A 144,179-nucleotide genomic window follows, 5' to 3' on the forward strand; every position below is an offset into this window, starting at 1 on the left:
GTGACTCACAGATACTTCCAAAACCAGCTTGCAGGTGCCGATGAGTCCGTGCAGATGACGCAACAAAGCTCAAGGAGGAGCTCGATGAAGATCTTGTCCTTTGTGTTGTTTCGTTCTAGTTGATCAGTAGTGGAGCCCAGTTGGGGTCGATCAGGGATCTGTGTAGCATTTGGGGTAGTCTTCTTTTATTTTGGTTCCGTAGTCGGACCTTGATTGTATTTGGATGATGTAATGTCTTATTCATGTAATTGTGTGAAGTGGCGAGTGTAAGCCAACTATGTATCACTTTCCCTTATGTATTACATGGGTTATGTGAAGATTACCTCACTTGCGACATTGCTTTCAATGCGGTTATGCCTCTAAGTCGTGCTTCGACGCGTGGGAGATATAGTCGCATCAAGGGCGTTTCAAGTTGGTATCAGAGCCTTCCCTGACCTTAGGAGCCCCATGCTTGATCGTTATTAGCGGACGAGTTGAGTCTAGAAAAATGTTTGGAGTCATTTAGGAATTATATATCGGAGAGTTTAGGAATTCTTTTTACTCCCTAGTCCCTTCATCGCTCTGGTAAGGCATCCTGACGTAGAGTTTTGACTCTTCTCTTCTCAAATTTCACTAAAAAAATTTAGGATCACGCGGGTATCTTGGAATCATTCCGATCGATTTGTGACGAGAACATTGTTCTTGGTGCCTCCTGTCATTTAGGGGTTGTGGCAGTGTCCCGGGGAGTTGAGCTCCGAGGTGTTGTCGTCACAATTTTATCGTTGCAGTTTGGGAATACCTGAGTTTAGTTTCGCCGACATCGAAAATCTCTTTTATGCAGTTGTTGGTGAGATAACCTCGACGCCACCCAGTACTGGGGCGGGAGTTCAGGAGTATTGCCATAACTTGTATAACGGATGCTTTTCGAAGGTTGAGGTAGACGATTTCCGAAGTTTTCTTGGTTATGTGTTGAAGGATGGATACGGCTAGATGTAGGATTTGCTAGTTTTGGGTGAGATATTATGCTTCCCCTGTATCCCCAACACCTGATTGCATAACTGGAAAAAATTCGGGAGTTTATTAGTGGGAATTGAAGTAGCTCTTAGGATATCTTTCCGTCAGATGTATGATATGAAATTGGGGTTCGACGTCTAGTGGCCCGCCTATTCACGGTTGGTTTTTACAGTGGTCTCGTTGTGTCTTAAAGAGTCCTTGGCTATGCCGACTCGGGGACGCTTCGTATGTCATGTGCACTGCCTTGTACATGATGGTGTTGTACGATCGAGCCCGTGTAGGCCCCACCACGAAAACTTCGGACGAAATCTCTATCATATGTTTGTTCCGGCTTATTCTGCAAGCCAATCCTTTGTTTTGTTTTGAGTTGTGGTATTCGAGTTGCTTCAATGTCAAATGTTGATTCCATACCTTCCCTAAGCGGTGTTCTCATACTCTGATGTGAATACCAATCCTTCATGATAATCGAGATTGTCATGTCAATCCTTTTTCAACCGGCGTGTTTCTCTTCAACTGGATCCGATCATTTCAATTTCCGCAAGACCATTGATCACTTCTTCTCAACGGTGTTTGTTTCATCCGTCTCCAAGTTGCCTTTGTTTTTTTCGCCCACCCACCCCTTTTTCTTCAAGGAACCAGATTTCTTATTCAAGTATCCTTTTATTCTTGTGAAGTCCCTCCATTCCTTTTCCGTCAATGTTCTTATCCGGTGATTCTCATGAAGATTCTAACGGAGCTCCAAGTTCATCATTTTTCGTTCTTTTTCTTCTCTGGTGGAACCAGTTCAAGCTTTGTTGATCATATCCTTTTCCTCGTTCCAAATGCTTTTCTCATGCGGGTGCTCCTCATAATCATCCATTTCTCGCTATTTTATTATTCCGAAGTGCTGAAGATATCTCGAAGATTCGTGTTTTCCACTCTGCATTCATTCAAGATCTTTCGAGGTTGTTATCTCATTCAAGTCATTTAATTCAACCGGTGCAACCTCTCTTTTAAGTCATTTAAACGGTGTTTCTTTTGAGTGGGCCCTAACCCACAGGTCTTTTCCCAGGATCTTACCTGACTCTTCTATTTTCCCGGAGCTATTCAAATTTCTTTTCGAAGTGTGAAGTAAGAATGATTCATCATCAGTCATATGTATTTCTCCAAGATCTTTCAAATTCTTTTCATCGTTGGTTCAACTTTTCCATTCTTCTTTATTCTGGGGTATCTCAACAATTTTGGTGGTGTTTCTCGTCATCATTCTCAACATTTGAAGACCGAAGAAGAGTTTCTCTTTAATCTTGCTCCATTCTCTTCAAGATTCATGGTGCTAGCTTGTTGCCATCCTCTCATAATTATTTTTGATTGTGAGAATTCTTTTTTTATCCATCCGAAGCAATTCAGGAGCCTTTTCAGTTTGTTCATCCGAAGCCCATCATCTAAGAGTTATTCGTTCTCAGCCTTTCAGTTATCGTTCTCCTAATCTTACCAGTGCTTCATTCAAGTGATCTCTAATCAGTTCGTGATCCCTCCGTTCTCATGGATCTGAATTCTCTCAAGTATCTTCGTTCATTTCATAATTCTTCCCGGTGTTCCTTTATCTTTTCTTCGTTCATTTTCATTTCTTATGGTGGTTCTTCCAGATTTCTCTTCCTTATCAATTTATTCGTTGTCAATCCTACCGGTGGTTCATAGAAGACCTTCCCAAGTTGGCACTATATCTCTCTTAATCCTTGCTACGAGAATAAGTAGTGTGCCAAATCCGTTGATTGCCATCAATCTAAATTGGTGAAGGATACGCATAATGTAATTCTTATTCTTATTTCATCGAGCGAATTCAATTCCCTATTCCGGAGGCTCATCAAATTCCTGATTTAAATTGGTTCATCTTCTCTTTTCCCGGAGTTCCAAGCTCTAATTATCACGGATATCCATCTAAGTCATTACAAGGATTCACCTTGTGCTTTCAACTTCTCTTTCTTTCGTTTGATCATTCTTTTATTACCGGAGTTCTTCATGAAGAATCTCCATGTTGGTTCATAAAGGATTTAATTCCGTCTAGAAGTTTTTCATTGAGATTCTTTTCCGAGGAGCTCATGCTTTCTTCATCCTGTAATCCGGAGTGCAAATGTTTCTCCCTTATCTTTTGAGGTGGTAATATATCATTCTTCATTCACAAGATTGAGATATTTAAACCCACCAATCTCTTCATTGCAATTATCTTGGGTTATATTTCACCTAAAGTTTTCCCTAAGGATTGTTGCTATTTATGGTGCTTATAAAGGACCCAAGTTCTTCTTTTATCCTCCCAGTGAAATAGTTTTCTCGTCTCCTTGTTGATATCAATCTGAATCCATTGTTTTCGTTAGTGGCAAAAATTTCACCTCATAATTTGAGATGTATTCCATAAGACCATATCAAGCTTATTCTTCTCATTGTTGGTTTTCCAACAATTCCGCTCGACCCGTCTCCTAAGGATGCCTTCTCAAGCTCTTTTGTGGCAGAACTTGGCATTTTCTTCTCAATTCTCCTATGGCAATTGTCTATCTTCTATTCTTTTGTTCCGGAGGCATTGTGTTGCTGCTCTCTTCAAACCTTCTTCTTGTTCTTGTCAGGATCCTGTTCTTTTCTCGGTTTATCCATTTAACCGGAGTGTTGTGCCATCTGCTCAAGTTCTCTCATCTTATAAAGCTTCTTATCATTTATTTTTCAACCGGAGTGCTGCCCGAATTTGTAATTCCTTGTTTCCTCTTTCCTACCGGAGTGCTTTCAACTTCATTTATCTCCGTTGTATTCTTTTCTCGATATGGCTTAACCTTTTCAAGGTTCTTTGGTTCCACTCGTTTGTCAAAGGAGCAACTTCGTTTTACCTCTTCTTTATCTCTTCTGTTTTCCCTCTGGTGCCATTCTAGATCTCGGGACGAGATCCTCTCATAGTGGTGGAGTGTTGTAACGCCCCGAGACCGATGTGCCAGGTGTCCTCCGCTTATTCGCTGCTGTTTCCTTGTCTTTGCTTGCGTGTCATGCATTGCATATCATGTCATCATGTGCATTTCATTTGCATACTTGTTCGTCTCATGCATCCGAGCATTTTCCCTGTTGTCCGTTTTGCAATCTGGCGCTCCTATGTCATCCGGTGTCCCTTTTCTACCTCTTTTCATGTGTGGGGGTTAAACATTTCCAGATTGGACCGAGACTTTCCAAGCGGCCTTGGTTTACTACCGGTAGACCACCTGTCTAGTTTCGTACCATTTGGACTTCGTTTGATGCTCCAACGGTCAACCGAGGGACCGAGAAGGCCTCGTGTGTGTTGCAGCCCAACACCCCTCCAATTTGGCCCAAAACCCACCAAAACTCTCTCCATCATCTCGGTCGTTCGATCACGATCGCGTGGCCGAAAACCGCACCTCATTTGGACTCTCCTAGATCCCTCTACCTATATATACGTCCCTCAAAGACGGGGCTCAAGCGGAGTACTTCCACAATCCGTCCAGGGGAGAACGAGTATGCTTCGTCCCTTCTTGTTGAGAGGTGTCGGATTTCCGATCCGTCCCTTCCTCCGAGGTCTGCTGGAGTATTATGGGCTCCAACTGCATAGTCTTACTCCCGCCTCCATCCTGCATATTGCGGGTTATGTCGCTCTATGCGAGCTATTCTTGGGCTGTGAGGCCCATTTTGATTTATGGAGAAGACTGTTCCGCCTCGTCCCTCGTAATCACGGAGGGTCAATATTTGAAGTAGGGAGAGCCGAGGTATGTCACACCGCCGGATCCGGATACCTGTCCGACACGCCGAAGAAGGCTCCTGAAGAGTGGCCTTTCGAATGGTTTTATATTGACGACGTCGCTCTTCCCAACCCAGTCGGGATGGGCCTCCCCGAATTTTCAAGTGCTCTGTTGAAGAAACGCCATAGCTGGCGTCCTCGGAGCCTCGAGGAAGAGGATGGTGCAGAGGTCAGTCTGCTGCTGGGTAAGATTAAGATGCTCGCCCAGTCCGGATACACGATGGTCGAAGTAATGGCGACCTCCATAGTGCGGGGCGTCCAGCCACTCCAATATAGAGGACTTACCATGTGGCACTACAATGGAGAAGATGACGCCTCCCGCTGCGGCAGGAAGGGTCCAGACTCCAGACACCCCTGCCGCCCTGGCCAAAATATTGGCCGAACTGTTCAAAGGGGAGGAAGAGGAGTTCTTGCGCATCAAGCACATGGAAGGATACTCTATGTATAGTCCTCCTAGTTGGGTAAGCCCCCAACCCCTTTGCTCTACTCATTCTACTCCCTGAGCTATGTTCAACGAACATTAACCCGTCCATTTATAACAGCACTGGCAAAAGACTTCCGAGGGACTTTACAGCCCTGCCCCGCAGCCCGAGGGCCACAATCGGGACCTTGACTCCGGATTCGAAGAGGATCCGGATATATTCGTGGTGCTCGAGAATAGGGTGTTTTACCAAACAAGCTATGACGGCACAGAAGTAGCCATCATCGCTGATTATCCCGGTCTTCTCCCCACTTCAAACGTAAGTAATCCGGAGATATTTCATTCGAAAGAGTTTTCTCATACTGCCTCACCCACTGCACTGTCATGTGCTCATAAGGGGAGGCGTACGGCATGCCATGCTACCCCATGGGTATCTCCGAAGAGAGTGCCCCCCACGCCAGGCAAGCCTTCAAAGAGGAAGGCAAACGAAGATATGGCCGAGCCTTCATCAAAGGGGTATGGATTTACAAATATGCACCTTGGTAGTCACATCCAACTGTGACCTTTCCTTTTATCCTATATCAGGAAAAAGGTGTGCCGGATTATATTCGGGGGTCCGGCTGGTCATGCCTCCCACGGCTAGGATCTAGATCCTTCCGTAAAGACGGGGGCTGATGCGGGGGTAACGCCGGACTGTCCTCCAGCCGAGGATTCGGAGGATGTATATGTCACTAACTCGGAAGTGGAGAGCGCCATGAATCATCGGCGCCGCCGGGCCGTTTTACAAGACCCCGGCTTTTCAGAAGAGGCATTTAACGCCTTCAGCTCAGCTGATGCATACATCCGAGCTGCTCGAGATGGGCTTAACAGAGCCACAAAGCAGCATCTAAAAGATGTACGGGTAAGTTTACTTTGTCCGAATATGATAACCATATGTCAGTAGCCCCCGAGACTTGAAGCAATTGGTACAACTGATTTAAGTATCGTTGTATAACCAGGTTCTTACGGAGAAGAACGACCTACTAGCCCAAGAGCTAGAAAAGTGTCAGACGTAGCTAATCGCTACCCGTGCCGAACTGGAGAAATCCAAGAAGGCGTCCCCTGGTAATGTTTCCCTCCATCGAGAAAACATAATGTTATACCAATAATGCTAACACTGTTGCTCACCTCTTATTAGGATCACTAGATCAACTGCAGGAACAGCTAAAAGCTGCCCAAGGCAGAGAACGAGAAGCCAAGAAACTGCTAGCCGCGGGCGAGCATGTGCTCTCAAAAGTCGTGCTGGAGAAGAACAAGCTCCAAGATTTGAATACCCGGTTAGGCGAGGATCTGAAAGATGTACGGGCCAACTGGCCGACTCCGTGAAGGAGAATAAAAGGCTACGCGGCGGTATATTCAGTATGTGGCCGAATTTACCTTATAATAGTTCACAGATATCATGAACTGACAGAGTTATGTTGGCAGGTATGCTGACAGGCCGTTCCGAAGAGGAGATGTACGGATTGTCGGACGATCTGCTCCAAGGGCTGTCGCAAATGCACGAGCAAGCTCGGCAGGCAATGTGGAGTGTTGCTAAGGCCTTATGGCCATCCGCCTCCCCTCCAGGAAGTATGGAGGAGCTTGTAGAGCTATTCAAGGGAGCGCGACGACATATCCGGTTATGGAAAATATCGGCATGCCGGGCGGGTGCGCGAGAGGCCTGGGCCATGGTGAAGACACGGTACACCAAGCTTGACCCAAATCATATGGCTCGGGTCAGACCTCTAGGGTCAGACGGGAAGGAGGTTCCCGTTAGTTTGGTATATGACCAAGTAGCAGTAGCTGCCAAATATTCCCAGCAGGATTGTAAGTTAGATAGCTTGCTGGATGGCATAGAGGAGGAAATTTTTGATTCGAAATGGCTGTGTATTTTTTCGTCTAGCTGAATTGTAAAACGATTGTCATGGCAGACCTTTTCGCTTTGCCCTCTGGACCTGAAGGCGCGGAGTGTTTCCTAATACCCGTGCTGCCGAATAGACCGGGTTATGCGTGGAAACCAGGCGTAGGGGTCATAGTTGCTTGAACAGACAAGTTGTATCCGGCTAGTTATGTTATATTACATTATGTAAGAAATATCTTCCAAAGAGAATAGTTCCGTTAAGTGTTCCTTTCCCTGGGTGTGCATACGTTAGAGCGCATGTCCGAACTGTGATCGAAAAAAATCCCAACCTGACCTGCCCCGCTAGTAGTACGTTGAACTTCCGTGTGAACTAGGTTGAACTTCTGCCAACATTGCCCAAATGGGGCTTGCGATATACCGTTGGAAAGCTATGGACACCAATATCATGACCCAACTTAAATTTTTGGCAAAATATAAGCGGTTTAAGAGCAGTTTTGAAAACCGTTTTTTCTTCGCACAAAAAACGTGAATCAAATTTTCGATCGCATTTCTAAACCGTTTATCGGAATGAGGCATATAATATGGTGTTGGAAAGCTGCTGCAAAACTGTTCCTTCCACATGTTGAAAGTTTTCTCTAATTCCCTATGGTTAAAGAGTAATTTGAAAAAACGTAAAATTTCGTAAACCGAACAGCTGAGTTCGTTTTTTCGATGTCATTTCTAAACGGCTAATCCAATGAAGGCATATGATACGGCGTTGGAAATCTTATAAAAATGCGCTACTTTTTCATCTTGAAAGTTTTTTCTAATTTTGAATGGTTTAAGAGTAATTTAGAAAATGGTCCAAGTCCTATCGAGTTCGTATTTTTGAGCTAATTTTTTAACCGTGCGTCCGAATGCAGCAAATGATATGGCGTTGGAAAGCTTGAACAAATGCGAAACTTTTTGGTATGTATTGTTTCTCCCAATTCTTTACGGTTTTTAAGTCAGTTTCGAAAATGGCGAAAAACGTATTTTCGCCGTAATTTCTACAAACTTTATCAGAATGGGGCAAATAATATACCGCTGAAAAGCTACGGAAAATGCGAAACTTTTTCATGTTGATGGTTTTCTCTGATTCCTAGTCGTTTTCAAGTAATTGCGAAAACGGTGGGATCATGCGTTCTGCCTTTATCGCAAAACAGATTCTTTGAAAATGCACCGCGTGAAGAACCTGAACTTCTCGGCGCGTGTACCTGAACTTCACTCTGTTTTTCATGTGATTTTTTTGCTCGTAGGTCTCCATCCACTCCTCGTAACTCTCCATCCATTCACCGGAATTGAGCAGGTGATATACCGATGGAAAGCTGCTGTAAGCACGCCAGTTTCCCGTGTTGATCATCTTTTCATACTCGCGACGATTTTAAAAGTTTTTCATCTAAAATTCATTCAGTGTAGTAGTTGAACTTCGTGCTGTTTTCGCGTTGAACTTCTGTGACATATTTTCGTTTGTAATTTTCTTATCCATTTTGTTAGTGCTACACAAATGATATTCTTTTTGTACAAACCTCTCTCACAATATTTTTTTAACTGATCGAGGACTTTGAACTTACACAAATGATTTTCCTGCAATTTTGAAATAAATTAGAAAATGACGAGATCATGATTTCTGCCTTCATCACGAATGGAAATGCACTGTGTCAAGTAGTTGAACTTCACGGGCATGTTTGTTTGAACTTCAGTCTGTTTTTGACGTGATGTTTTCTGCACTGCGTGAAGTAGTTGAACTTCTGGGGTATGTCTGTTTGAACTTCACTCTGTTTCACTTTATTGTAGTTTTCTTATATGAAACACACACCATGTAGTACGTGAACTTCCGGTTGTTATCACTTTTGAACTTCTCTCTGGTTTGAGAGAATTATAAAACAACATATTTTTTTATGTATTTGGACATCTAAATACACGGTGAATCTCTCTCACAAGAATTTTTTGAACTTTTCCTCGCCGAGCACTTGAACTCTAGCAACCATTTTTCGTGTATGAGTTGTTTTTAAAAGTGCAAAAATGGCGTTGTGTTTTTTATTTATTGAACAGGTAAATCCTAGGTTTTAATAAACTCCAAACTTCTCTGTTATTTCAATTTGAACTTCACCTTTTTATATTTTGAGTAAAGAATTGTATTTGATTTTTATACGGAAAAAATCAAACATGGAAATACAAGGTGAACCTTTCTCGCAAGAATTTTTGAACCTCCCCAGATAGAGCACTTGAACTTCTTTCAACAAACATTTTAAGCTTTTACACTTCAATACTTTTATTCTCACCTGAAATGCATTTTTTCCATACTTAAACTTGTCGTTGTTTTCATCTTGAACTTCTGTCACATTTTTTTGTATACGTCGAATACACACAATTGAAGGTCGGACGTCATTTTTTGCCATTTTTGAAAACATGTAATTGGAGGTCGGACGTCCCGCAATATAAATTCTGAACCATTCACGGAGGTGCACGTGAACTTCTTGCAACAAGTCTGAGTTTTTATATACTTCAAACTTCTATGTTATTTTAAATTGAACTTCTTTGTCTTATTTCTTCGAAAAATATGCTTTCAAATAAGCATCAAATATTTTTTTTTAAATTCAACCTCATACTTTTATTTTCCCTAGAAATGGAAAGAATTTTGGATTTTCCATATACATCAATTTTTTATATCTTGATTTAAATTTAACTTCATGATTTTATTTCTTTGGTAGCAAGGAAATATATTTTTTATAAATACCGAACTGCTCTATTTTTGTAAATTGGACTTCTTGGTTTCCTAGTTTTGTAATAAGTATTAAACCAGTTTGTTATTTAAATTTGAACTTCGAAAGTTTTTTTCTTTAGAAATGGTGAAATCATTTTTATGAATTTCAAAATGTTCTATTTTAAGATTTTGAAATACTGCGTTATTTTATTTTGAACTTCTTGTTTTCATTCTTTAATTAGCAGGAAATTTTGATTTTTGTATAAACATCGTACTGCTCCATTTTTTAATCAAACTTCTAGGGTTTTTTCTAATGGAGAATATCCCGTTTTTATTTTAAAAATGAGATGCTTTTTTTTCATTCTACCTTCTTGGGTTTCTAATAAACTTTGAACTTCTTTGTCTTTTAAATTTGAACCCGAAGGTTTTTTCTTGAAACGGGGAAATCCTTCTTTTTATAGTTTTTGAAATGATCATTTTTTATTCGAAATTCTAGGTTTTTCACTCGTGTGCGCACATTTTTTAGAGAGAGAATAAAGTATGTGTACATTTTTGTGAAGTAAATAGCAAGAGAGAAAAATATAAGGATATGGTGTTGAGAGCAAGCCTATTGCTTAGGCCAACACACGTCCAGCAATCCTACAAGCACACACACACGCACACACATGTCCTGTAACCACACAGGAGTTATGTGAACCACTGTGACGGCCGGTGTATAACTTTAGTACAACTTGGCGTACATCTAGTAGAATTTTCATGGTCGCTGACATACAATTGTAGTAGAACGTAGCGTATAGCCGTAGTAGAACTTCACCACCACCGGCGTTTAGTCGTAGTAGAACATATAGGTGTAGTAGAACGTCTTGTGGTGATAACAGGTGCAGGTGGCGCGACTTGCTACTGCAGAAGCAGTCAGCAGGAGGGCTGACTCGGCAACGGAAGGCTTGCGCGTGCGGATTCAGATTTGCTTGCGCTGGATACTGAACGAAAGGATTCTGCCTGTGACCGCGGTGGTCCAGCGACGCGAGGTGAGTGGCATGGCGAATGGAGTCAGAGGAGCCAATCAAACACCTGCCAGTTCAGATCAATAATTTTTTGTCACTTCAAAATTAAGAGTAGATAAGCAACAAGACTAGCATCTTTCCCCTTTTTGTTTGTTTGTAGAAGATGTACATTGGTATTGCTGTTTGAAAATGAGCTCTGCTGATGTTTGAAGACTAACACATCTAGTTGAGTATTCTACAAACCTGTCCATCCGCTTCAATAATTCATAGCATTGACCATACAAATTCAGAGTGCATTCAATAGTAGGAACGACATGACACCATCAACTGTCGACTAAATCTAACAGCCTACCATCAAATTATAAACAAGTGAGGTCGCGATGTAAAACATTGTTGATCTAGAATTCTTTTTTCACCTGCTAGTACCTTTTGCCTGCAGCTGCTTGTTGCTGCTTGTTTGCCCGCCAAAACCAACAACCACGTGCCAAGAAATGTTGCTGCCGCCGGCCAAATTGTCAGCTGCACATGTATGTTCGCTTGACAGTGCACCGGTTTCACTCGACAGACTGTCACTGGCTTTCCTTTAAGATGGCGCGGTCTACATCAACTGGCCATTTGAGGAGAGGATTCACATATGTAGTGAAGAAACAGAAAATGGCGCCCGTCATGGATGGTGCGCTGGCGAGAATAGCATGGTTGCAGCGGGATCCAAGGGACATTGCGCCTATGAACTTACCTGGGCTTTGTCATTGAACGGCCTAGGCACCGCGGTGGAAGAGCCCCACCGGGATGAGGCGGTGCGGTGGCTGTGGAGCCTCACCGGGGGAAGTCAGGAAGAGCCGGAGGGCGGGAGACACAGCCGTGGGTTTCTGGCACGCGGCGCCTCGGGGAGGCCTGCAGCGCATGGGGGAGGAGACTTGGCGGAGGAACCAGAGGCACTCGCTCGATCTCGTCAACGGGGAAGAACGCGGGCACGCCGACGAGCACAGGCACCTGCGACGCGTGGAGGTGCGTGGATCCCGTGGCGGCGCTGGTGGGAAGGTGGCGGTGCGGGGAGGTGGGTCGCGACGGCGGTTGTGCGCAGGCGGCGGCGCAGGGAAGTGGCAGGGCGGCGCACGGGGCTGCTAGGTCGGCGCCCAAGCTTGGGCACGGCGGCGAGGATCTGGGAGGCCGCGCCGCCAGAGGATCTCGGGAGGTCGCGCCATCGGAGGATCTGGGGAGGTCGCGCCGCCGGCAGAGGGGGGTGGGCTTTTTTCTTTTTTTTAGGTGCTGGTTCGGAAGTTCGGGAGCATCTCGATCGCGGCCTTATAGGGGTGCTATGATCAGAATAACTATTCTAATACCATGATTAGAATAGTGTTGTTCTATAAGTTATTCTTCACCTGAGGTAATCTTACGATCATTTCATAATTAAATTACATTTTAAATTTAAATAGTTACATTTCTATTGATTCACTACGTAAAATTTGACATAAGAAAATAAAAAATATAGGTCATAAGACAAGAAATTTTGCAGTTTATATGTATTTTAGACTATGTTTTTACGTTTGTAGTTTTACATAACATAAAATATTTTTTACGGCGATTATATATTTTCTTACGGTCCCATTTTGCGTCATATATACAACAAAACTTACGGAACCTAAAATTACGGTGCATTGATGGTAAAATAGAGTGGGTGAAGAATAAATATTCCTCACCCAGGGTGATGAATAGCGAGACCCTATATATATATATATATATATATATATATATATATATATATATATATATATATATATATATATACATACATATACATCTGGGTTATTCTGTTATGCGTATTCTATTACCTTACTTGAACTGATGAGTTCAAGCGGTTGAACTGATGCTTTCTGTTGCTGTTAAAAATCGTCTTCTTTAGTTTAAATTTTTTTGCATTTTTTTTTTGTCAAAATGGGGCGTGTAATATATCGTTGGAAAGCTCTTGACATCCACATTAAAATCTTATAATTTATTTTTGCAAAAAAATTATGATTTAAGAGCAGTTTTAAAAAACCGTTTTTTTCAAAACCGAAAACATGAATCGTATTTTCGACTTAGGCCCTGTTCAGAACTTCCCCGCTCCGTGGAGTTGGGGAGTTGGGTTTTGGCAGCTCCGCCTAATTAAGCTAAAGGATGGTCCGCTCCGGGAGCGGAGTTAACGGAGCAGAGAGAAACCGAACACAGCCTTAATTTTCAAACGGTTTGTCGGAATTCTGCAAATGAGATGGCGTTGAAAGCTTGTGAAAACCCGCGCGCGACGAGGCCGGCCTAGCCGCCGCCTCCTTCTCCCGCGACCGCGCCGCCCTCTCCTCCTTCCTTCGGCCTCCCTGCCGTGCCGCCGTGGCGGCTGTACGTCCAGCCCCACGCCGCCGTCGTCTTCTTCGCCCAGCCGGCCGCCGCCGCACCGCACGCTTGTGCGCAGGGGCAAGAAGGGGAACCGCCGCCCGCTCCCGGAGCGCGAGGAGGACGAGGGGAGGCAGCGCCCAGATCCACGGCGGCATCGACGCGCCGTCGTCGACCTGAGCCGCCACCGTCCTCGAGGTCGGCCATGGAGGGGGGGGGGGGTCCAACCCAGCTGTAGCCGTCGTCCAGACCAAGATGCCCAAACGTGAGTCGAAAAAAGATATTTCTACCACGTTGACCATTTTTGGATTGCATCTGCTCGTTCGCTGATTCGGGTCTCGTGATTTGGATGCAGAGTACGCAGATGGCCTCGCTCGCCACGGCGCTCACGGCCACCAGCGTCGTCTTCAGCAACGACCTCACCTACGTGCCCGACATGGCGCCCTGGTCCGCCAACCAATCTGCCCTCGTGGCAGGAGGGATGCAGGTCAGACGTTTCCTCCAATTCGACCACCCGATCTCCATTAAATTAAGTGTCACGACGCCATTTCAGTTTTGCTGAAGCTTGGGTGCCATCTCATTTCAGGTGCTGCCAAGGGAGGATGCAGAGACATTGAGCCTATGCAAGAGGATGGTGGAGCAAGGGGCCTCTCCTCGTCGTCTTCAATCCGGTGGAAGGGTTACTACTATCTGCACAATTCGCTGCTCATTTCTGATCTTGTATGTAGGTGTAGGAGGAGTTATGGGGAGCAGATCCAGGACATGGGATGCTAACCATCTACTTGGGAAGGGTTTCTTTCAAATTAGTGAATGGTAACTAACTAACCACGTGTCCACGTCAGAGTTTGATGTTAAGTGCCGATGGAATTTTGAGAGTGGTGATCTGCTCTTCCTTCCTCTTTAGTGCCGACATTTTAATTACTTGGGATATTCTAATGTCATTTGAATTGAGATCATTTTTTCACTCATGTTCTTGGGGACAAAATCTTTGTTTGTTTCTTATATGCGGTAAGCTGACTTGAACCTTTTTCACCTTGGTCTGTGTAGGATTGGAGCCCTTGAAGCATTTGAATGGAGCATATGTATGCACGTTGCACTTCATCTTAGGCTAGTGCGACTGTTACATGTTAGTTAAGACTTAGTTTTTGTGATGCATACCAGAGATAATGTTTTCGTCGATGATTTAGAGTTATAGTTGTCGTCAATATTTATCAAAAAGTTAGGTCAGAAAAACAGTCAATCTCAAGCTTTCTAATGAAGTCAGTGGCAAGTAACAAGTTTTTTCCTGTTTGAATTTTCTGTACTTACACCTGCTTTTCGATCTTTTTATACACTGTGAGAGTTGATGTGGAGGTGAAAGCGTGTAATTCTGTAGAGGTTGCCAACACTAAAGTTTTTGACTTTTTTTTCCTCTTCGTAGTTGATTTAGTTGAATCCAAAACAATTATCACCAACTGTAGATTTGACCTGGTGATTGAGTTATGCTTCTCGAGGATTATAACTGTAGTTGTTTCCTGTCTAATATTATCTGTCAGCAAATTTCTTTATTGAAATCTTGAATAAGGGAACTATAATAATGCAGATAAATAACGGTTTTTCTTATTTTGCCAACAGGTGCATGTTATGATTATTGTGTTGAAGTGCTGATTGCTGACCTATGCCTTTGATGTCCATTTTAGTTTGCATTTTAGGTTCTGTTTTAGTTTACTGAATTAATTTTTCTTGAACTGAACTGTTTTTGTGCGGCCAGTCGGCGCCCCTCTATTTTGTGTGATTGATAAATCCTTCCTCACCTTATTTTGTGTGATTGATAAATACTTGTTTCAGTAGTGCAATGCTTTTTTCTGCTTAAGCATGGTTCTGAGTCTCTGAATCTCGCTGTTACATGAGAATTGTTTTTCCTATGATGGTGGTTGTTGCTTAAGTGTCTTCAGCCTACACCTTCAATATATTTATGATAATTCCTTTTAATAGCATGTTTTTTCAATGATCTTCTGTTGCTTATTTAAGAAACAAATTAGATTCTCATGTCCTTTAATAGTTATTTATGTACCTGCCTAAGAAGATCATGCCAATTTCTTAAGCAGTGGGTAGTGGTAACGAATTTCCTAAGCTGACTTTGAGTTTTAATTACAACATAGGCCCATCTGTTACTTTCTAACGTTTGGTGTTTCCGCAGATATGTAATGATGTTGCAATTGCTAAGATAATGGAAGCAACACTTATTTTGCCAGTTTTGAAGCAGGACCAAATATGGAAAGACCAGGCGTAAGTGCTACTTTCTCTTGTACTAGGTGTCCCTCTTTTCTGAATAATCACATTGCCTTCGCTTAATCTACTAATTTGAGACGTTTGTGGTTCCTTCCTAGGCTCCTAACTAACTGCATAGATACTAATTATTAGTATATTGTGCTACACCATAATTAGTGCTCAGTGAGCTGTGTCTATTGTTTACACTGTCATCCGCGAAGCTGGCACTGTCATCTTCTCGCGTGGCTGCCTCCAGCCCATCCAACCCTCTGTTCCCCTCCACCAGGTGAAAGCAGCACCACCACACACGCCCTACCATCGTGACTGCTGATGACCTATGGGCCCGTCTCTCTCTCAATCTCGATCTCCTTGTGGACTGAAAGTTGGTGCCATGTGATAATTTTATGTGATTTGATGCCTCTGGTTCTTCCATGATAATTATGTTTGTTGTCTTGAAGGATGGCGTGGTTGATGCAATCCGTGTATCCCTCCCTTGGCTGCAAACCATCAAATAGGTGCAGTAATGAACTTTTCCTTTCCCGAGCATTTCATTTTCCTCTTGTTTTTGGTTGCTATACTGTAATGTTTTTTTTCAGTAGTGCTTTGCCTTATCTATTCCTATATATTTATCCTTTCGAAATCATATTTTATTTGTACTGTGTGACCTGCCAATTTAGACATTGTCAGTACACCTGTTACTTTTCGGCTTATATCTATATTAGTTAAGATGGTTCGTGCAGTTTGATGGCATTTTTATTCTTCTTCTCGGGGTCTGTTGTACTTTATAGCTGAAATTTCATTATGTACGAATGAAAAAGAAATGGAATGAGCAAACCATGTGTATTAATATTACTCCCTCCGTCCCAAAGTAAGTGTCTCAACTTTGTACTAACCTTGAGATATTTATTTTGGGACGGAGGGAGTACTAACCACTGATGCTTTGCATTAGTGATTTAGAAGTAATTCATGTTGTACCCTTAGGATCAAAGTATAAGTTGTTTTCATCCAAAGAAATGGATTATAGATTTACCAATTATTACGTACAATCTGAAATAGGCTAACTGGCAGAAAAATTGGTTCGATTATGATAATGTTGTGTGGCTACCTATACATTTATTGTGTTTACCTTCTTGCATACATCTTTTTAGGGGTCATCCTGGTTTTTATTCCAATTGTTTACAGGTCACCTATTTTGTTGATTATTGTTGGGTGCCGGCTGCCTTGAAGGGAGCCACAAGGAAGAGAGATCAGTGTACATGATATGAAGATGATAAGGCGCCACTTCCACGATGACATCAACATCGTCGTGGTCTGTCTTCAATGGCACCTGGGGCGACATCAGATCATGGTCGTGGAGCAGCAACTGCACCAGTGACCCTGCCTTGGCGGCGATATGGACGGCATCACCATAACCACATTAGTGGTCCAAGCACGAGGTGAAAATACTCTCTTCATCTCTCATTTCTGTTAAATGAATAGTTACTTGACTTGATGCTGGCTAGGATCTATGTGGGGCTAGAAATGTTTTGTTTGACTATCACCATGAATATGCAATGTCCATTATTTTCTAAATTTTGTTAGTTCCACTCTGAAAACACACCTTGCACAATAAGATAAATGCTGCATGGGGCGCCATGGCTTGGTTAACTCACTAATGTGCTATTTCTTTTGTGTTTTAGAAACTGATTCATATGAAGAGCCTTTTTGCTCGGTCAAATCTGAGTTATGGTGATAGCTGTAGCTGAAAGGTTAACTCAATAATTTCTGAAATGCATAATTAATACTTGCATTACATGGCTGAAAGGTTCTCGCCTAATCTATGCTCGCAGGTCTCCGTCGGACGCCCCCCCTCCCCCGCGCGCGTCCAGGTCGTTGTTGCTTTTGGTGTTCTGCGTTCAAAGGGATCAAGATGGTGCCTTTCTTTGGGTCTGCATTTCGTCCACTACTTCTCCCACCCAGCAGGTAGCAACATGTGTTGAGCAATGACATAGACAACATTTTCCCTTTTTAGTAGTGATTTGATGCACCAATAAATAGATGTTTCTACTATCTCAGAAAGTTTTAGCTGATGGACATCTACTGGAGAAATATTAGTCATTTTGTTGAGCATGGCTAGAGTCGTATTGACACATTCATGTGAGAGGGGATCGAAACTTTGCTTTATGCATGTTACCTCTTTTGCAATTTACATGTCTATTGTCCTTCAGTAAAGTTTTCTAGCTCAATGGAAGTGTTTGTCCTTGGTGATGCCAACCTTGGTGGGATATTTTTGTCATGTAAACACCTAATATTTGTACATGGTTATGTCCACCTTCAACGGAAGGCACACATATCCCCATTTGTGGTTTCAGCTTTACGGGAAGTTTTTAGTCGTATAAGACTAATGCTTATAGTTTATTTTCAAGTATTTCTATTGCTGGGCTTATTTTTAAACTATAGTTTGGTTGATAAACTATTTCTACTGAAAAGCTTATTTTGAAAATATAGTTTGGTTGGTGAAGTTGCCTATATCACTTATCTCGTAGAAAGGTTTCTGTTTCTTTCTTCATCTCAATATTAGCCATTTCAGTATATGTCCATTATTCATTATATTTCTGAAACGGCATTTTTTATTAGGAGTCCTCATTATGTGTCCCTGTTTATATTATATATGTAAAGGCAAGAATCAAACAGTTTTATTTATGTGCCTATGTTTGTAGATTGGTAAATCATACTTCAGTTGTTTTGACCTGCAACAATAGTTCTATGATTAGAGCTTATAGTTTATTGTCAACTACTTTACTGATGACACTTTTTATTTTCTTGGCCTGGTCATTGTACCCTTATATTGAGATTCCTATTAGTGTCTTGGCCTGGTCTGGCTCTACTTTTTTAGATTGAGACTCATATTGGTGTGTGGCGGAAAATTAGGTTGCAGCTTTATATTTGACGCATGGTTTGCACTGCAGGTTACTTGCCATGCTCGATTTTTCCTTCCACGGACGATTCTGTCATTCGCCTCTACTGCCGGTGGTCGTGCCAGTCATGCTCCTACTGGGTAAGCTCATTTCCTTGTTTAATTCATGTACTATTTGGCAGGACTGGCTGCGTTGCTGTAAAAATGCCTTTGGTTTCTTCTTGTGTGGAGCAGATTCTTTTTAGAGGCCTTGCCTTGGACTTCCTGGATCCTGATTGTTGTTCCGCGTATCTGCTTTGGGCCATTGCTGTTCTTCTACCACTCATACATATATTATTTGACCATTTGCTTTGCTAAGATTCAAGTATGATGTAATTTAGATTTGTTCTCTTCAAACTTGCACCAATCAATATTTCTAGCTCTTAGCATTGTCTAATATACAATTTTATTGTATGCAGGACATGCATCCTTTAGGTAAATTGATCTTTGTTTGATGTAGTTCTTTGTGATCTGAAAGCAACTGACTACTCAATACCAATCAGTGCATGGAGGGAACTCCTGTCCACCACGCCGGCGACAGGAACATGGAAAATGCAGTCCACGGTGCCACCAATGAACAAGGTAAACACGAGCTGTCGGTCGCTTATAAATTATGTACTTCAGTAGTATCGATCTAGGGTTCACGTGAGTGATCTTACTGTTATTCGGGCTGTGTATAAAAATGCTGCCCTTTTCAGAGAGAATACTCAAAATCTATTGATTATAATTTAGTTGTGGTATTGATTTTTAATTAGTATGTATACTCACATAATGAATCTATTAAACGATCTAAAGGCCACCTATTCACATATTAACCTGTGCCACCGTTGTTTTCTTACTTATCGTCTCATTCTTCTTTTTGAGCCTGGCCTGACACATTCTGTTTCCAAATATATTATACCTATTGAATCGTTTGGTGTCTCATTAACTGAAGAGATGGTCAGCCCAAACTCTATCGTTAATGCCATTCTTGGTAACATTGGTCTGCCTGATGCAAAACAAACAAGGACTACAAGAACTACAATGGACGTGTGGGTGCAATCGTCTTTTTCTGGCTGTTCCTGGCGCATTGTTGAATTAGTCACCTTGCCTCTCTTGCACTTAACATTGTCTAATTAGACTTTTCAAAATGATTATCCAGGACGACTTGGCCTCTCGTTTCGATTAGCCTATCATTAAAGTTGGAAACACCAGAATTGATGCTTGCGTATGAGTGTGTACAGATTGTCCTTAGGATTTTCTTTGTAGCAAACTCGCTGGATTGTGGATTGGTTTCCTAGGCCATTGTTCTTTGTACAATACTTGAAGCGATCTGCTCGTGTGTGTGACTTTGTCCGATGTTTAGGCTTTAGATTTTCTGCTGGTTTATCTTATGATTCATGGTAGCATTTGATTTTTTTTTTCAATTACTATGTCTCAATTGTCGACCAGGACAGTAAGAATCTAATAAAACTCTTGCACAACAAAGATTGATGTCCTTTAGTTGTTGTCCTTTAGTTACCCAGACCTTTGTTTTCATGGTATAAAACCAACTGCTGTCAACTTTAGTACTCTGGAAAATTATATAACCATTCTGAAATTTCCTATGACACAGGCCGAGACAAGCATTGTAAGGATCCCAGTTAGAATGATGATTGATCTCCTGTTAGAGCATCTTGGGCTTCACAAGGCCATCTGAGACTCGGGCTCAATGAGAACACAATGAGTGTCATCGTTCTCTCTGACACTGCTGTTCAAGACGAACGGACCTGTCCACCGTGCATGCCCATTACCGGTGTTCAGTCCTCCAACGACCAATATCTACCGTGTATGAACATTGCATCCTTTAATTTACCCTGTATATGAACATTCCATTCTTCAAATGTGTTGTACTATCGTTCTGGTGGCTATGGAGATGTGTTGTACTGTAGTTTGTCTTGCTCCGATTATATGAACATTCCATTGATGTTGTCTTGCTCCGATTATGAACATTCCATTCTGTATATGAACATTCTATTCTTCCATTGATGTTGTCTTGCTCCGATTACACTTGAATGTTTTTTTTTTATCCTGATTGAATACATATGATAAGCCTGGCTTTCTACTAACTTCACCGTTACATTGTTGAAACCGGCACCCTTGCACCAAGGCGCGCTGCCGATCTAGTTGTTATACGCCAGGCAAGAACTGCACCGCACCACACACCACACCGCCGACCACAATGTGACATCCATGATCAAAATTAAGAAGTGTTATTGGCTTCCAGCCTTGGCCAAAAATTGCGCCAGAAGCCCATGTGGTCTCTCAAGAGGCGGGAAGAGCCAGGGAGCACCACGACACACCATCTACAACTCGATGGTGGTGGTGGGTGGCGTTGATCTCGTAACCTTGACAATGGCTCCATGGAGGGTTAGGGATTTTTCGAAGCGTGCTTTTCCACTGGATGAGATGTGTGTCTCCCTCCCGTCAGCTGGCGATGATGGGATCGTGGCCATCGTTGTCCATGCCTAATTGGCACATGAAACTAAATGAAGAAACACTCAGCATATTTCTTCATGCATAATCAAAATACTATTGCAATTAAAAAATATAATGCAGTAACGAGTGTTTCAATGTTCTTCTGTTTTTAGTCAGCGGGCAACAAGGTACAAGTATGTTCTTCTTTCATCAGTTGTTATGTTTGTCTACCTCGGGTTTGTAGAAAATACGGTTTTGTTAGCCTGCACTACTACACTGATCTTTTGAAATGATAAATTTTAGCAACGATGTCAAGAGTACTAAATTGTAGAGAGAAAAAAAAGATGAACACCACCAACTTTAGCTTCACCGGAATTTCCTCACTAAGTAGGAAAAAAACAACGGATCTCAGCTACTTTTCATAAACCATGAAAATATGTAGTAACTTTAATTTTTCAACCAAAATAACACAACGGTGCATTGAAATGGAAAAGGAAGCACATAAAAGACAATTACCTCCCTCGTGTAGTAGTGAAACACCATAAATGAAGTCTCAATAAGCTTTCTGGATGTTTCAGTCTTCGGACGTAATATTCAGTTCTGGCGTAATATTTACTTCAGAGATGAAATCCCCATGCAATAAGGTATGTTGTGTACGCTGGCAATGTCACCGGAGAGGCATGCCCCAGGAGTGGCACTGCAGATGCCACGCCTTGCGCCCCCGCAGCTCGCCCGCCACTGGCAGGGAACAACAAGGTGCGGCACCGCAGGCCAATCCTTGTACCCCCGTCCCTTGCCGTGCAAGGCAGCCCGTCGTCAATATCGACACCATCTTTAATGCAATCTTTTCCAATACAAACCGCGTCTTTAAAATACAGCAGCGCAGCACATTTATAGACCAAGGTACTCTAAAGTGAATAAGTGATATTTCCAGATTAAAAGTTTGGCGTTGCTAATTTCAGTATATACATAAAACAAACTTTAATAGAAAAACATCAAGTCTGTTTAGATATCTCTACCTAATATTAAAAGGATGATTGTTTCTAAAAGACATGCATGGCCATTGCTAAATATGGGTTTACTGGGTATTACTACCATTCTAGCATCTATCTAGGATAATTATTACAAAGTCCAAACTACCAAGGACAAGGAGTTATAGCATTGTCTCAAGATTCTAACTTCTGCCCCTGTCGCAAGATTCCACCATACTGTTTTACCTATGTTTATTCAGATTGCATATTCAAAAAATAACTATACCAGTGAGCCTCATAGGTTAAACCGAGCTTGCACACGCACGCAGAAAATCAATCTAACTTCTCCCTTCTAACCCCGAACTGTCAACAAGAAGCACAGCAACAATGGTTAGTTGAATGTTTGTGTGTTGCCAATGGACTAACGGAAAATAGTGATTAAACAATCGTTTAAATTCAGAAATGTATGTCGATCATGTTGACATATGGTTTGCATTCATATAGAGACAAACTAATATTCTCTCCTCTCCTCCTTAACAGCTGTCATGTCGCCTTAACCACCATCTCAAGCAACAAGGCCTAATTGGGGCTTTATATACGGATGAAATAACCACTTTGGGTGCTCCAGTAATGAAATAACCAGCAATTAAAATATAAACCTAACATCCCTAGGACAGTCTTCTGAAATATAAAAATCGAAGACCAAGTAAACTTTGCAGCAGTCACTACTTATTACACATTTATATAAAAATCGATTGACTATCAATATTCATCAAACAAATAAATCTGATATATCATACGACAAATGACCTACTAAGTACAAGTTTCTAAAAGGGAGATGTATGAAGTGGTTAAACTCTCCAGGAACCTTAGAAACTTGAAGGCACATATTACCATATCCAAATTTCGAGCTAGTTGTCTAAGAAATTAAGTAGACAATGTAAGAAGATAGAGAAAATGTTATACCACACCAAAAGCTACATGCAGCATAGTGCAACAATGTTTGGAATAATTTGTATTGATGCATACTTGAGAACCATATCTAGCCGGTGTACTCTAATTAGAACAAGCAGAAAAAAGGGATCAGCACAAGGTTTCAGCCATTAACAAAAAACAGTTAGCAGAGAAACAACTCGGCGAATCATTAACTTACAATCTTGCTTTTTGAATGTGCAACCCATAACCAGAGAAGCCTCTCGGCATTTGAGGGCTTGGGTATTCTCACAACATAGAGCAACTATAGCTGCGCCTCACTCCAAAAGGGGCCATCTTCACTACAAATAGAGCAATAAGTATCTCACTCCAGTTGATGAGTTAGTCTCTTCAATTACACCCTTGTATGTGGTAGTGTTGTTACTCTGCAACTAATAAAGTCTCTCTACGTGAACTATTTTTTTGCCTGGTATCCAAACAAAGCATTTTTATTTCGCCACTGTATTGGGCTACTATTCACTCATAGGATTCTGCGATAGGATGCCTTATTCTTCATTTTATTATTGCTCGCTAGATTATTTTTAGTTCAATAGTTTTCATACGACAAACCATTAAATTTGAAGAAACCCGGTTAAGTCTAATCGACATCAACTCTATCTTGCTTCTACTAAAAAGCACTCTATCTCTATGTACTCCCGAATAGTTGTTTTCTTGTAAACAATTCAACAACACACAAGGATCTTTTCCTAAAACATCACCTAATGACAAAAGGATGCATTCAGAGAACTATAATTTATTCGATCATCATCATGCTTGTGCAAAGAACACTATGCTTGCACATAATAAGCATAAAGAAAATCATAGTCATCCACACTCCCAAGAGTAAGCAGGTAGTACATTACTGCAAACAATTTACTAATCATAAAATAGCTAGATTGGCCATGAATACCAACATAGGAGCCATGCTTTAGAATCTGCAAATAATTTCTCCAGAGAGTAGCAAGAGTGCAAAAATGAAGCACATGAACAATTTCAAAATGCATTAGAATCTGCAAAGGGAGAAGGATGCGAACTAAATAGTCCAATCATATTGTAGAAGCAAAAACTTTGGACGAAGAGTGGACATGTAGTTACTCATGATTCAAATATATCTATATTTATGTGAAACATAATGCCTACAATAACTAAGTAGATGGACAACCGCTACACACAATTCAGATTTATTCTAGTGCCTGATAAATGTCAGGGCCACGCCATGCAGAAACCCGAAGGATATTAATCCACACCAGCTCTTTCATGGAATCCCCTACCCATCAAAGCATCCTCAATCAACAGGACCCATGCACTAATCAGTGTATACGATCAGACAAAGCTCCAACACACACGTGAAAATGCCTATATATAAGTAGGGGTTCACGCACCTGTACCCTTGAGCCTGTGTGTTGCAACAAGAGAAAAAATAGTTCCTTCCATGACCTTGGCTCAATAAATTGATATAAAATAATGCCTTGATATCCAATCTTGAGTATCAAAATATTTTATTTGTGAAAGAGGAAAAAGGTATTGTCTACCTCCCAGCTGGCTGCCCAATTGGATGAGCATGTGTGTTGCAAAAAGTGAGTTCGTATTGGCATTCCTTGGAGAACCCAATCTGCTTGATACTCATCAGGCCTGAAACTATTATGCCAAAAAAAAGCAAGTATGAGATCTAGGATTCAGAGTACAGATCTTTAGAAACATAACTTTCTTTCACAAAAAAAGCTACCTGAACCAAGTTTGATGCCTACTAAAAAAAGTAGTATGTTAAATACATGCATCCAGTGAAACTTATATGAAGATAAATGAAGCAACATGATGATAGAAATCGGAGATGGTACCAATTGATCTGCTGGTTGTCATATGTAGAGTTCGTATGTAAAGAAGCACGAACCATGTGAACTTGAGGTCCTCGGCGGTTTGTACAAATACTCATATCGCCAATCCATGCAGCTGTACCACTCATATAACAACATGTGGAATTTAGATCCCGTCAAAAAAAACATGTGGAATTTAGATGGGCGGAAGAACATCAGTAGATACAAGGTGCTTGCAATAGAGATCCACGGACGGTTGCAGTCGAGGTAGAGGCCTCCTGGTCGATGACGAGCTGCTGGATGAGCTCGAGCACCCACCTTCTGTCGGGCTGCTGCTGCGCCGCCGAGGTGTCGGCTCTATGGCGGCTCCCCCGGTCGGATCTGGCCACAGCGACGATCTGAGTGGCAAGGCTTGTGATGTGCAACAAAATGGAACTGATGGCAACCATCTCCATTACAATTTCCGTTTATATCCTACTGTAAACACAAGAGCTAGGATGAAAATAATAATTTAAACCAATCATGCATAAAGATCACTAATCTGATGGTAAATTTGAGATAGCCTAGATGTTGTCGTCAATGTTATAAACCACAGATCATTAGGAATCAACACTAACCATGGAAAATTTGGTAGTCGCTGCTTGCTGTAAACCTAAACTCTCTGCTATGGAGCATTAACATCTGCTTCCAGGCTCCAGCTGCTGGCCCATGGGATCTTCCATATGAACCGCCAGCTCAGGCTTGGCAATATTAATCTGATGCTACGCCATAGAAACCTAAAACACCAACACCATAATGCAATTTTAAGAAGGCTGTCATTTGCCTGAACAAAAAATCCACAGGAACTCTGAATATATAGTAGTACCTGCGGATCCCGACATTGATCTCAACATTACACTCCTCCTGCCAGCCAATAAACTAAGTTAACTGTAAATCAGGAAGTTTTAAAATAATATTGTTTGAATAGTGGATATAAGCACACAACCAATTGCTGTAGGTCAAATATATATGATGTGAAGACTGACTTAAATCAACGCACACATGAGACTTGACTGGAGCGCAGAGGCGCCCATAGGCCAGGTCATAACCAAAAACTCATCTCGAGTTTGAGCTCTTTATTGAGAATCAGACAAAGAAACATAGAAAATTTAAGAGAAGAGCAAAAATTTACTGGGTGGATAGACTGCCGATCCAGCCGGAGAGGAAGCTATCAGGCACCATGGTCCCAGTTGCGGAAGGCCTCGATGGCAAATAAGAACCCCAGCCGGCAGGGCGGTGCTGAGCAATGGCAAGACGGAGACGTCGACGTGCTCCACGCGCAGCCCCGGGACAGACTACTCGAACACCTCCGCCGCTGGTCAACGACAGGTCAGCTGCGTTGGTGCGTGCATGAGCGAAGAGAAGAAGGTTCGGATCAGAGAACGTACTGGCGTAGAGGATGCCTTGCGGAGAGAGCCCCTCCTCGAGATGCTCAAGCCATACCATACTGCATCCCGCGCAGCCGCCGTTGACCACCGAACCACATCGTCCCACTTCGACCCGCTTCAGTAATTATACTCCAGTTCAAAGCAATAGTTGGTTGATTTCCAGTTAAATTATACTCCCTGCTTGGCAAACTGAAACTATGATTATCCTAAATCCTACTTCTAGAGTTGCTGCAGATCAACAGCTGCTCTGAGTACAAGAACTCTCCCCCTATCTGCAAGATCAGCAGTACAAACAGTACATTTTTTGAGTATATTTTCAAAGTACTTCAAGCAGGATAATTGAAGTTACTGAAATTTTACTAAAACTGTGCCTACGACTACATCTCCTACTCATAATCTGTACCCATACACATACAAATAAACTGAACCCTACTCCTAATCTGTACCCAAGCAGTACTCCAAATTTAAAGGGAGGAGACAGGGGAAGCTCACCATGCAATGGAGATGCTAGCGGAGAGGAGCATCGTCGAGCAAGGTGTCCTCAAGCAGATGTTCGTCGTCGAGCATCACCTGTTCGCCTCCCGGTCCTGGGTGTAGTAGGTTTAGGCGTGGGCGCGCGCGAAGGGCTTGGCGCTGGCTGGGTCGCGCACGGCCTTGTGGAGCCGCGGCCACGACAGCACAAGCGTGTACAGCCTCCGGCCACCGTCGGTTGTGTGCTCGGAGAAGACGCTGCGGGAGGCGAGCAGGCGATGGACGGGCCCGGGTGGCCGAGCAGGAGCAGCGCGTTGGCGTCGCCCGCCCACACCGCGGTTGTCGCTCGATCTGCGACGAGGGGAGGGGAAGAGAGGGGGCCACGGCGGGAGGCGAAGTCGCCGGTTCTGGGAGGAGGTGGGGAGGGCTCTGGGGATGCGTCGGTGCGTGGGGAGGAGCCGCCGCCGACGAGATCCAGATCGAGCGGGGTGATCCAGATCGAGCGGGGTGACCAGATTCGTTACTGTTTTTTTAACCGGTTAATTTTCGTAGGTTAACCGTCGTAAATTTTTTTAGGTCGATTTTCTGTCGCTGAACCGTAGTGTTTCACAACAGGCCTAGTTGTAGCATGCCTTTTTTTTGTCGGTCTGGAGGGAGGAAGTGGGGGATCCGGAAGGTGGGAGGAGGTACCAAAAAACACACCAGGGAGGTGGGACGAAAATTGACCGGCGAAGACTACCAACTGCTCAATTAGAAGTAGAGATTGGACGTTTTCTCAAATTCACAATCGTTTAAGAGTAATTTTGAATATGGCAAGACGGATCATGTTGTTTTCCCGTCTGAAAAACAGTACCCATACTGATATATGTGTGTGTTTGTACTGAGCTATTTTTTTAGAGTAATTTTGAATTATTCTGAAAAAAGAGTATTTATACTGATGTTTGCATGGGTCTGTACTAAGTATGTTTTCACTAACTAGACTTTGCTTTGTCTTTGGGTAATTTTTTTGCTCGTAAATTTTCAACGGTTTACTCTATCGTCGCCCATGTACTTGTATGGTTTGTATCATCGAACTGAATGGTATTTTATTCAAAAAGAAAATGTTTTGTTTTGTTTTTTTTAACTCAACATTTTTTTGATAACGATGTTCTGAACTTCTCTTATTTTACGACTTGTACTAAGGTACTTACTAAGCAGGATTTTCATGGGTTTTCTTTTTTTGCTTGAACTTTTACAGTTTGAATTTATGTCATTTCTTTTATTTCGAACGGACCACCGTTTTTAACTCGTGCTGAGGTACTTACTACGGTCGAACTAGGGTGGTTGTCGTGTGTCTCGGCGAGGAAGAAGACGATGCTCAGGTGTGAGGCTGGATTCGGCCGGCGGCTGGTCCGGTCGGTAGGATGTTGCGCAAGGCGAGGGGTGACAGGCGCAAGGCGGCGGGGCTCGGAGTGGCGGCGCACGGCGGAGGGGCTTGGGGTGGCGGCACAGGGCGGGGATGGCGGTGCGCGGCGGCGGAGGGAGGCTGGGACGGCGCGCAGCAGAAAACAAGTAAAGGATGTTCTAGTAATAGAGCATAATGGATAAATAAATTCAGAGAATTATAAACCAACATTAGATATCAAAATGTAAGGTAAAGTCTCTACTTTGAGGCATAACAACAGCTAGTCAACATGATTTTTTCCTCCAAATCAAGACTTCCCAAGAATAAGCTAGCATCTGGAATGAATCCAGTGGATAGATCGATCGACTAGCTTGTACTCATACAAGAACATTTTTGCAACCTGAATACGAATGGAAAAAGCATGGTGATAATGCAAATTCAGAAGCCCTGTTTAGCAACGCATTCATCTGTCCATGTTCACTCCATGTTCGCATGATGTTTTTCTTTGAACTGTTTTCAAATTTCTCTACACATATTGAACCTTTTCCGCGTTTCATTATGCATTGAGGATATAATACATGTTGAACTGCTACACCAGAGCGGAAAAAGTATATCCATGTGCACTACTATTTTACATTGAACTTTCATCAATCAACATGCATGATTTTCCTTTCTGTAGACATTACATACTCATGCACAGCTTCACTATCATACACAATTTTTTACAAAAACATAGTTCACTTCTAGAACAAAAAATCTTCTCTCATAGCTTTTCCTTGCTACCTTTAACACAATCAATTGGACAGAAAAGCACACATGATTTTAGATACAAAAATCACCTCCACGTCCACCAGCTGGACTGATGTTTTGCTTTTTTAGATACAAAAATCACCTCCACGTCCACCAGTTGGACTGATGTTATGCTTTCTTCTACTTCATGGTCATGCGCAAGTTCATAAAACTGTTCAGCTAAAGCTCTTGCCAAGAACTTGCTAGTTCTATTTTTTGAACTATCCCAACCAGTGATGCTTCCCTCTGGGACAAAGAAGAGATAAAAAATGAAAACCAAAAAGCAAAAACCAAAAAGAATGTAAAAACCTCTATAAATTTAGGACTCTCTAGAAGCAGCAACATGAACACTTGCATAGTGGGCAAACATAACATGCAAAGTCGCAAAAATAGAACTGAACTAATATACATATTTGTCAACAAACTTATGCTTTCTCGAGATCTGAACTGATTGTGTTACAAGCACATGCACAAATTCAAACGAGCTGATGTAAGTGATGTTAAAAAGATAATCAAGTTCATGTATTTTATTGGGAGAAGTTCAAAAAATAAACTTTTAAAAAGTTTGTACTGCTTTTGCTATAACAACTATAGTCATCTTTTTGCCAACCATGTATATTACAGGGTTAAAATAAGATTTTTTTGAACTAAACTAAAATAATAAATTGTACTGAACACCTAAAGAGCGTGTTCTTTTTCACATCTCCCCAACTACTCAATTAGCAGACCGCATGTACGCATTTTAATAGCAGAACAAAAGTGGGAGAGAGAGAGAGAGATTGTCGTGAGTGTGTCGTTGACACATGCAGAGGACTACCATCAGCTCTCAACTTGGACAGCTGCCAGCAACCATTGTGGACCGGCCGGTGGTGGTGTGGCCCAAGCAGAGGAGGTCGGTGGCTGCGTGATGCGTTGTCGGGACGATGCATACGAATTAAACTGAACAGATTCTAGATATTGAACTGAACCGAAAGAAGAAACTGGACATCACACATACATTAGCTTTTGGTTTGAGCTTTGTTGTTTAGATTTCTGAAATCCTGCAGCAGTTATATCTGAACTTGTGTGGCACATTTTTTTATTTAGTTGAAAGCACCTAATTTTTTTAGAATATGCTACATGAAGAGGAAGGGTGGAAGCATTGAGATGCATACCTAAAGCACACACGCATCAATCGCACGCATGCGCGCATGTGGTCGACGGCGGCGCTGCGACCTGTGGCGTGCTTGCTGCCTTGAATGTGCACCATAGCAGCTGGAGGAGAACACGACCTGCAGCTGAGGAGGACACTACTTGAAGCTGGAGAGATGCGAGAGCGCGGTCGTGGGTGACGACGGCCAGACCTCATCATTGCGTCGGTGAACGACCTTGGGTGTCGGCGGTGAACGGACTATGGTGCCGACGGTGAATGGCCTGGGAGCTGTTGTGGCTCGAGTGTTCTGCATAAGTATCCGTTAGGAAAAATATGAGCCGTGTATTATCAGGACAAACAACTTCTATAGCTATTCATCTCATTAGCATTTATATAAACTACTAAGTAGCACACAAAAAAGGCTTGCATTAGTGAGCAGAAAAAATCACCTCTGCTGGACGCACATAGACTGCTGATGTATTCTAAACTTCCATGGATGTTCAGCAAAATAAAAAATCCTCTGTCATACTAATAATTTGTTTAGATAAGAATTTGAAGCATACAAAACTAGCCAACAGTGGCCACCTAGGTATTTATACGAACACCCACCAGGCACAAATGCTACACACAACTCATGAGATAATTTCCTGCACAGAGTGCTTCATAGATAACTTATAGTTTAGTATGAACTATGTGTAAAAGTATCTAGCACCAATACTATGATGAAATGGATCTTATGCTGTTGCAGGGCATTTTTCATCAGAAGAACTATGTTTAGGTTGGTACTCACTAGTAAGCCAACAATTGGGTTGCAGATCTACATGAATGAAGGCAGAGCATGTGAAAGTCTAAGAGTCTGCACAAATATGGCAAAGGTGAGATAGTCAGTGTGCAGTAATCTGTAGTAGCATTCTAGTATAAATTCCATGAGTTTCTTGGTAGAAACAACTCCACCAGTAAGTTGTTACTAAATTTAACAACTCTTTTTTGTTATCTAGCAACAACAAATGTTTGATTTGAAGAGTGATGCATGGCACAACCAAAACTTTGATATAGACTAGATGGAAGCACAAGAATATAGACTAAAATAAGAATTTAACTGAACTAAAATTAGAATATTGAACTGAACTAAAATTAGAAATTAAACTAAACTATAATTATAAATTGAAGGAAACTAAAGTTTTTGCCTTCGAAAACCCACAGTATCAGTATCACAAACCAATTTCTTGGACATGGCATTCGCCGGTTGTAACAATGAGCTTGTTTCTCTTTTGAACTCGCAGATTCCATGTGGTGAACTCAACCTGTTTGTAGCTATTTTTTCTTAGAGGAAATTTCGTGATCTGAGGCCACTTCCTGTCAGCCTTATACCCTTTTGAACTGATGCCTTCAATTTTTTGACACAATCTTTTTTCTACACAAAAAAAATTAACTGAAGGGGAGCTCCTTCACCTGGAAGATGTACTAAAAGTGTTGGGGAACGTAGCAGAATTTAAAATTTTCTACGCATCACCAAGATCAATCTATGGAGTTATCTAGCAACGAGGGAAAGGGGAGTGCATCTACATACCCTGGTAGATCGCGAGCGAAAGCGTTCAAGAGAACGGGGTTGATGGAGTCGTACTCGTCGTGATCCAAATCACCGATGACCGAGCGCCGAACGTACGGCACCTCCGCGTTCAACACACGTACGGTTGGGGAAGACATCTCCTCCTTCTTGATATAGCAAGGGGGAAGGAGAGGTTGATGGAGATCCAGCAGCACGACGGCGTGGTGGTGGAAGCAGCGGTGATCTCGGCAGGGCTTCGCCAAGCTCAGCGAGAGGGAGAGGTGTCACGGGAGGGAGAGGGAGGCGCCAGGGGCTAGGGTGCGCAGCCCTCCCTACCCCCTCTTTATATAGGGGTCCAGGAGGGCGCCGGCCCCTCTAGATCCCATCTAGATGGGGGGAGCGGCGGCCAAGGGGGGTGGCTTGCCCCCCAAGCCAAGTGGGGCGCCCCCACCCCTAGGGTTTCCAACCCTAGGCGCAGGGGGAGGCCCAAGGGGGGCGCACCAGCCCATCAGGGGCTGGTTCCCCTCCCACTTCAGCCCATGGGGCCCTCCGGGATAGGTGTCCCCACCCGGTGGACCCCGGGACCCTTCCGGTGGTCCCGGTACAATACCGGTGACCCCCGAAACTTTCCCGGTGGCCGAAACTGGACTTCCTATATACAATTCTTCACCTCCGGACCATTCCGGAACTCCTCGTGACGTCCGGGATCTCATCCGGGACTCCAAACAACTTTCGGGTTACCGCATACTAATATCTCAACAACCCTAGCAGTCACCGAACCTTAAGTGTGTAGACCCTACGGGTTCGGGAGACACGCAGACATGACCGAGACGACTCTCCGGTCAATAACCAACAGCGGGATCTGGATACCCATGTTGGCTCCCACATGCTCCTCGATGATCTCATCGGATGAACCACGATGTCGAGGATTCAATCAATCCCGTATACAATTCCCTTTGTCAATCGGTACGTTACTCGCCCGAGACTCGATCGTCGGTATCCCAATACCTCGTTCAATCTCGTTACCGGCAAGTCACTTTACTCGCACTGTAATGCATGATCCCGTGATCAACCACTTGGTCACATTGAGCTCATTATGATGATGCATTACCGAGTGGGCCCAGAGATACCTCTCCGTCATACGGAGTGACAAATCCCAGTCTCGATTCGTGCCAACCCAACAGACACTTTCGGAGATACCCGTAGTGCACCTTTATAGTCACCCAGTTACGTTGTGATGTTTGGCACACCCAAAGCACTCCTACGGTATCCGGGAGTTGCACAATCTCATGGTCTAAGGAAATGATACTTGACATTCGGAAAAGCTCTAGCAAACGAACTACACGATCTTTGAGCTATGCTTAGGATTGGGTCTTGTCCATCACATCATTCTCCTAATGATGTGATCCCGTTATCAATGACATCTAATGTCCATAGTCAGGAAACCATGACTATCTTTTGATCAACGAGCTAGTCAACTAGAGGCTCACTAGGGACGTGTTGTGGTCTATGTATTCACACATGTATTACGATTTCCGGATAACACAATTATAGCATGAACAATAGACAATTATCATGAACAAGGAAATATAATAATAACCATTTTATTATTGCCTCTAGGGCATATTTCCAACAGTCTCCCACTTGCACTAGAGTCAATAATCTAGTTACATTGTGATGAATCGAACACCCATAGAGTTCTGGTGTTGATCATGTTTTGCTCTAGGGAGAGGTTTAGTCAACGGATCTGCTACATTCAGGTCCGTATGTACTTTACAAATATCTATGTCTCCATTTTGAACACTTTCACGAATGGAGTTGAAGCGACGCTTGATATGCCTGGTCTTCCTGTGAAACCTGGGCTCCTTGGCAAGGGCAATAGCTCCAGTGTTGTCACAGAAGAGAGTCATCGGGCCCGACGCATTGGGAATGACTCCTAGGTCGGTAATGAACTCCTTCACCCAGATTGCTTCTTGTGCTGCCTCCGAGGCTGCCATGTACTCCGCTTCACATGTAGATCCCGCCACAACGCTTTGCTTGCAACTGCACCAGCTTACTGCCCCACCATTCAAAATATACACGTATCCGGTTTGTGACTTAGAGTCATCCAGATCTGTGTCGAAGCTAGCATCGACGTAACCCTTTACGACGAGCTCTTCGTCACCTCCATAAACGAGAAACATATCCTTAGTCCTCTTCAGGTACTTCAGGATATTCTTGACCGCTGTCCAGTGTTCCATGCCGGGATTACTTTGGTACCTTCCTACCAAACTTACGGCAAGGTTTACATCAGGTCTGGTACACAGCATGGCATACATAATAGACCCTATGGCCGAGGCATAGGGGACGACACTCATCTTTTCTCTATCTTCTGCCGTGGTCGGGCATTGAGCCGTGCTCAATTGCACACCTTGCAATACAGGCAAGAACCCCTTCTTGGACTGATCCATATTGAACTTCTTCAATATCTTGTCAAGGTACGTACTTTGTGAAAGACCAATGAGGCGTCTCGATCTATCTCTATAGATTTTGATGCCTAATATATAAGCAGCTTCTCCAAGGTCCTTCATTGAAAAACACTTGTTCAAGTAGGCCTTTATGCTTTCCAAGAATTCTATATCATTTCCCATCAACAGTATGTCATCCACATATAATATGAGAAATGCTACGGAGCTCCCACTCACTTTCTTGTAAACACAGGCTTCTCCATAAGTCTGTGTAAACCCAAACGCTTTGATCATCTCATCAAATCGAATGTTCCAACTCCGAGATGCTTGCACCAGCCCATAGATTGAGCGTTGGAGCTTGCACACCTTGTTAGCATTCTTAGGATCGACAAAACCTTCCGGCTGCATCATATACAATTCTTCCTTAAGAAAGCCGTTAAGGAATGCCGTTTTGACGTCCATTTGCCATATCTCATAATCATAGAATGCGGCAATTGCTAACATGATTCGGACGGACTTCAGCTTCGCTACGGGTGAGAAAGTCTCATCGTAGTCAACCCCTTGAACTTGTCGATAACCCTTAGCGACGAGTCGAGCCTTGTAGATGGTCACATTACCATCTGCGTCTGTCTTCTTTTTAAAGATCCATTTATTTTCTATGGCTCGCCGATCATCGGGCAAGTCAGTCAAAGTCCATACTTCGTTTTCATACATGGATCCTATCTCGGATTTCATGGCTTCTAGCCATTTGTCGGAATCTGGGCCCGCCATCGCTTCCTCATAGTTCGAAGGTTCACCGTTGTCTAACAACATGATTTCCAAGACAGGGTTGCCGTACCACTCTGGTGCGGAACGTGTCCTTGTGGACCTACGAAGTTCAGTAGCAACTTGATCTGAAGTTTCATGATCATCATCATTAACTTCCTCTCTAGTCGGTGCAGGCACCTCAGGAACATTTTCCTGAGTTGCGCCACTTTCCGGTTCAAGAGGTAATACTTCATCAAGTTCTACTTTCCTCCCACTTACTTCTTTCGAGAGAAACTCTTTCTCTAGAAAGGATCCATTCTTGGCAACAAAGATCTTGCCTTCGGATCTGAGGTAGAAGGTATACCCAATAGTTTCTTTAGGGTATCCTATGAAGACGCATTTTTCGACTTGGGTTCGAGCTTTTCAGGTTGAAGTTTCTTGACATAAGCATCGCATCCCCAAACTTTTAGAAACGACAGCTTAGGTTTCTTCCCAAACCATAATTCATACGGTGTCGTCTCAACGGATTTCGACGGAGCCCTATTTAAAGTGAATGCGGCAGTCTCTAAAGCATAGCCCCAAAATGACAGCGGTAGATCGGTAAGAGACATCATAGATCGCACCATATCCAATAGAGTGCGATTACGACGTTCGGACACACCATTACGCTGAGGTGTTCCAGGCGGCGTGAGTTGTGAAACTATTCCACATTTCCTTAAGTGCGTGCCAAATTCGTGACTCAAGTATTCTCCCCCATGATCTGATCGCAAGAACTTGATTTTCCTGTCACGTTGATTCTCAACCTCACTCTGAAATTCCTTGAACTTTTCAAAGGTCTCAGACTTGTGTTTCATTAAGTAGACATACCCATGTCTACTCAAATCATCAGTGAGGGTGAGAACATAACGATAGCCACCGCGAGCCTCAACACTCATTGGACCGCACACATCAGTATGTATGATTTCCAATAAGTTGGTTGCTCGCTCCATTGTTCCTGAGAACGGAGTCTTGGTCATTTTACCCATGAGGCATGGTTCGCACGTGTCAAATGATTCGTAATCAAGAGACTCCAAAAGTCCATCTGCATGGAGCTTCTTCATGCGTTTGACACCTATGTGACCAAGGCGGCAGTGCCACAAGTATGTGGGACTATCATTATCAACCTTACATCTTTTGGTATTCACACTATGAATATGTGTAACATTACGCTCGAGATTCATTAAGAATAAACCATTCACCAGCGGGGCATGACCATAAAACATATCTCTCATATAAATAGAACAACCATTATTCTCGGATTTAAATGAGTAGCCATCTCGAATTAAACGAGATCCTGATACAATGTTCATGCTCAAAGCTGGCACTAAATAACAATTATTGAGGTTTAAAACTAATCCCGTAGGTAAATGTAGAGGTAGCGTGCCGACGGCGATCACATCGACCTTGGAACCATTCCCGACGCGCATCGTCACCTCGTCCTTCGCCAGTCTCCGCTTATTCCGCAGCTCCTGCTTTGAGTTACAAATGTGAGCAACCGCACCGGTATCAAATACCCAGGAGCTACTATGAGTACTGGTAAGGTACACATCAATTACATGTATATCACATATACCTTTAGTGTTGCCGGCCTTCTTGTCCGCTAAGTATTTGGGGCAGTTCCGCTTCCAGTGACCACTTCCCTTGCAATAAAAACACTCAGTCTCGGGCTTGGGTCCATTCTTTGGCTTCTTCCCGGCAGCTTACTTACCGGGCGCGGCAACCCCCTTGTCGTCCTTCTTGAAGTTCTTCTTACCCTTGCCTTTCTTAAACTTAGTGGTTTTATTCACCATCAACACTTGATGTTCCTTTTTGATCTCCACCTCCGCTGATTTCAGCATTGAATATACCTCAGGAATGGTCTTTTCCATCCCCTGCATATTGAAGTTCATCACAAAGCTCTTGTAGCTCGGTGGAAGCGACTGAAGGATTCTGTCAATGACCGCGTCATCCGGGAGATTAACTCCCAGCTGAGTCAAGCGGTTGTGCAACCCAGACATTTTGAGTATGTGCTCGCTGACAGAACTATTTTCCTCCATCTTACAACTGAAGAACTTGTCGGAGACTTCATATCTCTCGACCCGGGCATGAGCTTGGAAAACCATTTTCAGCTCTTCGAACATCTCATATGCTCCGTGTTGCTCAAAACGCTTTTGGAGCCCCGGTTCTAAGCTGTAAAGCATGCCGCACTGAACGAGGGAGTAATCATCAGCACGCTGCTGCCAAGCGTTCATAACGTCTTGGTTCTCTGGGATGGGTGCGTCACCTAGCGGTGCTTCTAGGACATAATCTTTCTTGGCAGCTATGAGGATGATCCTCAGGTTCCGGACCCAGTCCGTATAGTTGCTGCCATCATCTTTCAGCTTGGTTTTCTCTAGGAACGCGTTGAAGTTGAGGGCAACATTAGCATGGGCCATTTGATCTACAAGACATATTGTAAAGATTTTAGACTAAGTTCATGATAATTAAGTTCATCTAATCAAATTATTCAATGAACTCCCACTCAGATAGACATCCCTCTAGTCATCTAAGTGAAACATGATTCGAGTCAACTAGGCCGTGCCCGATCATCACGTGAGACGGACTAGTCAACATCGGTGAACATCTTCATGTTGATCGTATCTTCTATACGACTCATGCTCGACCTTTCGGTCTTCCGTGTTCCGAGGCCATGCCTGTACATGCTAGGCTCGTCAAGTCAACCTAAGTGTATTGCGTGTGTAAATCTGGCTTACACCCGTTGTATTCGAATGTTAAAATCTATCACACCCGATCATCATGTGGTGCTTCGAAACAACGAACCTTCGTAACGGTGCATAGTTAGGGGGAACACTTTCTTGAAATTATTACGAGGGATCATTTTATTTAAGCTACTGTCGTTCTAAGCAATTAAGATGTAAAACATGATAAACATCACATGCAATCAAATAGTGACATAATATGGCCAATATCACTTTGCTCCTCATGATCTCCATCTTCAGGGCGCCATGATCATCGTCGTCACCGGCATGACACCATGATCTTCATCATCATGATCTCCATCATCGTGTCTTCATGAAGTTGTCTCGTCATCTATTATTTCTACTACTATGACTAACGGTTTAGCAATAAAGTAAAGTAATTACATTACGTTATATATTGACACGCATGTCATAAATAAATTAAGATAACTCCTATGGCTCCTGCCGGTTGTCATACTCATCGACATACAAGTCGTGATTCCTATTACAAGAACATGATCAATCTCATACATCACATATATCATTCATCACATCCTTTTGGCCATATCACATCACACGGCACATGCTGCAAAAACAAGTTAGACGTCCTCTAATTGTTGTTGCAAATTTTTTACGTGGCTGCTATAGGTTTCTTAGCAAGAACGTTTCTTACCTACGCCAAAACCACAACGTGATATGCCAATTTCTATTTACCCTTCATAAGGACCCTTTTCATCGAATCCGATCCGACTAAAGTGGGAGAGACAGACACCCGCTAGCCACCTTATGCAACTAGTGCATGTCAGTCGGTGGAACTAGTCTCACGTAAGCGTACGTGTAAGGTCGGTCCGGGCCGCTTCATCCCACGATGCCGTCGAATCAAGATAAGACTAGTAACGGTAAGTAAATTGACAAAATCAACGCCCACAACAACTTGTGTTCTACTCGTGCATAGAAACTACGCATAGACCTGACTCATGATGCCACTGTTGGGGAACGTAGCAGAATTTAAAATTTTCTACGCATCACCAAGATCAATCTATGGAGTTATCTAACAACGAGGGAAATGGGAGTGCATCTACATACCCTGGTAGATCGCGAGCGAAAGCGTTCAAGAGAACGGGGTTGATGGAGTCGTACTCGTCGTGATCCAAATCACCGATGACCGAGCGCCGAACGGACGGCACCTCCGCGTTCAACACACGTACGGTTGGGGAAGACATCTCCTCCTTCTTGATACAACAAGGGGGAAGGAGAGGTTGATGGAGATCCAGCAGCACGACGGCGTGGTGGTGGAAGCAGTGGTGATCTCGCCAGGGCTTCGCCAAGCTCAGCGAGAGGGAGAGGTGTCACGGGAGGGAGAGGGAGGCGCCAGGGGCTAGGGTGCGCAACCCTCCCTCCCCCCTCTTTATATAGGGGTCCAGGGGGGCGCCGACCCCTCTAGATCCCATCTAGATGGGGGGGCGGCCAAGGGGGGTGGCTTGCCCCCCAAGCCAAGTGGGGCGCCCCCACCCCTAGGGTTTCCAACCCTAGGCGCAGGGGGAGGCCCAAGGGGGGCGCACCAGCCCATCACGGGCTGGTTCCCCTCCCACTTCAGCCCATGGGCCCCTCCGGGATAGGTGGCCCCACCCGGTGGACCCTCGGGACCCTTCCGGTGGTCCCGGTACAATACAGGTGACCCCCGAAACTTTCCCGGTGGCCGAAACTGGACTTCCTATATACAATTCTTCACCTCCGGACCATTTCGGAACTCCTCGTGACATCCGGGATCTCATCCGGGACTCCGAACAACTTTCGGGTTACCGCATACTAATATCTCAACAACCCTAGCAGCACCGAACCTTAAGTGTGTAGACCCTATGGGTTCGGGAGACACGCAGACATGACCGAGACGACTCTCCGGTCAATAACCAATAGCGGGATCTGGATACCCATGTTGGCTCCCACATGCTCCTCGATGATCTCATCGGATGAACCATGATGTCGAGGATTCAATCAATCCCGTATACAATTCCCTTTGTCAATCGGTACGTTACTCGCCCGAGACTCGATCGTCGGTATCCCAATACCTTGTTTAATCTCGTTACTGGCAAGTCACTTTACTCGCACCGTAATGCATGATCCCGTGATCAACCACTTGGTCACATTGAGCTCATTATGATGATGCATTACCGAGTGGGCCCAGAGATACCTCTCTGTCATACGGAGTGACAAATCCCAGTCTCGATTCGTGCCAACCCAACAGACACTTTCGGAGATACCCGTAGTGCGCCTTTATAGTCACCCAGTTACATTGTGACGTTTGGCACACCCAAAGCACTCCTACGGTATCCGGGAGTTGCACAATCTCATGGTCCAAGGAAATGATACTTGACATTCGGAAAAGCTCTAGCAAATGAACTACACGATCTTTGAGCTATGCTTAGGATTGGGTCTTGTCCATCACATCATTCTCCTAATGATGTGATCCCGTTATCAATGACATCTAATGTCCATAGTCAGGAAACCATGACTATCTTTTGATCAACGAGCTAGTCAACTAGAGGCTCACTAGGGACGTGTTGTGGTCTATGTATTCACACATGTATTACGATTTCCGGATAACACAATTATAGCATGAACAATAGACAATTATCATGAACAAGGAAATATAATAATAACCATTTTATTATTGCCTCTAGGGCATATTTCCAACAAAAAGTGCATGATAAAGTGTCTTGAAGAACCACCAATTGTTGAAGTGAAATACACAAGAGAAGGAGCATTTACATCCAGGGTAACTCTATGTTACACAACAATAATTGAGCATATACGTCTATAAGTTGAAGGGTAACAGACCTCAAGATGCCATTTCCTCTCAGCCTTATACATCTTCCTTCCAATATTCATCTATTTTTGAGCTGCTGCCTTTGATTTTGTTTTTTTGACGCATCCTGCCAAAAGAAAATGGACCGAAATTTCAAAGATGAATTGAAAAAGATGAACATAATTGAGTAGAGATGGATGATGGCAAATGATGAGCAGCACATTAGCTTCTCTTCTTGGCCTAAACTATACGGACACAAAGCATCTGCCCTGGCATAGCTAATTAACCCAGCCACAGGCCGCATCCCATCACACGACACTATGCATACACACATTTATCTATTCCCAAAAATTCTTTTGCTGAAGTTGAGAGGAACAAGTTTGAGATTATCGGTAGTACACCCACCATACCAAGTTCTGAACTGAACCTCTTGGCGTTCAAAAGTTCAGAAATTGAACCTCTTTTGTAGTTCTCCACGTGCGCTGGTTTGTCGGGGCGGCGTTGAACCGACACTCGTGGCGGACGTGAACGGCCTGGGGCGGCCGAGGTGAACAGCCTACGCATTGAGGTGGCGGGGCGCGTTGCCGAGAGGAGTGGGCGCGTAGCCGGCAGGAGGCTCGGGCGGCGGCGGGGCACGGGATGGCCGGGCGACGGCGGGGCGCTGGGTGGCCGGGCGGCGGCGGGGCGCTGGGTGGCAGGGCGACGGCGGGGCGCGGGATGGCCGGGAGGCGGCGGGGCGCGGGATGGCCGGTGGGGAGTGAGTTTTGCCGATAAGAGGGAGGGGACGAGGTGGTGGGGTGGCCGGGTGGGCTTTTGCATGCGGATTGAAGTTTCTCCGGATAGGGAATTTGCATATTGCTTCTATATAGAGCCCGATGGTAACAGAATAATATTCTGTTACTAGTAACAGAATAGCCGGGTGTTGCCAGACAAAACCGTAGGGTTGGTGACGGCGGCGGACTGGTAGAAGTTGGGCTAACGCAAGGTTTGGACGGGAAAGGTATCTTAGTTGCGTCCCCTTTTTTGGTTTCCCTTTTTCTCTTTCACTTGTTTTCTGCTTTAGTTTTGATCTTTCCTTTTTTCCATTTTCCATTTTTTATTTTTAGTTATTTCCAAGTTGTTTTTTTGCAGTTTTTATTTTTATTTTTATTTTCCCATTTCTTTTTCTCTATTTATTTTTTGTTTAATAAAATACAAATATTTTTGATAAATACACCTTTTTAAAAAATGAATCTTTTTCAAAATACGTGAAAAGTTTTTAAAAATCACACACACATCTTCTTAAAATCGTTCAACATTCTTTTAATACACGAGATTTTTTGAAAGTGCGTCAAATCTTTTGAAAATTGCATACATAGTTTTTTTAAATATGCAAACATCGTTTAAAGCACATGCACACTTTTTAAATTATTTTAATACTTTTTGAAAATACATGAATGTTTTAAAAAAGCATATGAACACTTTTACGAAAAGTATGATTATTTTATTTTATTTACATGCGCATTTATTATAACAATATGAGTTTTTTTACTTATTTCTTATTAATTTAGTTATATTATACTCCTATATTATTAGATTGTACATTTTCAACAATAAATTCTACTGCAACAAAAGACCAATGTGAAATTGACCACACTGTCTTCGGCCCATTAAGCAGGGAATAGCAGCGCCCCAGCGCAGCGTCTGGTCTCTGGGCGCCGCCCTGCCCCCACGACCACCTCCACGGCACCCCTGTTCCCGCGACCGCCGCCACCGCCGCCGCCTGACACCACTCTCCAGTGCCCCGCCTCCACGTCGCCGGTGTTCTCCGGCCTCACCCTCAGGCCCGCCGCCTCCCCCCGGTGCCCCGATCCGAGCAGACTGCACGCCTCGTTCCTCACCTCGGCCGTGCTCAGCTGCTGCCTCCGCCACCAATGGCCGCCGCCGCGTCGGCGAGGCAGGTCACCAGGAGGAACTTCCCGGAGGCTCTGCGGGATCTGGCGGCTCACGTGAAGGAGTGCGACTACGTGGCTATCGCGGCGCTGAAGACGGGCGCCCCCACCGGGTGGCGACGCGCGCTGCCGGTCGACACGGCGGAGACGGCGTACCTCAAGGCCAAATTCGCCTCCGAGTCCTTCCAGCCTCTCCACATAGCCGTCTGCCCGTTCCGCTTGGGCTCTGCCTCCGGCTCCGACGTTGTCGCCTACCCGTAAGCAGCCCTTTCGCTCATATTCCTCCGCAAGAAGCACCACCAACAAGTAGGATTTGCGGCGTGGTGCTTTGTCAAACATCTTGTGCGGACTGAAGTCAGTCGTAAGATAGTGTAGCTAGTATGTTGGAGCGGTGGCCCATCAGGCTATGTCTTGTGTGCTCGTTGAGGCATTTCGTTGAACACCTTGTGTGCATAAACGAAACTTTGCTACTCCTGTTCTGAGGAAATGTCAAGATGGGATCAGGTTGGTATGTAGGTGGACCTTTTTACGCTGATCATGTTTAGCAAATACGCTGGTAAGAAAGGGCGGCACAAGCACCGTGCTGATGGGTTTGAGTGTGTCGGTGGTTCCCTGTCTGCATCAAGCAGGGTGGCATATGCTTCTGTTCACACGGAGGATGCCGGGGCAACGGTCCTGGGAATATGCAAGTCGGGGCATGCCAGTGTGGAGTGGCAGCGGCTAGCTCTGTGCTGCAACATGACTGGCCTCCCGGTGTGACGGTCTAAGGTGGAATTCATCCCACCATTTGGTAGCGCCGCTCAGGACTGCCATGGAGTTCTAACTGGCGTGACTATGGAAAGATCTATCATGAAGATGGTGACTGAAACACCACTTCATGTCTGGGATGAAACCCTTGTTCTGGCCTTTATTTATTGATTGGGCTTAGTAGCAACGAAGTTGTGTCGTTACCTTGTTCAAGGTGTTGTCTCATTGCCGATGCTGGTCTTCAGTGTTTGGTTTCGCCAACCTGGATCAAATACTTTTCCTGACTGTCTCCGGCCGGACGTGCCAATGATGGCGCGGGGGTGTTTATCCATTCTTGACGGCGCTGTTGCGGAAGAAGTGGACTTAATCGTAGGTGTTAAATTCATATCTTGTGATGTTTCTACCGTAGTTGTCTATGTCTTGTACTCCTTTTGTTGATGTCTTTGGCCTCGCTGCCTTGCATCAATTTCAATAAAGATGGTTGTGTGCATAACAATGATGTAGAGGTCGGAGGTTTTAACACCCTGTTCGAAAAAAGGGAGTTACCAAAATCCTCCTGTGAATCAATGAGCTGGATCGTTGGTAATAAAATGAAGCATACTTTTCCTTGCATAAAAACGAAGAAAATCATACTTTCCAAACTAGCAAGCAACTGACAGGGACATGAAATATCTCACAGAAATGACATATAAAAGAGCAATAAAGCTGCTTGAAAAATCTCAGGATTGCCTGCCAAACCTGCTTTCAGTTTTGTCATACTAAATTCTGTTGCTCGCGCTGCTACCCCAAAGAATATTCTTTGGTCGATGTTCTGTCATGTGTAATGACTATATCTTATGACTGTAGGACTAAAATCTCCATTTATTATGGATCATCTGAGTTATTGCTTGTAAATGTCTGTTTAATTTTACACTTTGGGTTCATTTAATTAATCCAGGTTTCATCCTTTTGAGGATTATGCTTGCTCTGTTTCTGTGCTCCAGTCTATTGATTTCTGTCATCATTACTGATGCTCCTGTCGGTCTTTTGGTTGTACAGGTACAATTTCCACTTGTTTCCCAGAGATGAACTACAGCTTGGAATGCCTTCTTATAGTTTCTCCTGCCAATCATCTTACTTTTCATCGATGGCCCGTGATGGTTTTGATTTTAATATGTGCATTTATGATGGTGAGTCCTACATCATGCACCCAAACAAATGGCAAATTTGGTTATTTGATAGAGGGCTTAATTTTTATATTGGCAGGTATATCTTACCTATCAAGGGTGCAAGAATCCTTGGCTAGGCAAAAGACTTTCACCCCTCATCTTCAGCAGCCATCTCCATCAGCAAGTGCATCCGTTGCTGATTCAGTTTTTACAACTAGAATTAAGTCAAGAATTCAGCATTGGCGTAAAGGATGTGCAGAACCCAGTAAAACAGCTGATGGTAGGGCACTTTCGATAAATAATACTAAGGCTACTCTGTATTATTTAGATAGTTAGATATCTCCTAACATGAAGTCTTACCGTGCAGGATCTTTAGTTAGTTCTCTCAGAAAACTAATCATGGGCAGTGAATCATATGGTTCAAGGCCCAGTATGACCATCGATGTTTGCAGTGATCGCCAAGTTCAACTTGTTTTGGAGGTGTGGTTTCTCTACTTTACATTTCATGTTTTTTCCCAAATTCTTTTTGTCATTTTCTTAACACTATTAGACTCTTTTTTTTACGAATGTGACACTATTAGACTCCTCCAAGGAAAAACATAATATATTCACTTTCTCACGCTCTTTAGTATTTTTACTGTTGTTTTGGCTACAAGAGCTAGGTGTTGTGATAAAGAACTGACAAATGTGGAATAGATGACATGCTTTTAGCAGGGTCTGATTTGTATGTGCTCACCCGTAGGGCGCAATCTGTATAAAATTTAACTCCAAATCATTGATGATGTTGAGCTATACTGCAGACAGTAAATGGTACCTCTGGTGATCTTGTACCTCTTGTTGTTCCGGATAAAGGTGGGGTGCCTAGGGCTGTGCGTGTGATCTTTACTAGTTCTGCAGAGGATAAAAATCTTCTCCTGGTTTGTATCCCTAAAACTTGGCAACACCATTTAAATGTAACTAAATGGCGTAATCTTAATCTGGTTTCTTTTTTTCTTCTTTGGGAACTCTTTTTTTTCAGATGGACATCCAAAAATTGGAAGATGAGCAGAATTTGAAGTTTCGCGGATTTCGGGAAGTTATTGATCTAGTAGCATCTTCAGAGAAACCAATCATATCATACAATTGCTTGAATGGTATGTTGATGCATCACTAATTTTTTATCGACCTGTCATTTCTAAAATAGTATAACTTATTTTTTTCTTCTCAGACCTAACAATGATGCACACACAATTTATTGCGCCTCTTCCGCCGAACCTGCATGAATTTATGTGTTCTTCGAGGCTGGTTTTCTCTAGTGTTGTTGATATTGGCCACTTGTGGCGAGAAATTAGCCCTTTGAGAAAAGCGAAGAATATACAAGCAGCTCTGAGTTACTTACAGAGACAGTACTTTGTGCCAATGGAAATAGAAATACCACTGCAAGGTACAGTTCCAGCTAACTTAATTAACACACCATGTTGCTAATAAACTATGGAGTTTCTCCTTGCTCATCATATTTTAGAAAATGGAGTATATTATTTGTAACTAGTAGTAGGTGTGAGCCTTAAATTGTTGCATACATCATTTTAATGCTTTCTTAGCGGCATTTTGAATTGAACTCCCGTTCTCTCTTTCTCGGTTTGCACAGATGGTACCAAGGGTGTCACAAAAAGTGGAGAAAATGTTCTGAGAATAACAAAATTATTTGCTAAGCTAAGCAAGTTACTTAAAATCACTCCCAATTGTCAATCTCAGTCTGGTGAGCAGCATTACACAGTTGAAGATCACCGTAACATTCTTTATCCCGGTTGCATGGTGGAAGAATCTGATGGTGTTGACTGCACTAATGAGCCAGATACCACAAGGACAGCGAGCACCCAGAGTGTTGTTTTCTTGTGGGGCTTTAGGGAGACATCTGCAGAAGAGCTGAGATCCCGCCTTGCAAGATTGCATCATGTCTTCTCAAAGGATTTTGATCTAAGATTGTTGGACAAGACATGCTCAGCTTTGATATTTCGTAGTTCTGATACTGCAAGTGAATTACTAAGAGACATAAGCTTGGAGAGTCCCTCACTAAATAATTTCTTCTCAGAAGGTCTGAAAGCTGCAGGTTTTGATGTCTACAGGAAGGCTTGCAGTTTAGGGCTTTGGGATTCAGATTTAGCTGAGGCCCTGGAGGGCGTTTCATTGGAGCCAGCCACTTCAACAATTTCTGAGCGTGGTAGCTCTGAGATATACTGGAATAGTTCATTGAAGCTGGATCTAAAGGAGTATCTGGAATGCTAGAACATCATGTAGCCTTCTGCTCAGGTAATCTTAAATTAGTGAGTGCACACCTCTAGATAGCATTCGTAGCAGGCAAGTAAAATCAAGAAAGGAAGGGGAAGCTTGCTTCTTTGAACTATTTCTCCCTGGACATAAGTTTCACTCTAGGTGAAATGTTATTTTGGTTTGCCTCAGAAATCACCATGTGCATATTTGAGCCGAGCATCTGGACCTGATCTACGAGTTAGCATTTCCTGGGATTTCAGTTAGTTTCCATCTTTCATCTCGCTGTGATGGTAACTTGACAAATCAGTGACACCTGAGGGTGGGTCTATGCAATAGGGTAGAATAACGGCATGGTTTCAGCCCAAATTTTTAGCCGGGCCTTGAAATTGTAGGTACATCCATTTCAAGGAGAATTATGTTCACTATTTTTTCATTACTAGTCTTTCTTAAAAAAAAGATACTGAAAGGGCATCTTATATATTATAATTATCAAGAAAGATAATAGCTAGTACAATGGAAAGACAATGAAAAATAAAGCGACCAGTAAAAAATAAAATTACATCAATGACTCTGTCTATCTCCTGACTTGCTGCTAAATTAGTTATCTTTTACATGTCAATCTGAACCGTTCATTGCTATTATTTGTTGTTGCTTAATCTAAGCCGTTCCCTTTCTTCTGCCTTAATAACAATTCCCTTATTTTAGAAGATATATATATAGATAGATGTTATATTCCAGAGACAATTCATCTCTGTAGTTGTGTGGTATTCAGCTCTCACTTCCTAATCCGCTAAATCCAAGTTCCCTCCTGCCCAGCGATCCTGGCACACCCTACATACCCAAGCCGGAAAATGCTGACTCAACGCACAATGAGTGCCCCTTCCATAGCGATCATCTCAACGCATGGGCCACAAACGGAGTACCCCGACACGGAAACTAGACAGTCTCACTGCAGCCCACACACTCTTTGGGCCGTTGTGCTTAGGAGTTTACTCTTCATGGGAGTAGCCATTATCGTCACTCAAGTCCAGTACACTTCTTCATCTAGAGTCAATATCGCCGCTTCCGACCGGAATGTTTTTTTTTGTTGATAAAGAGAGCCCCCTCTCTGATTTCTATTAACAGAAGCCACAGTGTCTTACAAACCACGAGGAACTAAAGCGAAACTGGCACACAGAACAGCAGCAAAAGACATGATGCGCAAACCCACATGGTGCAGAACTGGGCTATCCCCATCTGCCCATCAGGATCGCAGGGAACTGGGACTACGCCACCCTACACGCGGCCGGAATGGATGTGGATTGCTTTCCTCTTAGGCTGAGCAGATCAGCATCTTCTATTGCAGCTGAAGTGCTCACGCAAATCGAATCCGCTCCTCTTGTTGAAGGGGGATTCCCTCATCTTTCGCACCTTCTTCGCAGGAGAAGGTGCACTGCAGTTGCTGCCTCTTTTGCTTGGCTCGTTCCTTCTTTTCTTTCCCCTTTTCTGCTGTCCTTCTGCATTCTCAGTTTCCGTGCCTGCAAAAGTGGTTACGCCATCAGCTTAATCTTCTGTAAGAGATGGATATTTCATGTGCACAAACACACAGCATTGTACATGGGCATTACCACTACGTTCTGGAGAGGGAGCCATCAAGATTATAAGCAAGCAGACGATGTTTTAGTTCGAATGCTTCGTCCTCGTCATCTGTCACCGGTGCACTTGCCTATGAAATTTTTTATTAGTAAAGAGCAACATGTACTGCCTTAGTCCTCTATAACTTAAGAACTTTATCACTTGTGTTACTCTGTACCTTCTGAGATTTGACAAGAGTGTTCCAACGCTGTTCCTTGAGTAGTGCTGCTTTCTTCCGCACCTGTTCTTCAGCTTCAAATTTGGCATCAATCACCTGTATCAAAATCAGCAAGTGAGAAGCGGTGAAACACATTACATCAGGCAAAACATTTGAGAGAAACACTGCTTAATTACATCCAATTCCTTTTCAAGAGCAGCAAGGTCTCTCAGCCAAAGAGTCTCTGGAGTTGTTTTGCAGAGACTCTCAACTTTGTCCTCTAAATTCTTGTGCAGTGCGATGAGCTCCTGTATCTTCTCCGGAGTCAAGGTGCCATCTGTCATTGCGAAAAGATACTCATATTCACTCGCATTAACTCCTGCTGCAGCTTCATCTACTGCTGTAGCTCCTACAGCAACCGGCTCGGCCGTAATTTTTTCCTCTGGGAAAGGCTCATACCCCTTCTGCTTAAGCTCCAGGAATAGCTCTGCCCTCTTCCTGTTATTGACTATGATGTCCCCAGAAATAACAGCAAGAATAAACCTCACTTTGTTCTTAGGCATCAACAACTCTTTTCTGATATTATCTAACATTACTTCCTGCACAACATAAATCAGTTAATGTGGCAGTTTGCATTTCGACAACACCATCGCAAAGGAAAAGGTTAACATGTACTCCCTCCGTCACAAATATAAGATATTTTGAATATTTCAATATGGAATACATCTAAAACGTGTCTATATACATCCGATTCAGAAAAATAGTTAAAACATCTTCTATTTGTGAACAGAGGAGTACCTTTCTTCTGCCATAGAATTTGAGCCTCAGTTTGAAGAAATCTTTAAGTACTGAAAAGGTAACACTATTTCAGATTCAAATCCACAAGAAGAGAAGGGGTTTGTAGTTGTGTCCATATTAGATAGAGATACTCACTGTCCTCTGGGGTGTCATATTTTCGAATCTTCCCATCCGAGTCAAGCAATTGCATGTTTGTTGTTTCTACTCTGCTTGTCAACTTGAATTTCTTCTCGAGGCCTTCTTGCTTAGCTATATTCATGTTTTGCTGACTCAAGATAACATCAAACTCCACATTTGCATCATCATCATCACATTGCGACGATATTCCCTATAAATTGGTTGCGGTCGAATAAAGTCAAATCATCTGAAACCCAGAGAAGGAACTATTTGTATGACTATTACCTACCTCTAGAAATGGTGGTTCCTTGTCCTCATCATGCCACCAAGGACACATGGATTCAAGGAACTCCTGGTAATTTGGCAGTCCAGCAGCGGATGGGAAGCTCCGTAATTTTAAGCATGGTGTCATCAACTTCCTCTATAACACCAGTGATGGTATATGTGACACCAGCTTCCTTTGAACTTGTTTCCTTCAAAGAGCCCTGTCAGGTTATGAGCAGAAAATTTGCATGAAAAATCAATGTTGAATTAAGGAGCCAAATTTGCATTAGAAAAATGTGTCAGGACTAGCTGACCTTGAACCCCCTGTACCAAGGGTCCATTGGTACAACAGTCTCGTCATTAAGCAACCGTTTTAGATTAGCGATAATGTCTCTTGGATTATAGTTTGGGACATAGCTGTTTGACCCATTGTCAATGCCAGTTCCATTGACAAAAACCATGGGAATGATTGGCACATACCTGAAGAAAAGACGGCATGTTTTAGGCATACAAAAATCAATCCATTTTGCAATCATGCAGGATGAGTGCTAATTCGAAGAGAGCATTACCAACTGGGTTCAATCGACTTTCCATCTTCATTCAAATAGTCGAGAAGAACATCATCGTCCTTGGAAAAAATTAAACGGGTGATAGGTGCTAATCTGGTGAAGATATCAGCGGCATCAGCAGCATCTTCGCCCCCTAGGCACCTGGTACCGAACTGGCCGCGGGGCTCCAAAAGACTGACATTGTTGCTGCCAACAAAATCTTGAGCCATTCCTATGATTATGCCTGCCAGACTCTGATCGCCATGGTGGTATGCTGCGTGTTCCGACACATAAGCAGCCAAGTGCGACACCTGTAGCCAACGAAGGCGCAACGAATTCAGGAATATATGCCATGATTGATGACTCCAAATGCGCGAATTCAACAACTCTTTTCTACCACAAAATAAATTCACGAACACTTTGGCACGCACACACCTTAGTTTCTTCAATCAAGTTCCTCTTGAACGAGCAGAATAGAACCTTCCTTTGCCCTGGTTTAAGGCCGTCCACCATTGAAGAAGGTATTGACCGTTCGAGGTCTGCCTCTGTCATCGGGAAAGGGGCCGAGGTATGCCAAGGATCGCGCGAACTCCGGCGAGTGGGAAGAGGCTGTTTCCGGCCGGTCCCGGCTTGGCCGCCTTTAGATGAAGAGCCGGAGGTGGAGTGCTTGACGTATGTGGCGACGGCTGGCGGTGAGCGCGGTGGTCGTGAGGACTCTATTTTAGGACGAGCGCGGTGGCAGTGTTCGTTTCCATTCCAGGACGTCCATTGACTCCATTCCATTCCAGGATACGCGGTTAGGACGGATGGCAACAAATCTGTCCCCATTTCTAATGAGAAATTTCTTTTATTTGACATTGTCTTAAAATCTGGTTCCTTATTTGACACTGGAAAAGTTTTTCTTTCCTATTTGACACTAGTCTTAAATTTTATTCCCTATATGACACTTTCGTCCATTTTGAACCTAAATGACACCTGAAAAGACGATTTTGCCCCTCATGCGGTATGTGTGTGCGCGTGTGTGCTGTTGCGTGTGTGTGCGCACGCGCACATGTGTGCTGCTGCTGCATGTGTGTGTGCATGTGTGCCGCTGCATGTGTTTGCTACTGCGTGTGTATATGCGCGCGTGTGTGTGCTGTTGCGTGCCTATGTGCTGCTTACGTGTGTGCTGCTGCTGCGTGTGTGTATCTGTGTGTGCGTGTGCATGTGTGTGCGTGTGTGTGCGCGCGCGCGCGTGCATGTGTGTTGCTGCGTGTGTGTGCACGTGCACGTGCGTGTTGTTGCGTGTGTGCGTGCGCGCGTGTGTTGGTGCATGTGTATGTATTGCTGCATGTGTGCTCCTGCCTTCGCATTGGTGCTGTGTGTGTGCGCTATTGTCTTCCCCACACATATCACATGAGAGGCAAAAGAGTCTTTTCAGGTGTCATTTAGACTCAAAATGAACGAAAATGTCATATAGGAAATAAAATTTAGAACTTGTGTCAAATAGGAAAGATTTTTTTTTCAATATCAAATAAGGAAGCAGATTTTAAGGTAATGTCAAATAAAGAATTTTCTCATTTCTAATCTTGCGAGCCCAAATAGTAAGGAACGTGTGAGTGTAAAACATGGTGCTACGATAAGCCTGAAGAACGATGCGGTTTACATTCAGTTAACGAAGGGCTGAGATCGCTCCAAGTCACCTCATCATAATCCATGGTCGTGATGCGCCATGACAAACCAGTTACTATTTACGGTTAAGTAGTTGTCTTAGACGTTTTACATCAGCCTTTTACTTGCCCAAATGATAAGTGCTACTCGTGTGGCATGAAACACTTAGGCCCTAATGTTTTTTTACAACTAAATTGCCATTAGAAAAGAAAAAACAAACCAAAAAAAGTTGAACTTGCCATCTGAAAAGAAAGTTTCCATGGTTGACAACTAAAGTTATCATTCTCACGTCACTAAACTTGCCATAAAAGACGATCGGAGTTGGCATGTGTTTGTGCCACACGTAAATCCAGGCATGGACAGCCCAACCCGAGCCTGGGCTGGGGCTTTGGTTTGCAGTCTGGAAGATAGTTCGGGTCGGGCTCAGGCTTCTATTTTCCTGTATTTTGGACCGGGCTTTCGGGCTTCGGTCCGGGCTTGCACGTGCGCATACTAAAGAACAACATTCGGGCCGGGCTCGGGCTTGAAAACAGGGAGTATCTCGGACTTTGGGCTGGGCTCAGGCTTAAGAAATGAAGGCCGGGCTTTTATAAATCCGGCCCGGCCCACCATTTTCTCGGGTTCACACGTGTGCTTATCAAGATCCCATACTTAAGCTTCTCTCTCTCAAGTTTGATTCTCAAAACTCAAAAGACAGATAAACCCTATGTGCTTGTTTCGTGGCCTGCGTCGTATTTTTGCCATCTGTGGCTCATCTTGGACACGCTGAGCAACTATAGACTGAAAACCATATTGTGCACATGGTTTGGTAGCATGCATTTCATGTCGGCTGTTTGGTAGCTTGCATTATGCTTCAGGGTGAGCAGATGCAAATCACATCTGTTTGGCCATGTAGATTGTGTTGTTCTGCTCACCCTTTTCAAATTTGATGAACTAATGCAACACACTTCACAACAACACCAGACATATCAAGTAGAAACACAATTAACAATACCCCTACACAAGTTGATCTTCGAGCTGGCTCTTGCCTATTGAAAGTATGGATTCTCATAAATGTACCACGCAATTACACACACTACCACACAATTAACATTACATTTGTTTTAAGACAACAGGGCATGGGGTGCCCCCGCACAACCCCAGGGTGCTGATCCTAGGCAAAATATACAGATCATAGCAAAAAAGATAGCAATCCAGACAGGAGCAAGTGTACGAGTCAGGTCACCTTGGTAGTAGTGCGATTGGTGCACCTGAGCCGACAAATGATGGAGGTGCCGATGGTGTAGATCTCCACATTGAAGCCGAGACCCGACATCTTGAGGATGAGTAGGTCGCCGGGGATGATCTTGTACTTGTTGCAGGAGTAGTTCCAGCCACTCGCCACCACCATCTCCCCCTGAAAGATCTGCACCTGAACCCATAACTCGCACCACTTGTTTGCACACAGTCTGATGACATGTGGAGGTTTCAGGATGAGCCAGTGCTTCATCACGGTTCAGAAGGCCTTGGGAATTACCAGCATGGCAATGTCCTCGGCGTCCTTGATTTGCATGTAGAACATGAGTGGATCCTTGCTCCCTCCTCATGGCTAAGCCTTGACATGCGGCCAATCCGCACAGGCTTGCTCATCTCAGCGATCTTGCCCGGCACAACCGCCCTCTTGACACAGCGGTTCGTTGAGATGATGTCCTCGGCATCCTTCGTGCCAACAACGACATGGACCCGTTGACCAACGGTGTTCCACTCCATCTTCACAGCCTTGTCAGTTTAGTGGACCACAATAAGTAATCAACGCAATGCCATGATGCAATGATCATAGCAATGGCCAACTACAACTTCATGATCAGTGCACCGTCGTGCATCATGGCAGTTGGAGTTGGGCACTGCTGTGATGCACCATTTAGCCTTGCTATTCAGGAAGCTATACCCATGTTACAATTGGAGTATTCACTAGAAGACCAATGGCTCCATGACACCAGTACAACGTGATGCTTTGTTATGGGTATTCACCGGAAGTAAGGATGGCAATTTTACCCGCGGGTACCGTACCCACATGGGCAGAGTATGGCTACACTTTTATATATACCCATGGGTAGTACCCATACCCTACCTGTTAAGTCATGAGTAGGGTACGAGTATAGCCTTGTACCCGTGGGTATACCCATACCCTACCCGTTTGTGAATTAATGTGAATTTATCGTTAATTAGTCATTAATTTGCCATATGACTCGTCTACTGCTATTGACTTCAGAGTATGTTGTGGTTTCTAAATTTTGATATTGATCATTTACTCATCTACTTGTTATTGACTCATCTACTTGGTCATTTACTCAATGAGCGTAAAATTGTGAACAACTTGTGGACTATTTGTTCTACCCTTGAGTACCCAATGGGTACGGGTACCCGCCGGGTATGGGTATGGGTAAAGTTTCATACTCATGGGTACGGGTATGGGTAGAATTTTGTAACCACTAACTAAACGGGTATGGGTATGGTATTGCTCTACCCTGCCCATACCCTACCCATTGCCATCCTTAACCGGAAGCTATAGCCAAACTGTTGGTGAGATAGAGAAGTTTGCTTCGACCTACCACACAAGGACGATCTTTGATGCAATGAGCGACTTGGTCTTCGGGACAATGTTGATGAGGCATGGGCAGCGCAATGCACATGGCACAATCAAGAATCTATGTACTTTACTTAAAGTAGATCATCAAGTATGCCTAGTTCTCGGAAAAGAAGAGTATGTCTATTTCTGTTATTTCTTTAAATATATCTAGCATCAGTGTGGTGCTTGGGACGTCGGTCGGATAATGATACTGAAGATTCTCTTTTTTCACTTAAAAACTAGTAGAACAAGAGCATTTAGATGAGAATTTAAATTATAACAATTTAGAGGTTGATGATGCGGATGGCTCGAGGGGGAAACATGATAGGGTTCAAACACTTGACATTTCCAATTGGTGTCCATGGGTCGGCTTCAGATCCAAGGGTTCTACAAAATGTACTTAACCATGGTTTTGAAGTACCTCCTGGTAAATTTTATCTTGTAGATGTTGGCTATATACAAGCATGCCACAATTTCTTGCTCCACATCGTAGTTACTAGATATCAGTTACAAGAACAAGGACTCGTCAGAAGCCCAAAGATGATCAGGAACTATTCAACCTTTGTAATTCACAACTTTGAAATTATAGTCAGAGGACTATTGGTATGCTGAAAAATATTCCTATACTAAAAGTTGTTTCATGTTGCATGTATGCAACATTTCACATTACTCGGTTCACAAAAAGATTGCATATCTGTTGCTGCTTGTGTTATTCATAATTTCACACGACTGCGTAATGGAGAGATGTCCTAGCCCAACAATGCTCCTTGGCCATTCATCTACAAAGGATTGTTGCTATAACAAACAGAGACCACAACTATCATGGAGATATTCATGCATTTAATTACTCCAGAGAAGTCAGAAATCAAAAGAAGATGCTATAGCAGATATGGGTTCTCAGAAAATGTAATATGAGATGCAAGTTCATTACCATTAGTTGAAACATTATTTGTTGATTTAAATTATTTTCTCACGCCTTGACATGATATATGAATCGTACATATGAAGCCACCACAATGAAAGTTCCGCCATCTAGGTACTACCAAAATAGATATTTGTCATCTGGGTCACTACGTCTGATTAAACAGACCAAAGGTATTGCTACCTACTGAATAAAAGCTTCACTAATGCGTGACCGCAATTGGCTGAGCACAATCTCCCTTTTAACCCAAGCCAACCGAAGAACATCTGTAGAGAAGGATAATAGAACTTCCCTATTCTTCTTACTTTTGAAGATATCTGCTGCCACTAAAATATCACCTACTTGCAGACCTTGTAACTTTTCGATTGTTGTGATACACTTGGTAATGCTGCATGGATCCTCCAGCTTCCTCTCCTCAATTGCAGCAAACCGATCAATTTCTTCCCGCTTCAGTTTTAGGTATCTCTCAAGGAACACATCGTCATGGTCACATTTCTTGGTTTCTCTATGATGTACTCCATGTATCTCTGAAAATATTTGGGTGGGTCTTGGTGGGGCTTGCATATGCTGCATAGGAGTAGATGAATGTGGGAGAGATCCAGATTGGCTTCCTTGCTTAGTTTGTACTCGGCCAAAGAAAGGAGTTTGCCGACAACACCAACGCTAGCGACTGCAATTGTAAGAAGTGAACATTATCATTAGTGGTGCAGCCTCAATAGACAAATCAAGGATGATACCAAAATTATCTAATCACATACCCCTCCTAAGGAAATATTCGCAGAGCTCACACTTGGACCCAAAGCTTCTCTGAGGAGTGATCAAGGTCTCTTTGGTTGGTGAATCAAAGGCAGGGTCTTCAATGAGAGCATTAACAAATACCCATAGGTAGCCCTTCGCAGTATCCAGTTTCATGTTAGCGTGCTTGTTTGTCCTGTTCACAATGCCCGTCAAATAGTTGGCGATTTGGTCTGCAAGGTAGTCCACATGAGTTCCACCTCTTATGGTCGCAATTCCATTTACAAAACTGATATGCAACCCAAACAAATGTCTGAGGTATACCCGAAACAACACACTACAACATAGTTGTGCAGGAAACTTGCCACTAACCTTCTGAAATTGGCCTTCACTTGGACTCACACACACCTCCCAGTGATCATTTACCTTCAGATAGATTCTAAAAGAAAAACAAATTTGGATGATCAGAAAAAGTACCTGCCATACACTAGCAGAAAACAGGGCTTTGGTTCGAGCCTGCCAAGCCCATTAGTCCCGATTCACTCAAGAACCGAGACCCATGGGGGGCATACGTCCCGGTTCGTGCGCCCAGGGGCCCGGCCGGGCCTCGGGAGGAATTTGTCCCGGTTTATGTGGACCCATTTATCCTGGTTCTAGGCACGAACCGGGACCAATGGGCCTCGATCCTGGCCCACAACCATTGGTCCCGGTTCGTGCCTAGAACTGGGATAGAAGGGGGGCCTTTAGTCCCGCTTCCAGCCACGAACTGGGACAAATGAGTTGCCTATATATACCCCCTCGCCGGCCAGCAGAGCAGTCCACACTGCTCTGTTGTTTTGGCCGGCGAGGGAAGGGCATTTGGGTGCTCTAGCTCACCTCCTATGCACATGAGGTGTTCGATGAAATGCCCGAGCCACGCTAGTTAAGTTTTCTCCTCTCAAAGCTCGACCTCCGAGCTTCATTTTTCCCGAGATTTGTCTAGGTTTAGCGGTCCGTCATGCCCCGTCCCTGTCTTCACCACCGTCGATCGCCCACGCCGATCTCGTCGCTGGCACCACCGTGGTGAGCATCTTGTTCTTATCTTCTTTTTGATTTTTTACTTTAGATAGGTATTTGTCTGATTTTCTTACTTTTGACACACATAATTATATATAATGCACGCAGATGAACCGACAATGGATGTATGGTAACAGACACACCTCCGAGTACATTAAGGGCGTGCATAATTTTCTCGAAGTGGCTGAGGCAAACAAGCAGAATGGTTTTATGTGTTGTCCATGCCCTATATGTGGGAATACGAAGTCTCACTCTAACCGGAAAATCCTTCACACCCACATGCTTTATAAGGGTTTCATACCACACTATAATGTTTGGACGAAGCACGGAGAAATAGGGGTTATGATGGAAGACAACGAAGAAGAAGAGGACAATGACAACTATGTGCCCCCTGAATACAGTGATGCTGCAACGGGGGGAGCTGCTGAAGATCAAGAGGAACCAGACGATGTGCCCGATGATGCTGCAATGGGGGAAGCTGCTGAAGATCAAGAGGAACCAGACGATGTGCCCGATGATGATGATCTTCGCCGGGTCATTGTCGATGCAAGGACGCAATGCGAAAGTCAAAAGGAGAAGCTGAAATTTGATCGCATGTTAGAGGATCACAAAAAAGGGTTGTACCCCAATTGCGAAGATGGCAACACAAAGCTCGGTACCGTATTGGAATTGCTGCAGTGGAAGGCAGAGAATGTTGTGCCCGACAAAGGATTTGAGAAGCTACTAAAAATATTGAAGAAGAAGCTTCCAAAGGATAACGAATTGCCCGATAGTACGTACGCAACAAAGAAGGTCGTATGCACTCTAGGATTGGAGGTGCAGAAGATACATGCATACCCTAATGAATGCATCCTCTACCGCGGTGCGTACGAGGATTTGAATGCATGCCCGGTATGCGGTGCATTGCAGTATAAGATCAGACGGGATGACCCTGGTGATGTTGTCAGCGAGCCTCGCAGGAAGAGGGTTCCTGCGAAGATGATGTGGTATGCTCCTATAATACCACGGTTGAAACGGCTGTTCAAAAACGAAGAGCATGCCAAGTTGATGCGATGACACAGTGAGGACCGTAAGAAAGACGGGAAGGTGAGAGCACCCGCTGACGGGTCGCGGTGGAGAAAAATTGAGAGAGAGTACTGGGCTGAGTTTGCACGTGACCCAAGGAACGTATGGTTTGGTTTAAGCACGGATGGCATTAATCCTTTCGGGGAGCAGAGCAGCAATCACAACACCTGGCCCGTGACTCTATGTATGTATAACCTTCTTCCTTGGATGTGCATGAAGCGGAAGTTCATTATGATGCCAGTTCTCATCCAAGGCCCTAAGCAACCCGGCAATGACATTGATGTGTACCTAAGGCCATTAGTTGAAGAACTTTTACAGCTGTGGAATGGAAATGGTGTACGTGCGTGGGATGAGCACAAACAAGAGGAATTTAACCTCCACGCGTTGCTATTTGTAACCATCAACGATTGGCCCGCTCTCAGTAACCTTTCAGGATAGACAAACAAGGGATACCACGCATGCACGCACTGTTTAGCTGACACCGAAAGTATATACCTGGAAAAATGCAGGAAGAATGTGTACCTGGGCCATCGTCGATTTCTTCTGACCAACCATCAATGTCGAAATAAAGGCAAGCATTTCAAAGGCGAGGCAGATCACCGAAAGAAGCCCGCCATGCGTACCGGTGATCACGTACTTGCTATGGTCAATGATTTACACGTAATCTTTGGAAAGGGTCCCGACGGACTAGCTGTTCCGAATGACGATGAGGGACGTGCACCCATGTGGAAGAAGAAATCTATATTTTGGGACCTACCCTACTGGAAAGACCTAGAGGTCCGCTCTTCAATCGACGTGATGCACGTGACGAAGAACCTTTGCATGAACCTACTAGGCTTCTTGGGCGTGTGTGGGAAGACAAAAGATATAGCTAAGGCACGAGAGGACCTGCAACGTTTGCACAAAAAAGAGGAGAAATAAATAAGAAGAAGGAAAAGGAGGAAAAGAAGAAAGGAATAGAGGAGAAGAATTTTCTTCTTTTTTTCCGATCTTCTCTATTAATCCTTTCTTCTTCTCCTCTTTTTTTCTTCTTCCGGACACCGCGGAGGTGGTTAATTAGTAGTTGAACTAGTTAAACTAGTTTATTTATAGTAAATGCTTAATTAGTAGTTGAACTAGTTGATTTAATAAAACTACTTTATTTATAGTAAGTGCTTAATTAGTAGTTGAACTAGTTGATTTAATAAAACTACTTTATTTTACTATATATAGAAGTAGTTTATTTTTAGTAAGTACTACTTTATTTTATTTATAGTAAGTGCTTAGTAGTTGAACTAGCTAGTTGATTTAATAAAACTACTTTATTTTACTATAGAAGTAGTTTATTTTTAGCAAGAAAAATAATAGAAATAGTTTATTTTTTTAGTTCAAGCAATTATTCCCGCATCGGCGTCGATAATGCCTATCCCGCATCCTCGTCGTCGACTCGGCGGAGGTGGACGGCTTGATCAGAGGGGCCATGTCCGGGACTAGGCTCTGCTGGGCTGGTATTGGGAGGTGCTACCTTCCGGGGGGCGTAGGTTGGTGAGGAGCCAGCCCGCCGTTGACCCGATCCTTGTTTGGTGGCGGTCGTGTGGGCCAACGACGGTGCCGAGGCTTCCGGACACCACGGAGGTGGTACGTCACCGTGTCAGCGAGGAGGACGGGCACGTCCGTCGCTACATGGTTGCGTTGGAGGGAAGGTTCGACAATACCTGGTAGGTTCTTCAGGGATCTCACTGGACCTATGATCATGTGATGGTTCCTTCTCTTTGGGTGTCCACCGCCCGCGCCGATACCCGTTGGGCGCTACGGTTCTAGCTGTATTAGCGATGCTATATGTATGATAGTATTCGAGGAGTATTAGTGATAATATTCGACGATGTACGGACGCAAGAGATGATGTAGTTTTGCTTATAATTGAATGCATGCTAATTTGAATACTACTTTATTTTACGATTTGGTTTTGCTTATTGAATGCTCAAATTGGAAAAGTACTCCTAATTTGAATGCTAAAATTGGAGAGCACTATGCAAGGCGTATGCATTTGATTACTTGATAGCTTATAGGGTTTTTGTTTTTATAGAAATCTAGGAGCCCCATCCATCATCCGCGCCGTTGTCCCCATCACCGACCCCCCTCCGACCTTTGTTGTGGAACGTAGTAATTTCAAAAAAATCCTACACACACGCAAGATCATGGTGATGCATAGCAACGAGAGGGGAGAGTGTGTCCACGTACCCTCGTAGACCGAAAGCGGAAGCGTTAGCACAACGCGGTTGATGTAGTCGTACGTCTTCACGATCCGACCGATTTAGTACCGAACGCACGGCATCTCCGAGTTCTGCACACGTTCAACTCGATGACGTCCCTCGAACTCCGATCCAGCCGAGCTTTGAGGAGGAGTTCCGTCAGCACGACGGCATGGTGACGATGTTGATGTTCTACCGTCGCAGGGCTTCGCCTAAGCACCGCTACGATATTATCGAGGTGGACTATGGTGGAGAGGGGCACCACACACGGCTAAGAGATCCAAGGGATCAATTGTTGTCTCTATGGGATGCCCCTGACCACGTATATAAAGGAGTGGAGGAGGGGGAGAGGGCCAGCCCCTATGGCGCGCCCTGGAGGAGTCCTACTCCCACCGGGAGTAGGATTCCTCCCCTTCCAAGTAGTAGGAGTAGGAGACAAGGAAGGAGGGGCGCCGCCCCTCCCCCTAGTCCAATTCAGACTAGTGATTGGGGGGGGGGCGCCTCTCTCTCTCTCCCCTAAAGCCCAATAAGGCCCATATACTTCTTCCCCCGTATTCCCGTAACTCCCCGGTACTCCGAAAAATACCCGAACCACTCGGAACCTTTCCGATGTCCGAATATAGTCGTCCAATATATCGATCTTTATGTCTCGACCATTTCGAGACTCCTTGTCATGTCCCCGATCTCATCCGGGACTCCGAACTACCTTCGGTACATCAAAACACACAAACTCATAATATAACCATCATCGAACTTTAAGCGTGCGGACCCTACGGGTTCGAGAACTATGTAGACATGACCGAGACACGTCTTCGTTCAATAAACAATAGCGGAACCTGGATGCTCATATTGGCTCCTACGTATTCTATGAAGATCTTTATCGGTCAAACCGCATAACAACATACGTTGTTCCCTTTGTCATCGGTATGTTACTTGCCCGAGATTCGACCGTCGGTATCTCAATACCTAGTTCAATCTCGTTACCGGCAAGTCTCTTTACTCATTCCGTAATACATCATCCCGTAACTAACTCATTAGTTGCAATGCTTGCAAGGCTTAAGTGATGTGTATTACCGAGTGGGCCCAGAGATACCTCTCCGACAATCGGAGTGACAAATCCTAATCTCGAAATACGCCAACCCAATAAGTACCTTCGGAGACACCTGTAGAGCACCTTTATAATCACCCAGTTACGTTGTGATGTTTGGTAGCACACAAAGTGTTCTTCCAGTAAACGGGAGTTTCATAATCTCATAGTCATAGGAACATGTATAAGTCATGAAGAAAGCAATAGCAACATACTAAACGATCAAGTGCTAAGCTAACGGAACGGGTCAAGTCAATCACATCATTCTCCTAATGATGTGATCCCGTTAATCAAATGAAAACTCATGTCTATGGTTAGGAAACTTAACCATCTTTGATTAACGAGCTAGTCAAGTAGAGGCATACTAGTGACACTATGTTTGTCTATGTATTCACACATGTATTATGTTTCCGGTTAATACAATTCTAGCATGAATAATAAACATTTATCATGAAATAAGGAAATAAATAATAACTTTATTATTGCCTCTAGGGCATATTTCCTTCAGTCTCCCACTTGCACTAGAGTGAATAATCTAGTTCACATCGCCATGTGATTTAACATCAATAGTTCACCTCACCATGTGATCAACACCCAAAGGGTTTACTAGAGTCAATAATCTAGTTCACATCGCTATGTGATTAACACCCAAAGAATACTAATGTGTGATATGTTTTGCTTGTGAGAGAAGTTTAGTCTACGGGTCTGCCACATTCAGATCCGCATGTATTTTGCAAATTTCTATGTCAACAATGCTCTGCACAGAGCTACTCTAGCTAATTGCTCCCACTTTCAAAATGTATCCAGATTGAGACTTAGAGTCATCTGGATCAGTGTCAAAATTTGCATCGACGTAACCCTTTACGACGATCCTTTAGTCACCTCCATAATCGAGAAACATATCCGTATTCCACTAAGGATATTTCTGACCGTTGTCCAGTGATCTACTCCTAGATCACTATTTGTACTCCCTTGCTAAACTCAGTGTAGGGTTTACAATAGTGTTGGGTAACGTAGTAATTTCAAAATTTTCCTATGCACACACAGGATCATGGTTGTGCATAGCAACAAGAGGGGAGAGTGTGTCCACGTACCCTTGTAGACCGAAAGTGGAAGCGTTAGCACAACGCGGTTGATGTAGTCGTACGTCTTCACGATCAGATGGATCCAAGTACCGAACATACGGCACCTCCGAGTTCAGCACACGTTCAGCTCGATGACGTCCCACGAACTCCGATCCAGCAGATCTTCGAGGGAGAGTTCCGTCAGCACGACGGCATGATGACGGTGATGATGATGCTACCGACGCAGGGCTTCGCCTAAGCACCGCTATGATATGATCGAGGTGGATTATGGTGGAGGGGGGCACCGCACACGGCAGGGAGAGATCAACATATCAACTTGTGTGTCTAGAGGTGCCCCTTGCCCTCGTATATAAAGGAGGGAGGGAGAGGCCGGCCCTAGAGGGGGCGCACCAAGTGTGGGGGGTCCTACTAGGACTCCCAAGTCCTAGTAGGATTCCCCTTTCCTTTCCGGAGTAGGAGAGAAGGAAAGAGGGGGAGAGGGAAAAGGAAAAGGGGGCTGCACCCCTTGTCCAATTCGGACCAGAGGGGGGGCTCCTTCCTTTTGGTCTCTCTCCTCTATTCCGTATGGCCCAATAAGGCCCAATACTTCTCCCGGTGAATTCCTGTAACTCCCCAGTACTCCAAAAATACTCGAATCACTCGGAACCTTTTCGATGTCCGAATATAGTCATCCAATATATCGATCTTTATGTCTCTACCATTTCGAGACTCCTCGTCATGTCCCTGATCTCATCTGGGACTCCGAACTACCTTCGGTACATCAAATCACATAAACTCATAATACAATCGTCATCAAAACTTTAAGCGTGCGGACCCTACGGGTTTGAGAACTATGTAGACATGACCGAGACACGTCTCCGGCCAATAACCAATAGCGGAACCTGGATGCTCATATTGGCTCCCACATATTCTATGAAGATCTTTATCGGTCAAACCGCATAACAACATACGTTGTTCCTTTTGTCATCGGTATGTTACTTGCCCGAGATTCGATCGTCGGTATCTCAATACCTAGTTCAATCTCGTTACCGGCAAGTCTCTGTACTCGTTCCGTAATACATCATCCCATAACTAACTCATTAGTTACAATGCTTGCAAGGCTTATAGTGATGTGTATTACCGAGTGGGCCTAGAGATACCTCTCTAACAATCGGAGTGACAAATCCTAATCTCGAAATACGCCAACCCAACAAGTACCTTTGGAGACACCTGTAGAGCACCTTTATAATCACCCAATTACGTTGTGACATTTGGTAGCACACAAAGTGTTCCTCCGGTAAACGGGAGTTGCATAATCTCATAGTCATAGGAACATGTATAAGTCATGAAGAAAGCAATAGCAACATACTAAATGATCAAGTGCTAAGGTAACGGAATGGGTCAAGTCAATCACATCATTCTCCTAATGATGTGATCCCATTAATCAAATGACAACTCATGTCCATGGCTAGGAAACTCAACCATCTTTGATTAACGAGCTAGTCAAGTAGAGGCATATTAGTGACACTCTCTTTGTCTATGTATTCACACATGTATTATATTTCTGGTTAATACAATTCTAGCATGAATAATAAACATTTATCATGAAATAAGGAAATAAATAATAACTTTGTTATTGCCTCTAGGGCATATTTCCTTCAGTCTCCCACTTGCACTAGAGTCAATAATCTAGTTCACATCGCCATGTGATTTAACACCAATAGTTCACATCACCATGTGATTAACACCCATAGTTCACATCGCCATGTGATTAACACCCATAGTTCACATCGTCATGTGACCAACACCCAAAGGGTTTACTAGAGTCAATAATCTAGTTCACATCGCTATGTGATTAACACCCAAAGAGTACTAAAGTGTGATCATGTTTTGCTTGTGAGAGAAGTTTTGTCTACGGGTCTGCCACATTCAGATCCGTATGTATTTTGGAAATTTCTATGTCAACAATGCTCTGCATGGAGCTACTCTAGATAATTGCTCCCACTTTCAATATGTATCTAGATCGAGATTTAGAGTCATCCAGATCGGTGTCAAAGCTTGAATCGACGTAACTCTTTACGATGGACCTTTTGTCACCTCCATAATCGAGAAACATATCCTTATTCCACTAAGGATAATTTTGATCGCTGTCCAGTGATCTACTCCTAGATCACTATTGTACTCCCTTGCCAAAAACAGTGTAGGGTATACAATAGATCTGATACACAGCATGGCATACTTTATAGAACCTATGGCTGAGGCATAAGGAATGACTTTCATTCTCTTTCTATCTTCTGGCGTGGTCGGGCTTTGAGTCTTACTCAACTTCACACCTTGCAACACAGGCAAGAACCCTTTCTTTGTTTGATCCATTTTGAACTTCTTTAAAACTTTGTCAAGGTATGTGCTTTGTAAAAGTCCAATTAAGCGTCTCGATCTATCTCTATAGATCTTGATGCCCAATATATAAGCAGCTTCGCCGAGGTATTTCATTGAAAAACTCTTATTCAAATATCCTTTTATGCTATCCAGAAATTCTATATCATTTCCAATCAACAATATGTCATCCACATATAATATCAGAAATGCTACAGAGCTCCCACTCACTTTCTTGTAAATACAGGCTTCTCCAAAAGTATGTATAAAACCATATGCTTTGATCAGACTATCAAAATGTTTATTCCAACTCCGAGAGGCTTGCACTAGTCCATAAATGGATCGCTGGAGCTTGCACACTTTGTTAGCTCCCTTTGGATCGACAAAACCTTCCGGTTGCATCGTATACAACTCTTCTTCCAGAAATCCATTCATGAATGCAGTTTTGACATCCATTTGCCAAATTTCATAATCATAAAATGCAGCAATTGCTAACATGATTCGGACAGACTTAAGCATCGCTACGAGTGAGAAAATCTCATCATAGTCAACACCTTGAACTTTGTCAAAAACCTTTTTCGACAAGTCTAGCTTTGTAGATAGTAACACTACTATCAACGTCTGTCTTCTTCTTGAAGATCCATTTATTTTCTATGGCTTGCAGATCATCGGGCAAGTCAACCAAAGTCCATACTTTGTTCTCATACATGGATCCCATCTCAGATTTCATGGCCTCAAGCCATTTCGCGGAATCTGGGCTCATCATCGCTTCCTCATAGTTCGTAGGTTTGTCATGGTCAAGTAACATGAACTCCAGAATAGGATTACCCTACCACTCTGGTGCGGAACATACTCTGGTTGACCTACGAGGTTCGGTAGTAACTTGATCCGAAGCTTTCATGATCATCATCATTAACTTCCTCACTAATTGGTGTAAGCATCACTAGAATTGATTTTAGTGATGAACTACTTTCCAATTCGGGAAAAGGTACAATTACCTTATCAAGTTCTACTTTCCTCCCACTCACTTCTTTCGAGAGAAACTCCTTCTCTAGAAAGGATCCATTCTTAGCAACGAATGTCTTGCCTTCGGATCTGTGATAGAAGGTGTACCCAACTTTCTCCTTTGGGTATTCTATGAAGACACATTTCTCCGATTTGGGTTTGAGCTTATCAGGATGAAAAAAAAATTCACATAAGCATCGCAACCCCAAACTTTAAGAAACGACATTTTTGGTTTCTTGCCAAACCACAGTTTATATGGTGTCGTCTCAACGGATTTAGATGGTGCCCTATTTAATGTGAATGCAGCTGTCTCTAATACATAACCCCAAAATGATAGTGGTAAATTGGAAAGAGACATCACAGATTGCACCATATCTAACAGTTACGATGTTCGGACACAACATTATGATGTGGTGTTCCGGGTGGCGTGAGTTGCGAAACTATTCCGCATTGTTTCAAATGAAGACTAAACTCGCAACTCAAATATTCTCCTCCATGATCAGTGTTGGGTTTTGTAGTAATTTCAAAAAAAAATCCTACGCACACGCAAGATCATGTGATGCATAGCAACAAGATGGGAGAGTGTTGTCTACGTACCCACGCAGACCGACTGCGGAAGCGTTGACGCAACATAGAGGAAGTAGTCGTACGTCTTCACGATCCAACCGATCAAGCACCGAAACTACGTCACCTCCGAGTTCGAGCACACGTTCAACTCGATGACGATCCCCGGACTCCGATCCAGCAAAGTGTCGGGGAAGAGTTCCGTCAGCACGACGGCATGGTGACGATCTTGATGTACTACAGCAGCAGGGCTTCGCCTAAACTCCGCTACAGTATTATCGAGGACTATGGTGGCTGGGGGCACCGCACACGGCTAAGGAATAGATCACGTGGATCAACTTGTGTGTTCTAGGGTGCCTCTGCCTCAGTATATAAAGGACTAGAGGGGGGAGGCTGGCCGGCCAAGGTGTGGCGCGCCAGGAGAGTCCTACTCCCTCTCGGAGTAGGATTCCCCCCCCCCCCAATCCTAGTTGGAATAGGATTCGCGGAGGGGGAAAAGAGAGAGAGAGGGGGCCGGCCACCTCTCCTAGTCCTAATAGGACTAGGGGAAGGGGGAGGCGCGCAGACCATGTAGGGCTGCCTCTTCTCTTTTCCACTAAAGCCCATCATGGCCCATTTAGCTCCCGGGGGGTTCCGGTAACCTTCCCGGTAATCCGGTAAAATCCCGATTTTACCCGGAACACTTTCGATATCCAAACATAGGCTTCCAATATATCAATCTTTACGTCTCGACCATTTCGAGACTCCTCGTCATGTCCGTGATCACATCTGGGACTCCGAACAACCTTCGGTACATAAAAATGCATAAACTCGTCATCGTAACCTTAAGCATGCGGACCCTCGGGTTCGAGAACAATGTAGACATGACCGAGACATGTCTCCGGTCAATAACCAATAGCGGGACCTGGATGCCCATATTGGCTCCTACATATTCTACGAAGATCTTTATCGGTCAGACCGCATAACAACATACGTTGTTCCCTTTGTCATCGGTATGTTACTTGCCCGAGATTCGATCGTCGGTATTCCAATACCTAGTTCAATCTCGTTACCGGCAAGTCTCTTTACTCGTTCTGTAATACATCATCCCGCAACTAACTCATTAGTTGCAATGCTTGCAAGGCTTATGTGATGTGCATTACCGAGAGGGCCCAGAGATACCTCTCCGACAACCGGAGTGACAAAACCTAATCTCGAAATACGCCAACCCAACATCTACCTTTGGAGACACCTGTAATGCTCCTTTATAATCACCCAGTTATGTTGTGACGTTTGGTAGCACCCAAAGTGTTCCTCCGGCAAACGGGAGTTGCATAATCTCATAGTTATAGGAACATGTATAAGTTATGAAGAAAGCAATAGCAACATACTAAACGATCGGGTGCTAAGCTAATGGAATGGGTCATGTCAATCAGATCATTCAACTAATGATGTGACCTCGTTAATCAAATAACAACTCTTTGTCTATGGTTAGGAAACATAACCATCTTTGATTAACGAGCTAGTCAAGTAGAGGCATACTAGCGACACTCTGTTTGTTTATGTATTCACACATGTATTATGTTTCCGGTTAATACAATTCTAGCATGAATAATAAACATTTATCATGAAATAAGGAAATAAATACTAACTTTATTATTGCCTCTAGGGCATATTTCCTTCAGTCTCCCACTTGCACTAGAGTCAATAATCTAGTTCACATCGCTATGTAATTAACACCAATAGTTCACATCTTTATGTGATTGGTTCACATCTTCATGTGACTAACACCCAAAGGGTTTACTAGATTCAATAATCTAGTTCACATCGCTATGTGATTAACATCCAAAGAGTGATCATGTTTTGCTTGTGAGAGAAATTTAGTCAACGGGCCTGCCAAATTCAGATCCGTATGTATTTTGCAAAATTCTATGTCTACAATGCTCTGCGTGGAGCTACTCTAGCTAATTGCTCCCACTTTCAATATGTATCTAGATCGAGACTTAGAGTCATCCAGATCTGTGTCAGAACTTGCATCGACGTAACTTTTTACGACGAACCTTTTTGTCACCTCCATAATTGAGAAATATTTCCTTATTCCACTAAGGATAATTTTGACCGCTGTCCGGTGATCTACTCTTAGATCACTATTGTACTCCCTTGCTTAACACAGTGTAGGGTATACAATAGATCTGGTACACAGCATGGCATACTTTATAGAATCTATGGCTGAGGCATAGGGAATGACTTTCATTCTATTTCTATCTTCTGCCGTGGTCGGGATTCGAGTCTTACTCAATTTCACACCTTGTAACACAGGCAAGAAACTTTTTCTTTGACTGTTCCATTTTGAACTACTTCAAAATCTTGTCAAGGTATGTACTCATTGAAAAACTTATCAAGCGTCTTGATCTATCTCTATAGATCCTTATACTCAATATGTAAGTAGCTTTACCGAGGTCTTTCTTTGAAAAATACCTTTCAAGCACTCCTTTATGCTTTGCAGAATAATTCTACATTATTTCTGATCAACAATATGTCATTCACATATACTTATCAGAAATGTTGTAGTGCTCCCACTCACTTTCTTGTAAATACAGGCTTCATCGCAAGTCTGTATAAAACTATATGCTTTGATCAACTTATCAAAGCGTATATTCCAACTCTGAGATGCTTGCACCAGTCCATAGATGGATCGCTGGAGCTTGCATATTTTGTTAGCACCTTTAGGATTGACAAAACCTTCTGGTTGTATCATATACAACTCTTCTTTAATAAATCTATTAAGGAATGCAGTTTTGTTTATCAATTTGCCAGATTTCATAAAACGCGGCAATTGCTAACATGATTCGGACAAACTTAAGCATAGATACGAGTGAGAAACTCTCATCGTAGTCAACACCTTGAACTTGTTGAAAACCTTTTGCGACAATTCTAGCTTTGTAGATAGTAACACTACTATCAGCGTCCGTCTTCCTCTTGAAGATCCATTTATTTTCTATGGCTTGCCGATCATCGGGCAAATCCATCAAAGTCCATACTTTGTTCTCATACATGGATCATATCTCAGATTTCATGGCCTCAAACCATTTCGCGGAATCTGGGCTCATCATCGCTTCCTCATAGTTCGCAAGTTTGTCATGGTCTAGTAACATGACTTCCAGAACAGGATTACCGTACCACTCTGGTGCGGATCTCACTCTGGTTTACCTACAAGATTTGGTAGTAACTTGATCTGAAGTTACATGATCATCATCATTAGCTTCCTCACTAATTGGTGTAGTAGCCACAGGAACAGATTTATGTGATGAAATACTTTCCAATAAGGGAGAAGGTACAATTACCTTATCAAGTTCTACTTTCCTCCCACTCACTTCTTTCGAGAGAAACTCCTTCTCTAGAAAAACTCCGAATTTAGCAACAAAAGTCTTGCCTTTGTGATAGAAGGTGTACCCAACAGTCTCCTTTGGGTATCCTATGAAGACATATTTCTTCGATTTGGGTTCGAGCTTATCATGTTGAAACTTTTTCACATAAGCATCGCAGTCCCAAACTTTAAGAAACGACAGCTTAGGTTTCTTGCCAAACCATAGTTCATATGGTGTCGTCTCAACGGATTTAGATGGTGCCCTATTTAACGTGAATGCAGCTGTCTCTAATGCATAACTCCAAAACGATAGTGGTAGATCGGTAAGAGACATCATAGATCGCACTATATCCAATAAAGTACAGTTATGACATTCGGACACACCATTATGCTGTGGTGTTCCATGTGGCATGAGTTTGTGAAACTATTCCACATTGTTTTAATTGAATACCAAACTCGTAACTCAAATATTTTACCTCTGCGATCATATCATAGAAACTTTTATTTTCTTGTCAAGATGATTTTCCACTTCACTCTGAAATTCTTTGAACTGTTCAAATGTTTCAGACTTATGTTTCATCAAGTAGATATCCCCATATCTGCTCAAATCATCTGTGAAGGTCAGAAAATAATGATACCTGCTGCAAGCCTTAATATTCATCGGACCACATACATCAGTATGTATGATCTCCAACAAATCTGTTGCTTGCTTCATTGTTCCAGAGAACGGCGTTTTAGTCATCTTGCCCAAAAGGCATGGTTCGCAAGCATCAAGTGATTCATAATCAAGTGATTCCAAAATCCCATCAGTATGGAGTTTCTTCATGCGCTTTACACCAATATGACCTAAACGGCAGTGCTACAAATAAGTTGCACTATCATTATTAACTTTGCATCTTTTGGTTTCAATATTATGATTATGTGTATCACTACGATCGAGATCCAACGAACTATTTTCATTGGGTGTGTAACCATATAAGGTTTTATTCATATAAACAGAACAACAATTTATTCTCTTTAAATGAATAACCGTATAACAATAAACATGATCAAATCATATTCATGCTCAACGCAAACACCAAATAACACTTATTTAGGTTCAACACTAATCTCGAAATTATAGGGAGTGTGCGATGATGATCATATCAATCTTGGAACCACTTCCAACACACATCGTCACTTCACCCTTAACTAGTCTCTGTTTATTCTGCAACTCCCGTTTCGAGTTACTAATCTTAGCAACTAAACTAGTATCAAATACTGAGGGTTTGCTATAAACACTAGTAAAGTACACATCAATAACATGTATATCAAATATACTTATGTTCACTTTGCCATCCTTCTTATCCGCCAATCACTTGGGGTAGTTCCGCTTCCAGTGACCAGTCCCTTTGCAGTAGAAGCACTTAGTCTCAGGCTTAGGACCAGACTTGGGCTTCTTCACTTGAGCAGCAACTTGCTTGCCGTTCTTCTTGAAGTTCCCCTTCTTCCCTATGCCCTTTTCTTGAAACTAGTGATCTTGTTAACCATCAACACTTGATGTTTTCTTGATTTCTACCTTCGTTGATTTCAGCATCACGAAGAGCTTGGGAGTTGTTTCCGTTATCCCTTGCATATTATAGTTCATCACGAAGTTCTACTAACTTGGTGATGGTGACTAGAGAATTCTGTCAATCACTATCTTATCTGGAAGATTAACTCCCACTTGATTCAAGCGATTGTAGTACCCAGACAATCTGGGCACATGCTCACTAGTTGAGCGATTCTCCTCCATCTTTTAGCTATAGAACTTGTTAGAGACTTCATATCTCTCAACTCGGGTATTTGCTTGAAATATTAACTTCAACTCCTGGAACATCTCATATGCTCCATGACGTTCAAAACGTCTTTGAAGTCCCGATTCTAAGCCATTAAGCATGGTGCACTAAACTATCAAGTAGTCATCATATTGAGCTAGCCAAACGTTCATAACGTCTGCATCTGCTCCTGCAATAGGTCCATCACCTAGCGGTGCATCAAGGACATAATTCTTCTATGCAACAATGAGGATAAACCTCAGATCACGGATCCAATCCGCATCATTGCTACTAACATCTTTCAACACAATTTTCTCTAGGAACATATCAAAATAAACATATGAAAGCAACAACGTGAGTTGATCTACAACATAGATATGCTAATACTACCAGGACTAAGTTCATGATAAATTTAAGTTCAATTAATCACATTACTTAAGAACTCCCACTTAGATAGACATCCCTCTAATCTTCTAAGTGATTACGTGATCCAAATCAACTAAACCATAACCGATCATCACGTGAGATGGAGTAGTTTTCAATGGTGAACATCGTTATGTTGATCATATCTACTATATGATTCACGCTCGACCTTTCGGTCTCCGTGTTCCGAGGCCATATCTGTATATGCTTGGCTCGTCAAGTATAACCTGAGTATTCCGCGTGTGCAACTGTTTTGCACCCGTTGTATTTGAACGTAGAACCTATCACACCCGATCATCACGTGGTGTCTCAGCACGAAGAACTTTCACAACGGTGCATACTCAGGGAGAACACTTCTTGATAATTTAGTGAGAGATCATCTTATAATGCTACCGTCAATCAAAGCAAGATAAGATGCATAAAAGGATAAACATCACATGCAATCAATATAAGTGATATGATATGGCCATCGTCATCTTGTGCTTGTGATCTCCATCTCCGAAGCACCGTCGTGATCACCATCGTCACTGGCGTGACACCTTGATCTCCATCGTAGCATCGTTGTCGTCTCGCCAAGCTTATGCTTTCTACGACTATCACTACCACTTAGTAATAAAGTAAAGCATTACATCGCGATTGCATTGCATACAATAAAGCGACAACCATATGGCTCCTGCCAGTTGCTGATAACTCGGTTACAAAACATGATCATCTCATACAATAAAATTCAGCATCATGTCTTGACCATATCACATCACAACATGCCCTGCAAAAACAAGTTAGACGTCCTCTACTTTGTTGTTGCAAGTTTTACGTGGCTGCTACGGGCTTAAGCAAGAACCAATCTCACCTACGCATCAAAACCACAACGATAGTTTGTCAAATAGACTCTGTTTTAACCTTTGCAAGGACCGGGCGTAGCCACACTTGGTTCAACTAAAGTTGGGGAGACAGTCGCCCGCAAGCCACCTATGTGCAAAGCACGTCGGGGGAACCGGTCTCGCGTAAGCGTACACGTAATGTTGGTCCGGGTCGTCTCGTCCAACAATGCCGCCGAACCAAAGTATGACATGCTGGTAGGCAGTATGACTTATATCGCCCACAACTCACTTGTGTTCTACTCGTGCATATAACATCAACATAAAAAACCTAGGCTCGGAAGCCGCTGTTGGGTTTCATAGTAATTTCAAAAAAAATTCCTACGCACACGCAAGATCATGTGATGCATAGTAACGAGATGGGAGAGTGTTGTCTACGTACCCACGCAGACCGACTGTGGAAGCGTTGACGCAACGTAGAGGAAGTAGTCGTACGTCTTCACGATCCAACCGATCAAGCACCGAAACTACGGCACCTCCGAGTTCGAGCACACGTTCAACTTGATGACGATCCCCGGACTCCGATCCAGCAAAGTGTCGGGGAAGAGTTCCGTCAGCACGACGGCGTGGTAACGATCTTGATGTACTACAGCAGCAGGGCTTCGCCTAAACTCCGCTACAGTATTATCGAGGACTATGGTGGCTGGGGGCACCGCACACGGCTAAGGAATAGATCACGTGGATCAACTTGTGTGTTCTAGGGTGCCTCTGCCTCAGTATATAAAGGACTAGAGGGGGGAGGCTGGCCGGCCAAGGTGTGGTGCGCCAGGAGAGTCCTACTCCCTCTGGGAGTAGAATTCCCCCCCCCCCCAATCCTAGTTGGAATAGGATTCGCGGAGGGGGAAAAGAGAGAGAGGGGGCCGGCCACCTCTCCTAGTCCTAATAGGACTAGGGGAAGGGGGAGGCGCGCAGCCCATGTAGGGCTGCCTCTTCTCTTTTCCACTAAAGCCCATCATGGCCCATTTAGCTCCCGGGGGGTTCCGGTAACCTTCCCGGTAATCCGGTAAAATCCCGATTTTACCCGGAACACTTCCGATATCCAAACATAGGCTTCCAATATATCAATCTTTACGTCTCGACCATTTCGAGACTCCTCATCATGTCCGTGATCACATCTGGGACTCCGAACAACCTTCGGTACATCAAAATGCATAAACTCATAACATAACTGTCATCGTAACCTTAAGCGTGCGGACCCTACGGGTTCGAGAACAATGTAGACATGACCGAGACATGTCTCCGGTCAATAACCAATAGCGGGACCTGGATGCCCATATTGGCTCCTACATATTCTACGAAGATCTTTATCGGTCAGACCGCATAACAACATACGTTGTTCCCTTTGTCATCGGTATGTTACTTGCCCGAGATTCGATCGTTGGTATTCCAATACCTAGTTCAATCTCGTTACCGGCAAGTCTCTTTACTCGTTCTGTAATACATCATCCCGCAACTAACTCATTAGTTGCAATGCTTGCAAGGCTTATGTGATGTGCATTACCGAGAGGACCCAGAGACACCTCTCCCACAATCGGAGTGACAAAACCTAATCTCGAAATACGCCAACCCAACATCTACCTTTGGAGACACCTGTAATGCTCCTTTATAATCACCCAGTTACGTTGTGACGTTTGGTAGCACCCAAAGTGTTCCTTGGGCAAACGGGAGTTGCATAATCTCATAGTTATAGGAACATGTATAAGTTATGAAGAAAGCAATAACAACATACTAAACGATCGGGTGCTAAGCTAATGGAATGGGTCATGTCAATCATATCATTCAACTAATGATGTGACCTCATTAATCAAATAACAACTATTTGTCTATGGTTAGGAAACATAACCATCTTTGATTAACGAGCTAGTCAAGTAGAGGCATACTAGCGACACTCTGTTTGTTTATGTATTCACACATGTATTATGTTTCCGGTTAATACAATTCTAGCATGAATAATAAACATTTATCATGAAATGAGGAAATAAATAATAACTTTATTATTGCCTCTAGGGCATATTTCCTTCAATCAGATCGTAGAAACTTTATTTTCTTGTTACGATGATTTTCCACTTCACTCTGAAATTCTTTGAACTTTTCAAATGTTTCAGACTTATGTTTCTTCAAGTAGATATACCCATATCTGCTCAAATTATCTGTGAAGGTCAGAAAATAACGATACCCGCTGAGGGAGTCCTGGATTAGGGGGTGTTCGGATAGCCGGACTATACCTTCAGTCGGACTCCTGGACTATGAAGATACAAGATTGAAGACTCCGTCCCGTGTCCGGAAGGGACTTTCCTTGGCATGGAAGGCAAGCTTGGCGATACGGATGTTCAGATCTCCTACCATTGTAACCGACTCTATGTAACCCTAACCCTCTCCGGTGTCTATATAAACCGGAGGGTTCTAGTCCGTAGGACAACATACACATCAACAATCATACCATAGGCTAGCTTCTAGGGTTTAGCCTCTCTGATCTCGTGGTAGATCAACTCTTCTAATACCCATATCATCAATATTAATCAAGCAGGACGTAGGGTTTTACCTCCATCGAGAGGGCCCGAACCTGGATAAAACTCCGTGTCCCCTGCCTCCTGTTACCATCCGGCCTAGACGCACAGTTCGGGACCCCCTACCCGAGATCCGCCGGTTTTGACACCGACATTGGTTCTTTCATTGAGAGTTCCTCTGTGCCGTCGCCGTCAGGCCCGATGGCTCCTATGATCATCAATGGCGATGCATCCAGGGTGAGACCTTCCTCCCCGGACAGATCTTCGTCTTTGGCGGCTTCGCGCTGCGGGCCGATACACTTGGCCATCTAGAGCAGATCGAAAGCTACGCCCCTGGCCGTCAGGTCAGATTCGGAAGTTTAAACTACACGGCAGACATCCGCGGGGACTTGATCTTCAACGGATTTGAACCACTGCCGAGCGCGCCGCACTTTCACGACGAGCATGATCTAGCTCTGTCCCCGAACAGTGCCCTGGAGGCCGCACCTGCATCGGATCCGACCCTTAGTTCGGAGCCGACCGCGCCGATCGAGGATGGGCGGTTGGACGCCACCTCGGGGACTGCGATCCCAACGGCAGTTGAGCCGAACACCAGCCCTGTACTCTGCAAGACTCGTGACTCCATGGAGCCGGATTCTTGTCTGGACTCCGAACTCTCCGTGCCCCTGCCGAGCGAATCCGATTGGGCGCCGATCATGGAGTTCACGGCCGCGGACGTCTTTCAGCACTCGCCTTTCGGTGATATCCTGAAGTCACTGAAGTCTCTCTCTTTATCAGGAGAGCCCTAGCCGGACTACGGTTAGCAAGGTTGGGATTCGGACGATGAAGAAATTCAAAGCCCACCCACCACCCACTTGGTAGCCACTGTCGACGATTTAACCGACATGCTCGACTTCAACTCCGACGACATTGACGGTATGGACGCCGATGAAGGAGACGATGAACAATCAGCGCCTATCGAGCCCTGGAACGCCACCTCGTCATATGACGTATACATGGTGGACGCACCCAAAGATGACGATGAGGAGCGGAAGGACGCACCGAAGGGTTGTTCCCTCGAAAAGCAGTCAAAGCGGCGACGCAAGCGCCGCCCCAAATCCCGCCTCGACAGAAATAGCGATCACACTGATCCAGCGCTGGAGCAGGGAGAACCGCTGCCAGACAACGGCAATCCGGATAATCAAACCGAACAAACAAATCCTATCAATGATAATGGTCCGAATGACATAACGCCGGACAGGCACTCGGAGCAGCAGAATGCCCGTAAAAGGCTCGTTGCCACCGCAAGGAGCCTCAAAAAGCAGAAGCGGAAGCTCAATGCCGCGCAAAACACGCTCCAATTCAAATGGAGCAAAATACTCAACACTGTAGCAAGGTACGACGACAATCGCCCCTCCAAGAGCTACCCAAAGCGGAAGCTGCTACCCGAATTTGATGAGGAGGCCTCAGACCCCCACAACCAAATATCAAAGCAGCCACCTGGTCGCATAGACGACCCCTCTACCACCACAGAACGGCATTCAACGCCGCTCACAATGCAACACGCGACCCATGCGAGGGCTCGCACCCAAAGGACGGTGCAACAAGATCCATCTATGGACCACGCAAGCACGCCCCAACATACAATGCAACACAACAAACATCCGAACAACGCGGCACACCCAGCTACAGGGGTGCCGCACACCCCTATGTTTCACCGATGAGGTGCTGGACCATGAATTTCCAGAGGGATTCAAGCCGTAAACATAGAGGCATACGACGGAACAACAGACCCTGGGGTCTGGATTGAGGACTATATCCTTCATATACATATGGCTCGAGGGGATGATCTCCATGCCATCAAGTACTTACCTCTCAAACTCAAAGGGCCAGCTCGTCACTGGCTCAAAGGCCTCCCCGAAAGCTCCATTGGAAGTTGGGAAGAGCTCGAAGACGCCTTTCGGGCAAACTTTCAAGGGACTTATGTCCGACCTCCGGATGCGGACGACCTGAGTCACATAACTCAACAGCCCGGAGAGTCAGCCCGAAAGCTTTGGAATAGGTTTCTTACTAAAAAGAACCAGATTGTCGACTGTCCGGACGCCGAAGCCTTAGCGGCTTTCAAGCACAGCGTCCGCGACGAATGGCTCGCCAGACACCTCGGCCAAAACAAGCCGAGAACGATGGCCGCATTAACAAACCTCATGACCCGCTTTTGCGCGGGTGAGGACAGCTGGCTAGCCAGATGCAGCACCAGCGACCCCAGTACATCTGAAGTTAGAGATGGAAACGGGAAATCACGGCGCAACAGCAATAACAAACGCCGGAATAAAGAAGACAACACGAAGGGCACGGCAGTAAATGCCGGATTCAAAGTCCCTCGGCCAAACCAAAAGCCGCCCTCCAAAGGCACCAGGGATGAACTGTCCAGCCTCAACAAAATTCTGGACCAAGTATGTCAGATCCATAGTACCCCTAGCAAACCTGCTAATCATACCCACAGAGAATGTTGGGTCTTCAAGCAGTCCGGCAAGCTTAACGCCGTACACAAGGGGGAGGATACACCAAGTGAAGACGAGGACGAACCTCCCAAGCAAGACAAGGGGGAACAAAAGAAATTTCCACCCGAAGTCAAAACAGTAAACGTGTTACACGTGATCAAGAGAAAAAACAATGCGGCACTCCCAGAAAAATATACCCAAGTGCCTGTCACCGCGAAGTCCCGCCACTGGTTGTCTCAACCGATCACCTTCGACCATCGTGATTACGCATCAAGTATCCGGCACGCAGGATGGGCTGCACTGGTATTAGACCCAGTAATTGGCGGATACCACTTCACACGAGTCTTGATGGATGGCGGCAGTAGCCTAAACCTAATATATCAGGATACAATCCGCGGGATGGGGTTAGACCCAACACAAATTCGCCATAGCAATACTACCTTTAAAGGAGTAACGCCAGGCCCAGGGGCTCGTTGTACGGGCTCCCTCCTACTACAAGTTATATTCGGCTCCCCCGATAACTTCCGTCGCGAGCATTTAACTTTCCACATCGCTCCGTTTAAAAGTGGCTATCAAGCACTACTCGGACGCGAAGCTTTCGCTCGCTTTAATGCAATACCACACTACGCCTCCCTAACACTCAAGATGCCCGGTCCACGTGGCATCATTTCAGTGCACGGAAGTATCAAGCGATCTCTGCGCGCCGAAGAGAGTGAGGCTGCCTTGGCAGCCGCACACTAAAGGCGCCCGGACCAGCAAAAGCATCCAATAGGTCGTCAAGACCTCAGACACAACTAATCAAGTCCGGCGCCGCTACTCATATCGAATAAACGGTCACACCCCTATCTTTCAAAAGTACAAGGGGCTCAACGCACGCAGACGAGTGGCGATTTCTTCTTATCTTGAATTATACATGGTTTCTTTAGAAAACTATCCTTTTGCACGACAACCTTTTTACCTAAATTCCTCTCTTTTACAGATGATCATCGTGCTACACCCGTCCAGGATACGGCACAACGGAGACACAGGCGCAGACGTGCAGCAGGGACCCGACCCAAGGATTCTTTTTAGATTAAGACCCTGCGTAAACCTTTTTTACTGTCTCTTGTTGATACATATCCACCGTTGAGAAGGATGCTGACGTCTTGGCATGTGGCCACGCCAGAACAATGCACGTACCTGGACACAAGGGGCTTCTTACAAAGGCCATTCTTCAGGCCCGGTTTATACCACAAAGACCGAATACCTTAGGGAGTGTTCGGCGTCGCGAGTTTGGCCCTATATGCATCAGCTCCGAATCATTGTCTTTGGTCAAATGTTGGGTTTGCCCGGCTCCTGTGTTTTGGTGCCTTACGTTCCGCTTTACCGGCTAAGGTAGCACCAGGAGAACTACTGCGATTGTGCCCTGGTTCATCCGGACGAGCACCTCAGTAGAGAAAGCCGAAAACTGACTGTCATGATCTAGCGTGAGACTGGTCAACCACTCGATGACCCATGGGAATGTTAGAATTCCTCCGCCTTAACGAAGGGCCGCTTTCCGGCCAGGCATATACGCACCCCGGGATCGGGAGAGTGCGGAGCCACCAGGGGCTATCTAGTAGCCCCACTGTCAAACTCCTATGGCTAAGTGAAAGTGTTAAAGCATTATAGTCCGGTTGCCTCGCTCGCTCCGCTATCACCTCCTTAATAGGACCAAGACGTTGGGTTAAGTGTGAACGCGTGTTTCTGCGAACACCTCCGCATTATATGCGTGGGGGTTGAAGCCGACGACTGCAATCTTTCAGGTTATACACATGTATACATAAACGGCCGCCCAGGAGGCATCACATTACTTTCAGGCAAAAGTATAAAAGTAGCCTCATAAAAATTTAAAAAGCATTTCGCTTACAATGAGATTACATGTCACTCAAACATAATATTTTTTGAGCACTGGGTCTCTATCAAACGAGCACCCTCAAGAACTTCCTCAAAGTAGTGCTCAGCAGCCCTTCGACCTATGGCCGAATCCTGCGCTGCAACAGTGGTAGCATCCATCTCTGCCCAGTATGCTTTAGCACGGGCAAAGGCCATCCGTGCGCCTTCTATGCATGCCAACCTCTTCATCGCATTTATGTGCGGCGCCACATAGAGGACCTGCTGCACCAAGCTGAAATAGCTGCTCGGTTTTGACCTTCCCGACCATAGTTGATCCACAACAGACCTCATGGAGAGTCTGGACAACCTATTTAGTTCGGCCCATTCGGCTAATTGGTCCGTCAATGAAAGCGGACGCTCGGGAGAAAGGAATTGCTTCCAAAACAGCTGGTCTACTTCATGGTCCGTCTGACTCTGGAAGTACTTGGCCGCATCGGCAGCGCTCGCCGCCAAATCCATATACGCATCCTCCGAACTCCACAGCCGATCCAAAGGGGCATACCGTGGATCTCCGTACTTCCTCTGCAGCATAAAGGACTTCCCGGCTACAATATCCTCGGCTTCCCGTAGCTCCTCCTTCTTCGCCCTCATAGCAGAGCGGAGGTCTTTTCCCGTTACAGCAGCCTTCTCAAGGTCCGATGCCTTCGCCTGGTTTTCCTTTTCAAGAGCCCGGCAACGGTCTATGGCGGCTTTTAATTCTATGGCCCTATTGGCCATCTTCTTCCGGCTCTCGCCATGTGCGGCCTTCTCAGCTCGCAACTCTTCGGCCGCCTTCAAAGCAGCCGCATAACCCAATCTTGCTTGTTCCTTGGCTCGGGCAAGTTCCGCCTGCAAGGCTTCAACAGTGGCAGCTCCATCTGCAGTCATAACATGTTAAAAACACTGGCATCATACTCTTCCTATGTGGCGTTTATCAGACAAGGATACTTACCCTGCGCCTCGTCAAGCCTTCTGTTAACAAGCTCGATGTCGGCATCTGCCGCATCCAACTGCCGTTCTAAATGGTCAAACTGGCTAGTCCGGCTGGCCATCGGAGCTTCCATCTCCTGCACATAAAGGCAGTATGGTTATTACCTGGGAGTATGATCCTCCGTTCGTCATCGTTTCCGACGACAACCAGAGTCTCAGGGGCTACTATCTACACAGGGCACACCTAACATGTGCAGGACTATTACACATTCCTTTTTACGTACCTCAAAGCCTGTCAGTAGACTCATAAAAGCTTCATGCAATCCGCTTTCGGCGGACGATATCCTCTCCATCACCATATTCATCAGCACACGGTGATCATCTGAGATGGCCGCTCGCCCCACCAACTCCCTCAGAACGTCCGATCGCACACTAGACGGCGCCGGACTCTTTTGTCTACTCTCTTCGGGAGCCGGACACTGGGAGCCTCGGGGATCAATTGGATCACCTTCTGGCCTCTCCGCACTCGGAGAGGCCCTCCGCGACGACACTTCAGGGTCGCCCGCTTCCGGAGCGGAGGAGTCCGGAGGAGGCGTCTCGCTCTCCATCATCTCTGGAAGAAGATCCCCCGAAGACGAGCTCATTTGAGAGGGGCTAAGGCCCGAACTGCACAAATATATGCGGTGGTTATTTTCTCAGAAGAAAAGGATGGCATATCTGTACTATTAAAGTTTTCGGGTCACTTACGACTCCCGGGAGAATTGATCCCCACGCGGACTTTGTGCGGCAGCAGCGCCCCCGGTGGAAGATTTCTTCTCCCGTTTGGAAGCTTCGGCTTCCGAATTCCTGGGCGCAGTCCTTTTCCTCTTCCGGTCGTCTTCCTTCATGGAGACGCTCGCTCCCTCGGTTAGAATAGGCAGCATTGGGGGCCCGCGTCTGCCCGCATTACCCTCCACGGTATCTTCCTTCAAGGGATCCGGGCAAGGTGCGGTCTGGAGCATCTTTTCCAATACCGGATTCTCCAAACCCTCAGGGAGGGGGGCCGAACACCGAATCAACTTCGCCTTTGTTAGCCAGTCCTGGTCGAAAAAGCAAACTCTCAGAAATAACTTCGTAACGAAGGAAAGATAAAATGTTCGGCCGGAAGATTCCTTACCTGTTCGGCGACGCGGTTACTGCTCAGGCCCACGTCCTCGGTGATTTCCGGACACTCTACTTGAGGTCCGAAGAATAACTTATACATATCCTCGTGCGTCAGGCCGAGAAAATTTTGAATGGCACGCGGACCCTCGGGATTGAACTCCCACAAGCGAAGGGGCCGACGTTTGCAAGGCTGGACTTGACGAACCAGCATAACTTGTATTACCGCAACCAAATTGAGATCATCATTGAAGAGATCTCGAATGCGGCTCTGCATTAAAGGCACGTCCTTGGATGGACCCCATCTCAGTCCTCTGCTGATCCACGACATCAGTCGTGGTGGAGGGCCCGAGCGAAAAACGGGGGCGGCCGCCCACTTGGCGCTTCTAGGAGTCGTGATGTAGAACCACTCCTGTTGCCACAATGCAGACACCTCTGGGATGGAACCTTTGGGCCACGGAGCTCCCGTCATCTTGCGTATTGAGGCGCCTCCACACTCTGCATGTTGCCCTTCGATCACCGTCGGCTTTACTTCAAAGGTCTTGAGCCATAAGCCAAAGTGGGGGGTAACCCGGAGGAAGGCCTCGCATACGACAACAAAAGTCATGATATGCAGGAAGGAGTCCGGAGCTAGATCATGGAAATCTAGCCCGTAATAAAACATCAAGACCTTGACGAAAGGATCCAGAGCAAAACCTAGACCTCGGAGGAAGTGGGAGACAAACACGACGCTCTCGTTGGGTTTGGGAGAGGGGACGGCCTGCCCCCGGGGAGGCAGCTGATGCGACATTTCGGCGGTCAGATACCTGGCCTCCCTCAACTTTTTGATGTCTTCTTCCGTGACGGAGGAGGGCATCCATCGGCCTTGAAGGCTGAATCCGAACATGACTGAAGGTTCGGAGCACCTGACATGAGCTTTAGGCGTTTGAGCTTGAGGCGGGGGAAGGATTCGATTGAGCACGGAAGGGAAAAGTAAAAAGCTTTGTCCCTTTATAAAGAGGGTGGATATCAAGCGTCCTCCCCGTGTCCGTTTGGACTTGCCTATGATCTAGGAGTCCTAGAAGCGGTTGGGTTACCCACGCCCGTATTGATGAGAATCCCGTAATAAGGGGACACGATCTCTGCTTTAACAAGACGTGCCAGGGAAACCACCTCGCATAACACGCTGAGGTGGGTAATTAAACGACTCGGATAAAGGCTTGGCCGTGGTGTGTCGCACCACGGAATACGTCAGCAGCAGATTAGATTTGTGTAAATATTATTCTCTTTATGGCAGTATGTGGAAACTTATTTTGCAGAGCCGGACACTATCTTTGTGTTCAAAATCTTCTATGAAGTACTTGGAGGAGGAACCCGTCTTGCAATGCCGAAGACAATTTGCGCGTCGGACTTGTCGTCATTGAAGCCTGGTTCAGGGGCTACTGAGGGAGTCCTGGATTAGGGGGTGTTCGGATAGCCGGACTATACCTTCAACCGGACTCCTGGACTATGATCATACAAGATTGAAGACTCCGTACCGTGTCCAGAAGGGACTTTCCTTGGCATGGAAGGCAAGCTTGGCGATATGGATGTTCAGATCTCCTACCATTGTAACCGACTCTATTTAACCCTAACCCTCTCCGATGTCTATATAAACCGGAGGGTTCTAGTCCGTAGGACAACATACACATCAACAATCATACCATAGGCTAGCTTCTAGGGTTTAGCCTCTCTGATCTCGTGGTAGATCAACTCTTGTAATACCCATATCATTAATATTAATCAAGCAGGACGTAGGGTTTTACCTCCATCGAGAGGGCCCGAACCTGGATAAAACTTCGTGTCCCCTGCCTCCTGTTACCATCCGGCCTAGACGCACAGTTCGGGACCCCCTACCCGAGATCCGCCGGTTTTGACACCGACACCCGCCGCGAGCCTCGACACTCATCGGACCTCATACATCAATATGTATTATATCCAATAAGTCAGTTTCTCTCTCCATTGTTCCGGAGAACGGAGTCTTAGTCATCTTTGCCAATGAGGCACGGTTCGCAAGCATCTACTGATTCATTAATAAAGTGATTCCAAAAGCCTATCAGCATGGATTTTCTTCATGCGCTTTACACCAATATGACCTAAACGGTAGTGCCACAAATAAGTTGCACTATCATTATTAACTTTGCATCTTTTGGCTTTAATATTATGAATATGTGTATCACTATGATCGAGATCCAACAAACCATTTTATTGGGTGTATAACCATAGAAGGTTTTATTCATGTAAACAGAATAACAATTATTCTCTTACTTAAATGAATAACTGTATTGCAATAAACACGATCAAATCATATTCTTGCTCAATGCAAACACCAAATAACATTTATTTAGGTTCAACACTAATCCCGAAAGTATAGGGAGTGTGCGATGATGATCATATAATTCTTGGAACTACTTCCAACACATATCGTCACTTCACCCTTAACTAGTCTCTATTCATTCTGCAACTCCTGTTTCAAGTTACTACTCTTAGCAACTGAACTAGTATCAAATACTGAGGGCTTGCTATAAACACTAGTAAAGTACACATCAATAACATGTATATCCAATATACCTTTTGTTCACCTCGCCATCCTTCTTATCCGCCAAATACTTGGGGCAGTTCCACTTCTAGTGACCAGTCCCTTTGCAGTAGAAGCACTCAGTCTCAGGCTTAGGTCCAGACTTAGGCTTCTTCACTTGAGCAACAACTTGCTTGCCGTTCTTCTTGAAGTTCCCCTTCTTCCCTTTGCCATTTTTTTGAAACTAGTGGTCTTTGTCAACCATCAACACTTGATGCTTTTCTTGATTTCTACCTTCGTCGATTTCAGCATCACGAAGAGCTTGGGAATTACTTTTGTCATCCCTTGCATATTATAGTTCATCACTAAGTTCTAGTAACTTGGTGATAGTGACTAGAGAACTTTTTCAATTACTCTCTTATCTGGAAGATTAACTCCCACTTGATTCAAGCAATTGTAGTACTCAGACAATCTGAGCACATCCTCACTGGTTGAGCTATTCTCCTCCATCTTGTAGGCAAAGTACTATCATAGGTCTCATACCTCTCGACACGGGCATGAGTATGAAATACCAATTTCAACTCTTGGAACATCTTATATGCTCCATGGCGTTAAAAACGTCTTTGAAGCCCCGATTCTAAGCCATTAAGCATGGTGCACTAAACAATCAAGTAGTCATCATATTGAGCTAGCCAAACGTACATAACGTCTGCATCTGCTCCTGCAATAGGTCTGTCACCTAGCGGTGCATTAAGGACATAATTTTTGTGTGCAGCAATGAGGATAATCCTCAGATCACGGACCCAATCCGCATCATTGCTACTAACATTTTTCAACATAGTTTTTCTCTAGGAACACAATAAACGGGGAGCAACATCGCGACCTATTCATGTACAACATAGATATGCTAATACTACCAGGACTAAGTTCATGATAAATTAAAGTTAAATTAATCATCTTACTTAAGAACTCCCACTTAGATAGACATCCCTCTAATCATCTAAGTGATCACGTGATCCAAATCAACTAAACCATGTCCGATCATCACGTGAGATGGAGCAGTTTTCAATGGTGAACATCACTATGTTGATCATATCTTCTATATGATTCATGCTCGACCTTTTGGTCTTAGTGTTCCGAGGCCATATCTGCATATGCTAGGCTCGTCAAGTTTAACCTAAGTATTCCGCGTGTGCAACTATTTTGCACCCGTTGTATTTGAACGTAGAGCCTATCGCACCCGATCATCATGTGGTGTCTCAGCACGAAGAGCTTTCGCAATGGTGCATACTCAGGGAGAACACTTATACCTTGAAATTTAGTGAGTGATCATCTTATAAAGCTACCGCCGAACTAAGCAAAATAATATGTATAAAAGATAAAAATCACGTGCAATCATAATATATGACATGATATGGCCATCATCATCTTGTGCCTTTGATCTCCATCTCCAAAGCATCGTCATGATCTCCATCGTCACCGGCATGACACCATGATCTCCATCATCTTGATCTATATCAATGTGTCGTCACATGGTCGTCTCGCCAACTATTGCTCTTGCAACTATTGCTATCGCATAGCGATAAAGTAAAGCAATTATTTGGGCGCTTGCATCTTATGCAATAGAAAGACAACCATAAGGCTTTTGCCAGTTGCCGATAACTTCAACAAAACATGATCATCTCATACAACAACTTATATCTCATCATGTCTTGACCATATCACATCACAACGTGCCCTGCAAAAACAAGTTAGACGCCCTCTACTTTGTTGTTGCAAGTTTTACGTGGCTGCTACAGCCTGAGCAAGAACCGTTCTTACCTACGCATCAAAACCACAACGATAGTTCGTCAAGTAAGTGTTGTTTTAACCTTCTCAAGGACTGGGCGTAGCCACACTCGGTTCAACTAAAGTTGGAGAAACTGACACCCGCCAGCCACCTGTGTGCAAAGCACGTCGGTAGAACCAGTCTCGCGTAAGCGTACGTGTAATGTCGGTCCGGGCAACTTCATCTGACAATACTGCCGAACCAAAGTATGGCATGCTGGTAAGCAGTATGACTAGTATCGCCCACAACTCACTTGTGTTCTACTCGTGCATATAACATCTACGCATAAAACCAGGCTCGGATACCACTATTGGGTAACATAGTAATTTCAAAATTTTCCTACGCACACACAGGATCATGGTGATGCATAGCAACGAGAGGGGAGAGTGTGTCCACGTACCCTCGTAGACCGAAAGCGGAAGCGTTAGCACAACGCGGTTGATGTAGTCGTACGTCTTCATGATCCGACCGATTCAAGTACCGAACGTACGGCACCTCAGAGTTCACCACACGTTCAGCTCGATGACGTCCCACGAACTCCGATCCAGCAGAGCTTCGAGGGAGAGTTCCGTCAGCACGACAGCGTGATGACGGTGATGATGATGCTACCGACGCAGGGCTTCACCTAAGCACCGCTACGATATGATCGAGGTGGATTATGATGGAGGGGGGCACCGCACACGGCTGTGAGAGATCAACATATCAACTTGTGTGTCTAGAGGTGCCCCCTGCCCCCGTATATAAAGGAGGGAGGGAGAGGCTGACCCTAGAGGGGGCGCGCCAAGTGTGGGGAGTCCTACTAGGACTCCCAAGTCCTAGTAGGATTCCCCTTTCCTTTCCGGAGTAGGAGAGAAGGAAAGAGGGGGAGAGGGAAAAGGAAAAGGGGGCTACACCCCTTGTCCAATTTGGACCAGAGGGGGGGGCGCGCGCCTCCTTCCTTTTGGCCTCTCTCCTCTATTCCTGTATGGCCCAATACTTCTCCAGGTGAATTCCTGTAACTCCCTAGTACTCCAAAAATACCCGAATCACTCGGAACCTTTCCGATGTCCTAATATAGTCATCCAATATATCGATCTTTATGTCTCGACCATTTTGAGACTCCTCGTCATGTCCCCGATCTCATCCGGGACTCCGAACTACCTTCGGTACATCAAATCACAAAAACTCGTAATACAATTGTCACCGAAACTTTAAGCATGCGGACCCTACGGGTTCGAGAATTATGTAGACATGACTGAGGCACGTCTACGGCCAATAACCAATAGCGGAACCTGGATGCTCATATTGGCTCCCACATATTCTACGAAGATCTTTATCGGTCAAACCGCATAACAACATATGTTGCTCCTTTTGTCATCGGTATGTTACTTGCCCGAGATTCGATCGTCGGTATCTCAATACCTAGTTCAATCTCCTTACTGGCAAGTATCTTTACTCGTTTCGTAATACATCATCCTGTAACTAACTCATTAGTTACAATGCTTGCAAGGCTTATAGTGATGTGCATTACCGAGTGGGCCCAAAGATACCTCTCCGACAATCGGAGTGACAAATCCAAATCTTGAAATACGCCAACCCAACAAGTACCTTTGGAGACACCTGTAGAGCACCTTTATAATCACCCAGTTACGTTGTGATGTTTGGTAGCACACAAAGTGTTCCTCCAGTACACGGGAGTTGCATAATCTCATAGTCATAGGAACATGTATAAGTCATGAAGAAAGCAATAGCAACATACTAAACGATCAAGTGCTAAGTTAACGGAATGGGTCAAGTCAATCACATCATTCTCCTAATGATGTGATCCCATTAATCAAATGACAACTCATGTCCATGGCTAGGAAACTCAACCATTTTCGATTAACGAGCTAGTCAAGTAGAGGCATACTAGTGACACTTTGTTTGTCTATGTATTCACACATGTATTATGTTTCCGGTTAATAAAATTCTAGCATGAATTATGAACATTTATCATGAAATAAGGAAATAAATAATAACTTTATTATTGCCTCTAGGGCATTATTCCTTCAAATAGATCTGGTACACATCATGGCATACTTTATAGAAACTATGGCTGAGGCATAGGGAATGACTTTCATTCTCTTTCTATCTTCTATCGTGGTCGGGCTTTGAGTCTTACTCAATTTCACACCTTGTAACACAGTTAAGAACTCTTTCTTTAACTGTTCCATTTTGAACTACTTCAAAATCTTGTCAAGGTATGTACTCATTGAAAAAACTTAACAAGCGTCTTGATCTATCTCTATAGATCTTGATGCTCAATATGTAAGTAGCTTCACCGAGGTCTTTATTTGAAAAACTCCTTTCAAATACTCCTTTATGCTTTCCAGAAAATTCTATATTATTTCCGATCAACAATATGTCATTCACATATATTTATCAGAAATGATGTAGTGCTCCAACTCGCTTTCTTGTAAATACAGGCTTCACCACAAGTCTGTATAAAATTATATGCTTTGATCAACTCATCAAAGCGTATGTTCCAACTCTGAGATGCTTGCACCAGTCCATAGATGGATCGCTGGAGCTTGCACATTTTGTTAGCACCTTTAGGATCGACAAAATCTTCTCGTTGCATCATATACAACTCCTCTTTAAGAAATCCATTAAGGAATGTAGTTTTGACATCCATTTATCAGATTTCATAAAATGTGGCAATTTGCCAACATGATTCGGACAGACTTAAAGCATCGCTATGAGTGAGAAAATCTCATCATAGTCAACACCTTGAACTTTTTCAAAATCTTTTTCGACAAGTCTAGCTTTGTAGATAGTAACACTACTACCAGCTTCCGTCTTCCTCTTGAAGATCCATTTATTTTCTATGGCTTGCTGATCATCGGGCAAGTCAACCAAAGTCTACACTTTGTTCTCATACACGGATCCCATCTCAGATTTCATGGCCTCAAGCCATTTTGCGGAATCTGGGCTCATCATCGCTTCCTCATAGTTCATAGGTTCGTCATGGTCTAGTAACATGACCTCCAGAATAGGATTACCGTACCACTCTCGTGCGGATCTTACTCTGGTTGACCTACGAGGTTTGGTAGTAACTTGATCTGAAGTTTCATGATCATCATCATTAGCTTCCTCACTAATTGGTGTAGATGTCACAGGAACTGGTTTCTGTGATGAACTACTTTCCAATAAGGGAGCAGGTACAGTTACCTCATCAAGTTCTACTTTCCTCCCACTCACTTCTTTTGAGAGAAACTCCTTCTCTAGAAAGGATCCATTCTTAGCAACGAATGTCTTGCCTTCGGATCTGTGATAGAAGGTGTACCCAACTTTCTCCTTTGGGTATTCTATAAAGACACATTTCTCTGATTTGGGATTGAGCTTATTAGTATGAAACTTTTTCACATAAGCATCGCAACCCCAAACTTTATGAAACGACAACTTTGGTTTCTTGCCAAAACATAGTTCATACGGTGTCGTCTCAATGGATTTAGATGGTGCCCTATTTAACGTGAATGCAGCTGTCTCTAATAACCCCAAAACGATAGTGGTAAATCGGTAAGAGACATCATAGATTGCACCATATCTAATAAAGTACGGTTACGATGTTCGGACACACCATTACGCTGTGGTGTTCCAAGTGGCGTGTGTTGCAAAACTATTCCGCAATGTTTCAAAATGAATACCAAACTCGTAACTCAAATATTCTCCTCTACGATCAGATCATAGAAAGTTTATTTTCTTGTTACGATGATTTTCCACTTCACTCTGAAATTCTTTGAACTTTTCAAATGTTTCAGACTTATGTTTCATCAAGTAGATATACCCATATCTGCTCAAATCATCTATGAAGGTGAGAAAATAACGATACCCGCTGCGAGCCTCAATATTCATCGGACCACATACATTAGTATGTATGATTTTCCAACAAATTTGTTGCTCGCTCCACAGTTTCGGAGAATGGCGGTTAGTCATCTTGCCCATAAGGCACGGTTCGCAAGTACCAAGTGATTCATAATCAAGTGATTCCAAAAGTCTATCATTATGGAGTTTCTTCATGCGCTTTATACCAATATGACCCAAACGGCAGTGCCACAAATAAGTTGCACTATCATTATCAACTCTGCATCTTTTGGCTTAAATATTATGAATATGTGTATCACTACTATCAAGATCCAACAAACCATTTTCATTGTATGTATGACCATAGAAGGTTTTATTCATGTAAACAGAATAACAATTATTCTCTAACTTAAATGAATAACCGTATTGCAATAAACATGATCAAATCATATTCATGCTCAACTCAAACACCATATAACACTTATTTAGGTTCAACACTAATCCCGAAAGTATAGGGAGTGTGCGATGATGATCATATCATTCTTGAAACTACTTCCAACACACATCGTTACTTCACCCTTAACTAGTCTCTGTTCATTCTGCAACTCCCGTTTCGAGTTACTACTCTTAGCAACTGAACGAGTATCAAATACCGAGGGGTTGCTATAAACACTAGTAAAGTACACATCAATAACATGTATATCAAATATATCATTGTTCACTTTGCCATCCTTCTTATCCGCCAAATACTTGGGGCAGTTCCGCTTCCAGTGACCAGTCCCTTTGCAGTAGAAGCACTTAGTCTCAGACTTAGGTCCAGACTTGGGCTTCTTCACTTGAGCAGCAACTTGCTTGCCGTTCTTCTCGAAGTTCCCTTTCTTTCCCTTTGCCCTTTTCTTGAAACTAGTGGTATTGTTAATCATCAACAGTTGATGCTCTTTCTTGATTTCGACCTTCACCAATTTCATCATCATGAAAAGCTCGGGAATCATTTTCGTCATCCCTTGCATACTATAGTTCCTCATGAAGTTCTACTAACTTGGTGATGGTGACTAGAGAATTCTGTCAATCACTATTTTATCTGGAAGATTAACTCCCACTTGATTCAAGCGATTGTAGTACTCAGACAATCTGAGCACATGCTCACTGCTTGAGCTATTCTCCTCCATCTTTTAGCTATAGAATTTGTTGGAGACTTCAGATTTCTCAACTCGGGTATTTGCTTGAAATATTAACTTCAACTCCTGGAACATCTCATATGATCCATGACGTTCAAAACATCTTTGAAGTCCCGATTCTAAGCTGTTAAGCATGGTGCACTAAACTATCAAGTAGTCATCATATTGAGCTAGCCAAACGTTCATAATGTCTGCATCTGCTCCTGCAATAGGTCTGTCACCTAGCGGTGCATTAAGGACATAATTTTTCTGTGCATCAATGAGGATAATCCTTAGATCACGGATCCAATCCGCATCATTGCTACTAACATCTTTCAACTTAGGAACATATCAAAAATAAAACAGAGGAGCTAAATGCGAGCTATTGATCTACAATATAGATATGCTAGTACTACCAGGACTAAGTTCATGATAAATTAAAGTTCAATTAATCATATTACTTAAGAACTCCCACTTAGATAGACATCCCTCTAATCATCTAAGTGATCACGTGATCCAAATCAACTAAACCATGTCTGATCATCACGTGAGATGGAGTAGTTTTCAATGGTGAACATCACTATGTTGATCATATCTACTATATGACTCATGCTCGACCTTTCGGTCTCAGTGTTCCGAGGCCATATCTGCATATGCTAGGCTCGTCAAGTTTTACCTGAGTATTCTGCGTGTGCAAAACTGGCTTGCACCCATTGTAGATGGACGTAGAGCTTATCACACCCGATCATCACGTGGTGTCTGGGCACGACGAACTTTGGCAACGATGCATACTCAGGGAGAACACTTTTATCTTAAAATTTAGTGAGAGATCATCTTATAATGCTACCATCAATCAAAGCAAAATAAGATGCATAAAAGATAAACATCACATGCAATCAATACAAGTGATATGATATGGCCATCATCATCTTGTGCTTGTGATCTCCATCTCCGAATCACTGTCATGATCACCATCGTCACCGGCGCGACACCTTTATCTCCATAGTAGCATCGTTGTTGTCTCGCCAACTATTGCTTCTACGACTATCGCTACCGCTTAGTGATAAAGTAAAGCAATTACAGGGCGATTGCATTGCATACAATAAAGCGACAACTATATGGCTCCTGCTAGCTGTCGATAACTCGGTTACAAAACATGATCATCTCATACAATAAAATATAGCATCATGTCTTGACCATATCACATCACAACATGCCCTGCAAAAGAAGTTAGACGTCCTCTACTCTGTTGTTGCAAGTTTTATGTGGCTGCTACGGGCTAAGCAAGAACCATTCTTACCTATGCATCAAAACCACAATGATAGTTCGTCAAGTTAGTGTTGTTTTAACCTTCTCAAGGACCGGGCATAGCCACACTCGGTTCAACTAAAGTTGGAGAAACTGATACCCGCCAGCCACCTGTGTGCAAAGCACGTCGGTAGAACCAGTCTCGCGTAAGTGATAACCCACAAGTATAGGGGATCGCAACAGTTTTCGATAAGTAAGAGTGAGGGAGTCCTGGATTAGGGGGAATCCGAAGAGCCGAATTATATCCTTTGGCAGGACTATTGGACTATGAAGATACAAGATTGAAGACGACGTCCTGTGTCTGGATGGGACTCTCCTTGGCGTGGAAGGCAAGCTTGGCAATACGAATATGTAGATCTCCTTCCTTATAACCGACTCTGTGTAACCCTAGCCCCCTCCGGTGTCTATATAAACAAGAGGGTTTTAGTCCGTAGGACAACATACAATCATACCATAGGCTAGCTTCTAGGGTTTAGCCTCTCTAATCTCGTGGTAGATCAACTCTTGCACTACTCATATTATCAAGAATAATCAAGCAGGACGTAGGGTTTTACCTCCATCAAGAGGGCCCGAACCTGGGTAAAACATCATGTCCCCTGCCTCCTATTACCATCCGCCTTAGACGCATAGTTCGGGACCCCCTACCTGAGATCCACCGGTTTTGACACCGACAGCATGGGATTGACTGACAAAAATCTTAAGCCGTCAAACACCACTTTTCATGGTGTGGTGCCGGGCAAGTCGGGCATAGGGGTCGGACAGTTGATCTGCTCCGATGTCTCCACCCAGTCCTGTCAAAGGCATGGGAGCTCAGACCCCGCACATGGTTAAGCTATGGGAAATAAATACCCTACCCAGTGTACAGAGCTTACCGGATTCGCAGGGCGCTTCGCGCTTAACCCACTGTCCTCGGTAAGAGAAGGGGGGACCTCGGCGCCTTTTAACAACACCTTCCAGATGCCCTTATGCGTCGTGTCGAAGAGCTCGCGCAGAGTCTGGTGCGGGGCCGGGTCGAACTCCCATAAGTTGAAAGCCCGTTGTTGACACGGGAGGATCCGGCGGAAAAGCATGACCTAGACTATGTTGACAAGCTTAAGTTTCTTGCTTGTCATGTTCCGGATACACTTCTGGAGTCTGTCCAGCTCCACCGATGAGCCCCAAGACAGGTCCTTCTCCTTCCAGGAAGTGAGCCGCATGGGGATTCCGGATTAAAACTCGGGGGCCGCCACCCAGTTGGTATCGCGCAGCTCGGTGATGTAGAACCACCCCGATTGACACCCCTTTATGGTCTCCACGAATGAGCCCTCGAGCCATGTAACATTGGGCATTTTGCCCACCATGGCTCTGCCACATTCCGCTTGTTGGCCGCCTACTACCTTCGGCTTGATATTGAAGGTCTTCAGCCATAGGCCGAAGTGGTGCCGGATGCGGAGGAAAGCCTCGCACACGACGATGAACGTCGAGATGTTGAGGATGAAACTCGGGGCCAGATCATGAAAGTCCAGCCCATAATAGAACATAAGGCCATGGACGAATGGATGGAGGGGAAACCCCAGTCCGTGGACGAAGTGGGGGAGGGAAACCACCATTTCGTGAGGTTCCGGGGTAGGGACGATCTGCCCCACGGCTGGCAGCCGGTGCGTGATATTCGCCGCTAAGTATCCGGCTCCACGTAGTTTTTTGATGTGTCCCTCCATGACAGAGGAGGCCATCCACTTGCCTCCTGCTCCGGACATGTTTGGATGTTTGGAGAGAGTTGAGGAAAAGGATGTGGACTTGGGCGCTGGAGCTCGAGTGCACGAGAATGGATGGGCAACGAGGAAGAAGGCGTGGGTAGAAAAAGGTGAGACCTTATCCCTTTATAAGGGCGGACAAAACTATGCACCCCAACCAGCCTGGTAAAACTTGCTTATCCCCCAAGCGCCGTAATTGATGGCGCGGTTGGGTTACCCACGTCTGTATTAATGGGAATCCCGTAATAAGGGGACACGATCTCTGCTTCAACAAGGCATGCCAAGGAAACCGCCTCGCGAAACACGCTGTGACAGGTCATGAAAAACGATTCGAATAAAGACCTGGCTGTGGTGTGATGTCACACTATGGGGAACGTTAGCAGATTAGACATGTGTAAATATTATTCCCTCTACGGTGGTATGTGGAACTTATTTTGCAGAGCCGGACACGATCCTCGTGTTCAAGATCTTCTATGAAGTATTCAGAGGAGGAACCCGCCTTGCAATGCCGAAGACAATCTGCGCGCCGGACTCATCGTCATTGAAGCCTGGTTCAGGGGCTACTGAGGGAGTCCTGGATTAGGGGGTATCCGAACAACCTGATTATATCCTTTGGCCGGACTGTTGGACTATGAAGATACAAGATTGAAGACTTCGTCCCATGTCCGGATGGGACTCTCCTTGGCGTGGAAGGCAAGCTTGGCAATACGGATGTGTAGATCTCCTTCCTTGTAACCGACTCTGTGTAACCCTAGCCCCCTTTGGTGTCTATATAAACCAGAGGGTTTTAGTCCGTAGGACAACATACAATCATACCATAGGCTAGCTTCTAGGGTCTAGCCTCTCTGATCTCGTGGTAGATCAACTCTCGTACTACTCATATTATCAAGAATAATCAAGCATGACGTAGGGTTTTACCTCCATCAAGAGGGCCCGAACCTGGGTAAAACATCGTGGCCCCTGCCTCCTGTTACCATCCGCCTTAGACGCACAGTTCGGGACCCCCTACCCGAGTTTCGCCGGTTTTGACACCGACAAAGAGTGTCGAACCCAACGAGGAGCTAAAGGCTGAACAAATATTCCCTCAAGTTCTATCGACCACCAATACAACTCTACGCACGCTTGACGTTCGCTTTACCTAGAACAAGTATGAAACTAGAAGTATTTTGTAGGTGTTGTTGAATAGGTTTGCAAGGTAATAAAGAGCGTGTAAATAAAAAATAGGGGTTGTTTAGATAAAGACACAACTAAATTAGTTTTAGTAGAGAGCTTTTTGTTATGAGAAAGTTATTTGCCCCTAAGCAACCGACAACTAGACCGGTAATCATTGTTGCAATTTTATATGAGGGAGAGGCATAAGCTAACATACTTTCTCTACTTGGATCATATGCACTTATGATTGGAACTCTAACAAGCATCCGCAACTACTAAAGATCATTAAGGTAAAACCCAACCATATCATTAAAGTATCAAGTCCTATTTATCCCATACGCAAACAACCTACTTACTCGGGTCTGTGCTTCTGTCACTCACGCCACCCACCATAAGAAAATCATGAACGTATTGCAAACCCTACAGAGGGAATCCCTCACGCTTGCGCAACACGGAGAGCACCATAGGACAGCACCAATAATAAAACATGCAACTCAAACCAATCACGATCATCAATTAACCATTAGGACAAAACGGATCTACTCAAACATCATAGGATAGCCATACATCATTGGGAAATAATATATAGAGTTGAGCACCATGTTTAAGTAGAGATTACAACAGGTAAGAGAGAGGTTACACCGTTGCATAGAGGGGGGAAGAGTTGGTGATGATGGCGGTGAAGTTGTTGGTGAAGATTGCGGTGATGATGATGGCCCCGGTGGTGTTCCGGCGCCATCGGAAGAGAGGGGGAGAGGGGCCCCCTCCTTCTTCTTCTTCCTTGACCTTCTCCCTAGATGGGAGAAGGGTTTACCCTCTGGTCCATGGCCTCCATGGCATGGGAGGGGCGAGAGGCCCTCCGGATTGGATCTATCTCTCTGTCCCTCTCTATTTCTGCGTTCCCAGATTCTTCCCTTTCACCGTTTCTTATATTCCCAGAGATCCGTAACTCCGATTGGGCTGAAATTTTAACACGATCTCTATCCGGATATTAGCTTTCTTGCGGCGAAAGAAGGGCACCAACCGCCTTACGGGGTGGCCACGAGGGTCAGGGGTGCGCCCCCCTGCCTCGTGCCTCCCTCGGGCACCGTCTCGCGTGGATTTTTCTTCCTAAAAACATATATATTCCAAAAAAATCTCCGTCAGTTTTTATCCCGTTTGGACTCCGTTTGATATGGATATTCTGCGAAACAAAAAACATGCAACAAACAAGAACTGGCACTGGCACTGGATCAATATGTTAGTCCCAAAAATAGTATAAAAAGTTGCCAAAAGCATATGAAAGTTGTAGAATATCGGCATGGAACAATAAAAAATTATAGATAAGACAGAGACGTATCAGCATCCCCAAGCTTAATTCCTGCTCGTCCTCGAGTAGGTAAATGATAATAAAGATAATTTTTGATGTGGAATGCTACCTAGCATAATCTTGATCATGTATCTAATCATGGCATGAATATTAAGATACGAGTGATTCAAAGCAATAGTCTATCATTTGACATAAAAACAATAATACTTCAAGCCTACTAATAAAGCAATCATGTCTTTTCAAAATAACAAGGCCAAAGAAAGTTATCCCTACAAAATCATATAGTCTGGCTATGCTCCGTCTTCACCACACAAAATATTCAAATCATGCACAACCCCAATGACAAGCCGAGCAATTGGTTCAGACTTTTTAACGCGCTTCAGCTTTTTCAACCCTCACGCAATACATGAGCGTGAGCCATGGACATAGCACTATAGGTGGAATAGAATATGATGGTGGAGGTTGTGTGGAGAAGACAAAAAGGGAGAAAGTCTCACATCGACGTGGCTAATCAACGGGCTATGGAGATGCCCATCAATTGATGTCAATGTGAGGAGTAGGGATTGCCATGCAACGGATGCACTAGAGCTATAAGTATATGAAAGCTCAAACTAAAACTAAGTGGGTGTGCATCCAACTTGCTTGCTCATGAAGACCTAGGGCATTTGAGGAAGCCCATCGTTGGAATATACAAGCCAAGTTCTATAATGAAAATTCCCACTAGTATATGAAAATGATAACTCAAGAGACTCTCTATATGAAGAACATGGTGCTACTTTGAAGCACAAGTGTGGTAAAAGGATAGTAACATTGCCCCCTTTTCCTTTTTTTATTTTTTTATTTTCTTTTTTTGCAGGCTTCTTTGGCCCCCTTTTTTTCTTCGGGCAATGCTCTAATAATGATGATCATCACACTTTTATTTACTTACAACTCAATATTACAACTCAATACTAGAACAAAGATATGACTCTATATGAATGCCTCCGGTGGTGTACTGGGATGTGCAATGATCTAGCGTAGCAATGACATCAAAAAACGGACAAGCCATGAAAACATCATGCTAGCTATCTTACAATCATGCAAAGCAATATGACAATGAATGATCAAGTCATGTATATGATGATGATGGAAGTTGCATGCAATATATCTCGGAATGGCTATGGAAATGCCATGATAGGTAGGTATGGTGGCTGTTTTGAGGAAGATATAAGGAGGCTTATGTGTGATAGAGCGTATCATATCACGGGGTTTGGAAGCACCGGCGAATTTTGCACCAACTCTCGAGGTGATAAAGGGCAATGCACGATACCGAAGAGGCTAGCAATGATGGAAGGGTGAGAGTGCGTATAATCCATGGACTCAACATTAGTCATAAAGAACTCATATACTTATTGAAAAAGTTTATTAGCCCTCGAAGCAAAGTACTACTATGCATGCCCCTAGGGGAATAGATTGGTAGGAAAAGACCATCGCTCGTCCCTGACCGCCACTCATAAGGAAGACAATCAATAAATACCTCATGCTCCGACTTCGTTACATAACGGTTCACCATACGTGCATGCTACGGGAATCACAAACCTCAACACAAGTATTTCTACTAATCCACAACTACCCACTAGCATGACTCTAATATCACCATCTTTATATCGCAAAACTATTGCAAGTAATCAAACATATCATATTCAGTGATCTACAAGTTTTATGTAGGATTTTATGACTAACCATGTGAATGACCAGTTCCTGTCATCTCTCTAAATATATATAAGTGAAGAAAGGGAGTTTAATTATTTCTACAAAAGATATGCCCACGCTCTAACAAATCTAAGTGAAGCAAAAGAGCATTCTACAAATGGTGGTTTTCTATGTAAAGAGAAACATGCAATCCAAACTTCAAATGATATAAGTGAAGCACATGAAGCATTCTATAAAGCCATACTCAAAAGATATAAGTGAAGTGCATAGAGAATTCTATAAATCAACCAAGGACTATCTCATACCAGCATGGTGCATAAAAGAAAAATGAAAACTAAATGCAAAAGACTCTCCAAGATTGCACATATCACATGAATGAAACGAATCCGAAAACATACCGATACTTGTTGAAGAAAGAGGGGATGCCTTCCGGGGCATCCCCAAGCTTAGATGCTTGAGTCTCCTTGACTATTTACTTGGGTTGCCTAGGGAATCCACAAACTTGAGCTCTTGCCTCTCTTCCTTCTTATCACATCGAGACCTTCTCGATCATTGAACACTTCATCCACACAAAACTTCAACAGAAAACTCGGTAAGATCTGTTAGTATAATAAAGCAAATCACCACTCTAAGTACTGTTGCAAACCAATTCATATTTTGTTTTTTCATTATAGCTATTGTAGTATAACTTTTCCATGGCTTAATCCACTGATATAAATCGATAGTTTCATCAAAACAAGCAAACTATGCATCAAAAACAGAATCTGTCTAAAACAGAACAGTCTGTAATAATCTGAACATTCACCATACTTATGATACTTGAAAAATTCTTCCAAAATTAGGAAACATAAACAATTTGTATAGAAATACATTGAAAAAAGAATCAGAACCATTTGACATTCCAGTAAAAAATGTAAAATTGTGCACTACAGCCAAAGTTTCTGTCCTGCACCGTACAAACCAACAAGCAAAGTAAACAGCCTAAAGGCAAATCTTGGCACATTATTTTAATAATACAATGGAATTGTATAACGGGATAATTGTTTTTGTTGAAAAGTTTTTGTAATAAATATTCACAAAGTTTCCGTGAGCATGAACAAAGTTCAAGGCTAGCTCCCACTTCAACAATGCTTGTCTTCCTCACTTTCGCTTTTCTTTTTGAGAAGTTTCGGGTTCCCCTCTTTATTTTGTTGTTTTTAAACTATATTAAAGGACTCAACAGAAATAAATGACTCTCTAAAACTTCTGGGTTGTCTCCCTGGCAGCGCTTTCTTTAAAGCCATTAAGCTAGGCATATAGTGCTCAAGTAGTGAATCCACCCGGATCCCAAGGTATATCAAAGCCAATTTTAATTAGCAATGATTTGTAATTTAGTAGTGAGCACAAAGCAACATATATCATGTAATGATGAAGTCTAACTCTCTTCCTATGCATCGGCATGTCATAAAAGAACAATTCATGCACACATAGTAAAGGCCAATGCATAGTATAAACAGTTTCTTGCAATTTTATCATATTGGAAACATAGAGAGGTGGAGATATAGTTCCTCTCTCATAATAATTGCAAGTAGGAGCAGAAAGAACATGCATATTATATTTATCAAAATCATCATGTGTAACAGTATAAGGCAACCCATCAATATAATCCTTAATAAGGGTAAACTTCTCCGATATAGTGTAGTTGGGAGAATTCAAAAAGATAATAGGACTATCATGCGTGGGTGCAATAGCAACAATTTCATGTTTAACATAAGGAACTATAGCAAGTTCATCTCCATAAGCATAATTCATATTGGCATCTTGGCCACAAGCATAGCAAGCATCATCAAAAAGGGATATTTCAAAAGAATCAACGGGATCATAGCAATTATCATAGCATTCATCCTTCGGTAAGCATGAAGGGGAATTAAACAATGTATGAGTTCAAGAGTTACTCTCATTAGAAGGTGGGCACGGGTGATCAATCCGCTCTTCCTCCTTTTGTTCTTCGCTCTCCTCCTCATCTTTTTCATCCAATGAGCTCACAGTTTCGTCAATTTCTTCTTCCATAGACTCCTGCAGAATATTAGTCTCTTCTTGGACAACGGAGACTTTCTCAATAAGTGCATCAATATAGGAATTGTATTCATAATTCTCATAGCAATATTTCAATATACCAAAATTTACAGGCCTATAAACATCATCATCAAAAGCTTCATACTTTTCAAACAAAGATTTAATTTCATGAGCACCCTTAAAAGCGACAAATTCTTCTATTTGTTCCACATCATAGTAGTTATATATACCTCTAGCATAAGAAGCCAAAGTTTCATTATCATTAAATTCACATGAAAAGGGAAGGTGTGGAGCCTTCATCCTAGAGCAACAAGTATAATCATATCTCAAGCATAGTTGCCTGGCATACCAATACAACATATAAATTTGATCCCATAATAGTTTCCCTTTTTGAGTCAAGCGATAATCCCTAAAGTATTCATGTTGATCCAACGTGTCTCCCATTACCAAATTGAATGGGGTTTTCTCTATATTATCAAAGTAGTACATAATATCTGTCACATAACGAGCATCAAGGGTTTTAGGAGGTTCCTCATCTCCATGAGCAGCAAGTAAACCTAATTTTTTAGTATTTCGTGTTCCATATCCATAACTAAAGATAAAGAACAACTAAGAACAGCAAATAAAAATTACTTAGTGATAAAACAAACAAGCACACACGAGAATATTCACCCCACGCTATTGCTCCCCGGCAACGGCGCCAGAAAAAGGTCTTGATAACCCACAAGTATAGGGGATCGCAACAGTTTTTGATAAGTAAGAGTGTTGAACCCAACGAGGAGCTAAAGGCAGAACAAATATTCCCTCAAGTTCTATCGACCACCGATACAACTCTACGCACGCTTCACGTTCGCTTTACCTAGAACAAGAAACTAGAAGTATTTTGTAGGTGTTGTTGAATAGGTTTGCAAGGTAATAAAGAGCGTGTAAATAAAAAATAGGGGTTGTTTAGATAAAGACACAACTAAATTAGTTTTAGTAGAGAGATTTTTGTTATGAGAAAGTTATTTGTCCCTAGGCAACCGACAACTAGACAGGTAATCATTGTTGCAATTTTATATGAGGGTGAGGCATAAGCTAACATACTTTCTCTACTTGGATCATATGCACTTATGATTGAAACTGTAGCAAGCATCCGCAACTACTAAAGATCATTAAGGTAAAACCCAACCATAGCATTAAAGTATCAAGTCCTCTTTATCCCATATGCAAACAACCTACTTACTCGGGTCTGTGCTTCTGTCACTCACGCCACCCACCATAAGAAAGTCATGAACATATTGCAAACCCTACAGCGGGAATCCCTCACGCTTGCGCGACTTGGAGAGCACCATAGGACAGCAGCAATAATAAAACATGCAACTCAAACCAATCATGATCATCAATTAACCATTAGGACAAAACGGATCTACTCAAACATCATAGGATAGCCATACATCATTGGGAAATAATATATAGCGTTGAACACCATGTTTAAGTAGAGATTACAGCGGGTAAGAGAGAGGTTACACCGCTACATAGAGGGGGGAAGAGTTGGTGATGATGGCGGTGAAGTTGTTGGTGAAGATTGCGGTGATGATGATGGCCCCGGCGGTGTTCCGGTGCCACCGGAAGAGAGGGGGAGAGGGGCCCCTCCTTCTTCTTCTTCCTTGACCTTCTCCCTAGATGGGAGAAGGGTTTCCCCTGTGGTCCATGGCCTCCATGGCATGGGAGGGGCGAGAGCCCCTCCGAGATTGGATCTGTCTCTCTGTCCCTCTATGTTTCCGCGTTCCTAGATTCTTCCCTTTCACCGTTTCTTATATTCCCGGAGATCCGTAACTCCGATTGGGCTGAAATTTTAACACGATCTCTATCCGGATATTAGCTTTCTTGCGGAGAAAGAAGGGCACCAACCTCCTTACGGGGTGGCCACGAGGGTCAGGGCGCGCCCCCCTGCCTCGTGCCTCCCTCGGGCACCGTCTCACGTGGATTTTTCTACCCAAAAATCATATATATTCCAAAAAAAATCTCCATCAGGTTTTATCCCACTTGGACTCCGTTTGATATGGATATTTGATACGTGTCCAACGTATCTATAATTTTTGATTGCTCCACGCTATATTATCTACTGTTTTGGACTATATTGGGCTTTATTTTCCACTTTTATATTATTTTTGGGACTAACCTATTAACCAGAGGCCCGGCCCAGAATTGCTGTTTTTTTTGCCTATTTCAGTGTTTCGAAGAAACGGAATATCAAACGGAGTCCAAACGGAATGAAACCTTCAGGAACGTGATTTTCTCACCGAACGTGATCCAGGAGACTTGGACCCTACGCCAAGGCATCAGAGAGGCGATCACGAGGGTGGCGGGCGCCCCCCTAGGACGCGCCCCCCTGCCTCGTGGGCCCCTCGGTGCTCCACCGATGTACTCCTTCCTCCTATATATACCTACGTACCCCCAAACGAATAGAACAGGAGCCAAAAACCTAATTCCACCGTCGCTACTTTCTGTATCCACGAGATCCCATCTTGGGGCCTGTTCCGGAGCTCCGCCGGAGAGGGCCGTCATCACGGAGGGCTTCTACATCATCATAGCCTCTCCGATGAAGTGTGAGTAGTTTACCTCAGACCTTCGGGTCCATAGTTAGTAGCTAGATGGCTTCTTCTCTCTTTTTGGATCTCAATACAAAGTTCTCCCCCTCTCTTGTGGAGATCTATTCGATGTAATCTTCTTTTTGCGGTGTGTTTGTTGAGACCGATGAATTGTGGGTTTATGATCAAGTCTATCTATGAATAATATTTGAATCTTCTCTGAATTCTTTTATGTATGATTGGTTATCTTTGCAAGTCTCTTCGAATTATCCGTTTGGTTTGGCCAACTAGATTGGTAGTTCTTGCCATGGGAGAAGTGCTTAGCTTTGGGTTCGATCTTGCGGTGTCCTTTCCCAGTGACAGAAGGGGCAGCAAGGCACGTATTGTATCGTTGCCATCGAGGATAACAAGATGGGGTTTATTTCATATTGCATGAATTTATCTCTCTACATCATGTCATCTTGCTTAAAGCGTTACTCTGTTTTTAACTTAATACTCTAGATGCATGCTGGATAGCGGTCGATGAGTGGAGTAATAGTAGTAGATGCAGAATCGTTTCGGTCTACTTGTCACGGACGGGATGCCTATATACATGATCATGCCTAGATATTCTCATAACTATGCTCAATTCTGTCAATTGCTCAACAATAATTTGTTCACCCACCGTAGAATACTTATGCTCTTGAGAGAAGCCACTAGTGAAACCTATGGCCCCCGGGTCTATTCTCATCATATCAATCTCCATCACTTTAATCTTGCTTTGCTTTTTACTTTGCCTTTTACTTTTCACTTTGCATCTCTATACCAAAAATACCAAAAATATTATATCTACCAGATCTCACTCTCGTAAGTGACCGTGAAGGGATTGATAACCCTTAATCGCGTTGGTTGTGAGTAGCTATCGTTTTGTGCAAGTACGAGGGACTTGAGTGTGGCCTCCTACTAGATTGATACCTTGGTTCTCTAAAACTGAGGGAAATACTTACGCTACTCTGCTGCATCATCCCTTCCTCTTCGGGGAAATCCAACGCAAGCTCAAGAGGTAGCAATATTCTGCGAAACAAAAAACATGCAACAAACAAAAACTGACACTCGCACTGGATCAATATGTTAGTCCCAAAACAGTATAAAAAGTTGCCAAAAGTATATGAAAGTTGTAGAATATTGGCATGGAACAATCAAAAATTATAGATATGACGGTTGGTCCGGGCCGCTTCATCCAACAATACCGCCGAACCAAAGTATGACATGCTGGTAAGCAGTATGACTTGTATCACGCATAACTCACTTGTGGTCTACTCGTGCATATAACATCAATGCATAAAACCTGGCTCGGATGCCACTGTTGGGGAACATAGTAATTTCCAAAAAAATCCTACGCACACGCAAGATCATGGTGATGCATAGCAACGAGAGGGGAGAGTGTGTCCATGTACCCTCGTAGACTGAAAGCGGAAGCATTAGCACAACACGGTTGATGTAGTCGTATGTCTTCATGATCCGACCGATCAAATACCGAACGCACGACACCTCCGAGTTCTGCACACATTCAACTCGATGACATCCCCCGAACTCCGATCCACTCGAGCTTTGAGGTAGAGTTCCGTCAGCACGACGGCATGGTGACGATGTTGATGTTCTATCGTCGCAGGGCTTCGCCTAAGCACCGCTACGATATTATCGAGGTGGACTATGGTGGAGAGGGGCACCGCACATGGCTAAGAGATCCAAGGGATCAATTATTGTCTCTATCGGGTGCCCTGGTCACGTATATAAAGGAGTGGAGGGGGAGAGGTCCGGCCCCTATGGCGCACCGTGGAGGAGTCCTACTCCCATCGGGAGTAGGATTTCTCCCCTTCCAAGTAGTAGGAGTAGGAGACAAGGAAGGGGAAGAGGGAAGAGAAGGAAGGAGGGGCGCCGCCCCTCCCCCTAGTCCAATTCGGACTAGTCATTGGGGGGGGCGGCCTACCTCTCTCTCTCCCCTAAACCCCAATAACGCCCATATACTTCTTCCCCCGTATTCCCGTAACTCCTCGTTCTCCGAAAAATACCCGCACCACTCGGAACCTTTCCGATGTCCGAATATAGTCGTCCAATATATCGATCTTTACGTCTCGGCCATTTCGAGACTCCTCGTCATGTCCCCGATCTCATCCGGGACTCCGAACTACCTTCGGTACATCAAAACGCACAAACTCATAATATAACCGTCATCCAACTTTAAGCGTGCGGACCCTACGGGTTCGAGAACTATGTAAACAAGACCGAGACACGTCTCCGGTCAATAACCAATAGTGAAACTTGGATGCTCATATTGGCTCCTACATATTCTACGAAGACCTTTATCGGTCAAACCGCATAACAACATACGTTGTTCCCTTTGTCATCGGTATGTTACTTGCCCGAGATTCGATCATCGGTATCTCAATACCTAGTTCAATCTCGTTACCGGCAAGTCTCTTTACTAGTTCCGTACTACATCATCGCGCAACTAACTCATTAGTTGCAATGCTTGCAAGGCTTAAGTGATGTGTATTACCGAGTGGGCCCAGAGATACCTCTCCGACAATCGAAGTGACAAATCCTAATCTCGAAATATACCAGCCCAATAAGTACCTTCGGAGACACCTGTAGAGCACCTTTATAATCACCTAGTTACGTTGTGACGTTTGGTAGCACACAAAGTGTTCCTCCGATAAACGGGAGTTGCATAATCTCATAGTCATACGAACATGTATAAGTCATAAAGAAAGCAATAACAACATACTAAACGATCTAGTGCTAAGCTAACGAAACGTGTCAAGTAAATCACATCATTCTCCTAATGATGTGATCCCCTTAATCAAATGACAACACATGTCTATGGTTAGGAAACTTAATCATCTTTGATTAACGAGCTAGTCAAGTAGAGGCATACTAGTGACACTATGTTTGTCTATATATTCACACATGTATTATGTTTTCGGTTAATACAATTCTAGCATGAATAATAAACATTTATCATGAAATAAGGAAATAAATAATAACTTTATTATTGCCTCCAGGGCATATTTCCTTCAACCTCGAGGTGAGACAAGCCAAATCTCCATGTCAATATGAGTCCTATAATGTGAGTCCCCGTGTTGACTTTAAGTCTGTTGAGTCTCCACCATATATGGGGGTAGCTTCTCCTTCATTCCCGTGTTGAGAGTTTTCAAGAAAAGACTAGACAGACCGATAGTCAACCCGTGATGAACAATAATGATCTAACTTAGGTTTTTAGTACATATATTTGATTGTAGACGTTTAATATTTGAATTATGAACATAGGAAATGTCGTACTCGGACGACGAAAGTCTACCGGGGGAGTGCAGCTGGTGCCACGACGGCCGAGGTCTGTGCGACAGACCTCACCTAGACGAAGATCGGCGATTCAGCATTAAGCTAGAGGAGACCTTCGATGTTGAAACGGTACGCAATGACGACAAGTGTTATTTTTTTCGTAATTAAGCATGACTTCAAATATTTCAACATGTACTTTTCATCTTTTACAATTCGAATAGCTTATCCCATGCCATGCAAGACGCTATGTCTTGGAGAGGATGGGTTTTGAAGACCATGAAAGTTTTGAAACAAAGAAAATTCACCTAAGGACTCACCATGGTGTGGATTTTGAAGTAAAGATGTACAATTCCGAGAGCGTAACCCATTATGGTTGCAAACAATGGGAAGCACTTTGCAAGATGTATGGTTTTTATGACGGTATGCTTGTCACCATGGATCTTGGTGATCCTGAAATCGAGCAAGACAATATGGACATTTGGGTCCTTGTTGATACGCCTTCAATTCTACCGCTATGTGAGTTTCTCAAATATAGTTCTTAGCTAATTTATGTTGTTTATTTCAAAATAGTTGACAGCTTATTTCCATTGACATCTTATTTTCATTCTTGAAAGAATGTGCGGAAGATGGTAGACAAAACCATTGTTGTCTCTATGGAAAAAATCATCTGGTTGGATTTTGTACTGATATTGAGAATTACAATATCTACAATCAAACTCCTCAACATTATGGTCAATACGTGCCACTAGTGCACGTGTTGAACTACGGTAACTACCATGGAGATACCCTGGTAAGATTTTTTACTATTACGACATCCGTGCATATTTTGCATACTTCTAAAACTAGTACATCATTGCTAACTATGAAGTTATTAATATGTTTTTCAATAGATAATCCCAGAGAATTGTGTGCCTCATTTGATGTATCAGAAAGGTAGCCTTAATGTTTTGAACATACAACCAGGTCATCCTACAAATCTCAACTGTCCATACCGGATTTCTAAAAGAAATGGAGAGATGCAAATCAAAGGATGGAAAAAATGTATGGACAGTCGTAAGGAGGTTCTTGGAAGCAAAAGGAAGTGAAGCGCAAGAATTAGAGACAGGATGATCTCCATTCTCCATAATGGAGAGTCAGAGTCTATATTGTTATATACTATTTTACCTTAAAGAGGGTATTTAGGTTCTACCTAATACTGATGATCATGTGCTAAGAACAATTAAGTAGGGTTGGTTCGATGACTATGAGGATGATGATCGTATGACTTGTTATTAATAACGAGTTGTGATGCCCGGTTAATTAGGCTACAGTGAAACTTTGCTAATGATGCCACATCACCTCGATTACTGTTGCTAATCTTGCGTTAGTTCGAAAATGGTTCGAATTCAAATTCAAAATCAAGCAAACAATAAAAGTTTTCAAATATTAAAACTAAAATGTTCGGAGTGTGCCAAATAATCCATATTAAATATTGGTGAAGAAACCACAATTTTATAAAAGGTTTAAGTGCACTAAAATATTTAAAACAGCAGCAAAACATTTAACTAACTACCCTTTTCAATTTGATAAAATATTAAACTATTTGTTTTATTGCTAAAAACTTATGGGGCAGTGGCATACTTATTAAAACTAAATTAGGAACCAGTGGTGTAGTTTATAAAACCAAATTCAAAAGGAAACTAAAATAAAAACAGTAAAACAGAAATATAAAATAAAACAAAGATAAAATAAAGGAAAACAACCTTACCCCCCCCCCCTCCGACTGGGCCTTGGCCCAGTTGGCTGTGTGGCCGAGTGGCCTGCCGGCCCACCCCCTGGCCTACTTAAGCCACCCCCAATCCCGAAACCCTAACTCCACCTACCCCCACTCCACTCGATCCCCACCACCGTTCCCCTCGTCCCCTCACCCGCGTCGCCGCATGCACGCACGCTCAATGGAGCGGGCGCCCGACACTCGAGCCGCCGCTCCCCAGACGCCGCCGCCCGCCGGTGCCAAGCACCGCCACCCCCGGCCTCCTCGCGGCTCCCAACCTCCTTCACCGCATCCCCGTCCTCCTCCCCACCCGGACTGCACCCGCCTCCCCGACGCCGTCCCGTTGTCCTCGTCTCCTCCACGCCGGACCTCCTCATCCTCCTCCCCGATGGCTCCATCGAGCCTCGCTGCCTGTTCCCCTGCAACGGACGTGAGCAAGCCCCCCCCCCCCTCTCTCCTCTGTCTCCCGCCGTTAGTCACCGCCGACACTCACCACACCCACCTAGTGGCGTCCGAATGAGCCCTGCGCACACCCGCGCCGCGCACCCTTGTCGCCATCTATTGCAGCCACTACTGCTGCTACACTCGCTCCGCCGCGTCGTCCCCTGCCCGTGCACGCGCCGTGGCCGCACCCTCTCCCCCCCCCCCCCGCGGCTCCCTCATCCCTTGCACGCACACGACACCCGCGCGACGCGCCCCAGCTCCAGGCCACGCTTACCCGCCCTGCTGCCTCCTCGCACTCCCAGGCTATGGCCACCGGCGCCTTCTGCGTGCCCGACGAGGCACCTGGCCTCGCTATCCTACTGCGCTTGCTGCCTCCTTTCGCTATTGCCACGCCGCCCCGCCTCCACCGCTGCTCGCCGTCGCCTCCCTGTCGACGACCCCGCCCGTCTGGCCACGCTCCGCCTCCTGGCCGCGCGCCCGCATCCGGGGCCAGCCTCGCATGACTGGCCGTTCGGGCGATGCCCCACGCCCACAACGCCCGAAACCCGCGTGCTCAGCGCCCGTTAACCGCCCCCTGTGCCTATGACAGATGGGCCCCATGCCCAAAAATAAAACATAAAAAAAAGATTAAATAAATAAATATTGTTAAATTAATTAATTAATTAATTAGCTAGTAAGTTAATTAGTTAACTTAATTAGCCTGCTTAATAACCTAATCAACCAGATTAGTTAATCAAGTGATGTTTAGTAAAACATGTATCAATGACACATGGGTCCCATTGACCAGTCAAACCGCTGACTGGGATAACCCAGTCAATGACATGCGGGTCCCATGGGCCCCTTTTGACCAGTCAATGGTCCAATCAAATGCTGACTGGACATTTGACCAGGGCCCCACCTGTCAGCCCCTTAGACACAATCTGGGTACACTTCCTGTGTACCCATAGCATTTAAATACAAATTTAATTTCGAATTAAATTAAATCCTGAAATTAGAAAATCATTTTTAATCTTTAAATTTTAATATAAAATAATCTGTAACTCGGATGTAAAAACTTTGTACATGAAAGTTGCTCAGAACGACGAGACGAATCCGGATACGCAGCCCGTTCGTCCGCCACCCATCCCTAGCATAGCAAACACGCGACTTTCCCCCTCCGGCTCCTCTGCCCGAAAACGCGAAACACCGGGGATACTTTCCCGGATGTTTCCCCCCTTCATCGGTATCACCTCATACCGTGTTAGGGCACACCTAGCATAACGCTTTGCTTTGTCATGCATCGTTGCGCATCTGTTTAAATTGTATTCATTGTTTCTTCCCCCTCTTCTCTCGCTAAACACCGAGACCGATGCCGCTGCTACCCAGTACGACTACGGTGTTGACGACCCCTTCTTGCCAGAGCAACCAGGCAAGCCCCCCCCCCTTGATCACCAGATATCTCCTACTCTCCTCTATACTGCTTGCATTAGAGTAGTGTAGCATGTTACTGCTTTCCGTTAATCATATTCTGATGCATAGCCTGTCATTGTTGCTACAACTGTTGATACCTTACCTGCAATCCTAAATGCTTAGTATAGGATGCTAGATTATCATCAGTGGCCCTACACTCTTGTCCGTCTGCCATGTTATACTACTGGGCCGTGATCACTTCGGGAGGTGATCACGGGCATATTCTATATACTTTGCACTGTTACATTACCGGTGATACTGTTTGGAGATGGGGGCTGAAGGGGCAGGTGGCTCCATCCAGGTAGTGGTGGGCCTGAGTTCCCGATGGCCCCCGACTGTTACTTTGAGGCGGAGCGACAGGGCAGGTTGAGACCACCTAGGAGAGAGGTGGGCCTGGCCCTGGTCGGCGTTCCCGAATACTTAACACACTTAACGAGATCTTGGTATTTGATCTGAGTCTGGCTACTGGCCTATACGCACTAACCATCTATGCGGGGACAGTTATGGGCACTCGATGTCGTGGTATCAGCCGAAGCCTTCGTGACATCAGCGACTGAGCGGCGCGTGCCGGGTTGGACCGCGTAACGCAACTTCCTTTGTAATGGAGGTTGCTAGGTCTGCTCACCGGCCGCGTACGCAACATGCAGGTGTGCAATGGGTGATGGGCATAGACCCGTGCGCCATAGGATTTAGACCGGTGCGCTGACCTCTCTGTTGTGCCTAGGTAGGGCTGCGACGTGTTGATCTTCCGAGGCCGGGCATGACCCAGGAAAGTGTGTCTGGCCAAATGGGATCGAGCGTGTTGGGTTATGTGGTGCACCCCTACAGGGAAGTTAATCTATTCGAATAGCCGTGATCTTCGGTAACAGGACGACTTGGAGTTGTACCTTGACCTTATGACAACTAGAACCGGATACTTAATAAAACACACCCTTCCAAGTGCCAGATACAACCGGTGATCGCTCTCTCACAGGGCGACGAAGGGAGGATCATTGGTTAGGATTATGCTACACGATACTACTTGGTGAACTTACCATCTACTCTCTTCTTCTACTGCAAGATGGAGGTTACCAGAAGCGTAGTCTTCAAAAGGACTAGCTATCCCCCTCTTATTCCGGCATTCTGCAGTTCAGTCCACATATGATACCCTTATTCCATTGGATACTAATGCATACATATGTAGTGTAGCTCCTTGCTTGCGAGTACTTTGAATGAGTACTCACAGTTGCTTTGCTCCCTCTTTCCCCCCTTTCTATACTCGATTGCTGCGACCAGACGTTGGAGTCCAGGAGCCAGACGCCACCGTCGACGACGACTCCTACTACACTAGAGGTGCCTACTACTATGTGCAGGCCGCTGACGACGACCAGGAGTAGATTAGGAGGATCCCAAGTAGGAGGCATGTGCCTCTTTCGATCTATATCCCAGTTTGTGCTAGCCTTCTTAAGGCAGACTTGTTTAACTTATGTCTATACTCAGATATAGTTGCCTTCGCAGACTCGTCTATGATCGAGCTCTTGTATTCGAGTCCTCGAGGCCCCTGGCTTGTAATATGATGCTTGTATGACTTATTTTTATTTGTAGAGTTGTGTTGTGATATCTTCCCGTGACTCCCTGATCTTGATCGTACACGTTTGCGTGTATGATTAGTGTATGATTGAATCGGGGGTGTCACACAAGTACATGCATGATGATGGTTAGTAGACTTGTTATTATATATGATCGCAAGTTGTATGATGATGATTAGTAGACTTGTTATTATATATATGATGATGCATGATGTGAGCATGAAGAGTTATTATATATTAGCAGGTGAAATGAACATGGATTGGATTGAAGTGAAGGCAACATGCATGTGGCGCATGTCGAAAGTAGTACAATCCAAACTTGATCAAGTTAGGATTAGTATTATTTTCGACATGCACCACATGTTGCCTTCACTTCAATCTAAGCCATGTTTAGGCATAACAGTAGCGTTGGTAAACTAAGCACAGAGATATAAGAGAGGACACTTTTCTATTAGCTAGCTAATAACAACCTAAATTAACCCCCAAAACCCCTAAACCAGCCCCTTTCAAAAAAAAACCTCAACTCGCCTTTTGGTCCCGGTTGGTGTCATCAACTGGGACCAAAGTCCCCCCTGCCTGGGCTGGCCGCAGCGGCCATGTGGAGGCCCATCTGTCCCGGTTCGTGTAAGAACCGGGACTAAAGGCCAAAGGCATTAGTAACGACCTTTTAGTCCCGGTTCCAAAACCGGGACAGAATGCCCTTACGAACCGGGAAAAATGGCCCTTTTTCTACTAGTGATAGCTTTTTATGGACACACCCACAAACTCACAAAAACTATGCCAAACCTTGGTAGATCGGGTACTTTGGAAGCAGAGTCAGTATAGAGTTGCACGTACTCGGAGAAGCTTTTTGCTACTACCTTCTGACCATTCAACTCAACCTTCACGGTTTTGCCAAGGGTGCCTGCCATATCGACTACTCTCTTCCTCATGAGTGCCACGACATCATTGTCGAGCTCGGCCATGTTGTACTTGGCAAGAACAGGCTTGAAGGTAACTCTGGTCCAGTTCTCAGACTGCTCGCACTTTTTAATCTTAGGCTCTGACTTCTTCCCCATGTTTTCATAGAAAACTTGCACAAGCATTTAAGGAGGAAAGCCATGCTATATCATGCACTTGGTGAATTGGGTGGCTGGGCCTCAAGAATGTACAAGGGACATTAGTTAACTCTCCTGCTGAGTGTGTACTAAACCCCTGTATAGTACTCCCTCCATAGAGAAATATAAGAGCATTTAGATCACTACTCTTATATTTCTTTATAGAGAAAGTAATATTCAGCGTACCATCTATATACAAACCTAATAGACAGTTTAAATTAGATATGTGTCTTCACGGTAAACCTAACTGAAAACTTATGTAGTCAGGTCATAAAAGCAATTTCGGAGATGGAGATCACAAGCACAAGATGATGATGGCCATATCATATCACTTATATTGATTGCATGTGATGTTTATCTTTTATGCATCTTATTTTGCTTAGATCGACGGTAGCATTATAAGATGATCTATCACTAAATTTCAAGGTACAAGTGTTCTCCCTAAGTATGCACCACTGTGAAAGTTCGTTGTGCCGAGACACCACGTGATGATCGGGTGTGATAAGCTCTACGTTCACATACAACGGGTGCAAGCGAGTTTTGCACATGCAGAATACTCGGGTTAAACTTGATGAGCCTAGCATATGCAGATATGGCCTCGGAACACTGGAGACCGAAAGGTCGAGCGTGAATCATATAGAAGATATGATCAACATATTGATGTTCACCATTGAAAACTACTCCATCTCACGTGATGATCGGACATGGTTTAGTTGATATGGATCACGTGATCACTTAGATGATTAGAGGGATGCTATCTAAATGGGAGTTCTTTAATAATTTGATTAACTAAACCTTAATTTATCATGAACTTAGTACCTGATAGTATTTTGCATGTCTATGTTGTTGTAGATAGATGGCCCGTGTTGTTGTTCCGTTGAATTTTAATGCGTTCCTTGATAAAGCAAAGTTGAAAGATGATGGTAGCAATTACAGGGACTGGGTCCGTAACTTGAGGATTATCCTCATTGCTGCACAGAAGAATTACGTTCTGGAAGCACCGCTAAGTGCCAAACCTGCTGTAGGAGCAACACCAGATGTTATGAATGTCTGCCGGAGCAAAGCTCATGACTACTCAATAGTTTAGTGTGCCATGCTTTACGGCTTAGAACCGGGACTTCAATGATGTTTTGAACGTCATGGAGCATATGAGATGTTCCAGGAGTTGAAGTTAATATTTCAAGCAAATGCCCGGATTGAGAGATATGAAGTCTCCAATAAGTTCTATAGCTGCAAGATGGAGGAGAATAGTTCTGTCAGTGAACATATACTCAAAATGTCTGGGTATCATAATCACTTGACTCAACTAGGAGTTAATCTTCCTGTTGATAGTGTCATTGATGGAGTTCTTCAATCACTGCCACCAAGCTACAAGAGCTTTGTGATGAACTATAATATGCAAGGGATGAATAAGACAATTCCCGAGCTCCTCGCAATGCTAAAGGCAGCGGAGGTAGAAATCAAGAAGGAGCATCAAGTGTTGATGGTCAACAAGACCACCAGTTTCAAGAAAAAGGGTAAAGGGAATGAAAGAACAAGTGCTCCCTGGGTGATTTTGATAATTAATGACAACATATCTCTTGTTGGACTAATACGTTTACCTAGTATGTTTCAGACAAGTTCAACAAATTAAGTGGCATGAACTAAAGGATGTGGAACCCCTTCAAGATGCTAAGGACAAAGGATTAGCTCAAGCTTCAAGTTCAAGACTCTACATTTTCTATTTTAGTGATCCAAGATCACAGTGAGTCTATAGGAAAAGCCAATACTATCAAGACGGGATGAGGTGTTGCGTAATGGCTTGCTTGCTCAAAGTGCTTAGTGATATGCTCCAAAACCCTCAACTACCTTCCCACATCCACATATGACCTAAACCAAAAGTCAAACTCGGCCCCACCGATTCTTTCTATCCGGAGCCACCGAGTTCAGTTGACATAGCCACTGCCAGAAACCCTAATCAGTTCGGTCTCACCAATGGGATCTCGGTCTCACCGAGATGGGCTTGCAAACTCTCTGTTACCTATTGCAATATTTTTGGTCCCACCGAGATATGCAATCGGCCCCACCGAGTTTGCTTGGCCAACTCTCTGTTTCACTTATTACCCAAATCGGTCCCACCGAGTTTGAGTAATCGGTCAAACCGAGTTTTGGATTTACCCTAACCCTAGCACATCGGTCCCACCGAGTTGATCCAGTCGATCCCACCGAAAACCCTAACGGTCACTAGATTTGCTGAATCGGTCTGACCGAGTTTATCAATTCGGTCCCACCGAGATTGGCAAGTTGTGTGTAACGGTTAGATTTTGTGTGGAGGCTATATATACCCCTCCACCCACTCTTCATTCATGGAGAGAGCCATCAGAACATACCTACACTTCCAATACACATTTTCTGAGAGAGAACCACCTAGTCATGTGTTGAGGCCAAGATATTCCATTCCCACCATATGAATCTTGATCTCTAGCCTTCCCCAAGTTGCTTTCCACTCAAATCTTCTTTCCACCAAATCCATGTCCTGTGAGAGAGAGTTGAGTGTTGGGGAGACTATCATTTGAAGCACAAGAGCAAGGAGTTCATCATCAACACACCATTTGTTACTTCTTGGAGAGTGGTGTCTCCTAGATTGGCTAGGTGTCACTTGGGAGCCTCTGACAAGATTGTGGAGTTGAACCGAGGAGTTTGTAAGGGCAAGGAGATCGCCTACTTCGTGAAGATCTACCACTAGTGAGGCCAGTCCTTCGTGGGCGATGGCCATGATGGGATAGACAAGGTTGCTTCTTCGTGGACCCTTCGTGGGTGGAGCCCTCCATGGACTCATGCAACCGTTACCCTTCATGGGTTGAAGTCTCCATCAACGTGGATGTACGATAGCACCACCTATCAGAACCACGACAAAAACATCCGTGTCTCCAATTGCGTTTGAATTATCCAAACCCTTCCCTTTACATTCTTGCAAGTTGCATGCTTTACTTTCCGCTGCTCATATACTCTTTGCATGCTTGCTTGAAATGTATTGTGTTTAAACTTGTGCCAAAACTCCACTTCAACCTAAAGAAATTAAAAACTGTAACTTTTGGTACTTAGTGTCTAATCACCCCCCATCTAGACACCTCTTCTCGATCCTTTCAATTGGTATCAGAGCATTGGTCTCCATTACCTTGGTTTAAACACCTTTGGTGGAAGATGGATGTGTCTACTTTGGGGAGTCTTAGACATAGAGTGCCTATTCTTGATGGAGAATATTTTCATGAGTGGAAAAATGAAATGCTTGAGATTTTCAATGAATATCATTTGAGCAAGTATATTGCTAGCCCTTGTGCACCTCATGTTGATCCTTTGCATCCTACCCTTGATGAATCTATTGACATGATTCACAATCTTAGAACTGTAAATCTTATCACTAGAGGCTTGCCTAGAAACTTGATTGGGTGTTTGCCTACTCTTAAGTGTGCCTACACCATATGGAAATTTCTTGAGGAACTCTTTCCAAATTATTCCTTGAAATATCTAGATGAAATCCTCCATAAGTCTATTGCCTTAATTAAGATGAGTTCCAATGATCCCAAATTTGGTGATTGTCTATTTGAGCTTACTAATCTTATGAGTGCCAAAGGAGATGTTGGAATCATTAGCAATATCATTTCCAGAGTTATTAGAATTCATAAAGATAACTATAGAAATGATCATTTATCTAATGAATTACCCTCTCTAGGAATTGACCAATCATAAGATGATGTTAAACACGGATACTCTGATGAGGATGATGATGATAGTGACTATGATCTCGATGATGCGATGAGACACTTTGGTCTTATGGAAAATCTTCGCGGCTACATGGCTGGAGGAACGGAATGGGTCCTTGATAGTGGATGTACTGATCATATGACCGGAGATAAAGACATGTTCCGTGAGCTTGCTGGAAACGACGGCCCTCGAAAGTATGTCACTTTTGGTGGTAATTCAAAGGGTAAGGTGGTTGGCCTTGGTAAGGTGGCCATCTCACATGATAGCTCCATACAAAATGTCATGCTCGTTGAATCTCTTAGCCACAACTTACTTTCAGTATCTAGACTTGCTGATTTCGGTTTCAATGTCCTATTTACTGAAGTAAACTGCCAAGTATTTCGTAGAGATAATCATAAAATGGTCTTTACCGGTATACGTAGAGGATATCTTTACATTGTTGATTTCACTAAAAAGGCTCAACCTAGAACTTGCTTAATTGCTAAATCTTCTAAAGGCTGGTTGTGGCATAGAAGGCTAGGCCATGTGGGCATGCGAAACCTTGGCAAACTCATTAAAGGAAATCATATCCTTGGTGTTAACGATGTCATATTTGACAAGGATAGACTTTGTAGTGCTTGTCAAGCAGGGAAACAAGTTGGAGGAAGTCATCGCGCTAAGAATATCATGACCACAAGAATACCACTCGAGATACTTCACATGGATCTTTTTGGTCCAAATGCCTACAAGAGTCTCGGTGGTAACTCATTTGGTCTAGTCATAGTTGATGATTTTTCAAGATTTACGTGGGTGTTCTTTCTTGATGACAAATCGCAGGTCCAAAAGATCTTCAAAAACTTTGCTAGGAAGGCCCAAAATCAATTTGACGTGAAGATCAAGAATGTTCGGAGCGACAACGAGACGGAGTTCAAGAACGCAAATGTGGACACCTTTCTTGACGAAGAAGGGATTGCACATGAGTTCTCGGCTACGTACACACCTCAACAAAATGGAGTCGTTGAGAGGAAGAACCGGACTCTTATAGAGGTGGCAAGAACGATGCTTGATGAGTACAAGACGCCAAAACACTTTTGGGCGGAAGCTGTTGAGACAGCTTGTCATGCAACAAATCGCTTGTATCTTCACAAGCTACTCGGCAAGACGGCATACGAGCTCCTCACCGGTAACAAACCCCAAGTTGGATACTTTCGAGTATTCGGCTCAAAGTGCTACATTCTTGATAAGCATCGTCGTTCTAAATTTGCTCCTAAGTCTCATGAAGGTTTCCTACTTGGTTATGGCTCAAACTCTCACACATACCGTGTCTACAACAATTTCACCCGAAAGGTTGAAGAAACGGTAGATGTGAAGTTTGATGAATCTAACGGCTCGCAAGTAGAGCAATTGCCAATTGATGTAGGAGACAAAGATCCCTCGGAAGCAATCCAAGACTTGTCTATTGGCAAGATTCGTCCAACGGAGGTGAAGGAGAGTACCTCGTCTGTCCAAGTGGAAGCTTCTACCTCACGACAAGGTGAACCAAGAGTTGATACGGAAGCATCCACGAGTGGGACACACCAAGATGAAGAAAATGAGGAAGTGCACCAAGACGAACGTCAACAGCCTCCTTCTCCACCACGACAAGAGAACGACAATGCTAACAATGAAGAAGGCCAAGAAGAAGAACAAGATGAAGAAGATGTTCAACCAAGACCCAAGCAAAAGCTTTCACGAGTTCGAGCAAGAATTGCTAAAGATCATCTCGTGGAGCAAATCTACAATGATATCCAAACCGGGAGAATCACTCGCTCTAAAACTCGTTTAGCTAACTTTTGTGAACATTACTCATTCATCTCTAGAATTGAACCTATGAAGGTTGAAGAAGCATTGGAGGATCCGGACTGGGTAAATGCTATGCATGCAGAGCTACACAACTTTGAGAGAAATCAAGTGTGGACATTGGTCGAGAAGCCCGACAACAACCACAACATCATCGGTACCAAATGGGTGTTTCGCAACAAGCAAGATGAAGATGGACAAGTGGTTCGCAACAAAGCACGTCTTGTCGCCCAAGGCTACACACAAGTCGAAGGTATGGACTATGGTTAGACATATGCTCCCGTTGCTAGACTTGAGTCCATTCGCATCTTACTTGCCTATGCTAATCACCATGATATCACTTTGTACCAAATGGACATTAAAAGTGTTTTTCTTAATGGTGAAATTGAGGAGGAAGTTTATGTTAAGAAACCTCCCGGCTTTGTCAATCCTAAGAAACCTAATCATGTCTACAAACTTCACAAAGCCGTTTATGGTCTTAAACAAGCTCCTAGAGCATGGTATAAATGCCTGACCAAGTTCCTTATTGAAAAAGGGTTTGAAATTGGAAAAATAGATTCTACTCTTTCTACTAAAAGGGTTAATGGAGAACTATTTGTATGCCAAATTTATGTTGATGATATTATATTTGGATCAACTAACCCTCATTTTAGTGAAAAGTTTGGGAAGCTAATGTCGGAGAAGTTTGAGATGTCTATGATGAGTGAACTCAAATTCTTTCTTGGTTAGCAAATCAAGCAAACTAAGGCACCTTTGTGTCTCAAACGAAGTACACTAAGGACTTATTCAAGAAGTTGAATATGAAAGAATGCAAAGGTATGACTACACCCATGCCTACTAGTGGACATCTTGATTTGACCAAAGATGGTGAACCGGTTGATCAAAAAGTTTACCACTGTATGATTGGTTCATTGTTATATCTATGTGCTTCACGTCCCGATATCATGCTAAGTGTGTGCATGTGTGCACGGTATCAAGCTGCTCCTAAGGAATGTCATCTTAAGGCCGTGAAGAGGATAGTGAGATACTTAATACATACACCAAATTTTGGCATTTGGTATCCAAAGGGGGCTTCCTTTGATCTTGTTGGCTACTCCGACTCGGACTATGCCGGCGACAAGGTTGATAGAAAGTCCACTTCGGGTACTTGTCAATTCCTTGGTAGATCTCTTGTGTCTTGGTCTTCCAAGAACCAAAACTCGGTATCCTTATCCACCACTGAAGCGGAATACATTGCCGCTGGTTCATGTTGTGCTCAATTACTTTAGATGACCCAAACTCTTAAAGATTATGGGATATATGTGAAACATGTTCCATTACTTTGTGACAATGAAAATGCTATCAAGATTGCTCACAATCCCGTGCAACACTCTCGAACTAAGCATATTTAAGTTCATCATCATTTCATTCGAGATCACGTTGCTAAGGGTGACATAAACCTTAAGCATGTTCGCACCGATAAGAAATTAGCGGATATATTCACTAAACCACTTGATGAGAAAGTGTTTTGCAGGTTAAGAGGTGAATTGAACATCATTGATGCTTCAAACTTGGAGTAGGAACTCCATTGGATACATGCAAGACTTGAGCTTATGACTAATCACTTGATATTTCTCCTATGATGATTATCTTATGTCTTGAAAATTTGCATCTTGGATGTTATCTAACCATTGTAGGTACTTGGATGAATCTAATTCTATGAGATTGCAACTCACTCACATCTTGAGCAATCTCTACATCACCAAGTCTCTACACAATGGTGGTTGATGACAAGGAAGCATGAAACCTTTCAAACATATCCTTTGAAAAATTCTATGTTGAGCTTCATGTTGGATACACGAGTGCTCTTCCTTGCGAAAACTAACCCATGTAGGTAGATGAACTCAAAATCCAAAGGGTGCTCCCAACTCATGATGGGCTACATCAACCTTGAGCAACCCACACAAGTTCAACTACATGATCAAGATCAACACCGCACCCAAGGTATGTTATTCCATCTTAGAGTAGCTTTACTCCAAGTCATGAGTCAAAGCAACTCGACAAGATGTGAATACATCAAGATACTTAAATGAAAAATGGTAACTCCATTTTGAGCTTAAACGATGAGTATGACCTATGATCAAGTGATCTCACTTTGTCACATCCCTAGCTTCTGGTTTGCTCTGAGCTAGCTAGTCATGTGTTGCATCATGTTTAAATTTTGCCTAAAATTGAAATGGGGATGTTCAAACCCTAGCATTAAATCAACTCAACTAGGGTGAATTAAAATCTTTTCAATAAACCCAAAAGGTTCCTAAGAAAAGTTCATGATTTCTGGTTAAGGTGGAAACCTCTGCCAAAAATGATGAATATATTCTTAGGTCATTTTTGGATTTTTGAATTAAATCATATTGTATTTGACTTTGGGCATTTAAATACTATAAATAATTTAAAATGTTCAAATAAATGTTGGAAATTGTTAAGGGTCACTGAAATAATTCAGAAAGCACCCATAATTGTTTCCAGGATTTTATTAAATGATTTGGTATTTTAAATCAAATCAAAAACAAAATAACAGAAATAGAAAAGAAATAAAAGAGAGAGAGAGAAGGAAGTTACCTGGCGCCCACTTACCTGGCCCAGCACGGCCCAGCCCATCTCCACTCCCCCCCCTGTCGTCTTCCTCTGCCAGTAGGCAGAGGCGAGGCGTGGCGCGCGCCAGAGAGGCCTCGGCCACCTCCTGCTTCCCCCTAGCCACCTCTTGCTTCCTCCTCGACGCCCGGAGACGCCACGCACCTCCCTGCCTCTCTCCCTCACTCTCCCGCGTCCTCATCCTCTCCCCGGAACACTCTCCCCCTCCTCTGTTCTCCTCACCCGAACGGAGCCGCCGCCACCGACGAGAGCCACCGTGGCTACCGGCCACCCCACGGCTCACCGACGCCCCAGGAAGCTCCGCCGGTCCTCCCTCTTCCTCCTCACCAAGACGGAAGGCGCCGGAAGCCCTGGATGGGGCCAGCTTCACCGTTCCCCTCCTCGGCCACCGCGGATCGCCGCCGTCAAATCCGTCCCCGTCCAGCCTCCCTCAAGCTCGCCGTCCACCTCTACAGGGTCTACGTGAGCTCTCCGTCCGTTTCCCCCTCTCTGTTTCGTCGTTCGCGCGCCGTAGCTAGGTTATCCACCAAGGCCGAAACCCCATCGCCGCCGGCCATGGCGCCGCCGTGGCCAGGGCCACTGCAGCCCGCGCCTGAGCACGTCACCGTGCTCGGTGAACCCCCAGGAGCACGTAGCCCTCCTCGTTTTCTCCTCTAGTGCGCCGTAGCTTCGCCACCGTTCGCGCCCGAACTCCGGCCACCGCGGAAGTGCTCGCCGCCGTCGTCTCCGGCCACCCCACGGCCCCTCGTGCAGCCAGCTAGGTGCGGCCGTGTACGGGCTACCTTCTGGTGGCCTTCGCGCGTCCAGCCGCCGCCCGTAGCGCAACCCCGGTGAACATCCGCCGCGTTTCGTGTCGCCGCCGGCCGAACTCCGGTGGCCAGTGACGTGGCGCTGTCATTAGCCACTAATGACGCACTAACCAACCCCCTAGGCCACTGACAGTGGGCCCCACCCCTGGTCAAACCCCAGTCAGCGCTGGGTTTGACCGGGATTAGCTCCTGTGTCACTGACGTGTGGCCCCCACACGTCAGGTTTGACCTGGGCAGCCCAGTTGACCCTGCTGACGTCACCATGACGTGGTGCTGACGCCATAATTCATTTCTGGATTTATACTATTCAGGAAATTCCAGAAAATGCCTAAAACTTCAAAAATTCATAGTAATTCAACCGTAACTCCAAATTAAATAATTTATATATGAAAAATTATCAGAAAAATTCAAGGAATCCATCTGTACCGTTTTCATGCATGTTAGAACAACTTATATCTGCTGTTTAGCACAAATCAATTAAATGGTATTTGAATAATCACATATGGAGTTTGAATTTGAATCTTGTATTCAAACCAACTTCATTTAATCTGTTGCTAGTTGCATTAGCTCAAAACACATTCATATTGCCATGTCATGAGCATGCATCATATTGTGCATTGCATTGATTGTATTTCTTCTTTGTTGCCGGTATCTGTTCCCTCCCGGTAGACGATGTTCCGACGTTGTGATCGTTGACAATGATGAAGACTCAATGTTATCTTCAGAAGTGCCAGGCAAGCAAAACACCCTTGTTCATTCCGATAAAATCCCACTCTCTCGCTCCTGCTCTCTTTAATGCATTAGGACAACAACGATTCAACTGTTACTTGCTGCGGTAGCTGAACCCCTTTATCCTTTGCATGACCTGTCATTGCCACAGTAAATAGATGAAACCCACTAGCATGAGTAGGAGTTGTTTGAGCCCTGTTGTGCCTACTCATTCATGTTTGTTTGTCATGCCTGCTACTGCTTAGAGTTGAGTCAGGTCTGATTCATCGGGGATGAATCAGAGGTGTGTGAACATGTCCTACTGTGTGTGAGCTAAGTGTGTGAACACGATTTGGTAAAGGTAGCGGTGAGAGGCCATGTAGGAGTACATGGTGGGTTGTCTCATTGAAGCCGTCCTTAGGAACTGAGTTCTGTGTTTGTGATCCATGATTCAGCTACTACCATACATTGGGCCCTGAAATATGACCCCGCTCGACTTCTTATTCACCCTCGTCCTCTGTCCAGGAGTTGCAAGTAGTTTCTGGTGTTTGTAGTATGCTGGAGGCCGTGGACAGCGCTGACCGTAGGGGTGGGCTGTGATGCGGTAGGCACGTGGCCGGGTATACCGGGCGCCCGTTTGGTGTCACGGAACCCTGTTCACATCGTTTGGGGCTGTGAGCGAAACTCCGGCCGGATCTCCTCATGGATGGAACCCGAATAGGCGATAAACCTGGACTAGGGACTCGAGTGTTTAGGTAGGTCGTGGTCTACACCCACATCGGCTTTCGCTTGAAGTCTGCCGAGCACATGTCGTGTGCAGATGCTAAGTGGTGGAAACATGTATGAAGAAGTACACCCCTGCAGGGTTAACATCATCTATTCGAATAGCCGTGTCCGCGGTAAAGGACTTCTGGGTTGCTTATATCAGTTCATAGACAAGTGAAAGTGGATACTCTAAAATACGCAAGATAAGTGTGAGTGCTATGGATGGCGTTCTCGTAGGGAGACGGGAGCGGATCCATAGTGGTGTATTGATATGGTGAATATGTGGACTCGTGTGCGCCACCTCAAAGAGTTACTTGCAGTCGTAGTTTAGGATAGCCACCGAGTCAAAGCTGGCTTGCTGCAGTTAAACCCCACCATCCCCTTTGTTGATAATGATGCATATGTAGTTAGTTCTGATGTAAGTCTTGCTGGGTACATTTGTACTCACGTTTGCCTATTTTATGTTTTTGCAGAGAGACTTCGGTCTCACTAGTAGTTTCGCGTGGACTTCGACGTTTAGCTTGTTACCTCAGCTACGATCTTGTGCCCTCGGCAGGATCTGGTAGATAGTCAGGCTTCTCAGCCTTTTTCATTTATAGATGTCTGTACTCAGACATGATAGCTTCCGCTTGTGCTTTGATTGTATGCTCTGATTGTTGGGTCATGAGACCCATGTTTGTAATATCTCGCTCCTCGGAGCCTATTGAATAAATTACTTGAGTCGTAGAGTCATGTTGTGATGCCATGTTGTATTTGCACATATCGAGCATATTGTGTGTATGTTATTGAAATGCTTGGTATGTGTGGGATCTGACCATCTAGTTGTTTATCTTTAGTAGCCTCTCTTACGGGGAAATGTCTCCTAGTGTTTCCACCGAGCCATGGTAGCTTGCTACTGCTCCGGAACACTTAGGCTGGCCGGCATGTGTCCTTCTTCGTTCCTGTGTCTGTCCCTTCGGGGAAATGTCACGCGATGAATACCGGAGTCCTGTTAGCCCGCTACAGCCCGGTTCACCGGAGTCCTGCTAGCCCAGTGCTACAGCCTGGATTCACTCGCTGATGACCGACACGTTCGATGCTGGGTCATGGATGCCTGTCCCTGTAAGTCTGTGCCACTTTGGGTTTACGACTAGCCATGTCAGCCCGGGCTCCTTATCATATGGATGCTAGCGACACTGTCATATACGTGTGCCAAAAGGCGCAAACGGTCCCGGGCAAAGGTAAGGCGACACCCGTGGGAATACCGTGCGTGAGGCCGCAAAGTGATATGAGGTGTTACATGCTAGATCGATGTGGCATTGAGTCGGGGTCCTGACAGCGTTGGTATCAGAGCTTGACTGCCTGTAGGATTACCAAGCCAAACTGGTCGAAGTTGAGTCTAGAAATTCTTTAGTTATATAAGGGAATTGATTGTGGGATGGAACGTAAGGCTCTTTTTACTCCTTATACTTTATGCCCTTCTGATCTGAGTCATCTTATCTTTCCTACGGGGATTAAGAACTAGGCTATCTCTTCTTTCTATCAGGATGACGTGTTACTAATCCGTAGACTTATAAGATTGTTGGATTTAAGCTTGAGTTCAGTTCCTACTACTTCTGTATGTTAACTGTTGATCTCCAAACCTTGATATTGTGCTTCTGAGTGGTTATGCCACCATTTTTGTGAATGTCTCAAATCTTTTCCGAGCATTTACAGCCGTTATGCTGTCCGAGTCATCCCAGGTTTCCAAAGAGTCTGACGCATTTGCAAAATCCTTTTCCTCTGGTTTCAATGTCTTTTAGGCCAGGTTAATCACACAAATTAGTGAGTTGAGGTACTTTATTGCCTCGACATATATGTTGGAATAATTATTATGACCCTAGGTGTCTCAGGGGATCATCTAGTGGTCTAGCCATGATTTGTGTCCTAGTGTGATGATTCTGGCCTTTATTCTCGAAAGCATTCCGTGATGCTACTTAGTAGTAGGTATTCTACTCCTGGGTTCTGAACCCGAGATTCACTCTACCTATTTCATGTTGATAGTAATTGCTAGTGCCTTTAGGATATTAGTAACCTTTGCGATAGTCCTTGAAGTCCGTGGTATCTTCTTCTTCCAAATACCATGAACTACTTATGGCAGAAGTTCCTCGTTGAACTGAAATATCACAACAGGATTATTTTTGATGAGTTATCCATTATATATTGTGGCTCTGCCAGTTCTACCTTTCTGCATGGGTTATCCGGAAGAAACATGTTGAACTTGGTTCAACATGCTAAACCATGCATCCACAACTCAGAAAATCGTATGTTCCTTTGAGTTGTCCCTCTTTAGTTGTCTACTGACCTTCGTCTATCAATTGATAGTCAAGAGTATGCGTGCGTTCGTTTATCGATGCATATTACTCTTGTGGTCCGTCAAGCCATTCTATCGCGGAATGATAGGAGAAACAAACTCCAGTACCTCTTCCATATCTAGGATTGGGTCAAAGCAATCGTGCTCCGCAGATCAAAATGCCAGCCCAGCTTTTGATTTTGTTCTACCCTGAAGTATTACCGTCTTTATGTCAGGATTTTCATGAGGATTGCACCGGCTCTTGTGAATTCTTGATGTAGTGATACTTCTCGCCATCATTATTCATCCCTCGGTTCCGTGTTGTCGCAACCGGAATGCCGACAAGTGAATCGTGATGTGTGAATTCAATACTCCTAGCAACCTTGTTGCTTGGTAGTTAATGGACAATAATTTCATTCTTAACGTGTTGGTTTTGAATCATCATTCTAAGGTTGATCATGCTACCTAGTCCTTGTTCTCGGTGCACTCCTCGATCGATGAGTTAGGATTATTTCAAATCTTCGCTCTATTGATCATATCGTCTTGCCTCAAAAAGCAAGATTGTTCTCGAGCTTAGTAACATATCGGTGGTTCGTGATTTTCCGAAGATCTTCTCGGAAGTATTACCAGGTTGTCACCTGACCGCTGTGTTGAGCTCGTGATCAAGTTGGTTTCTTGTGAACCACCCTTCTCCAAGAATCTGTGTTAAATATCCCTGAGCTAGTTGGTTAAGCTAGACAACAACTTGGAGAGTTGGAAGATAAAAGCTTGCCTAACTTAGTTCGTTCCAAAGGGATATTCTTGTGTAGTGTGTGTTGAAGAAAGATGATATCTTCATCGATTGGTCCCTGTGATCAGTTGCTGGACCTATTGTCTTATCAATCCTTTGATTTGAGTGTGGGCTATCGTCAAATCAAATCAGTACCAACGATGCTCGTAATGTTGTCTTATTCGTGGTTGATCCCTCGAGCATACACCATTACATCTTTGGTCTGACCAATGCTATCACTTGTTCACTTAACTATGGAATTCCTTTTAAAAGGAAACCCAGATGAATTGTTGTTGCGCCCATTGACAACATCCTTGTCTTCTCCATAATTTTGCTGAACATTAAGCTAGTGTTGGAAACTTTTGAAAGCATTTGTTCATGCTAGCTCATGAAGCATATGTTCGGATGTAAGAAGTGACTTCCTCTAGTTCATGTGCATTTGATGCAAGTTGCGCCGTGGACTCGAGAAAGTCAATGTTGCTTCCTCTGGAATCATCGCAAGTCAGTCATGCACACGTGCGAAGAATTCTGTGGTTTGAAGACTTGCAACCTTCAATCTATATGTATCCCTAGCACACCAAGCCACTGATTGATTTGTTCAAGGAGAAGGAGTTCCTTCATAAGAGCTAATCCGGACTTATGTAAGGACTTCGATACCCTCGTTGATGGTTCCCAACCTGAACTCGGTAGTGTTTTATTGTAAGACTACCACGTGGTCATGCTTTTCTAGGACATCGTGTTCACACGTGTGTAGCAGAACCAGCTCATGTTTTGGAGTTTGCTATCGTAGTTCATTTTCCGAGAATCTCGCAACGTTATCTCGTCGAATTGTGTTGCAAACTTTCATTTTTCTTCCTAGACTCGATGAGTCTGGAATATCCTGACACCAACCAGATCTGAATCTCAGGCAGATATGATGGTTGGAATATTTCCCAAGAATTATAATATTGGTCCCTGCGATAACCGGTAAAGTGGATGTCGTGGCCAACACACCCAGCCGGAAGACCTGTTATTATAATATCTTGATTGAGGAAGTTGGCCACCTCCCCATAGGGATTTCGTAGGATTTACTCCCTAGTTGCCCCTATGGATTTTGTGATCCCGAAGTCCGACCTTTTTACTTGATGTTCTAGATATCAAACCATATCTATGAATGGGTTACACTAGCACATCAAGGAGAACATTAGAAGCGGAGTGCTAAATGTCTCTCGGTCGATCATCCAGATTTTATTTCCTTGGCCCTGCCAAGGGTGAAATCTGAGAAGGTGTTATCTTCCTTTGCATCTGCATCCTCCATCACCATTCATCATGGTAGTAAGTTGTGTTACCGGACCCTTGACACGGATGTTGGTAAAACCTTGATGATTATGGAATTGCTCAAGTTCTTGAGAGCACGCGCAAGTGTTAGGTTTGATCATCGGCATTAACTGTATAGCGCTCTCAGTTTCCTCGGTTATGCTATAACCATTCCAATAGTGGAATAACTCTCTATTGTTGAGCCTCTCCCCAGTTACTAGAATCATTCCCATCATTTGCGTTTTGTTCCCAGCTTTCACCGCCAATGTGCCATTCTACCATGGGTCTCTTCCATTTCCGGTGATAAGCAAATTCATCCATTACATTTTCTTCAACAAGGTAATCCACATCATCCAAGTTCGGGTATGCCATTCTACCGAACCCCTCTAAATGATCGATTATGATTTGCCTTAAGCTGGTATAAAGAGTTTCAAGGATCTTTGAATCAAAGGTAATTCTTTTTGCCACTTAAGGGGATATTTCTACGAGTCACCTTCCCTAAGGTGCATCGTTATGGTATCATGGCAACTCAACTCCTCGCTACGTTGACAATCGTTTACCACCTTCTTAAGTCGTGGAATTGTTGTCTACCTAGTGAACCTTTGTCATCTGCTTCACTCCAATTCCTATGGATGTGTACTTCGTCTCTCAGCTCGAGAGATGTTGTTATGTCTCATTCTGTGGGTTAATCCTGAGTTGTTCGACCTTCGAGAGGAACAATTCTTTTAGGGTCTTTCCTTTCCTCTCGTTGTCATGATAGTTGGAGTTCTCAAGGCAAGACTTCAAGACAATGATGGTGAATGAATCAACATTCAATTGAAGTGCACCCTGGATCGTGAAGATTATACTAGTCTGCGTTACCCCTTCACCTTACCCTACGCTTGAATCTCGAGACGAGATTCTTGTTTAGTGGGGGTGAGTTGTCACATCCCTAGCTTCTGGTTTGCTCTGAGCTAGCTAGTCATGTGTTGCATCATGTTTAAATTTTGCCTAAAATTGAAATGGGGATGTTCAAACCCTAGCATTAAATCAACTCAACTAGGGTGAATTAAAATCTTTTCAATAAACCCAAAAGGTTCCTAAGAAAAGTTCATGATTTCTGGTTAAGGTGGAAACCTCTGCCAAAAATGATGAATATATTCTTAGGTCATTTTTGGATTTTTGAATTAAATCATATTGTATTTGACTTTGGGCATTTAAATACTATAAATAATTTAAATGTTCAAATAAATGTTGGAAATTGTTAAGGGTCACTGAAATAATTCAGAAAGCACCCATAATTGTTTCCAGGATTTTATTAAATGATTTGGTATTTTAAATCAAATCAAAAACAAAATAACAGAAATAGAAAAGAAATAAAAGAGAGAGAGAGAAGGAAGTTACCTGGCGCCCACTTACCTGGCCCAGCACGGCCCAGCCCATCTCCACTCCCCCCCCCTGTCGTCTTCCTCTGCCAGTAGGCAGAGGCGAGGCGTGGCGCGCGCCCGAGAGGCCTCGGCCACCTCCTGCTTCCCCCTGGCCACCTCCTGCTTCCTCCTCGACGCCCGGAGACGCCACGCACCTCCCTGCCTCTCTCCCTCACTCTCCCGCGTCCTCATCCTCTCCCCGGAACACTCTCCCCCTCCTCTGTTCTCCTCACCCGAACGGAGCCGCCGCCACCGACGAGAGCCACCGTGGCTACCGGCCACCCCACGGCTCACCGACGCCCCAGGAAGCTCCGCCGGTCCTCCCTCTTCCTCCTCACCAAGACAGAAGGCGCCGGAAGCCCTGGATGGGGCCAGCTTCGCCGTTCCCCTCCTCGGCCACCGCGGATCGCCGCCGTCAAATCCGTCCCCGTCCGGCCTCCCTCAAGCTCGCCGTCCACCTCTACAGGGTCTACGTGAGCTCTCCGTCCGTTTCCCCCTCTCTGTTTCGTCGTTCGCGCGTCGTAGCTAGGTTATCCACCAAGGCCGAAACCCCATCGCCACCGGCCATGGCGCCGCCGTGGCCAGGGCCACCGCAGCCCGCGCCTGAGCACGTCACCGTGCTCGGTGAACCCCTAGGAGCACGTAGCCCTCCTCGTTTTCTCCTCTAGTGCGCCGTAGCTTCGCCACCGTTCGCGCCCGAACTCCGGCCACCGCGGAAGTGCTCGCCGCCGTCGTCTCCGGCCACCCCACGGCCCCTCGTGCAGCCAGCTAGGTGCGGCCGTGTACGGGCTACCTTCTGGTGGCCTTCGCGCGTCCAGCCGCCGCCCGTAGCGCAACCCCGGTGAACATCCGCCGCGTTTCGTGTCGCCGCCGGCCGAACTCCGGTGGCCAGTGACGTGGCGCTGTCATTAGCCACTAATGACGCACTAACCAACCCCCTAGGCCACTGACAGTGGGCCCCACCCCTGGTCAAACCCCAGTCAGCGCTGGGTTTGACCGGGATTAGCTCCTGTGTCACTGACGTGTGGCCCCCACACGTCAGGTTTGACCCTGGGCCAGCCCAGTTGACCCTGCTGACGTCACCATGACGTGGTGCTGACGCCATAATTCATTTCTGGATTTATATTATTCAGGAAATTCCAGAAAATGCCTAAAACTTCAAAAATCATAGAAATTCAACCGTAACTCCAAATTAAATAATTTATATATGAAAAATTATCAGAAAAATTCAAGGAATCCATCTGTACCATTTTCATGCATGTTAGAACAACTTATAGCTGCTGTTTAGCACAAATCAATTAAATGGTATTTGAATAATCACATATGGAGTTTGAATTTGAATCTTGTATTCAAACCAACTTCATTTAATCTGTTGCTAGTTGCATTAGCTCAAAACACATTCATATTGCCATGTCATGAGCATGCATCATATTGTGCATTGCATTGATTGTATTCCTTCTTTGTTGCCGGTATCTGTTCCCTCCCGGTAGACGATGTTCCGACGTTGTGATCGTTGACACTGATGAAGACTCAATGTTATCTTCAGAAGTGCCAGGCAAGCAAAACACCCTTGTTCATTCCGATAAAATCCCACTCTCTCGCTCCTGCTCTCTTTTAATGCATTAGGACAACAACGATTCAACTGTTACTTGCTGCGGTAGCTGAACCCCTTTATCCTTTGCATGACCTGTCATTGCCACAGTAAATAGATGAAACCCACTAGCATGAGTAGGAGTTGTTTGAGCCCTGTTGTGCCTACTCATTCATGTTTGTTTGTCATGCCTGCTACTGCTTAGAGTTGAGTCAGGTCTGATTCATCGGGGATGAATCAGAGGTGTGTGAACATGTCCTACTGTGTGTGAGCTAAGTGTGTGAACACGATTTGGTAAAGGTAGCGGTGAGAGGCCATGTAGGAGTACATGGTGGGTTGTCTCATTGCAGCCGTCCTTAGGAACTGAGTTCTGTGTTTGTGATCCATGATTCAGCTACTACCATACATTGGGCCCTGAAATATGACCCCGCTCGACTTCTTATTCACCCTCGTCCTCTGTCCAGGAGTTGCAAGTAGTTTCTGGTGTTTGTAGTATGCTGGAGGCCGTGGACAGCGCTGACCGGAGGGGTGGGCTGTGATGCGGTAGGCACGTGGCCGGGTATACCGGGCGCCCGTTTGGTGTCACGGAACCCTGTTCACATCGTTTGGGGCTGTGAGCGAAACTCCGGCCGGATCTCCTCATGGATGGAACCCGAATAGGCGATAAACCTGGACTAGAGACTTGAGTGTTTAGGTAGGTCGTGGTCTACACCCACGTCGGCTTTCGCTTGAAGTCTGCCGAGCACATGTCGTGTGCAGACGCTAAGTGGTGGAAACATGTATGAAGAAGTACACCCCTGCAGGGTTAATATCATCTATTCGAATAGCCGTGTCCGCGGTAAAGGACTTCTGGGTTGCTTATATCAGTTCATAGACAAGTGAAAGTGGATACTCTAAAATACGCAAGATAAGTGTGAGTGCTATGGATGGCGTTCTCGTAGGGAGACGGGAGCGGATCCATAGTGGTGTATTGATATGGTGAATATGTGGACTCGTGTGCGCCACCTCAAAAGAGTTACTTGCAGTCGTAGTTTAGGATAGCCACCGAGTCAAAGCTGGCTTGCTGCAGTTAAACCCCACCATCCCCTTTGTTGATAATGATGCATATGTAGTTAGTTCTGATGTAAGTCTTGCTGGGTACATTTGTACTCACGTTTGCCTATTTTATGTTTTTGCAGAGAGACTTCGGTCTCACTAGTAGTTTCGCGTGGACTTCGACGTTTAGCTTGTTACCTCAGCTACGATCTTGTGCCCTCGGCAGGATCTGGTAGATAGTCAGGCTTCTCAGCCTTTTTCATTTATAGATGTCTGTACTCAGACATGATAGCTTCCGCTTGTGCTTTGATTTGTATGCTCTGATTGTTGGGTCATGAGACCCATGTTTGTAATATCTCGCTCCTCGGAGCCTATTGAATAAATTACTTGAGTCGTAGAGTCATGTTGTGATGCCATGTTGTATTTGCACATATCGAGCATATTGTGTGTATGTTATTGAAATGCTTGGTATGTGTGGGATCTGACCATCTAGTTGTTTATCTTTAGTAGCCTCTCTTACGGGGAAATGTCTCCTAGTGTTTCCACCGAGCCATGGTAGCTTGCTACTGCTCCGGAACACTTAGGCTGGCCGGCATGTGTCCTTCTTCGTTCCTGTGTCTGTCCCTTCGGGGAAATGTCACGCGATGAATACCGGAGTCCTGTTAGCCCGCTACAGCCCGGTTCACCGGAGTCCTGCTAGCCCAGTGCTACAGCCTGGATTCACTCGCTGATGACCGACACGTTCGATGCTGGGTCATGGATGCCTGTCCCTGTAAGTCCGTGCCACTTTGGGTTTACGACTAGCCATGTCAGCCCGGGCTCCTTATCATATGGATGCTAGCGACACTGTCATATACGTGTGCCAAAAGGCGCAAACAGTCCCGGGCAAAGGTAAGGCGACACCCGTGGGAATACCGTGCGTGAGGCCGCAAAGTGATATGAGGTGTTACATGCTAGATCGATGTGGCATTGAGTCGGGGTCCTGACACACTTGACTCCTAAGTCAATATACTCTAACATAGGTGACTTTGTCACCGCCCAACTCTAGATGAAGTTCTCTTGTGTTCTTTTCTGTGTTCTTGCATTTGTCTCATGCATATTTGTTTCCCCTTTCAAAAAAAAACTTCATCTAGATCTTTAAGTTTCTTTTCTTTGCTTTTTGTTCTGCATTTTTTGCATCCAATTCATTGCATATCTTTGTGAGATCTTATTTCTCCAGTGAGCTGAGGTGACAAGTGTTTTTCTCTGTGATGAACTCGGTTCCACCCGTTTCATGTCTCCGGTCTAGCCGAAGATTTTCGGAGCAACCGAAGCATACAACTCAGTGACACCGATTTCACTACAAGAAAAACATTTTGCCATTTATTCCTGCTTTATTCTTGATCCAGCTCCACTCAATGAATCTTGTCCTCTGCAAGCATCACATTTACCTTAATGCTTTGTACTGTGATTCAAGGACCGAACCCATTCACAACAAATTCCAGAAGACCCTTCTTGGAAATTGATGTCAAAGGGGGAGAGAGAGATCACATCAAAGCTTAATCATATCTCTAGGGGGAGAGATCTCTAGGGGGAGGGAATACTCCAGGAAAGAGTAATCTTCAAGGACCCAGATGCTTGATGTTCAAGAGGAGAGATGCCACATGTCTTCTTGGGGGAAAGACATGTTCATATGTGCTTATTTGCATTAGCTCTGTTCATTTGTTTCTTTGAGCTCTGTTTTTCTGTTCCCTATCTTCTCTCAGTATCCCATGCTAGATTCAGGGGGAGCAAGACATCCAAGGGAAAGAAATTTATTAAATTCATTGCATGTCTTTCTCTTTGGGGACATGTCAATATCTATCGTGGTACTCTGTACTCACTCTACATGTCATCCCAGTCTTGGTACTCTTGTGGTTTCTTTTGTTTGCTCTAGCTAGTGGGTGCATCTGTGTTATCTAACCTTGTTTACACAGGCTCATCCCATCCTAGCCAACTCAAGACCACAAGGTAAGTATATGCATCATAGTCATGTGTATGAAAAATTATTGTTGATGTACACACTGTTTGCAAGAAGGACTCATGGGCATGAAGGTACATTTCTCATATGTTCATCACTTGCTCTGATGCATATAGCCAAGATACATGTAACACATTGCTACTCTGTCATGGTTATGCTCTCACAAGCTTCTATATTCCATATTCACATGATTGCACATGTAGGGGGAGCCTATGCTTGTTACATGTCTTTCCTAAGCTTTACTTGTCATTCTCTATATCTTTATCTAAACCTTTGATGCATGTTTCCATCAATTACCAAAAAGGGGGAGATTGAAAGAACAAGTGCTCCCTGGGTGATTTTGATAATTAATGACAACATATCTCTTGTTGGACTAATACGTTTACCTAGTATGTTTCAGACAAGTTCAACAAATTAAGTGGCATGAACTAAAGGATGTGGAACCCCTTCAAGATGCTAAGGACAAAGGATTAGCTCAAGCTTCAAGTTCAAGACTCTACATTTTCTATTTTAGTGATCCAAGATCACATTGAGTCTATAGGAAAAGCCAATACTATCAAGAGGGGATGAGGTGTTGCGTAATGGCTTGCTTGCTCAAAGTGCTTAGTGATATGCTCCAAAACCCTCAACTACCTTCCCACATCCACATATGACCTAAACCAAAAGTCAAACTCGGCCCCACCGATTCTTTCTATCCGGAGCCATCGAGTTCAGTTGACATAGCCACTGCCAGAAACCCTAATCAGTTCGGTCTCACCGAGATGGGCTTGCAAACTCTCTGTTACCTATTGCAATATTTTTGGTCCCACCGAGATATGCAATCGGCCCCACCGAGTTTTCTTGGCCAACTCTCTGTTTCACTTATTACCCAAATCGGTCCCACCGAGTTTGAGTAATCGGTCAAACCGAGTTTTGGATTTACCCTAACCCTAGCACATCGGTCCCACCGAGTTGATCCAGTCGGTCCCACCGAAAACCCTAACGGTCACTAGATTTGTTGAATCGGTCCGACCGAGTTTATCAATTCGGTCCCACCGAGATTGGCAAGTTGTGTGTAACGGTTAGATTTTGTGTGGAGGCTATATATACCCCTCCACCCACTCTTCATTCATGGAGAGAGCCATCAAAACATACCTACACTTCCAATACACATTTTCTGAGAGAGAACCACCTACTCATGTGTTGAGGCCAAGATATTCCATTCCCACCATATGAATCTTGATCTCTAGCCTTCCCCAAGTTGCTTTCCACTCAAATCTTCTTTCCACCAAATCCATATCCTGTGAGAGAGAGTTGAGTGTTGGGGAGATTATCATTTGAAGCACAAGAGCAAGGAGTTCATCATCAACACACCATTTGTTACTTCTTGGAGAGTGGTGTCTCCTAGATTGGCTAGGTGTCACTTGGGAGCCTCCGACAAGATTGTGGAGTTGAACCAAGGAGTTTGTAAGGGCAAGGAGATCGCCTACTTCATGAAGATCTACCGCTAGTGAGGCAAGTCCTTCTTGGGCGATGGCCATGATGGGATAGACAAGGTTGCTTCTTCGTGGACCCTTCGTGGGTGGAGCCCTCCATGGACTCGCGCAACCGTTACCCTTCGTGGGTTGAAGTCTCCATCAACGTGGATGTACGATAGCACCACCTATCGGAACCATGACAAAAACATATTTGTCTCCAATTGCGTTTGAATTCTCCAAACCCTTCCCTTTACATTCTTGCAAGTTGCATGCTTTACTTTCCGCTGCTCATATACTCTTTGCATGCTTCCTTGAAATGTATTGTGTTTAAACTTGTGCCAAAACTCCACTTCAACCTAAAGAAATTAAAAACTGCAACTTTTGGTACTTAGTGTCTAATCTGGACCTAAGTCTGGACCTAAGCCTGAGACTGAGTGCTTCTACTGCAAACAGACTGGTCACTGGAAGAAGAAGGGGAACTTCAAGAAGAACAGCAAACAAGTTGTTGCTCGAGAGAAGAAACCCAAGTCTGGACCTAAGCCTGAGACTGAGTGCTTCTACTGCAAACAGACTGGTCACTGGAAGCGGAACTGCCCCAAGTATTTGGCGGATAAGAAGGATGGCAAGGTGAACAAAGGTATATGTGATATACATGTTATTGATGTGTACCTTACTAATTCTCGCAGTAGTGCATGGGTATTTGATACTGGTTCAGTTGCTAATATTTGCAACTCAAAACAGGGACTACAGATTAAGCGAAGATTGGCAAAGGACGAGGTGACGATGCGCGTGGGAAATGGTTCCAAAGTCGATGTGATCGCAGTCGGCACGCTACCTCTACATCTACCTTCGGGATTAGTATTAGACCTGAATAATTGTTATTTCGTGCCAGCGTTAAGCATGAACATGTTGGGGATCGTTGCAGAAATTAAAAAATTTCTACGCATCACCAAGATCAATCTATGGAGTTTACTAGCAACGAGAGGGGAGTGCATCTTCATACATTTGAAGATCGCGATGCAGAAGTGTTGCAAGAACGCGGTCGGTGGAGTCGTACACAAAGTGATTCAGATCGCGGCCGATTCTGATCTAAGCACCAAACAACGGTGCCGCCGCTTTCAACACACTAGCAGCCCGGTGACGTCTCCTGCGCCTTGATCCAGCAAGGAGAGAGGGAGAGATTGGGGAAGACTCCGTCCAGCAGCAGCACGATGGCGTGGTGGTGGCGGAGGAGCGTGGCACTCCAGCAGGGCTTCGCCAAGCACTGCGAGAGACGAGGAGGGAGAAGGGTAGGGCTGCGCCAGGAGAAAGGAAGACTCGTGTCTCTGGCATCCCCAAAACCCCCACTATATATAGGGGAAGGGGAGGGGCACCGGCCCCCTAGATCCATCTAGAGGTGGGTGGCGGCCCCTCGGGGGGGAAGCGGCCCCCTTAGGGTTTCCAACTAGGGGGGCGCCCGCCCCCCGGGGGGCAGCGCCCCCTAGGGTTTCCAACCCTAGGCGCCTTGGGCCCTTGGGGGGCGCACCAGCCCATTAAGGGGCTGGTTCCCACCCAACTACAGCCTATTAGGTCCTTCGGGGCAGGTGGACCCCCGGAACCCCTTCGGTGGTCCCGGTACAATACCGATAAACCCCGGAACCTTTCCGGTGACTGAAACTGGACTTCTCATATATAAATATTTACCTCCGGACCATTTCGGAACTCCTCGTGACGTCTGGGATCTCATCCGGGACTCCGAACAACATTCGGTAACCACGTACATATATTCCCTACAACCCTAGCGTCATCGAACCTTAAGTGTGTAGACCCTACGGGTTCGGGAACTATGCAGACATGACCGAGACATCTCTCCGGCCAATAACCAATAGCGGGATCTAGATACCCATGTTGGCTCCCACATGTTCCACGATGATCTCATCGGGTGAACCGCGATGTCAAGGATTCAATCAATCTCGTATACGATTCCCTTTGTCTACCGGTATAGCACTTGCCCGAGATTCGATCATCGGTATGTCGATACCTTGTTCAATCTCGTTACGACAAGTCTCTTTACTCATTCCATAACACATCATCCCGTGACCAACCCCTTAGTCACATTGAGCTCATTACAATGATGTCTTACCGAGTGGGCCCAGAGATACCCCTCCGTCATACGGAGTGACAAATCCCAGTCTCGATTCATGCCAACCCAACAGATACTTTCGGAGATACCCGTAGTGCACCATTATAGCCACCCAGTTACGTTGTGACGTTTGGCACACCCAAAGCATTCCTACGGTATCCGGGAGTTGCACAATCTCATGGTCTAAGGAAAAGATACTTGACATTAGAAAAGCTTTAGCATACGAACTACACGATCTTGTGCTAGGCTTAGGATTGGGTCTTGTCGATCACATCATTCTCCTAATGATGTGATCCCGTTATCAACGACATCCAATGTCCATGGTCAGGAAACCGTAACCATCTATTGATCAACGAGCTAGTCAACTAGAGGCTCACTAGAGACATGTTGTGGTCTATGTATTCACACATGTATTACGATTTCCGGATAACACAATTATAGCATGAACAATAGACAATTATCATGAACAAGGAAATATAATAATAACCATTTTATCATTGCCTCTAGGGCATATTTCCAACAGTCTCCCACTTGCACTAGAGTCAATATTCTAGTTACATTGTGATGAATTGAACACCCATAGAGTTCTGGTGTTGATCATGTTTTGCTCGTGGAAGAGGTTTAGTCAACGGATCTGCGACATTCAGGTCCATATGCACTTTACAAATCTCTATGTCTCCATCTTGAACATTTTCACGAATGGAGTTGAAGCGACGCTTGATATGCCTGGTCTTCTTGTGAAACCTAGGCTCCTTGGCAAGGGCAATAGCTCCAGTGTTGTCACATAAGAGAGTCATCGGGCCCGACGCATCAAGAATAACTCCTAGGTCGGTAATGAACTCCTTCATCCAGATTGCTTCATGTGATGCCTCTGAGGCTGCCATGTACTCCGCTTCACATGTAGATCCCAACACGACGCTTTGTTTGCAACTGCACCAGCTGACTGCCCCACCATTCAAAATATACATGTATCCGGTTTGTGACTTGGAGTCATCCAGATCTGTGTTGAAACTAGCATCGATGTAACCCTTTACGACGAGCTCTTCGTCACCTCAATAAATGAGAAACATATCCTTAGTCCTTTTCAGGTACTTCAGGATATTCTTGACCGATGTCCAGTGTTCCATGCCGGGATTACTTTGGTACCTTCCTACCAAACTTATGGCAAGGTTTACATCAGGTCTGGTACACAGCATGGCATACATAATAGACCCTATGGTCGAGGCATAGGGGATGACACTCATCTTTTCTCTATCTTCCGTCGTGATCGGGCATTGAGCCGTGCTCAATCTCACACCTTGCAATACAGGCAAGAACCCCTTCTTGGACTGATCCATATTGAACTTCTTCAATATCTTGTCAAGGTACGTGCTTTGTGAAAGACCAATGAGGCGTCTCGATCTATCTCTATAGATCTTGATGCCTAATATGTAAGCAGCTTCTCCAAGATCCTTCATTGAAAAACACTTATTCAAGTAGGCCTTTATGCTTTCCAAGAGTTCTATATCATTTCCCATCAATAGTATGTCATCCACATATAATATGAGAAATGCTACAGAGCTCCCACTCACTTTCTTGTAAACACAGGCTTCTCCATAAGCTTGTGTAAACCCAAACGCTTTGATCATCTCATCAAATCGAATGTTCCAACTCTGAGATGCTTGCACCAGCCCATAGATTGAGCGTTGGAGCTTGCACACCCTATCAGCATTCTTAGGATCGACAAAACCTTCTTGCTGCATCATATACAGTTCTTCCTTAAGGAAACCATTAAGGAATGTCGTTTTGACATCCATTTGCCATATCTCATAATCATAGAATGCGGCAATTGCTAACATGATTCGGATAGACTTCAGCTTCGCTACGGGTGAGAAGGTCTCATCGTAGTCAACCCCTTGAACTTGTCGATAACCCTTAGCGACAAGCCGAGCCTTATAGATGGTTACATTACCATCCATGTTTATCTTCTTCTTAAAGATCCATTTATTTTCTATGGCTCGCCGATCATCGGGCAAGTCAGTCAAAGTCCATACTTTGTTTTCATACATGGATCCTATCTCGGATTTCATGGCTTCAAGCCATTTGTCGCAATCCGGGCCCGCCATCGCTTCTTCATAGTTCGAAGGTTCACCATTGTCTAACAACATGATTTCTAGGACAGGGTTGCCGTACCACTCTGGTGCGGAATGTGTCCTTGTGGACCTACGAAGTTTAGTAGCAACTTGATCTGAAGTATCATGATCATCATCATTAACTTCCTCTCTAGTCGATGTAGGCACCACAGAAACATTTTCTTGAGCTGCGCTACTCTCCGGTTCAAGAGGAAATACTTCATCAAGTTCTACTTTCCTCCCACTTACTTCTTTCGAGAGAAACTCTTTCTCTAGAAAGGATCCATTCTTGGCAACAAAGATCTTGCCTTCGGATCTGAGGTAGAAGGTATACCCAATAGTTTCCTTAGGGTATCCTATGAATACACATTTTTCTGATTTTGGTTCGAGCTTTTCAGGTTGAAGTTTCTTGACATAAGCCTCGCATCCCCAAACTTTCAGAAACGATAGCTTAGGTTTCTTCCCAAACCATAATTCATACGGTCGTCTTAACGGATTTCGACGGAGCCCTATTTAAAGTGAATGTGTCAGTCTCTAAAGCATAACCCCAAAATGATAGCGGTAGGTCGGTTAGAGACATCATGGATCGCACCATATCCAATAGAGTGTGATTTTGACGTTCGGACACACCATTACGCTGAGGTGTTCCAGGCGGCATGAGTTGTGAAACAATTCCACATTTCCTTAAGTGTGTGCCAAATTCGTGACTCAAATATTCTCCCCCATGATCTGATTGTAAGAACTTGATTTTCCTGTCACGTTGATTCTCAACCTCACTCTGAAATTCCTTGAACTTTTCAAAGGTCTCAGACTTGTGTTTCATTAAGTAGACATACCCATATCTACTTAAGTCATCAGTGAGAGTGAGAACATAACGATAACCACCGCGAGCCTCAACGCTCATTGGAACGCACACATCAGTATGTATGATTTCCAATAAGTTGGTTTCTCACTCCATTGTTTCGGAGAACGGAGTCTTGGTCATTTTTCCCATGAGGCATGGTTCGCACGTGTCAAATGATTCATAATCAAGAGACTCCAAAAGTCCATCTGCATGGATTTTCTTCATGTGTTTGACACAAATGTGATCAAGGCGGCAGTGCCACAAGTATGTAGGACTATCATTATCAACCTTACATCTTTTGGCATTCACACTATGAATATATGTAACATCATGTTCGAGATTCAATAAGAATAAACCATTGGCCAGCGGGGCATGACCATAAAACATATCTCTCATATAAATAGAACAACCATTATTCTCAAATTTAAATGAGTAGCCATCTCGCACTAAACGAGATCCAGATACAATGTTCATGCTTAAAGCTGGTACTAAATAACAATTATTGAGGTTTAAAACTAATCTCGTAGGTAAATGTAGAGGTAGCGTGCCGACGGCGATCACATCGACCTTCAAACCATTCCCGACGCGCATCGTCACCTCGTCCTTTGCCAGTCTCCGCTTATTTCGCAGCTCCTGTTTTGAGTTAAAAATATGAGAAACCGCACCGGTATCAAATACCCAGGAGCTACTACGAGCACTGGTTAGGTACACATCAATAACATGTATATCACATATACCTTTGGTATTGCCGACCTTCTTGTCCGCTAAGTACTTGGGGCAGTTCCGCTTCCAGTGACTGTTTCCCTTGCAATAAAAGCACTCAGTCTCAAGCTTGGGTCCATGCTTTGGCTTCTTCTCGGCAACTGGCTTACCGGGCGTGGCAACTCCCTTGCCATCCTTCTTGAAGTTCTTCTTACCCTTGCCTTTCTTGAACTTAGTGGTTTTATACACCATCAACACTTGATGTTCCTTTTTGATCTCCACCTCCGCTGATTTCAGCATTGAATATACCTCAGGAATGGTCTTTTCCATCCCCTGCATATTGAAGTTCATCACAAAGCTCTTGTAGCTAGGTGGGGGCGACTAAAGGATTCTATCAACGACCGCATCATCCGGGAGATTAACTCCCAGCTGAGATAAGCGGTTGTGCAACCCAGACATTTTGAGTATGTGCTCGCTGACAGAACTATTCTCCTCCATCTTACAACTGTAGAACTTGTCGGAGACTTCATATCTCTCGACCCAGGCATGAGCTTGGAAAACCATTTTCAGCTCTTGGAAAATCTCATATGCTCTGTGCTGCTCAAAACACTTTTGGAGTCCCGGTTCTAAGCTGTAAAGCATGCCGCACTGAACTAGGGAGTAATCATCACTACACGACTGCCAGGCATTCATAACATCTTGAGTTGCTGGGAAAACAGGTGCATCATCTAGCGGTGCTTCAAGGACATATGCTTTCTTGGCAGCTATGAGGATAATCCTCAGGTTACGGACCCAGTCCGTGTAGTTTCTACCATTGTCTTTCAGCTTGGTTTTCTCTAGGAACGCGTTGAAGTTGAGGGCAACATTAGCGTGGGCCATTTGATCTACAAGACATATTGCAAAGTTTTAGACTATGTTCATGATAATTAAGTTCATCTAATCAAATTATTTAATGAACTCCCACTCAGATAGACATCCCTCTAGTCATCTAAGTGATACATGATCCGAGCCAACTAGGCCGTGTCCGATCATCACGTGAGACGGACTAGTCATCATCGGTGAACATCTTCATGTTGATCGTATTTTCTATACGACTCATGTTTGACCTATCGGTCTTCCGTGTTCCGAGGCCATGTCTGTACATGCTAGGCTCGTCAAGTCAACCTAAGTGTATTGCGTGTGTAAATCTGGCTTACACCCGTTGTATGCGAACGTTAGAACCTATCACACCCGATCATCACGTGGTGCTTCGAAACAACGGACCTTAGCAACGGTGCACAGTTAGGGGGAACACAATTCTTGATATTTTAATGAGGGATCATCTTATTTATGCGACCATCGTTCTAAGCAAATAAGATGTAAAAACATGATAAACATCACATGCAATCAAATAGTGACATGATATGGCCAATATCATTTTGCTCCTTTTGATCTCCATCTTCGGGGCTCCATGATCATCATCCTCACCGGCATGACACCATGATCTCCATCATCGTGTCTTCATGAAGTCTCGCCAACTATTACTTCTACTACTATAGCTAACGGTTAGCAATAAAGTAAAGTAATTACATGGCGTTTTCATTGACACGCAGGTCATACAATAAATTAAGACAACTCCTATGGCTCCTGCCGGTTGTCATACTCATCGACATGCAAGTCGTGATTCCTATTACAAGAACATGATCAATCTCATACATCACATATATCATTCATCACATCCTTTTGGCCATATCACATCACACGACATATGCTGCAAGAACAAGTTAGACATCCTCTAATTAATGTTGCAAATTTTTACGTGGCTGCTATAGGTTTCTAGCAAGAACATTTCTTACCTACGCCAAAACCACAACGTGATATGCCAATTTCTATTTACCCTTCATAAGGACCATTTTCATCGAATCCGATCCGACTAAAGTGGGAGAGACAGACACCCGCTAGCCACCTTATGCAACTAGTGCATGTCAGTCGGTGGAACCTGTCTCACGTAAGCGTACGTGTAAGGTCGGTCTGGGCCGCTTCATCCCACGATGCCGCCGAATCAAGATAAGACTAGTAACGTCAAGTAAATTGGCAAAATCGACACCCACAACAATTTGTGTTCTACTCGTGCATAGAAACTACGCATAGACCTAGCTCATGATGCCACTGTTGGGGATCATTGCAGAAATTAAAAAAATTCTACGCATCACCAAGATCAATCTATGGAGTTTACTAGCAATGAGAGGGGAGTGCATCTTCATACCTTTGAAGATCGCGATGCGGAAGCGTTGCAAGAACGCGGTCGGTGGAGTCGTACACGAAGCGATTCAGATCGCGGCCGATTCTGATCTAAGCACCGAACAACGGTGCCTCCGCGTTCAACACACGTGCAGCCTGGTGACGTCTCCCGCGCCTTGATCCAGCAAGCAGAGAGAGAGAGGGGATGGGGAAGACTCCGTCCAGCAGCAGCACGACGGCGTGGTGGTGGAGGAGGAGCGTGGCACTCCAGCAGGGCTTCGCCAAGCACCACGAGAGACGAGGAGGGAGAGGGGTAGGGCTGTGCCAAGAGAGAGGAAGACTCGTGTCTCTGGCAGCCCCAAAAACCCCACTATATATAGGGGAAGGGGAGGGGGCGTCGGCCCCCTAGATCCATCTAGAGGGGGGCGGCGGCCCCTCGGGGGGGCAGCGGCCCCCTAAGGGTTTCCAACTAGGGGGCGCCCGCCCCCCGGGGGGCAGCGGCCCCCTAGGGTTTCCAACCCTAGGCGCCTTGGGCCCTTGGGGGCGCACCAACCCACTAAGGGGCTGGTTCCCACCCAACTACAGCCTATTAGGTCCTCCGGGGCAGGTGGACCCCCGGAACCCCTTCGGTGGTCCCGGTACAATACCGATAAACCCCGAAACCTTTCCGGTGACTGAAACTAGACTTCCCATATATAAATCTTCACCTCCGGACCATTCCAGAACTCCTTGTGACGTCCGGGATCTCATCCGGGAGTCCGAACCACATTCGGTAACCACATACATCTATTCCCTATAACCCTAGCGTCATCGAACCTTAAGTGTGTAGACCCTACGGGTTCGGGAACTATGCAGACATGACCGAGACATCTCTCCGGCCAATAACCAATAGCGGGATCTGGATACCCATGTTGGCTCCCACATGTTCCACGATGATCTCATCGGGTGAACCACGATGTCAAGGATTCAATCAATCCCGTATACGATTCCCTTTGTCTACCGGTATAGCACTTTCCCAAGATTCGATCGTCGGTATACCGATACCTTGTTCAATCTCGTTATGGTAAGTCTCTTTACTCATTTCGTAACACATCATCCCATGACCAACCCCTTAGTCACATTGAGCTCATTACGATGATGTCTTACCGAGTGGGCCCAGAGATACCTCTCCGTCATACGGAGTGACAAATCCTAGTCTCGATTCGTGCCAACCCAACAGATACTTTCAGAGATACCCGTAGTGCACCTTTATAGCCACCCAGTTACGTTGTGATGTTTGGCACACCCAAAGCATTCCTACAGTATCCGGGAGTTGCACAATTTCATGATCTAAGGAAAAGATACATTAGAAAAGCTTTAGCATATGAACTACACGATCTTGTGCTAGGCTTAGGATTGGGTCTTGTCCATCACATCATTCTCCTAACGATGTGATCCCGTTATCAATGACATCCAATGTCCATGGTCAGGAAACCATAACCATCTATTGATCAACGAGCTAGTCAACTAGAGGCTCACTAGAGACATGTTGCGGTCTATGTATTCACACATGTATTACGATTTCCGGATAACACAATTATAGCATGAACAATAGACAATTATCATGAACAAGGAAATATAATAATAACCATTTTATTATTGCCTCTAGGGCATATTTCTAACAGAACATTATA

General features: G+C 44.4%; 1 protein-coding gene, 2 long non-coding RNA genes and 1 pseudogene across 13 annotated transcripts; 1 reads left to right on the forward strand and 3 right to left on the reverse strand.

Annotated features, from left to right (window-relative positions):
- Positions 1-10,608: 10,608 nt before the first annotated feature.
- LOC123106552 (uncharacterized) lies at positions 10,609-12,069 on the reverse strand. The gene is made up of 2 exons (XR_006451385.1): positions 11,032-12,069; positions 10,609-10,855 (listed from the first exon to the last, which is right to left on the reverse strand). It is a non-coding gene; the product is annotated as an uncharacterized lncRNA (long non-coding RNA).
- Positions 12,070-20,320: 8,251 nt separating this feature from the next.
- On the reverse strand, positions 20,321-26,971 carry LOC123102267 (uncharacterized). 11 transcript variants are annotated; one of them, XR_006448864.1, is made up of 9 exons: positions 26,453-26,969; positions 25,961-26,232; positions 25,705-25,887; positions 25,399-25,436; positions 25,151-25,309; positions 24,760-25,010; positions 24,611-24,669; positions 21,293-24,357; positions 20,321-20,843 (listed from the first exon to the last, which is right to left on the reverse strand). It is a non-coding gene; the product is annotated as an uncharacterized lncRNA (long non-coding RNA). The 11 variants fall into 11 exon arrangements; XR_006448863.1 differs by having other exon boundaries at positions 24,558-24,669; XR_006448861.1 differs by having other exon boundaries at positions 21,293-23,016; positions 24,102-25,010; positions 26,453-26,971.
- A 14,732-nt stretch (positions 26,972-41,703) lies between these two features.
- On the forward strand, positions 41,704-46,376 carry LOC123102268 (poly(A)-specific ribonuclease PARN-like). The gene is made up of 8 exons (XM_044523566.1): positions 41,704-42,229; positions 43,758-43,888; positions 43,965-44,147; positions 44,235-44,347; positions 44,668-44,784; positions 44,886-45,000; positions 45,075-45,290; positions 45,495-46,376. The coding sequence occupies exons 1-8, from the start codon at positions 41,955-41,957 to the stop codon at positions 46,130-46,132; spliced, it is 1,788 nt and encodes a 595-aa protein (XP_044379501.1). The 5' UTR covers positions 41,704-41,954; the 3' UTR covers positions 46,133-46,376.
- A 1,067-nt stretch (positions 46,377-47,443) lies between these two features.
- LOC123101211 (DNA topoisomerase 2-like) lies at positions 47,444-112,156 on the reverse strand (annotated as a pseudogene).
- Between the last annotated feature and the right edge of the window lie 32,023 nt (positions 112,157-144,179).

This window comes from Triticum aestivum, chromosome 5A (assembly GCF_018294505.1).
Source record: "Triticum aestivum cultivar Chinese Spring chromosome 5A, IWGSC CS RefSeq v2.1, whole genome shotgun sequence".
Classification (NCBI taxonomy): domain Eukaryota; kingdom Viridiplantae; phylum Streptophyta; class Magnoliopsida; order Poales; family Poaceae; genus Triticum; species Triticum aestivum.

Coding starts and splice junctions, on each gene's coding strand:
- LOC123102268 (XM_044523566.1), top strand. CDS start 41,955: ATGGCCGCCGCCGCGTCGGCGAGGCAGGTCACCAGGAGGAACTTCCCG. Junction 42,230..43,757: donor TCCGACGTTGTCGCCTACCC/GTAAGCAGCCCT, acceptor TTGGTTGTACAG/GTACAATTTCCACTTGTTTC. Junction 43,889..43,964: donor TAATATGTGCATTTATGATG/GTGAGTCCTACA, acceptor TTATATTGGCAG/GTATATCTTACCTATCAAGG.